Below are 144179 nucleotides of genomic sequence, written 5' to 3' on the forward strand. Positions count from 1 at the left end.
CCCCATCATGGTGTCTCCTCTGCTGCTCCTGACGCTCTTTGAGCTCATGCTTCCCTCCGTTCTCCGCTGTGACCTCGCTGCTGGACTTCTTTCAGACTTCATCACCTGCAGCAGCTGCTGCTCGCTTCAGCCTCACCAACCTCCCACTTCTGCTCACAGCAACACAAGGACAACGAACCCGGAAGAGATCAACGTGGCTGCGCTGTTGGGTATGAGGCGCATAAACACGGCCGCCATCTTGGTGAGGTCATCCTCCAAACAGCACCAGGATGCCAGAGGCGGATTCTCAGGATTTCTCATCAACTTGTTTGTAAAACGAAAGATAATTATGTCAATGGTGTCCCTTTGGTTTAATCTAAATGTTGTTCTTGAAAATAAAATAAATAAGTTAGCTTGTTTTTGTAGTGTTTTTGAGTCATTCTGTTAGAATGGGTAAAATTGGACACTGATATTTTCACGTTTTGGACCCAAAACTATTGTTTCTATGTATATCTTATATCAGGAATATATTTAACTTTCAGAAAAAAAAATTTCTTTCATCTCAGGCATTAGTTTCTTTTTAGTTTTGATCATTATTTCCAGATGTTGTCTCTTTAATTCCTCAACCCTGTTATGGAAACTTGGAAGGCTCTCTGAATATTATCATAAAATAAATTGGGATAGAAATCAACATTTTCACATAGTTAAAATGTCCCCCATACTAATTCAATCATTTTAAACTGAAAGATGACATAAAATCACACATTTGTGTTCTCTTATTTCCTGAAATGTGACTAATCAGGGAAAGCACTCTTGTAATTTTTAATCAAAAATGTTTTTAAACTAAGAATTGTAATCAAAATAAATTACACATGATAGCTCTTAATATTTTAAATAAAGTCAAAAGACATTAAATTAATTTTCAACATTGAAATTTATTTTTTTAATGAAATTGTAGGTGTGGCGGGGTTGAGACCAGCACAACAGGGTTGAAGATGGTAACGGGGTTAAAGGGACAAATACAATTTTACATATTTACTTCAATGTCCCCCGCCTCCCGAGGGAGGCGGGGGACATTGAGTCTGAATGGACCATGTTCCACGCCTCTATTGCTGAGGCGGCTAGTCGGAGCTGTGGCCGCAAGGTTGTCGGTGCATGTCGTGGCGGCAACCCTCGAACCCGCTGGTGGACACCAGCGGTGAGGGAAGCCGTCAAGCTGAAGAAGGAGTCCTACCGGGCTTTTTTGGCCTGTGGGACTCCGGAAGCAGCTGATGTGTACCGGCAGTCGAAGCGGCAGGCGGCTCGGCTGGTCGCCGAGGCAAAAACTCGGGCGTGGGAAGAGTTCGGAGAGGCCATGGAGAAAGACTTCCGTACGGCTTCGAAGCGATTCTGGTCCACCATCCGGCGTCTCAGGAGGGGGAAGCAGTGCAGTACCAACACTGTTTACAGTGGGGGTGGTGTGCTGCTGACCTCGACTCGGGACGTCGTGTTTGGGTGAGTGGAATACTTCGAAGACCTCCTTAATCCCACCAACACGTCTTCCATTGAGGAAGCAGAGCCTGAGGACTCTGGGTCGGATTCTCCCATCTCTGGTGCTGAGGTTGCCGAGGTTGTTAAAAAGCTCCTCGGTGGCAAGGCTCCGGGGGTGGATGAGATTCGCCCTGAGTACCTTAAGGCTCTGGATGTTGTGGGGCTGTGTTGGTTAACGCGGCTCTGCAACATTGCGTGGACATCGGGGGCAGTTCCCCTGGATTGGCAGACTGGGGTGGTGGTCCCCCTATTTAAAAAGGGGGACCGGAGGGTGTGTTCCAACTACAGAGGAATCACACTCTTAAGCCTCCCTGGTAAGGTCTATTCAGGGGTTCTGGAAAGGAGGGTCCGTCGGATAGTCGAATCTCGGATTCAGGAAGAGCAGTGTGGTTTTCGTCCTGGCCGTGGGAACACTGGACCAGCTCTACACCCTCAGCAGGATTCTTGAGGGGGCATGGGAGTTTGCCCAACCAGTCTACATGTGCTTTGTGGATCTGGAGAAGGCATTCGACCGTGTCCCCCGGGGGATCCTGTGGGGGGTACTCCGGGAGTATGGAGTACCGGACCCTTTAATAAGGGCTGTCAGGTCTCTGTACGACCAGTGTCAGAGTCTGGTCCGCATTGCCGGCAGTAAGTCGGACTCGTTTCCGGTGAGAGTTGGACTCCGCCAAGGCTGCCCTTTGTCACCGATTCTGTTCATAACTTTTATGGACAGAATTTCTAGGCGCAGCCAAGGTGTTGAGGGGATCCGCTTTGGTGGCCTTAGGATTGCGTCTCTGCTATTCGCGGATGACGTGGTCCTATTGGCTTCATCAGGGCGTGATCTACAGCTCTCACTGGAGCGGTTCGCAGCCGAGTGCGACGCGGCCGGGATGAAAATCAGTGCCTCCAAATCCGAGACCATGGTCTTGAACCGGAAAAGGGTAGAGTGCCTTCTCCGGGTTGGGGAGGATGTCCTGCCCCTAGTGGAGGAGTTCAAGTATCTTGGGGTCTTGTTCACGAATGAGGGGAAGATGGAGCGGGAGATCGACAGGCGGATTGGTGCAGCGTCTGCTGTGAAGCGGGCGCTGTACCGATCCGTTGTGGTGAAGAGAGAGCTGAGCCAAAAGGCGAAGCTCTCGATTTACCGGTCGATCTACGTTCCTACCCTCATCTATGGTCACGAGCTTTGGGTCGTGACCGAAAGAACGAGATCCCGGATACAAGCGGCTGAAATGAGTTTTCTCCGTAGTGTGTCTGGGCTCTCCCTTAGAGATAGGGTGAGGAGCTCAGTCATCCGGGGAGGACTCAGAGTAGAGCCGCTGCTCCTCCACGTCGAGAGGAGCCAGTTGAGGTGGCTCGGGCATCTGGTCAGGATGCCTCCTGGACGCCTCCCTGGAGAGGTGTTCCGGGCACGTCCCACCGGGAGGAGACCCAGGGGAAGACCCAGGACACGCTGGAGGGACTATGTCTCCCGGCTGGCCTGGGAACGCCTTGGGATTCCTCCTGAGGAGCTGGCCCAAGTGGCTGGGGAGAGGGACGTCTGGGCCTCCCTACTGAAGCTGCTACCCCCGAGACCCGACCCCGGATAAGCGGAAGACAACGGACGGACTTCAATGTACAGCACTTTCCGTTGGCATTATACTGTATTTAATTTGGAACCATAGCAAGGACACCAGATATAAACTGCTGTTGAATTTAGCTTTATTAATCTAAAGTAAAAACCTGCATATTACCAACAGTAAAACATTAAGTGAAATGATTAAATGCAACATAATGTGAACTGTGTGTGTAGGTATAACAAAGCCTCATGGGAGATGTGCTAAAAGTAACCTCTTCCTAATTCCTAACATACAGTTACACTTGTAATTTGATATATTAATATTAATAACAACAATGATCACAGTGAAGGATTTTAATGTGTCTGTATCAGTGTTTGTGTCCATGTTAAAGTGATTTTGCATGTGTTCCTGTATCAGTGTGTGTGTCTGTATATATGCATGAATGTGCCTTTTGTTTCATTAAGTTCATATTGTGAGTGGGTTCCACACCTCTTTAAAGACTTCCACATGGCGCTTTGGAACGTTTGTGGGGGTGGAATAAGTTCAAGGACTTCATCAAACAGGTACCAGTGAAGATCATCCTGATATGGCCAGAAGAAGCGCTTTGACCCAATACCATGCATACATTTGACCTGGACACGTGTCTCTTGTATGTTTAGAATGATACCTGGATACAAATCATCATCATATCTGAGAATACAGCATTTACCAATCAGCTGTGAACTTTGCCACTGCTTTGTTTTCCTGTATTTCCCTCAGCAGCTGGCTGTGATGCAGCCATTTCCATCTTCTGTCTGAAACTGAAACACTGGCTGTTGAAGCACTTGCAGATAAACTGCTGACGTGTTGAACTCATGCAACTTGCATCCAGAAGCATCAGTTCTCCTGGAGCCAGAGTAATGAGCTGCTGGATTCTCATGGTTCCAGGAACAGCCGCTATCTTTGGCATTTCTCCATTGCTTCTTCAACATCTTTTCACAAAGAAGAGTTTAACTCTTGTGTTTGCTTCAGACAAGGTCCTGAATAACTCTTCTGCATCTGGGATGTCACGGCCTTTTGCCACCATCTTGTCAGCTGCTCTTTTTAAGCCCCCCCCAGCACCATCTGCTCCTTTTCCATTGACATTGTTAGGAAGATGTTCTGTTGTTAATACAAACAGGATTCAAACTTGGCATCAGTAAAAGGTCAGGCTGTCTTTTTCATAGCCTTACTAAATCTGGAACTGTCCAATCTACCATAGCAGGTCTGAGATGGTAGCATGTAGGGAGTGTTTGCTACCCTGTAGTCCTGCAGCTCGGTCCATTAGTGGCCTGGCTGGCCAGAACCACGCTGACCTCCACTTAAGGTAAAAAATTAACTGGTTTATTTTGGGCACAGGCTGCAGACTAGAGAGTGACACTGGAGTGGATTTTCACTCCTGTCCCGTCCCACTCCCACTGAAAAAAATTGTGTCCTGTCCCATTCCCGGGCCAGTGTAGAAAAAATAATCCTGTCCTGTCCCGCTCCTGGTAATATTACTCCCACTCCCATTCAGAATGACTCCCGCTCCTGCCCTACTCCCATTCTTGTTGTCTTCATTAAGTTTTCTGGCAATACATTAAACCTGAATGTCTATGAAGGGTCAGTTAAGTTCCTGTTTTAGCTGTGGTAAAGGCCAGTTTAAATAAAAGAAATACTAAATAAATAATAAAAGTAACAAACGAGGAAACAGACCATGCCAATCTTAGTTGAATAAACAAAAAGTACAATGTTGCCTTTTAAGAATTAATTAAGTAATTGTTTCACATGAACAATGAAGTGACTTTTATGTTTCAAATAGCTGAAACTAAAGAATAATGCAAGAGATCTATAATCAATTAAGAAAAAAGTGCATAAAGGAATTACTTTCACAATTTAGATAATGATTTTGAGCGCTGGAGGAAAAAAAAACACCGGAAACACTGTTGGCTTCTGGGTCGTGTAGTTCTTTTGACTTGCATTACAGTTCAGGTTTCTTGAAAAAACTACAAAATGGCGGCGGCGATCCTACATTTTTGATTTTCTATTTTACTTCATTTTTTGGCATCGATCCTAGTTTATTGTACCTGCTATTGGTTTACTCCCGCTCCCGTCTGCTCCCGTTGATATTTAATCCTATACCGTCCCAATCCCGTGATAACTACCAATGTTGACTCCCATCCCGCGGGAATCCCGCGGGAATCACGTGACCCGCGGGATTCCCGAAAAAATGTCAGTCTCTACTGCAGACACCATCATTCCAGCTCTGCTTCAGGAGAAGCTCTCCCAGCTGAATGTACCTGACTCCACCTGCAGGTGGATCACAGACTTCCTGTCTGACAGGAAGCATCACCCTCTGTGACTCCACCATTGACACTGGAGTTTTTCTGCTTCCTGGGAACTATCATCTCCCAGGACCTAAAGTGGAAGCTGAACATCAACTCCCTCACCAAGAAAGCCCAGCAGAGGATGGACTTCCTGAAGAAGGCAGCTGAAGAAATTCAACCTGCCAAGGACAATGATGGTGCAGTTCTACTCCTCCATCATTGAGTCCATCCTCACCTCCTCCATCACCATCTGGTACGCTGGTGCCACCGCTAAGGACCAGAGCAGACTGCAGCGTGTCATCAGGCGTCAGGTTCAAACACCTAAAACATTCATTAAACAAACAGGAGGAGAAACAACAGAAGAGTTAGTTTTTAAACTTGTAAGGAGAGCCAACGGAGATGTAAAGAACCGAGACTGCACCCAGTAAACAACCAAGACAAGGTCAGTGACGTTTTCAAGTATTTATTTAATGGCGGTAGCACGGCAACCCGAGCGGCTCACGTCTGCAGGAACCCTGGAGCCAAAGCAGCTGGTTAATGACCAGGGAATGCTGGCGTATGAAGGACAGAGGAGTAGACACTAACCTGGAGAGTCGGGAGCGGGGTACGCCGAGCGCCAGCTAGTAATGAGGAAGCGGGGCTGATAAACGGGGGTCCGGGGAAGGAGCCGAGGGGTTAGAAATCCGGAGAGGGTCCAGAGAAGGATCCAGAACGGGTCAGGGTCCAATCCAGAATCCGGCTGTTTACAGATGCACTCAGGGATTAGACAGAAGCGGTGCTCACAACAGAATCGGGTCGGGCAACGGGCAGACAGTCCAGTTCAGGCAGAATCAGAAATCCAGAGAAGGTCCGAGGGATTGTCTAGAGCGGGTCAGGGTCCAGTCCAGGTCCAGAGTCCGGCTGAGTTCAGAGGCACACAGGGGTTAGTCAGATGCGGTTAGTCACAAACAGATCGGGGTCGGGCAACAGGCAGGCAGTCCAGATTCAGAGGTCCAGGATGAGTCCAGGCCGATGCAGAGGACCACAGGCTGATCGCTGGGTGTCCAGACAGGCAACAGAACTTGAAAGGGGTTAGGCAGACTCAGAGACAAAAAACAGATCAGGTCGGGCAACAAACAGGCAGGCAGATAATAGAGAATGCTGGATAGTCTCACCAAGGTGGCACAAGACGTTTTGGCCCTTTTGCTTGGACAGAAGGCTGATTAAATAGAGCTGGAGACAGGTGGACTTGATGAAGGCTGATTGAAGACGTGGCAGAACTTGGGCAGGTGTGTAGAGTGGATGATCAGCCCAGCATAAGTGCTGAGATCATTACAGGAGATGCTTAATACAGATCTCCTACTGGCTCTAAAGCAACTCCGTCGCCTCCTCTCTTTTTATTATCCAAAGGAATCCCTGCTTACATTGTCAAGCTAAGGGGTAGGGAGAAGCAAACACTCTGTGACCTTCGACATAATTCCAAGCAGTCCATACAGCACAAAAAATTAACTTCTACTATACTACTTTTTGGTAAGGGATTTCAGAAAGTCAAACAGTTATTATATAGAGCTTCATTACACAGAGTGAAATATTTCAATCTACTATTTATTTTACTCTTGATGATTATGGCTGACAGGTAAAGAAAACCCAAAATTCAATGTCTCAGAACATTAGAATAATAGAAGAACAGACGTTAAAAAGGATGATTTAAGTAGAAATGTCAGGCTTCTGGAAACTGTCCATTTCTCTGCACTCAATCCATGGTTGGGCTCCTCCAATCTAATCTAATCTCTTGCATGAATTCCTGCATCAGTGCACCGTGGCTTAGAGGCCATCGCTCTGTGGTTCTGCTGAGCGGTTCTGGAAGCCCAGATGGCTTTAATCGCTGCCTTCAGGTCATCTGCCTTGTTGGTTCTGGTGTCTCTCATCTTCCTCCTGACAACAACACAGAGACGTTCTATGGGCTGAAGGTCAGAGGAGTTTACTGGGCCAATCAAGAACAGGAACACCGTGGTAACTGGACCAGCTTTTGGTACCTTTGGCAGTGCGGTCCTGTTGGAAAATAAACTCATCATCTGCATACAGATCGTCAGCAGAGGGAAGCATGAAATTCTCTAGAAATTCCTGGTAGACGGCTGCATTGACTGTGGACTTCAGCAAACCCAGCGGACCAGGACCAGCAGATGACATGACACCCTAAACCACCACTGACTGTTGCGCCTCTCCTCTCTTCCTCTCAGACAGTGACTGCCTTCATGAAATCTGTCCAGTCAGCAGTTTTCACCATGATGGTGTTGCCAACTGAACCAGACTGAGAGACCATTTACAGGCTCTGGGAACCTTTGCGACACCATGAGTTTCAAATCATGAACATTTTCACAGTATTCTAATTTTCTGAGACACTGAGTGTTGGGTTCTTATTCTCTGTAGCCATAATCAAAAAATTACAAGAAACAAAAGCTTGGAGAACATCACTCTGTGTAATGATTCTACGTGATATATGGGTTTAATTTTCTGAGGTGACTGGTAAAAAAGCATTGCAGTTTTCTTTAATATTCCTATTCTCTGAGATGTGCCTTTAAAATGTCCCCTGCATAGTCTGTGATAGTGGTGGAACATCATCAGGCAGTTCAGTGGGCTCTGTTCAAGGCCAGAGGGCAAAGGGGCCCTCTGACCTCAAATTCTTAGAAATGTTACAGTGCGTATCAGTAAATCAGAGGCAAAGAGTGTCATGAAACAAAAACCGAAGCTAGAATGCCAGAAAAGATGGGATAGAGAAAGTAAAGGCAGATGGTTTTATAAGATCAAAAAGGAACTGAAACAGAAGGAACAGAAAGGGAGAAAGGGTAATAAGTTTAAGATTTGGACACAGGACTGAACAGTACGCTTTCTAAGACATAAGAACATAATACAGGAAAATGTGATCATAGTGGGGAAAAGGAAACAATTCAACATATTACCTTAGATTGTCAGAAATATCCAATAGAAAGAAGTTTCATGAGGAGAGTAAAAATTAAAGAACCATTTAATATAATATATAGCTTACAAAGAAATTTAGGAAGCAGACAGATACAAAATATTCTGAAAAAAAATCCAGTCTGCTTAATATAATTTTGTTTTATATTATTTTATATTATAAAGATTTCTCAATCATGATCCACCCTCCATACCAGCCTGAGCGGTTCTTTCTACGGAACGGACTAAAAACCACCTGAGATGTTGATGCAGGATGTTCCTAATGTGAAGGCCACCCGGTTCCCTGGAGGCAGGAAGGACAATAAAAAGGAACCCAAACAATTTTTGTTGCTCCTATGATTAGACATTTAAAACTCAGAGTTTGCTTAAATAACTGCTCGGTAGCAGGGTGGTTTCACAGAGTAATTTACTGTCATAATTAGATTCAGGGTCAAAGCTTCAGAGCTTTCTGAAAAGGAAAAGCCAAGATATGCAAGAATTTACTCCAGAAATTACTCTGAATATCCACCAACCCAGCTTTCTGAAACAGGGCCCTGCTGCATGTCACTGCTGGTGTGGCTGTGTGGAATCTGCTTATCTGAGTCCTTAAGTGCTGTTTTTCAACCAATTTGTATTTTGCCGCTTCATAAATTTGGTTGGTTTTTGAGCGCTCCCCCTGCAGTTTGTTTCTGGAGGGCTGTTTCTCCTCTGGCGTTATAAACTGCAGTTGAAGTCCTTTGCAGAGCACAGCTTCTGCTGGTTTCTGACGTGCCTTCTTGTTCTACCTCCGTTTATGAAAAGCAGCTCTGTTGATACGTTTCTATCTGAGCGCATGCCTGAGGACTACAGCAATGTGTGTATGGCTTGGTAAATGGCTCGCACTGGTCCAGAGCTTTATCAAGTCTGACGACCCCAAAGCGCTTTACACTGGTCAGTTATTCACCCATTCATGCACACATTCACACCCTGATGGTGGTGAGCTGTGTTAGTAGTCACAGCTGCCCTGGAGCAGACTGACAGAAGAGAAGCTGCACTGTACCACAGGCTTGTGCTAAATCTCACTGCAGACAATGTAAATAATTTAATGTCAATACAATTTTACCTCTGAAAGATGAACATGTCTCAGGTCTTCCTTAGCAGGACCCCTACTCTGAAATAAAACAGTACAGCTCTACATAAAAAGACATTGTCATTTATATGTAATCGGGCTAAATTAGTAGTTTCTAAAGTAGGTAATCTAAAACAGATCATTACTGTAACATGAGTCTTTAAGTAAACCATGTAATTTATTATAATCTCAGGTGTTGAACAGGCATAATGTAATTTTTATAAAATTCTATTTACAGAACAGGTTTACATTGATATGAAGACATACATGTTCAAGTGATGAAAATAATGTTTGATCATAAAAGGATTTATGATAAATAATGAAATAAGTGTGGAAAAAAGTAAAAATGATTAGTTAATTTTCATGAATGTTGTCATGTTCAAACACCTACAACATTCATTAAACAACACAAAGAAGAGAGACAACAGGGTTAAATATTGAAAGGAGACCAGCAGAGATGAATTCCGTTACATTTCTTGTCTGTTCTGAAATCCACTCTGTTGCTGCTGTACTTTTTATTATCTCAAAAAGGGAGGGCCCTAGTTTAGTGTGACCTTTGACATCATAAACTAGCAGTTTTAAGTATACAGAACAACCTCAACAGTTGAGCATTCATTGAACAGGAAAAGGAAAACACACAGATGGCTGGGTGCAATTCATCACAGATTAGATAGTACTCGCAAATTTATGGTGAGGCTGTTTCTTGCACCAGACCTCACTTTGTAACATACGAGAATCATCAGTCCTCTGAAAAACACTCTGATGTCTGAATAAACTCAACCCTTAAGACCCTTTCAATAGTAATGAGTAAATAACACATGATAAATGCATAAACATAGTAAATAAAAATAAAACATTGAATAGTAAAAAAGATTCCATCAAATGTCTTGTAATTGTTTTTTGTAATTTCAGCTCTCTTAATGAACAATTACAGTTACAAACACAAGGATAAAAAGGTAGATGTTAAAACAAAAGAAACATTTTGGCTATATGAGCTATTCAAATTGAAACTGGAAACTTAAAATCAAACCCGGGCAAGATTGCATCATTACATCTCTGCACGTCACTCATCTGTCAAGGATAAACATTCATGTTACTACAACATAAATTCTGAGGTTTGCTGTACACTAAGAACACACCTGTGCTACAACTCTGTCTGAAAAATTAAACACAAAATATATATTTTAAATGTTTTAAGACAAAACTAAAAAATAGCAACTAGAGAAATGCTGAAACTAGCAAGTGAAGACTGTTGCCTTTAATGACAACAACCAAACATCTCACAGCAAACAACTGTGCAGTTTGAGTAAACATTCATAGCAGAGTCATTTTCCCTCCTGTATGGATTCTCATGTGTCTATTTAAATTTGATTTTAGGCTTTTTCCGCATTGATCACAACAGAAAGGCTTCTGTCAATTCAATTTAATTAAATTTTATTTATATAGCACCAATTCATTAAACATGTGATCTCAAGGCACTTTACAAAGTCAAATTTAATCATATTATACCGACTAGGTCAGATTATACAGATTGTTCAAAAATTTCCTAAATAAGGGAACCCAGTTGATTGCATCAAAGTCCCGACAAGTAGCATTCACTCTATCCTGTATGGATTCTCATGTGTGTGTTTAAAGTTGATTTTCGGCTAAATCTTTGTCCACATATATCACAACAGAAAGGCTTCTGTCCTGTATGGATTCTCATGTGTGTGTTTAAAGTTGATTTTCTGCTAAATCTTTGTCCACATATATCACAACAGAAAGGCTTCTGTCCTGTATGGATTCTCATGTGTGTGTTTAAAGTTGATTTTCTGCTAAATCTTTTTTCACATATATCACAACAGAAAGACTTCTGTCCTGTGTGGATTCTCACATGTGTGTTTAAATCCAATTTTCGGATAAATCTTTGTCCACATAGTTCACAGCATAAAGGTTTCTGTCCTGTGTGGATTCTCATGTGTGTGTTTAAATGTGATTTTTGGCTAAATCTTTGTCCACATAGATCACAACAGAAAGGCTTCTGTCCTGTGTGGATTCTCATGTGTGTGTTTAAAGTTGATTTTTGGCTAAATCTTTTTCCACATATATCACAACAGAAAGACTTCTGTCCTGTGTGGATTCTCACATGTGTGTTTAAATTAAATTTTAGGCTAAATCTTTGTCCACATAGATCACAGCAGAAAGGCTTCTCTTCTGTGTGGATTCTCATGTGTGTGTTTAAATTAGATTTTTGCCTAAATCTTTTTCCACATAGATTACAGCAGAAAGGCTTCTGTCCTGTGTGGATTCTCATGTGTGTGTTTAAATCTGATTTTCGCCTAAATCTTTGTCCACATAGATCACAACAGAAAGGCTTCTGTCCTGTGTGGATTCTCATGTGTGTGTTTACATGATATTTTAGGCTAAATCTTTGTCCACATAGATCACAACAGAAGGGCTTCTCTCCTGTGTGGATTCTCATGTGTGTGTTTAAATTTGCTTTTAGGCTAAATCTTTGTCCACATAGATCACAACAGAAGGGCTTCTCTCCTGTGTGGATTCTCATGTGTGTGTTTAAAGCAGATTTTCTAATAAATGTTTTACCACAGTCTTCACAGCTAAGCTTCACTCCTCTCTGGACTTTCCTTCCTGAGTCCACATTTTTCTTCTTTGTAGAACATTTCTTATATCCAGAGTCTGACAAGTGCTTCAGCTCAGACAGAGGGTGTTCTACATCACTGTCCTCTTCATCCTCCTCAGTGTCTTCAGTCTCTGAAGAAGTGGAAGCATCTCCATGATCTTGTATCCTGATGGATTCTTCTCCATCATTCTCTTCTGGAAGCTCTCTGCCTTTAATCTGGTCTGGATAAAGCTGTGAGAGCAGCAGAGACTGTTCATCATCCAGACTCTTTATGGGAGGAGCAGAGACTGGAAACCTGATGGCATTAATCACCTCCTTCCCATTGAGCTGCTCTCCTGGCAGACTGATGTAGACTCCCTCCTGTTCCTCCTTGATGTGGGGGGGCTTTGGGTCATGCAGGTCATCAGGAGGTCTGTGGTCTAAAGAAGCTTCTTCTTTAACAATCAGCTTCTGCTGAACATCTGCAGGAAACATTGAAACATGTTATTCATATTAGAAAGTGTTTTGATTTCAGCCTGAACTGAGGCACATTTTAATAAAGACATATTTAGGTAATTTAATGAGATAAAAAAATGTTTTGGCATTTTTCATGTTCTTTTGCTTCATAACCTGCCACGTAACATTGATTGTTGGATGATTTAGTTTACACCATTTCATTTACAGAACATGCAGCAGAGTAAAACACAGAATAAAACAACAGAAAACTTATATGTCCTACAATCAATATAGCGATACAACGAGCAGTTCAACTCGATAACAATTAGTGGACAATAAAACACAAAACACCACCCAGACAAAAACCACAAGCTACTTCAAAGCCAGGGATATTGATGGTATAATCCACCTAGACAATCATGGCGACTGCCCTTGTCCCATCCTAAAAAATGGTTGGGGGCCACACCGCAGTTCATTCCTCCTCCAGCAGGGTTGGAATGGCCTCAAATGCTAATGTCCAGACACCAGAGAAGAGAAGAAGGCTAGGAGGCTAGGTCTGAAAACGTTGCTTACCTCAACTTGCTCTTAGGCTTTGGGATAACTGACAGTAACTACACTGCCAGCCTGAAGGAGTGTGACGGAGCATACGTTTGAATCAGGTCAGATACTGAGGCCATGATCATGTGAACACTTAAGAACAAATAAAATAACTTTAAAACCAATTTGGAAATCAACTGGAACCCAGTGTAGAGATATCTAAACAGAAGTGATAAGTTCTCATTTCTTTGCATCAGTTAAATGTCGTGCAACAGTGTTTTGAAATAGCAGAAGTAGATTAGTGATCTAAATGGGTCGTAATAAACTGTCAGGTACTGAGATTGGTGAACCAGAATTCAGCCACACACAGTTTGGTTTTCAACAGTTTATTAAAGGTGATGGTTGGTGGGGAAGGAACTGACCCAGACTGGAGCAGGTGGGAGATGATGGCAGGAGCAGGCAGACGTGAGGCGAAGGAGACGGCGAGGCAAACGACGAGGGACGAAAGACAAGGAAGAAGGCTGGTGAAAGGTAGAATGAAGGGAGAAGACGTTCCAGCGGGGATGAGCAGACTGAGGAGGGATTATGTAGGCAGGTTGACAGGTGGACTGAGTCTGACTTGACTGACTCGGTGGCAGGTGGCAGTGATCAGGCGTGGAACCTTTATTCTCAAGGATGTAATTCTCCTGAAGAGGACCCACTTTTTAAGTCTTTGTTCCTTCATGATCTACATGAAAGTGTATGATATGATATGATATTATCTGACCGTGCATTGCAAGGTGTCAGATTTTTGGCTTTGAACTAAAACCCCACTTCCCCCACATACTTCCTATTTTGGGTTAAAGCTCAAACTAGCTGGGGTTCTAAGGACCTCTGAATCTAACGAGTATTACCCTGTTTAGAATTCCTGTGAGACCTTTTCAGCTAGATGAGTAGGATACGACTGACCGGCTAACCACCTTCGTCCTAGGGCCACACCCTTCTGCAGTGGACAGGTCAGGCAACCTAGTAGCCTGAGGCCACCTGTACCCCGACCACCGCCCTAGTTAACGGTGGCTCCTACTCCTATAAATCAGCACTTGTTACACAATCAGTATTTTTTAAAGACTCAAAAGTCCCTAAGGGTGTTGTTTTAAAGTTTGGGCTATAGGCAACCTTTTAAGACCTCCAAAATATTTCTAGAACCATGCACCATGACTATTTTACAATCATAGAAGAACTCGGAAAAATGTTGACTCACAAATTGAATGTCCACAACTTTGAACAAAATTTTATATGCTTCTTTAATTAGTATGCTTTAGCAGGGGATTAGAAACAGCATTAAGCAATTTAACAGATTACAAATGAATATTTAATCAACATCCTATCTCTTATCTAAGGCTGCTTACTAATATATTTAGGAGAGGATTTTAAATTTGGAGGAGCAAACTGACCCGAACCTCAGATGGAAACTTATAGTGGCTTTGATTGCTGGATAAGGAGTTGTTCAGCCGAACAACGTGCCTTCTCTTGATGGCAAACCCGATGTCCCGTTGATGCCCCATTCACAAAGACTCACGCCTTGAGCCCTTTGCCTTGATGTCCGTGCCTGAGGTGCGTCTCCTTGGCTTGAGAGGTTGGTCTAACTGCAGAGCTGACATCTCATGGGTGCAACTCGCATCTTCTGGGCATCTAGGATCTTCTCATCAACCAGGTCAAAACCACAGCAGTTCTTCTTGACAGGATTTGCAGATCGTTGGCCCCGAATTGTGGAAAAACACGAAAAATAGATAATCTGACTCAGTCTCGGTGGTTCTCAGAGACACGGGCGCCGTGTTCTTCCTTTGGCTCCACGATCATCCTTCCGTCTTGGGTCTTCTTCTCTTCTGCTCCGCGCTGCATGTCTTCTGAGATGAGAATCTGAGCCACGAGTACCCAAATCACCCTTCTTTTATGTGCTGAGAGAACCGTTGGGAGGTTGCAAACCTCAACCCCCCCCCCTGTCTCCACCGAACACTTGCACCCAGTACCTTATCACCTCATAAACTTTTCACCCTAAGCAGATATCTGGCCGAGTCAAAAGTTTTCGCTCCTCTTTCTCCGACCCCAGGCAGCAGGTCATTGAACCAAACTGTCTGATTCCACTTCCTCTTTTCTTTTCGGCAGATTTCCTGTAGCCAGCAGCTGCAGTCTCCTTCCAAGCGCTACTTCCTTTTTCCACAAACTTTTTTCTCCTTAGCCTGTCTGACACTTGGACTGCACTAAAATAATCATCATTCCACTAATTTAATACATGAATGCTTAATCTTTTTAAGAAAGAAAAACAATCAGTCAAAACATGCAGTTTAATAAAAAGAAAACGATCAATTTAAATACACAATTAAAGAGCTCTTAATGTTATCTTTTTTATGTAATACCTTTAATTTCCAAATTATCTCTTAATTTTGAATGATAGAGAATATGGTTGAGCTCACCACACCACCGATTTTAGAGGTATTTTGACAAAGGTGATATACTAAAGAATTATTTTTGTTCTTGGACAATGTATTTTGGGAAAATTGTTTAGTTATATAACTTGTTTAGCTTCTTTATATAACTTGTTTCCCTTATATTATGGGAACAACTGGTGAGTTCACATAAACTAAGCGCAACATATATGCTCTTGCGCTGAGTTTTACCTGTTATGTTTCTCACATAAAACTGAGAACAACATGTGTTATAATTTGTTTTAACTTGTGGTGGGAACTTATGACTATGTGTTGTGGGAAAGACTGATTCAATTTCTTTATTGCTTATTTTGTTTTGCTGTATTTCGCAATGTTATTTTGGTTCACACAGTGCTAAAATGCTGGGAACGGTTTCTGTTTTGAAAAAAATGTTTGGAAACGGGACGAACAGATCAGCTGGGAGAGAGAACTGGCCATTCTCGCCCCCATCTGACACTTTGTTTATGGGTATTTAAAGGAGGTTACCGCCCTCAGTCGACAAAGTCTGCCGTGGGTTTGTGGACGCCCGGCCGCGTTGATGTCCGGACTGACCCGGCTTCCCAGTCCTAACCATGGTAAGAGCTGATTCTGAGAATCTGTTGAACATCACGCCTGTTTGAAAGCTTGTCGGCATTGATGGTTGCTACTTTGCTATATTCTGTGGGGAATAATAAAGGACATAATTATTCTAGCAGAAATAGTGCTTGCTGTTTTGCTGCATTCTGTGGGGAATAATAAAGGACATAATTATTCTAGCAGAAATAGTGCTTGCTGTTTTGCTGTATTCTGTGGGGAATAATAAATGTGGGCATTATTATTCTAGCAGACGCAGTGTTTGTGTTTTTATTTGTGTGTCGCCGATCTCTCCCAAACCTGAATAAAGATTTCATAAAACACAGGGGAAATAACTTTTCCATGCTGGAGACGCGCCAATATGCTCAGTTTCTTTGGAGCACTTGTTGGCATTTCGACAGAAAACAAAGCAAGTTTAGAGACTTAGACCTTCAAACAGGAAAAAGGTCTAAGAAAAGACACAAATTCAGTTCTCCAGTGATCCAGCAGACTGAAAAGTGTGGAGCCAGGCTGCAGCGAATGCCTAAAGAGTCAGATAAATATCAACCTTATCACAATGCAAAACCAAAAAGTAACATTGGTAAAAGGTGGAGCCATTCCAGAGAAGTGATCACCAAGGAAAACCTTGAAAGTATCTGCAGAGATTTTCTCACAGACTTTGACGTGTGTTTAACAAAAATCCAAAAGCAACCCCAAACTCATCAAGCCCCAGCGTACGATACGGTTGAAAATAATTTCTAACACAGTTTATCCTGTTTTAACCCTTTCTTATTGTTTTGGGACTTAAGACATGATGAAGGTTATATTGCTCAGCTGGAAAAAAGCTGCCCCTCCAACTCAAACGGTGGATGGAAGATGTTATGAACCATCTAAAGCTTGAAACATACTGTCAGCGACTCTGTTCATAGATTTAGAGTAACCTGGCAGCCATTTATTTAATGTTTTGGGACTTAATTCTCTTAAGAGTAACATCTTACCCAGCCCCTCCTTTTTACCTCTTTGTTGAACCTGATAGCTGAATCTCATCTGTCAGCACGTGCTGTTGGGATTGTATTACCCTATTTATTATTTTCCTTACGCTGTTTTTGAATCTTAGAAATCAATTTAAAAAAAATATTTGAATAATCTTTGTCTTCCTTTTTTTCTGTTCCACTTTTCAGTTTGTGTCCATTGAATGTGAAATAAGCCCAAAATAACCCCTAATAAAGTTTTTATCAAACGTATCACAGAGCACTATAGTGAAAGCAGTAATGCTCCACTTGTGAAAGTAAACCTGTTGGCCTCTACTTGGCATCAAGACAGCAATTCTTGGTGCTCCACAACCAGACAGGACACGTAAAAAACTGACAGAATCAAGGCTGCCAGACAACCGGCGCCACCGGGTCCTCTGACTATCACCAGCAACCAAAGCAGGTGGAGTGTCTTGCTCAAGGACACAACGACAGAGGATCGGTGTGAGGGTTCAAACTGCCAACCCACCAGTTACAGGAAAAACTCCTAGCTCCTCCCCCACTGTCCATCAACCATCTGGGAGATCCAGTTTGTTTTGTGGTTCCTGGTGAAAACATCTGAAGACCAACCTGATCAGAAACTGGGATCTGTTCAGGTTGGGATCTGAAGATTTATTTAGTATTTCCCCCAAAGCGGATGAGTTTTACTTTGCCTCCATATCTGACGGTGAAACTGGGATCCTGGCTGAGTTTGTTCCAGCAGCAAGAGCAGCTTTGTGTTTCCTCACAGACCAGCAGACTCTAGCATGAACACTTGACCTAGAGAGTCAGGAGATCTGAACTGGAGCCTCTAGTCAGAGGTTGAAGAAATAGGATGGGAGCACGTAGAGTCAGACTGAGCTGACATTTAGTCTGATAGGAAGCTGATGAATCCAGAGAGTTTTGGCCTTTAGCTGCAACACAGGACACAGAAACAAAGTAAAGCAATCCTTACTGTTGATAGGAGGAGCAGTTAATGGAAACCTGCTATCAGTCTCCTCCTTCACAAGGAGCTGCTCTCCTTCCTGACGGGCCCCGGGTTCCTCCTGTTCCTCCTTTATGTGGAGGGGCTCTGACTCCTGCTGCTCCCCCTCAGGACTCTGTTCTTCAGGAGCCTCTTCTTTAACTTCTGCAGCCAACACTGAACCACATTACATGCTTTATGAACAACTAGATCTTTACAATGTTACAACCATGGGAAAGATTCAGTTTAGAGAAAAAGATTTGATCAGCAGTGTAGAGAAAACTGAACCTCAGGAACTGACAGTTTCACCCTAAAAATGATCACCAGTAACTTTAGGGTCATTCTGTTGTGGGAATTCAATGTAATTATTCCTTTAAAATGTTTAATAATGGCTAAATTGGAAAGAATATGCGTTAAATAAATATGAGATAAAATATGACAGTTAAACATTGATATATAAATATATATTTGTAGCTGATTAATTGAACAGTTGTTGAATAAATGTCTTTTTATTGTTTTGTTGCATTTAATGACACAGTTTTATATCATTAGCAACGTTTTGGCCTGGTATTTATTTAACTGAGTCCTTGATTATTATCCGGTATGTATTCTAAATTATGACAGGATTGGTCCTCCATAGAAAACGGCCAGAAAAAAACGTTTTTCGGAGGAACTTTTCCAAGCACAAAGAAAAACTTGATACTGAACGGTGCTTCATGCTAAGCTAGCATTAGCACCTTTTATGCTACATGCCAAGCTAGCATTAGCACCTCCGATGCTACATGCTAATCTAGCATTAGCACCTCCTACATGCTAAGCTAGCATTAGCACCTCCTATGCTACATGCTAAGCTAGCATTAGCACCTCCTAAGCAGAGCTGCAGGCTTAGCCAGTTTTCTGGGCGAAAGCCTGCAACGAGTTGTGATGAAGAGGAGGAATCCATCAGCTGCTGAAAACGGCTCCTAAACTTTAGCTCCATCCACACAGTTAGCATGAAGAAGGAAATCTCCAAACCTGATGGGTGTAGCAGAACTCTGGGCTGGAAAACATCCCCCATCATTGGTGTCTCCTCTGCTGCGTCCTGCCGCTCTTTGAGCTCCTGCTTCCCTCCAGTTTCTCCGCTGTGCCTCCAGCTGCTGGACTTCTTTCCAGACTTCATCACCTGCAGCAGCTGCTGCTCTCTTTCAGCCTCACCAACACTCCCGATTCTGGCCTCACAGCAAAACAAGGACAAAGAACCCGGAAGAGATCAACGCGGCTGCGCTTTGATAAGGAGGGGCATAAAAGACGGCCGCCATCTTGGTGCGGTCATCCTCCAAACAGCACCAGGATGCCAGAGGCGGATTCTCAGGATTTCTCACCAACTTGTTTGTAAAACGAAAGATAATTATGTCAAGGTTGTCTCTTTGCTTTAATTTAAATATTGTTTTTAAAAATCTGATAAAATAAATAATTTAGCTTGTTTTTGTAGTGTTTTTGAGTCATTCTATTAGAATGTGTAAAATTGGACACTGATATTTTCACGTTTTGTACCCAAAAGTATTGTTTCTATGTATATCTTAACACATTAGGGAGATATTTGACTTTAAGAAAAAACATTTTCCATCTTAGGAATTAGGTTTCTTTTAACTTTGATCATTATTTCAAGATGTTGTCACTCTAATTCCCCAACCCTGTTATGGAAACTTTGAAAGCTCTCTGAATATTAGCATAAAATAAATTGGGATAGAAATCAACATTTTCACATAGATAAAATGTCCCTCATACTAATTCAATCATTTTAAACTGAAAGATGACATAAAATCACACATTTGTGTCCTCTTATTTCCTGAAATGTGACTAATCGGAGAAAGCACTCTTGTCATTTTTCATCAAAATTGTTTTTTTAACCTAATAATTGTAATCAAAATAAATTTTACATGATAGCTCTCATTATTTTAGATAAAAGTCAACAGACATTAAATTATTTTTTCAGTATTTAAATTGTTTTAATAAAACTGTAGGTGTGAGGGGGTTGAGACCAGCATAACAGGGTTAAAGATGGTAACGGGGTTAAAGGGACAAATACAATTTTACATATTTACTTCAATGTACAGCACTTTCCGTTGGCATTATACTGCATTTAATTTGGAACCATAGCAAGGACACCAGATATAAACTGCTGTTGAATTGAGCTTTATTAATCTAAAGTAAAAAAAACAGCATATTACCAACAGTAAAACATTAAGTGAAATGATTAAATGCAACATAATGTGAACTGTGTGTGTGTGTAGGCATAACAAAGTCTCATGGGAGATGTGCTAAAAGTAACCTCTTCCTAATTCCTAACATACAGTTACACTTGTAATTTGATATATTAATATTAATAACAACAATGATCAGACAGTGAAGGATTTTAATGTGTCTGTATCAGTGTGTGTGTCCATGTTAAAGTGATTTTGCATGTGTTCCTGTATCAGTGTGTGTGTCTGTATATATGCATGAATGTGCCTTTTGTTTCAATAAGTTCATATTGTGAGTCGGTTCCACACCTCTTTAAAGACTTCCACATGGCGCTTTGTAACGTTTGTGGGGGTGGAATAAGTTCAAGGACTTCATCAAACAGGTACCAGTGAAGATCATCCTGATATGGCCAGAAGAACCGCTTTGACCCAATACCATGCATACATTTGACCTGGACACGGGTCTCTTGTATGTTTAGAATGATACCTGGATACAAATCATCATCATATGTGAGAATACAGCATTTACCAATCAGCTGTGAACTTTGCCACTGCTTTGTTTTCCTGTATTTCCCTCAGCAGCTGGCTGTGATGCAGCCATTTCCATCTTCTGTCTGAAACTGAAACACTGGCTGTTGAAGCACTTGCAGATAAACTGCTGACGTGTTGAACTCATGCAACTTGCATCCAGAAGCATCAGTTCTCCTGGAGCCAGAGTAATGACCTGCTGGATTCTCATGGTTCCAGGAACAGCCGGTATCTTTGGCATTTCTCCATTGCTTCTTCAACATTTTTTCACAAAGAAGAGTTTAACACTCATGTTTGCTTCAGACAAGGTCCTGAATAACTCTTCTGCATCTGGGATGTCACGGCCTTTTGCCACCATCTTGTCAGCTGCTCTTTTTAAGGCTCCCCCAGCACCATCTGCTCCTTTTCCATTGACATTGTTAGGAAGATGTTCTGTTGTTAATACAAACAGGATTCAAACTTGGCATCAGTAAAAGGTCAGGCTGTTTTTTTCATAGCCTTTCTAAATCTGGAACTGTCCAATCTACCATAGCAGGTCTGAGATGGTACCATGTAGAGAGTGTTTGCTACCCTGTAGTCCTGTAGCTCGGTCCATTAGTGGCCTGGCTGGCCAGAACCACGCTGACCTCCACTTAAGGTAAAAAATTAACTGGTTTATTTTGTGCACAGGCTGCAGACACCATCATCCCAGCTCTGCTTCAGGAGAAGCTCTCCCTGCTGAATGTGCCTGACTCCACCTGCAGGTGGATCACAGACTTCCTGTCTGACAGGAAGCAGCAGGTGAAGCTGGGAGAGACACTCATCTGCACTTTTGGCTCTAAAGTCAGAGAGAAGAGAAAAAAGGAGTCAGTTCCAGTTGCACTGAGCAGTTGAGCAGATTAGTAGATTGTTGGTTCCTGTAAAAACTAGATGCAGAAGCTTCAGAAGCAGACAATGGGCCACTACTGCACTTTACAAGTTTACAGTCCTAGCAGAGTTTCCCTTAAAGACCTTTGGCTTCCAGGCGCTTCTTTCTGGAGGAGTGGCACCCTGGAGCGGGTGGGCTCAGGAAGCCCACTGCAGCTTGGTGACTAGAAGCCACTTTCTAGCAGTGACTTCTGTGCTGCTGCTCGCTTGGCCTTTAACTTTTTCATCTGCAAAGCTGAACAAGGATCAGATGTGCGCTGAGTCTGGACTCACATTTTGACTGAGAACGCTGCAAATGCTGCGCTGAAAGCACAACTTTGGCTGATAAGGTGGATAATGCGCCACCATGAGAGACGAGGGGAAGATTCTGCTGCTCACACGCTGCACTCTGGACTCCCCAGCAGAAGAGAAAACAGACTCTGCAATAGTTAGAAAAGCACTTCTCACTAACTTTGCAGCTGCACACCTTGCAGAGGGAAAAAGGCAGGAAAAAAGAGGCAAAGCAGCCACTTGTTCCATCCTCTGATGATTAGAAATGAAAGCAGGAAAATCTGCAAAGTGCTTCTTTAGGATCCTGTTCTACGGCTGCAGCTTCTAGCTGCTAAATATCTGCAGACACTTTGGCTTCAGCAGCTTGTGGAGAGCAGCTCTAAAGGAAACTTTCTCACTATGGGGGCTTTATTTTCTGCTGGAACTTTGCTGCTTTTAGCAGCTTTCTGTCCTCCAACACTTGATGCTCAGACCAGAAGCTTAGCTCTGCTTGCTCCCAGCTCAGAGGATGAAGGACGTTTGAAGGTGAAGACGTGACTTTATGGACATGTTGATGGAAATCAAGGACTATTGTGAATGAAGGAGGAGGAGATGGCTGGTCTTGATGACTCAGCATTTCTTGGATCCTTGCAGGGAGAACAGCAGCAGTCTGTGGAAGATGTTCAATGTGCTCTAAGCAGACAGAGAAATGTTCTCTTCTAGATGTGGCTGACTAGAGGCAGCCTTCAAGAGCCACTCCCCGACTGAAGCCTGCAGCTTTCCTTTCTGCCTAGCGCTCTCTGTGCTCCTCAGCCTTGGCTCTCTCTCTCAGACTAAACAAAATCAGGAGGGATTGAAGACTTTTGTCAGGCTGGCAGCACAGAAACTTTTGGAACTTTTCTATCTGAGCAACACATGATTGATTTGCTCCTTTAAAAAGTCACAGTAATGCTGGGCTCTGGGAGGTCAGAGGTCAGCTAGGTCCCAGCAGGGAAATGCTGATGGCCAAGTTGCTGAATCTTTGCAGCTTTTCCATCTTTTTCTTTTTCTGCCTGCGTTCAGTTTAGATGATCTTTTAGTTGCTTCCTGCAGAGATGTGAACGTTCCACCATGATTCCTGTCTGATTCCAGCAGAGCAGCAACACACATGATGCTTTAAAGCCAAACTGAAGAGGCAGATGCAGACAGGAAGGATTGCTGGCTGCAGTTAGTTGGTGTGGACAGCAGGTGGCGCTGCTGCATGGCCCACAGAGGGAGAGCAGCAGCGCCACCTGCTGGGACACATGAAGAGCAGCCTGAAGCTGAGCTGGGAGACATGAAGCTTTAACATCTGCTGAACTCTTCAGCTCCTCTTTCCCTCACATCTGGCCTGAAGCAGCTTTAAGGTGGAAAACTGCTGCAGCTGGAGGAGATTCAGCAAAACCAACATGTTGCTTTGCTTTCTGGGCCACAAGCTCCACAGGAGGCTTGGCAGCATCAAGGTGGATGAAGAAGAAGAAGAAGAAGAAGAAGAAGAAGAAGAAGTGAGAGCAGCAGCAGCAGTCACCTCCACACAGGCTCTGCTTCCTTGCTGAACATCTCCAAGCAACACGTTTCCTCAGCTGTGCTGTTAGGATGCTGCTCTGAAACATCTCAGGAGGACAGGACACTTGGAGACACTTTGGAGAGGAGATCTCCTGGAATCAGACTCACCTAAAGCTGCTGAGAGCCTCAACATCTCCAGATCCTCAGCAGACTGAGCTGAGCTGCTGACCAGTCTGCTGAGCAGAACTTTACTGGACCTGCAGCTCTGACTGGGATCTTCTTCCACTTTGGCTTTCAGCAAAAACATCAGCAGAAGATTCCCAGAAATCACACATGAAATCAATCTTTTCTGGGACTCCAAGCTGGGAGAAAGTGAAGCTGACTGTGGCAACATTTGCTGAACACTTGCAGATGATTTCAGGGAGAAAATGATCCCCGTAGAAGCAGGACTGAATGTTTTACAGCGTAGAAAGAAAGAAAGATTAGAGTCCAGCTAAACATGGATGGAGCCTTTTCATTAGCAATCTTTCACCTAGCATAAGAGCAGCTAAACAACTGCTAACACACTTCTATCACTGTTTAACAACCTTTAAATGCTCCACAGCAGATTATTTTACAACAACAATCATCAAACTGTCACTTATTATGCTTCAAATCCACTTATTGAAGACAGAAAACCAAACTTCATAGCTTCTCCCACGGAATGCGAACAGAAAGAGCGATGGAGAGCGTGGGAAACCCTTCACAGACTATAATGGTATGATCCGTTAATTTGTCTTTTTAAACTCCCAACTAACACTCACAACAACAATTCATCAACTCAATAGGTTCACCAGGAAAGATAATTATTTACATTTTCATTCACAACATCTTAAATTTGAAAAGAAATAATAATTTAGAAACCGGAAGTTACCCGCTGTTTTTCAATGGATCTGTCGTCTTTTCAAAATAAAAGCTGCCAGTGCTCATATAGTTTCCTACCGGAATAGCTTCTCACTGGACAATCTAGTGTAATAACGTCACACTGCTACATTATGGATGTGGAGAACTGTTCAGTAATGTTTAAATAGTATAATAATATCATTATTTCCTGTTGGTTTGTGTAAAAGGATTTTTGAGCTATTAGAGTCACGTGTGACATAAACACAGAGACTCAGGTTCATGCCAGCTGACCAAATCTACCTTGTTATAGTTTTACTGTGAAGTTTAATTAATACTCACCGGTTGTGTCTTTCCTCGTGTGTGTAGGTGACAGAACGTCTCTCTCAGAGAAGCAAACCAGTTTTTTCCCCCAAAGTAAAATCACAAAAAAGTAACGTTAGTGAATTGCATAAGGAATTTTAATCTGATTACTAGTTTGTAAAAAGTAACGTGTTTGTTTGATCTTCATTAAAAAAGTAGACACAATAGAGTAAAGCCCTACTAAGTAACGCGTTGCTGGCATCATTCTCCATCGCTGCTCTTGAATCGACCCGACCTTTTCCATCTTTTTATGACGGGCCTCTTGCTGACTCAGTACAACTTTACAAGCTCTCTCAGCTCCTCCATTTTGTCTTTGGGAGAATTTGGTCGACGCTGCCCCATGGTGTTAAGATGAAACCATGGTTCCTTCATCTGGCTTTCCTCTTGTCATCATTCTTCTTTGTAGGTACCCACTGTGGCAGAGGTCCCACTCCTGACATCAAATGTCCACACCATCCCACCGTGTGTCAATTAAATGGACAAAATCCTAAATCAAAACACAATTAAAATAAACAATTCTCCAACAATTTTAAAACCAAAAAACGACCCCCCCCCTTTTTTTGCTAGATACCTGGACTCAAGAAGAAGGTTAGTAGAAACAATCAACACATCACACCATGCTAAAACCCTCTGAAACATGCCACATACACTACACACTAACACTTTAGATAAAACTAAAATCACATGTATAATTCTTATTTCTACAGTCTGGAGCCCCGATGATGAGCTAATTAGTAATTATGTCAAAGTGCTGTGTGCATGTTCCAGCGTTTCAGGTGCATGTGTCTATTTATCTGGTAACAAACCGGGTCTTCATTACAGCCATAATTAAAGACTGAATGGTTCATATTTACAATAATGTAAAAGGCAGAGTTTTTTTCTGTTAAAATGAACACATACTTTAACAAGAAATATCAAGACTCATAGTAAAAGAATGGAGAAAACTTTAATTAAAGGACAAAATAAAATTATTCACCTCACTAGTTCTAAAACCAGGTACAGACGGTGATCTTAGTGCAGCTATGCCTGTGTGTCAAATAAAACGGATATTAATTAAACTAACTAGGATATTATCCCCTTGTCTCCTTAAAAGGTTTCATGTCTCCCCGAAGCTAAACTTGACTTTTAAATGTCATGAATATTACTGGATGTCTTTAAACACATCATGTCTGATAACAGACTGCAGACACCTGATTTCCTGTAAATGAGTCCAGGAGGGCAGGCTGAGCCCTTCCTGCTTCTCGTGTTTACCTGCAGCAGGTAGAGATCAGAGGTCAGAAGCTCAGGCTCCATTTTGTCTCTAAAGAACAAACAGAAGAAACACGTCGGTGTCAGAATTAAAGGTAAAATCATTTTATTCTAACTTTTCTTCTGCTCACTGAGTTTTTCTTTGGGAAGTCAGAGTTCAGTTTGCTCCTCTGTTGACACCCAGGTCTTTGTTACAGAGAGTTCTTTCTACCTGTGTCAGCAGCTGTGTTGTATAAAGTACTGAAATCTCAGAGTCAAGTAAAAGTAAAGGCTCCTCTCCAAAATATGACTTTGGTAAAAGTCCAAGTCACTGACTGAAATGTTACTTGAGTAAAAGTCTTAAAATATCTGAAATGTCTTGTACTTAAGTATGAAAATTACTGTAAAAATAGATGTACTTATGTAATGTAATGAAAAGTATAAGTAAAAAGTAAAAGAAGGTAGATGCAGTTTGAATGACATTTTTTAGATTTTGGTAAACTTTGAAGGTCAAATTCACTTAAAATAATATAAACAACCAAATGCAGAAGAAATTTAGACCAAGTTTAGACAGAAAATACAACCTTTTTGTAAACCTTCTGTTTTCCTTCTTCAAGTAAGGTCAGTACTAAACACTTTACAATTATACACAACCAAGTGCAGGCAGAATTTAGACCAGGGAGTGTTTACCAAGAACATGGTTAAGTGATAAACCAGGCTTAGTTAACCTACAGGAAGTGGTAAACCTGCTAATAGATACACCTGTAACACTATCAGTAGGTGGGCTCTCTCTCTCTCTCTCTCTCTCTCTCTCTCTCTCTCTCTCTCTCTCTCTCTCTCTCTCTCTCTCTCTCTCTCTCTCTCTCTCTCTCTCTCTCTCTCTCTCTCAATCTCAATCGCGCTTTTTTTGTAATCAGTAACTAAACCAAACATTGAAATGTATGGCAGTAAAAGTATGCAATTAAGTTCAGAAATAAAAGTGAAATTTATAAAAAAAAAATGTACTCGAGGAAAGTATGAAGTACACCAAAATATACTTAAGTACAGTAGTGAAGTATTTTTACTTCATTACTATACAACACTGGTGAGCAGCTGTGTTCAGTGTTTGGTGTCAGCAGCTCTAAATGTGTTTAGAATGATGGTTTCTGGCTGTGGAGGAACAAGGACACTCAGATCTCTGCAGAAACAAAGGTTGTTGTGCTGATTTCTGTCCTGACTCTGGTTCCAGCAGCCAACCATAAAACTGTTTATCAGAGTTCCTGAGAACAGGAACAGACTTTTTAGTGATGCTTCCTGAGCGCTGAGCTATTATACTAATATGGTTTATGTCTTATACCAAAAGAAAAAGAAAATTTCTCCCTTCTTTGACTCTTAAGGTGCATTTCTTCAGTTCACTTCTAGCCCTGCTGTAGGCCAGTCTGTCTCCTGATCTGCATCCACACTGCAGGTCATGCTCTGTGGATACAGGAAGCACGCTTCCTGCCTTCAGCCTGCATCGTCCACACATGCTTTCTGTTTAGGAAAAACTCTGACTGTCTCTGTGGGTAGGGCTGCATCAGTGCAGAAGTGACTATAGGACAACACAGATGATGGGAAGTCTTCCAGATCAGCGTCCTCTGTGGACACTTTCCAGTCCCTGTGTTCAATACAGGCCTGGAATCATTTCTGTTTCTGTCACAGTTGGACCTGCTCTGCTAAATAAAATCTGAAGCAAAGGGTTGTCAGCAGAAAATGTGGAGGGACTGATAAAAAGAGGTTTTTACATAGAGATGGAGGCTCTGATCTCATATGGAAATCTAAAGATTCTTAGTGTTAGAACTCTGGAAACTTTTTGTTTCCATCTGTGGAGTGAAACTGTGGATGAGACTCAGTGTAGAAATGTCCAGCATTTCTATATTTAGCTAAAACTGTGTTTAATTAAGGAGGCCCTGACTAATTTATGGCTCATGTGTTTCAGTCTGTCTATAATAAATGAGAGCCATGTTTGTTTAGCTGTGTATGTATTCATGTGTATGTTTGTATGTATAGCCTCTTTTCTGTTGCCACTGAAAAGCCTGGAGCTTTCAGATCCCTGCTAGCTTTTTCATTCACATTTACCGACTAATTTAACTTTCTGGGGCTTTGGTGCCTCAGCTGACCCAGTACTTGGGGCTTGTTGAGGGAACGGGGTTGGCTGGAGCCAGAAAAACTGTCCACCACAAGGGTGGAGTAAGGAGCAGTAAGGAGTTGACTAGTTTACAAACCCTTCATTTATGAAAAATGTAGTTTTAAAATGTTTTTAGGCAGAAAGCACACCTCCAGGCTTCATGTGTGCTGTCAGTTATTCAGGATGATGCGCCGATGCTAATTCTGCTGGGACTTGTCGGGGAAGCCAGAGTACCCAGAGAGAACACCTTGTTAGGCTCGGAACAGGTGGACCCAGTATTCAAGGCAGACAAACAGTTCGAGTTTAACAGTTTATTGATATCAGACCCGGAGCGGGAGACGTCAGCTTTCTCAGCGGGATCCTCTGGTCTTAGTGTCCAGTTCAGATCCAGTAGATATCAGGCGGCGGGTCGTTAATCCGGTACGGATAACCGTGAGGGCGAATGAGAGCAGGATGAGCCGTAGAGCGAAGCCAAACACGAAGTCGGCGACGTGGTCGAAGGTCGGAGCCGGGAGATCAGAGAGCCAGTGAGGTACCGAAGGATAATCCAGGACGGAGTCAGGTCACAGTTCCAAGTTCGATACACAGAGGGCAAAGATCCAGCGGGTAGTCAGGTCAGGCAGAAGTCAGATCGGGCAAACAGAATCAGACGGGAACAAGTAGGCTCAGAGGTCGAAAGGCAAACAGGTCAGGATCAGGAATCAGAATAACAAACGCTGGAATAAGTCTCACACAAGGGTCGAAATAAACTGGCACTGTTGTCTTGTCTTGGAGCTGGTTAAATACTAGAGAGGACAGGTGGAACAGATCTGAAGTAATGAGGAATGGGTGGAGCTAAACAGGTGTGTGACATGAAAGAGACAAGACAACAGTGCCAAAATCATGACACACCTGGGTTTACCTGGGTTCCTTCAGGTAAACTCTGCACACAGAGAATAAAGGAGTGACAACTTCTTTTCAAGTTAAAGAATTTAATACCAGAAGTAAAATGAACATCCAGAGAACATCACTAAGTAATGCTGTTTATCTGAATTAATACAATTTTTCAATCAATAAATCCTCTTTACTAGGCTAGTGAAACTTGAAGATCGAAAGAAGCTGAGCTAAGGAACTATTTACTTGCAAAAAGAAAAAAAGACAAAACAAAAGTGGTTGATCATCATCAGAATAATTCAGTGAATCCTGGTTCACTGCAGATCTGATGTACAGAACATGGGATGAGGTTAAAGTAGCTTTACTAATTCAAAACAACATTTGGTATGTGTTTCAACCCATTTACAATGCAAATCCCAAGTTATACAAAACGCTATTTGAGGAAATAACACTTTAAGAATCATTTGCTCGGTAAAATCATTATTTTTTAGGAGCGCTTGTTTTATCAATGCAATTCTACCTCTGGGTCGCACGCTAAACTCTGTCACTCCTAAAGTTAAATAAAACGTGTTTAAATCGACATTAATGTAATAAAATAATACGACGATTTCAGCAGATTTCCCCTCAGCATGGGGAAGTGGGTGTTGTGTCGACTTTCCAGCTCCGTGTGGAATCTGCTTTCCTACTCGACGCTCTTTTCTCTGCTCCCTGCTTGCTTGCATTTTCCTGCCTTTTTTTCTCCTTTTATCTCTTAGCCAAAACTACAGAAAGTTGGATTTGGTTATTTTATTTTATTTATTTTTGATTTTGATTTTTTCCCCGTGTGGACTTTTTTAGTTTTCAGCTAATCCACACAAGATGACTCTTTACAACACCCCAGAGGAGGCAGTTCTCAGGAAAAATGCTCTTATGGAAAGAATTCAACGTGAAGTGGATATGGAGAAGAACCACCCGATTCAAAGGATGCCTACCTTCACCACAATGGACTTTGACAAGCTTTTACAGAAGATAGCTGCTATGGAACTGAAAATCTGTCGACTCAAAGTGAATTATGATGTAAAGGCCGTGTATGGAAATGAAACAACCCTGCCTGTGATTCCGAACGGTGACCACCAGCCCAGCGACTCAGCAAACAAACAATTCCCTGAGGAAAATGAGAATTTCCTCAGGGAAATTCTGAACTTGAGACCGTGGAACAGCCGCAGAACTTGAGACCGTGGAACTGAGTTGCAGAACTTGAGTAGAACGGAACCCAGGAGACGTGAACAGGAGAAGAGAACTTGAGCAGGAACAGAAGTGTGTCTAGAGTTGAGGCTGCTGGAACAAAACTGAAGTGAAGGCTTCTGACGGACCAAAACATGAAAACCGAGCTGATACAGGGTTCTGGCAGAGACTGAGCAGGAGAAGAACACTACGGACCGGCGAGCAAGAACAGACTGAGGTAAGTATAAGTAAAGGTGGAACCAGGTGGGAACAGTTGGAGGTTGATTGCAGCCTGACAGGTGGAATCAATCAATCAGCGCAGGGAAGGGAGAGAGGCAGCGAGGCTCAGACTGCAGCCTACAAGCTGCATCCTGACAGTCATAGTGTCTGATTTGACTCAGATAATAAACACGTCCCTTCTGTCAGGTGTTTTCCTCCAGTCCCTAAAAACAGCAATTATCAAACCACTGCTGAAAAAGAACAGTTTAGACAAACTTTTACTCCAGAACTACAGGCCCATCTCAAACCTCCCCTTTATCAGCAAGATTATTGAAAAAGTTGTATTTCAACAATTAAACACCTTCTTAACAACGACCAGCCGCTTTGATGTTTTCCAGTCTGGTTTCCGTGCTCACCATAGTACAGAGACCGCCCTTATCAAGGTGTTTAATGACATCCATATAAATACAGACTGTGGAAGAACCACAGTGCTGGTACTATTGGATCTCAGTGCAGCATTTGATACTGTTGATCACTCCATTCTGTTAGAACGTCTGGAGAACTGGGTCGGCCTCTCTGGTACAGCTCTCAACTGGTTTAAATCCTACTTAAAGGACAGGGAATTTTTTGTATCAGTAGGTAACTTTACATCAGAGATGACAAAAATTACATGTGGGGTTCCCCAAGGGTCCATTCTAGGTCCCCTCCTATTCAATATCTACATGCTCCCTCTAGCTCAGATAATAAAAAAATAACAACATCAGCTATCATAACTATGCAGACGACACACAGCTCTACATCACCATGTCACCAGGTGACTATGAACCAGTTCAGGCACTGAGTAAATGCCTAGAAGAAATCAATACGTGGATGTGTCAAAACTTTCTTCAATTGAATAAAAACCAAACAGAAGTAATAATATTTGGACCAATAGAGGAGAGATCAAAGGTTAGCACACAGCTTCAGTCGCTTCAGCTAAAAACCACTGATCAGGCCTGAAACCTGGGAGTAGTGATGGACTCAGACCTGAACCTCCAAAAGCATCTAAAGACAGTTACAAGGTCAGCTTTCTATCACCTGAGGAACATTTCCAGGATTATAGGACTGATGTCTCAGCAGGATCTGGAAAAACTAATCCATGCGTTTATTTTTAGTCGAATTGATTACTACAACGGTGTTTTCACAGGTCTGCCTAAAAAGTGGATCAGAACGCTGCAGCTGATCCAGAACGCTGCTGCCCGCGTCCTCACCAAGACTAAGAAAGTAGAGCACATAACCCCCATGCTGGATCAGTTTCACCTGCTGCAATAATCAAGTCTGGACTCATTCCACCTGTTCAACCTCCTACATAAACTCTTCTCATTTCTGCTTTCACTGCTGGTTCGACAACGTCCTTCCCACGTCTGCTCATGCCTCCCAGCGTCCTTCGTCCCACATCGTGTGCTCCCATCTCCAGCCAGCCCTGTCTCTGCCTACCAGCCTTACCTCGTCTCTGCCTTCCTGCCTGCGTTCCCTCAAGTCCCCCGGCTTCGGCTCCACTACGTTCTCCCGCTCCAGCCACGGTCAACATCACTCCGCTGCCATCTGGTACAGTCTGCTGGTTTCCTTTCCACCACTCATCCCCTTGAATAAAACTCCTAAAACGAAGCTCTGTGTGTGGCTGAATTCAGGCTCAGTAACCAATACCTGACAAGCAGGATCTGGAAAAACTGATCCATGCGTTTATTTTTAGTCGAATTGATTACTGCAACGGTGTTTTCACAGGTCTGCCTAAAAAGTGGATCAGACAGCTGCAGCTGATCCAGAACGCTGCTGCCCGCGTCCTCACTAAGACTAAGAAAGTAGAGAACATCACCCCAGTTCTAAAGTCCTTCCACTGGCTCCCTGTATCTCAGAGAATAGACTTTAAAATACTTCTGTTAGTCTATAAATCCCTAAATGGCTTAGCACCTAAATACATCACAGACTTGTTATCGGCGTATCAACCATCCAGACCACTAAGGTCTTCTGGCTCCAGCCTGCTCTGCATACCTAGAACCAGAACTAAACATGGAGAAGCAGCGTTTAGTTCCTATGCTCCACTGATCTGGAACAAACTTCCAGAAAACTGTGCAGAAAGCCTGAGTTCCTTTAAATCAATGTTAAAAACACATTTGTTTAAAATTGCCTTTGACTGTTCTAGTTAAACTGTTTTACTGTTTTTAATGTACTTCTTTGTCTCTACATTTTATTCCTACTTGCTTTTATTTTGCTATATTTTAATCTTCTAAAGCCCTTTGTATTGTCTTTGTACTGAATTGTGCTATCCATCCAACCTTCCATCCATTTTCCAAACCGCTTTATCCCTCTCGGGGTCGCGGGGTTGCTGGTGCCTATCTCCAGCGTTCACTGGGCGAGAGGCAGGGTACACCCTGGACAGGTCGCCAGTCTGTCGCAGGGCAACACAGAGAGACAAACAGGACAAACAACCATTCACAGGACAATTTGGAGAAGCCAATTAACCTAACAGTCATGTTTTTGGACTGTGGGAGGAAGCCAGAGTACCCGGAGAGAACCCACGCATGCACAGGGAGAACATGCAAACTCCATGCAGAAAGACCTAGGGGTGTACTCAAACCCAGGACCTTCTTGCTGCAAGGCAACAGCGCTACCCACTGCGCCACTGTGCATTGTCTTTGTACTGAATTGTGTTATATAAATACATTTTCCTTGCCTTGCCTTGCCTTGTAAAGGCTGTGAAGAAATAAACAAAGCTGTTTCTGGCATGGTTGGATTCCTTTCCTCCTGCGCCTGATGCTGAAGTTAAGACAACAGACTTAACTCTGATTACCCGGTCATGTCCCCCAGGCGAAGAGAGATTTCTCCAAGGTGCTGGGTGGTGCGTCTTTGGGCCCATGGTGGTTCAGTCTCCCTCCTCCTATGTCTCAGGCAGGAAGAAGGTGAAGGCTGGGTGGCAGCCCCCATAAGAAGGAGCAGACTTATCTTTGAATCGGCTGGCAGTTTCTCCCCATGTCAGGGAGGAACTGAGTTTCAGAGAGGCTCATGTCTCACTCAGCTCATGGCCTCTTCCAGGCCCCATGCATGGCTCCTGCAGGGCAGCCCCTCCTTTAGAGTCCCAGGACGGAGCAGAATGAGAACTGGACCTCTGGCCAGGGGTAGACTGAAGACTGGGGTGTTGTCCTGTGGGAGCAAGCCTTTGCACTGATCGCACCCTGCAGAGACAGCTGTCTCTCTGGAAGTGTGAAATTCCTTTGTTCACAAAGCCCTTTAGAGTTGTCCTCCAGCTACATGGCCAGAATTCAATCTGACATCAAATTTCTCATCGTAGCTTTAATATCATGGGACAACAAGATGGAGCTACAGAGGTTCTGTTCATCGACTGGTTTTCTGGGACTTCAGTCAGATACAAAGTTGGTCCCTCTGAAGGAACGAGGTTCATCTACAGCTGTGTTTAAGGAGGAAAATAAAAAGACAATCATGTTAAAGTCAGACTGTTTGACTCTGATTCAGTTCATATAATAAATTCTCAGCTGATTGTTTTCATGCCACTAAAAGCTGAACTGTTCCTTTGCCTTTAAGCATCTTTGGACATCAGTAGATTTCTTCGTCTGGACGCCTTATCAACATTTCAATGAGACGTCTTTCTGTGCAGTGAAAAGGTTCACTTTTCCTTTTTCACAATCAAAACATTTAAATCCCAACACGTCTCTTCATTCTGATATGTCTACTTTGGAATTAGATACATTTTCTACATTCTAATATAGGTTTTATGGCTGATTTATTATTTTCTATCAGGAACCAGGGATAGGAACACTAATATATTGTTGTATACCAGCCTTCCCTGCCCCTCATATTGTTAAAAAACAACAGCTGACATGTGGGATAATGATTCAAATCATGATCTGAGTCATTATACCATTGAAGGACGACTAAAGGCCAGGATAATAACTGACCTGAGTTTTTTAACAAGAAGGTGATGGAAACATTTGATGTACTTTCAAAAAACAAACCCAGTAATGAATGATCAGAACCAGCTGGTACCGGACCTTCTGAAGCCATGTCTGTGTAAAAGTCAGGAAGTACTGAAGCTGGTAAACAAGCTCATTCATGGCTGCAGGGTTCTGGAGGTCTGCAGACAGATCCATTGACTTTCTGCTGGTCTGTGGTTCTGGTTCTTGGTACCAGGAGAACTTCTCTGGTTTCATTCCAGACTGGTATCCAGCAGTCCACAGATGATGGGCTAAACGGGGACGTCCTTGTCCCAGATGTCCTCTCTGCTGCAGCTCAGGCAGGACTGGTTTAAAAACAAATCAAAATCCTTTAAAACTGTTCCAGCAGTTCTTCACTTTGGTCCCAGACGGCATCTTCAGTAAAAACAGTCAGAACTTCTTTCTGTTTCAGCTTGATGTAGCTCCCTTAGCCAGGAGACGGTCCCTGCATCCCTCTGTGCATTTTATCTGGTCCTGGTCATCATGATCAGAGGCCCACAGTGAGGACAGCAGCAGAAGCTGCTGGACCTGGACAGGGTTCCCTCAGTCAACTAAAACCAAAGCAGGAGTCCAAAGACCTTCTGTAGGAGCATTCTTCAGCTGATGCTGCCACCTGGTGGTAGAAACATCACCCTACAGTCAGATGGCAACAGGATTTTATGTCAACCTGGAGGAATAGATGCTGGAATGACTGACAACTGGTGGCTATCATTAACGGGAACATCCTCCCTCATCAAGAAAAATGTGATTAATGTTTACAGCACTGATTTTATGGATCATGTTAGCTGTCATGCTGACATGTTTTAGCTTTATAAAGACAGACAGCTGTGCTGCTTCATGTTTCAGTGTCAGCTACTGGCCATCTAACTGGGAGTCTGATAGGAGTCTGTGTGTGTTCATGGATATTAAGTATTTAAATGACTAATTTAATAAACTATAATAATAAATTGGATGTTCTTTGTCCAGTATGTTTAGTTTCTATTCTAACTTCTTCTGAATAAAATAAGTTTGTTTGAAATAAAACCTAAATCATGATGAGTAAATTTAGATCTTTTTTTCAGAGACAAAATGGAGGCGCCTCTAGAAGAGAAGCAGCAGGATTTAGGTAAGTTATCTGAAGCAGAAATATGTGAAATTATTTCTTTCAAACTGAAACAGGGTTTCATAAAGTTGACTAACGACCGTTTTCATTTGGTTGTGTTTAAATATGAATGTGTGATGGGAGGAACAGGTTTGCAGTACAATACATCAGGAATCATTAATCTACGGACTGATTCCTGGATTCATTGAATAATCAGATCCTGTCTCTGTCTCCATAGTATCTGATATAACAGGATGGGTTTCCCCTCCTGAGATGGTCCAATAAAAAAATCTAAATATCACCTTTCAGCCAAGCTGTTCTCCATTTACCGCCCTGGGGCAGTAAATGGAGAACAGCTGTGTGAGGAAGACCCAGAGCCTGCCTCCGCCTGCTCAGATGTCATGATGTTCCATGTTATTCTCTAGTATTTAAAACTGGTAGTGCCAAAGGGGGTGACCAGCACCATCCACCACCCCTCCAAAAGGTAGTTGGTGCCAGCGCCCTCCCTAGCAACCTACCCAGAACCCTCATTGTCTGGATCAATTTTATTGATGAAGAATCCCATAAAGTCATTACTGCTGAGAGCTAAAGGAATGATGGATCAACTGTATTAAAGAGAAATCTGGGATTACTTTTATTCTCCTCTATTAATGATGAAAATATGCTGCTGTAACTCTGGAAGGATCTTTTTATTCAACAGTAGACTGTTTTTACAGATTAGGTAGGATTCTTCTTGATGTGTAGAGCGCCACAGAGAAGAATCCATGGATTCAATGGGAGAATCCAACTGGTCACATGTAGACAGAATCAGATGGTCCTCACTATTAAGCAGTAATAGAACAAGAACAGGTTTTTAAGACCTAAGGAGGCACAATAAACAGTCTGTGAGGATCCCTGTGTGCTACAACATGTCTAATTGGTCTTAATCACGTTTTCTCAGTTTGAATTAATCATGTTTATGTCTGTTTGCCTGCAGAGAAAACACTTCTCAGTGTTCGCTCAGAGTTTGTCGAGAGGGTTTCTGAGGAAGTCCTGAAACTGCTCCTTGACTCCCTTGAAGCTGGTGGTGTCTTAAATCATTCGGAAACAGAGGCAATACTTCAAAAGAACCAAACCAGAGCAGACAAGGCCCGCTCCACCATAGATGCTGTGAGGAACAAAGGAAATGACTCCTGCAAAATGATGATCCAACATCTTCAGCTAAAAGATGCTACACTGTCCAATCAGCTGGGTTTGTCCTTTGCCTTCTCTGCTCAGTCAGGTGAGGCTACACAGTTCTGTGATGCTGCTGTTACTGCAAAGTTAACTGTCTTCAAGAGCCTTTACAGAAACATTAGTTAAAACTCACAGACATGCCCAATGAAACACAGACAGTAAATTAGCTGTGCTCACAAGATTGACTGGAGACATTTCTGATGTGATCTTAAATGTGTTTTTAAACAAAAAAAGTCTGAGTCTAGCTTGGATTCAGGACTTGGGGAGGTCGACAAGTGTTATGTTAACTGGTCTCTGCATTTTAGGCCTATGTAACAGATGGTTGCCTACATGTGCCAACGCAGATTTGCCCTAAGAAAATGATACCTCATAACAATACCCTGATTACATGAATAACTTTATTAAATCCAGATTCAAGCCAACATCAAAGTAGGAAGACCACAGTAATGTCATAGTGACTTTTTGTATGACCTTTCACCAATGGTCCACACATTTGTAAGTGTGGTTTGAATGGCAGAATGCCTGCCATCCTTGGCACTCAACAACCCAAGAACAACAAATGACAGGAAAACCTGAGCATGGAAGGCTGCAGCACCCCCATTCTGCCAGACACAAAGCATCACCCTGAGACAGCTATATGCCCCGCACAGAAGTAAGTCACCAGTGAGGCACAGTAGTGGCAGCTCTAAGGACAAAGAGGCACAAAGTGAGATGCAGGGGACCAAACACCTCTAACCCAGCCACACCGTCACCCCCAGCCGAGCAGACCAAGACCAGGAACTGATCCACTGATAACCCAGGGCATGACTTAACCTCTGGCAACAGGACTGCCAACACCAAGCTCGCTTATGCCATCATTAATACAGTAATTTTAAATAACAGACAGTTCAAACCAGGTACATTTAACTTTCAAATAGGTTTTCTGATCAAGGCAGTCATTGAGGTCTAGTGTCCTGTAACTTTTATATACATCTGCTTCAACACACCTGAGTCAAATAATCAAGTCATTAGCAGGACTATGACTGCATACAGAGGAGCTAATTCAGCCATTTGATTCAGTTGTGTTGGATACATCTTAAATCTGGAGTTGAAGACCCCTGATCTGGGGTCTTTGAAGCTCGTTCATAAATCATTCTCAGTGGTTTGATTGTTGAGGCTCCTGCCTGTGACTAACAGGGTAGTTACACAATAATTCAGTTATAACTCTAAATGTAGAATAAACAAAGCAATAGTGAACTAGTAGTTAGAGCAGGGCTCTCTTTTCCTGGAAAAGGTGCTTCCTTGGTTTGAATCCCACAGACGGCCACTTTGGGTCCCTGAGACAGACCCTTAGTCCCAGAATGCTCCTGGATGGTCCCAGTGGTAGCTCATTGGTCATTGACAGATGGGTTAAACACAGAGGTCATATTTTACTGGGATGTGTGTTGTAAGTAGAAATAACGATTATTAATGTTATGGTTATTAAAGCTTTCTATAAAAATCTTGAATTCTCAGTGTTTCAGTTTTGAGCTCTGGGAAAAAAAGCTGTGTTTAAGTCTCTGTTTTATGAAATGTTTATTTCAGGATCGGGAGAGATCGGCAAACAAAAATAAGGACTCAAACACTGTTTCTGTTAGAATATAAGGCACACATTTATTATTATTCCCCACAGAATACAGCACATCAAAACAACAAGCACTTCACACAGGCAAAGTAGCAAGCATTAAAGCAACAAGCTTTCAAACAGACGTGACGCTCAACAGATTCTCAGAATCAGCTCTTACCATTGACATGAACTGGGAGCCCTCAGTCCTAGGTTAAGATCAGCGTTCACGATGCCGGTATCCACACACGAACTCACGGCAGACTCACCGGGCTGAGGGCAGTCTCCTCTTTATATACTTGTAAACAAAGAGTCAGATGTGGAGCGAGAGTGGCCATTTCTCCCTCCACAGCTGCCCTGCCTCCCAAAGCATGTTTCCCAAACAAAACCCGTTCCCAGCATCTCAGCAGTGTGTGAAGCAAAATAATATTGCAAATACAGCAAATCAAACAAAATAAGGAATACAGAATCAGTCTTTCCCACAACACATTGTCATAAGTTCCCACCACAAGTTAACACAATAACACATGTGGTTCTGAGTTTCATGTGAACTCAGGTGCGAACACCGCAACAGCAATAATCAATGTGTGAACTGGCCAGTCCTCTCTCTTGTTTAACTGACCAGTCTTCTCATTTATATATCAAAAGTTAAAACAAGTTATCAAACTGAGCAGGTTTTCCCATAATACATTGTTAAAGAGCAAAAATAATTATTTCATATATCAGTCTCTTAGTTGTTTATTTAATGTCCCTAATCCTTTTTCTGATAGAAGTGGGAGAAACAGTTCATTTCCCAGGTGGGTGGGATCTGTCTGGCCCTTTCCTGGACTCATAGCATAGATCTGTAGATGGCATCCCATAATCCCCTGTGCTGATCTCAACACCTGTGCTAAATCCTTCTTCTCCTGTGCAGTGCTGCTCCCACACCACACTGTCACACTGAGACACAAAATGCTTTTGATTGTGGCTTTATAACAGTTTCTTCGCAGCTAAGTAGAAAGTCCAGTTCATTTTAGTTTCCCTATGTCAGGTTCAAACACCTAAAACATTCATTAACAACACAAGAAGGAGAGACAACAATGAGATTTGGTTTTCAAATTATCTTGCAAGGAGAGGAACTGAGATGCTTAACACAGATCGCCAAAACTGGCTCTGAAGCACTCTGTCCCCTCCTTTCTTTTTATTAGGCATTGTCAAGCTAAGGGGTAGGGAGAAGCAAAACAACTGTGACCTTGGAGATAATACCAAGCAGTTCACACAGTTCAGTTATGGGTAAGCACTCCAGATGTCTGAATAGAGTTCATAAAAACACTTATTATAGTCACAACATAGTTCTCTGCTTTCTGCAGACCTTCTGCAAAGATGAGAGGAAGATCAGCCACATGAAATACACTTTAATATCTAAAACCTTAAAACTTCTTAGTAGTAAAGAGTAAATACATGATAAATGCAATGAACATAGTAAATAAAATAAATAGTAAGAATAATTCTATCACCCTAGAAAAGGAGAAGTTGTTGGGTCTTCTTCACCAGGTGGGAGGTTTCACAGTCCAGGAGGTCAGAGGAGATATGAATGACCTGCTCCACCACCTCCCCCTGTATGTAGAGAGGACCATGTTCAGTTCTCCTGGACCTCCTGTAGTCCACTATGACCTACTTGGTCTTATTATTTCTATAGTGGGTCTTACCATTGTTGGATATGAGATCCACCACAGTAGTGTCATCCACGTGTTTCTGACCACAGTGTTGAATAATGAGCTGATGTCCACAAAGAGCATCCCACCATAGGTGTTGGGAGACTGTAGATGAGTCAGAGCTGAGTGACGGGCCAACAAGACAGCATCCTCTGTAGAACAGTTCTCCCTGTAGGCGAACTGTAGGCTATCCAGGCCAGCAGGAATGGCATCCTTGTTGTACTTCAGGATACTCTCAAAGCACTTCATGATGACAGGCCGGGCAAGGCAGGTTTATTTATAAAGCATGTTTCAGTAACAAGATAATTCAGTGCTTAATGTATGCTGCATAGGTGCTTTCTGGATCAGTTCTACACAGAGTTCATTTAGCTGTTGCCCTGACAGGGGTCAGGGGTCCTGGCTCTTCTCTTGCTTTTCCATTCTGTTTTTTTTTTTTTAAATAGAGAGGGAGCAATCACAAAGGACAGCAGTCATAGTGATGGATACCGACTGGACCAACCTACCTACGGCCAATAATAACCCCAAGGAAGCAGAAGCAGCAAGCTCCAGTGAGAGAGTAGCTTGATTGAGCTCACACGAGAAGCGGGTTCCTTTAAATTAAGGTTAAAAACCTATACAATAAACGTTGATTTAAAGGAACTCTGGGCTTCAGTACTTCTGTAGTCCTCTGGGAGTTTGTTCTAGATAAGTGGAGCATAGGAACTATGCTGCTTCTAAATGTTTGGTTCTGGGGATGCAGAGTAGACCTGAGCCTCTGATGTAAACTTATATACTGACCTACTGGTTCCATCCTAATACCCTCAATAACAGCTCCTAGCTCCTGTTCAGTAACCCATCACTGGGTCAACATAAAGAACTCTATTGTGGGGAGGAAAGGAGCTTTGGACTGCTGTGAGAGAGAAAGCATACAGACTACTTTTCCTACCTCCTTCATTGCTGACTGCACTATTCAGACAGCCCTTATCATGGTGACCATGGGCACTCCGCTTTGGCTAAAGAGTCCTTACCCAATAGAGGTAATTGAATTGAGGTCCTGTCCTACATGTAGGATATAAACCAGTCAAGTTTAACAGAAAGACCCAGTTTTCCAGGCGTTTTAATAGACTGGAGTATTAAACAGTGTAAAATTCTGCACTCAGGTCCAATAATACCAGCACTGTTGACCTGAGTATTGTTGGGCCTGAGTCCAATAATATTACATAACTAAATATTTTATTTCTCCCTTGTTATGGTTTGTAGTAGTAATGACCTCCGTGTTTAGACAACTTGTTGCAATACCTGATACAGAAGACCCAAAAAATTCAGTTGAACAACATGAGGTGCTTCAAAAAATTACAGAAATAAATGTTCTGTGTGAGTCATGAAAACAGCCAGGAACACTTGCAGGAACCCCTGAAATGGAAAGAGGTTAGTTAGACAAGTTAATATCTGTGAAGGACTCTGTGAGTCCTAGTGAACACTAAAATAAAGCCACCAACCTTCTCAGAGTCCAGGAGGGTGCAACGGATCCACTAACTAGGTCCTGGGGCTCCGCATGGGTCCTGGTAGTGATGAAGGTGAAGTTACAGGAAGTGGGTTGTAGGTTCACTTCACAATGATGGGGAACAGGCCTGAAACAGAAAGGGGATCTGAAACCAAGTGGTGCACAGAGTGCAGAACCAGACAGAGGTATCCACGGGGGAGACAGAGGGCTTGGTCAAAAACAGGTCAGCAGGTTGGTGTCCAGAATTCAGAGGCCAAATGAGAGTCTGACCAGGTGAAGGCAGGCAAGACACGCATAGAACGCTGCATTGTCTACTCTCACTATGGCTTTTCAAGAAATTGGTGGGGATTGACTGTGGGAGACGGGTAAATAAAGGCAGGAGTACAGGCAACAGGAATGAAGGTAATTAGGGCAGTAACAGGTGCTGCTGCTCCCACTAATTAGCAGAGCAGAGTGGAGCAGGTCAGAGAGTGGCAATCAGTCAGCTGGTCCACAACACAACAGATAGACAACGATATGCTGCACAGAAGATTTATGACACATTCCTATAAAACCAACATATTTAATGACAGTATTGGATTTTAATAGGCTCATGAAATCTTGTGTGCAAACCCCCACTGAAAAGATCAGAAATAGTTCTGATACTTTGTGTCCCACTGAAGTGTCTCCTCTTGTGTCTTTATTCAGCTGTTTTTGGTCGGTGTCAACGAGACCTTAAAGAGTGTCTGAAGAAGAAGTTCCAATGTATGAATGAAGGCATTCCTAAAGCTGGAAAAAAAACCTTTCTGGATCAGATCTACACAGAGCTCTACATCACAGAGGGAGGAAGTAGAAAGGTCAATGATGAACATGAGATCAGACAGATTGAAACAGCATTCAACAAAACCAGTGGTTCAGAAACAACAATTAGACGAGAAGACATCTTTGAACCCCCACCTGGAAGAAAAGATCCAATCAGAACAGTGATGACAATGGGCGTGGCTGGCATTGGGAAAACAGTCTTAACACAGAAGTTCATTCTGGACTGGGCTGAAGACAAAACCAACCAGGACATCCACTTCATATTTCCATTCACCTTCAGACAGCTCAATGCACTAAAAGGAGAAAAGTTCAGCTTGGTGGACCTTGTTCATCACTTCTTCATTGAGACCAAAGAAATCTGCAGCTTTGAACAATTCAAAGTTGTCTTCATCCTTGATGGTCTGGATGAGAGTCGACTTCCTCTGGACTTCTACAACAATATGATTGTGAGAGATGTCACAAAGTCCACCTCAGTAGATGTTCTGCTGACAAACCTCATCAGTGGTGATCTGCTTCGCTCTGCTCTCTTGTGGATAACCACGAGACCTGCAGCAGCCGGTAAGATCCAAAAGCAGTTAATTGACCTGGAGACAGAGATCAGAGGGTTCACTGACCCACAGAAGGAGGGGTACTTCAGGAAGAGGTTTGGTGATGATGAGGCCAACAGGATCATCTCCCACATCAAGACATCACGAAGCCTCTTCATCATGTGCCACATCCCAGTCTTCTGCTGGATCACTGCTAATGTTCTGGAGGATGAGTTAAAGATCAGAGACAAAGGAGAGCTGCCAAAGACCCTGACTGAGATGTACATCCGCTTCCTGGAGACTCAGATCAAACAGAAAAAGATCAAGTATGAAGGAGGACCTGAGGTAAAAACACTCTGGACTCCAGAGAACATAGAGAAGGTTCAGCCTCTTGGAAAACTGGCATTTGAGCAGCTTCTGAAAGGAAACCTGATCTTCTATGAATCAGACCTGAAAGAGTGTGGCATTGATGTCCAAGATGCTCCACTCTATTTAGGGTTCTTCACTGAGATCTTTACAGAGGAGAAAGGGATGGACGGTGACTCGGTCTATTCCTTCGTTCATCTGAGCATTCAGGAGTTTCTGGCTGCAGTCTACATGTTCCACTGCTTCACCAGCAGGAAAACACAGGTGGTGGATAACTTCCTGGGAGAACACCAGAATTGCCCATCTCTGGATGAGTTCATGATGAGAATCATGGATAAATCCCTCTCCAGTAAAAATGGCCACCTGGACCTGTTTGCTCGCTTCCTTCATGGCCTCTCTGTGGAGTCCAACCAGAGACTCTTAGGAGGCCTGCTGGGTCAGACAGAGAACAGTCCAGGAACCATCCAGAGAGTCATCACCAACCTGAAGGAGATGAACTATGGTAGAATATCTCCTGACAGAAGCATCAACATCTTCCACTGTCTGATGGAGATGAAGGACCTCTCAGTTTATCAGGAGATCCAACAGTTCCTGAAATCAGATAACAGATCAGAGAAGTTCTCAGAGATCCAGTGCTCAGCTCTGGCCTACATGCTGCAGATGTCAGAGGAGGTTCTGGATGAGTTGGACCTGGACAAGTGCAAAACATCAGCAGCAGGACGACGGAGACTGGTTCCAGCTGTGAGGAACTGCAAACAGGCTCGGTGAGTCCAGATGTCTTCATTGACTGATGCTGATTCAGCATTATTGTCTCGTCCGGTTTATTCTTCATTATTCAGTCAGTTCTGGACATTTTTGGACCTTTAACTACTTCCTTCATACTTTGGACTATTTCAGCCATTCAGATTTCTAAATCTTCAGCTAATTCAGGTCAGCTCTGCTGCAGCTTTTGGTATTTAGAGATTTTGATCTTTTAGAAAGATTAAATCATCCAGAGACACATTTTAAACTGTAAACAGCTCTTCACTCACTAGGCTGTTACCCATAATTCACCTTTTTAGAAAATCACTCTTAAGGTTAGGGCTATTGAACTGATGTGGGGCACTTCTGGTCCGCTGGTGATGGTAATCTGGCCCCTAAATGACTTCTTTGTAAAAACTAAATAAATCAGAGAAGATCAGAACCATTGTGTGAAAAACAGCCCAGATGAGCAGCATGGTTGAACAGCCTGGTTTGTATGCTGTTCAGTTCCTAACCTCTAAGTAATAGGTTAGCTTTCATTGTTCTCTGAAACGGTCCACAACTATGTTTGTCTCCCAGTGTCTACGACTGTCACTGACATCTTCAACCCTTGGAGTAAGCCCCCCGCCACCCCCCCCTCCTCACTGTGTAAAGCCACATAGGTGAGCCAACAAAAAGAGACATTTGGCTTTATTTGCACTTCAACTAGGGGTAGGCGATATAAAGAAAATCTAATATCCCGATATCTTTGGACTGTATCACAATACACGATATATATCGCAATATGTTCAAATAACCTTGAATAACAAATGTTTTTAGCCACATAGTGACTAAAGTTGCATTGGTATATCTCATATTAACGTGTCAATTTTTTTTGTTTGAAAAATTGATTGCAAAATAAAAATGAATTTAAAATGTTTTATTTTAGCCATTTTTTCCCACCACAGCTGCACATAGAAGTGTATGAAATATAATAGTTTTGTGTTTCATGGTAAGTAGGTGAATTTTGACCCCTGCTAACCCCCCTTCAGCATGCTCAAAAACTCACCGTTTTGATAACTTTTAATTGGCCATGCTTTATGATCAGACTGACCGAGTTTCAAGCCGATCACTTGAAATCCCTAGGAGGAGTTCGATCAAATACCAATGCTGTAAACGTCAAAAATGGGGTCAAAATCAGACCTTCCATCTAAAATGGCCAACTTCCTGTGATACTTGCACTATGACATTAATAGTAAATTCTGAGCGTCTTCTTGAGTTCTACAACTGTACCAAATTTCATGTCTCTACGATGAAGTAAGTAAATAACAAAGGGTCTTTTAAAAATTGCTAGTTGGCGCCGTTGAGACATTAGGTCACGGCCACCAAAGTTTGTCATGGATTCCTGTTGGGGGGTAGATAAGGATGCATCCAAGAGAGTTTTAAGCAGCTCGGCCCAAAACTGTGGAATTCAGAGCCAAACGTATGGCAGCGGCGTTTGAGGTGACTTGGCCACGCTGCCACGCCCCTCTGCTCCATCGAATCCACTTGTGGCTGGAATCCACAATACACCAAATGTCTTCTGTCTCTGGACACAGTTTCATGTTGATTGGCTCAGAGGGGTAACATAGCGACCGTTTACAGCAAAACATGACACTTCCTGTTGTCAGGGGGTGTGGCCTAAGTGATGTCATCATTCGATCATTGGATATTGTAGAAGACATGATGATGATCAATCATGGAAAGTGTGGTGCCTCTGTGTGTTTCTGTGTAGGAGGTATAACAGTTTTATTTTTTTGTGGCGAGTAGATGAACTTTGACCCCTGCTAACCCCTCTTCAGCATGCTCAAAAACTCACCGTTTTGATAACTTAATTGACCATGCCTTACGATCAGACTGACCGAGTTTTAAGCCGATCACTCGAAATCCCTAGGAAGAGTTTGATCAAATACCAATGCTGTAAACGTCAAAAATGGGGTCAAAATCAGACCTTCAATCTAAAATGGCCAACTTCCTGTGATACTTGCACTATGAAATTAATTGTAAATTTTGAGCGTCTTGTTGATCTCTGCAACTGTACCAATTTTCATGTCTCTACGATGAAGTAAGTGAAAAGCAAAGGGTCCTTTGAAAATTGCTAGGTGGCGCTGTTGAGGCATTAGGTTTGTTATGGATTCCTGTCGGGGGGTGTATAAGAATGCATCCAAGTGAGTTTTAAGCAGCTCGGGCCAAAACTGTGGAATTCAGAGCTCAATGTATGGCAACGCTGTTTGAGGTTACTTCTTTAGATTTTTGGGACTACCTTAAAATATATATACAGGTAAAAGCCAGTAAATTAGAATATTTTGAAAAACTTGATTTATTTCAGTAATTGCATTCAAAAGGTGTAACTTGTACATTATATTTATTCATTGCACACAGACTGATACATTCAAATGTTTATTTCATTTAATTTTGATGATTTACAGTGGCAACAAATGAAAATCCAAAATTCTGTGTGTCACAAAATTAGAATATCACTTAAGGCTAATACAAAAAAGGGATTTTTTAGAAATGTTGGCCAACTGAAAAGTATGAAAATGAAAAATATGAGCATGTACAATACTCAATACTTGGTTGGAGCTCCTTTTGCCTCAATTACTGCATTAATGCGGCGTGGCATGGAGTCGATGAGTTTCTGGCACTGCTCCGGTGTTATGAGAGCCCAGGTTGCTCTGATAGTGGCCTTCAACTCTTCTGCGTTGTTGGGTCTGGCATTCTGCATCTTCCTTTTCACAATACCCCACAGATTTTCTATGGGGCTAAGGTCAGGGGAGTTGGCTGGCCAATTTAGAACAGTAATACCATGGTCCGTAAACCAGGCACGGGTAGATTTTGCGCTGTGTGCAGGCGCCAAGTCCTGTTGGAACCTGAAATCTCCATCTCCATAGAGCAGGTCAGCAGCAGGAAGCATGAAGTGCCTTAAAACTTGCTGGTAGACGGCTGCGTTGACCCTGGATCTCAGGAAACAGAGTGGACCGACACCAGCAGATGACATGGCACCCCAAACCATCACTGATGGTGGAAACTTTACACTAGACTTCAGGCAACGTGGATCCTGTGCCTCTCCTGTCTTCCTCCAGACTCTGGGACCTCGATTTCCAAAGGAAATGCAAAATTTGCTTTCGTCAGAAAACATGACTTTGGACCACTCAGCAGCAGTCCAGCTCTTTTTTTCCTTAGCCCAGGTGAGACGCTTTTCGCGCTGTTTCTTGGTCAACAGTGGCTTGACACGAGGTATGCGGCAGTTGAAACCCATGTCTTTCAAGCGTCTCTTGGTGGTGGATCTTGAAGCACTGACTCCAGCAGCTGTCCACTCCTTGTGAATCTCCCCCACATTTTTGAATGTTTTTTTTTCACAATCTTGACTAGGGCGCGGTGATCCCTATCGCTTGTACACTTTTTCTGACCACAGTTTTTCCTTCCCTTTGCCTCTCTATTAATGTGTTTGGACACAGAGCTCTGAGAACAGCCAGCCTCTTCAGCAATAACCTTTTGTGTCTTTCCCTCCTTGTGCAATGTGTCGATGGTCGCCTTTTGGACAGCTGTCAAATCTGAAGTCTTCCCCATGTTTGTGTAGGCTTCAGAACTGGACTGAGAGACCATTTAAAGCCCTTTGCAGGTGTTTTGAGTTAATCAGCTGATTAGTTTGTGGCACCAGGTGTCTTCAAAATTTAACCCTTACACAATATTCTAATTTTGTGACACACAGAATTTTGGATTTTCATTTGTTGCCACTTCAAATCATCAAAATTAAATGAAATAAACATTTGAATGCATCAGTCTGTGTGCAATGAATAAATATAATGTACAAGTTACACCTTTTGAATGCAATTACTGAAATAAATCAAGTTTTTCAAAATATTCTAATATACTGGCTTTTACCTGTATATTTTTTTCTTGTTTAATATATTTATTGTTTTCAACAAATTAACAAAACTACAGAACAATTATCAAAATACAATGATTGTCCGGATTGTCGATCAGACCACGATGACCAGTTGGCATAGGTTGAAGCTGGTATTGGGATCTTCTACATTGTCATCATCCGTGACAGTGTTGGGGAGTAACGGATTACATGTAACATGTAATTTAATTACAAAAAAAGAGTAATTCGTTACGGTTACAATGAGAAAATATGTAATTCAGTTACAGTTAGTTCCGAAAAATCAGAGAATTACAAATTTAGTTACATTTTTTTAAAAATTTAAAGAAAAACCTTTGCGAAATATGTAATATTTTTATTGCTTCGCGCCCTGTATCGCCGTTTCCTGCTACGGCTTCTTGTCTCTATCACTCTGATGATCCATCCTGTGCTGGTGGAGCCTTCTGAAAGAACAGCAAGCGAGCGGACGTTTCACGGTTTTATTTCAGCTCAAGCAGCGCATCAAAAATGACAGCCTTCAAGCTTGTTGACAGCCACCTCTTGTTATTCACACACAACAATAAACCGTGAGAGCCGACGTGTGTTGTGAAACTGCAAAACTTTGTCTTAAGCGGAAAATCAAACGCGCGTACACAGCTCAGCGTTCACAGTGTTGCATTCGTGAGCGTCGGAAAGCTATGGTGCATTCAGGAGCATGGGACATTTCAGTTTTACAACGAAAAAGGCAGAAAACGGAACAGAACTTAACTCATACAATAATGTATTTATCCAGAAACAGTGTGGTCTTTCTTACAATACTGAATGCTCTATAATTGTATTTCTGTTATTTTTGATTATGCACATCTGCTAGCTTTTTATTCTAAAAAATCTATAATATTACAGCAGCAAATTATCAAGGTTTTTCAAAGCCTGTTTAAAAGCTCCAAATGGGGCTTCAGATCATACAGCAACAATTGTGCTGTCATTGTTTTACAGGGCAGAATTTGCATTTGCTGACTCTTGTCCTTTAACTACTGATAGATATACAGGAATAGAGTCATACAAGTGTCAATTCCCAATTCCGCTTTTTTAAGGTTCACCTTCAGTTCTCAAAAATTAAATGTTGAACATGGGTCAATACTCATTAAAACCTTAAAGTAATCAAAAAGTAATCAAAGTAATTAGTTACATTACTTTTTAAAAGTAATCGAAAAAGTTACACTACAATTACATTTTAAACAAAGTAACTTGTAACTGTAACGGATTACATTTTTAAAGTAACTTACCCAACACTGATCCGTGAGTGAGTCCAAACAGGATCGCAGTGACAATTAAATTCCAGAATACGACTATCCAACTGTCATTTATGCGATCAGAAAATAAACAACAAAAAACAGCGATACCCCAACCCAACCCACCCCAGGTTATTAAGGATAGAAAAAAGTACAGCAAATAGATGGAAGGGGGAAACAGAGAGAAAGGGAAAAAAAGGGGGGGGGTTATTATGTACAAATCAATCAAGTAAGATGACTAAATAAAATATTCAGCTCCACAGCAGACTGCTGGGTATGAGTGCACCGGGGTGTATCAAATCCCTTGTGTACCAACCGAGAGGGCGACCTACAGCTCCACTTAAGGGCAGTGAGGCATTAGGGCCACGGTGCAGACGCTAGTCTGCCACTACCCATGTCCAGTGGTGTTACTCAAAAGTTCAAGGAATGGTCCCCACGTCTCAACATATCTGGGTACGTTCTTATTGAGAGTGTAGCGTATTTTTTCAAGATGTAAACCAGAAGCCATGTTATTAAGCCAACATTTAAAGGAGGGAGCTGAGGCAGACTTCCACTCTGTAAGAATGACACGTTTAGCCACCACCATCCCAAAAGCGAGAGCCTCTCGAGTAGGCCGGGGCAGAGCAGAGCAGGAGTCAGATACCCCGAACAGGGCAATAAGACAGTCCGAAGGTATCTGTTGTTTGTACGCAGTTCGGTAGAGATGGAATATGTCAGACCAAAAGGTTGTTAAATAATGGCAGTGCCAGAATTGATGTCCAAGGGTAGCCTTTGGATGTCCACATCTATCACATGTACTTGAATGACTTGGGAATATTTTATTCGACCTTGCTTTAGTGTAGTGCAGGCGATGCACCACTTTGAACTGGATTAGCTGTAATCTGGCATTAATGGAACAGGTTTTTATTCCCAACAGCACATGGTCCCACAGCGCAGTGGAAATTGTGACTCCCAGATCATTAGACCAGGCATCTCTTATATGAGTGGACGACGTTGGCACAGAAAAAACATTCACAAATAGTGAGATTAGATGCCCAGAAGTGGGAGGTTTACTAAGAAGATCATAAAAAATAGGATGCGGTGGACGTTGATTTGAGCTCAGAGCAAGTTGGTTTGCGAAACTCCTAGCCTCCAAATAACGAAAAAAATCATTTGGGGACAAATTGAATTTAGATTGTAGCTGAGGGTATGATGAGACCTGATTTTTTTTTTTTTTTTTTTTTTTTTTTTTTTTTTTCCTCCCCAGTGTCCTGTCTAGCACTATGGCAATAGGAATTGATATCTCAATGCCAGATGGAGCTCGACAGATTTTGCTTTTACAAGTGGAGCAAACAGCTTTCGCCATAGTGCTCCACTTGATTTATGCTTGTAAATAGCTTTATTATGATTCCTGCAAGGAGAATTTCAAATTATATGGACATGACAATGGGAGAGTAAAGGAAGAACAAAAAGTGAAAGAAAAGAAAAAAAAAGAGTGGAGGTGAAAGAAAGAGGAGATAAAAGGAAGAGAATGATAAAACGTCCTCTGTCTGCTCCATCACCTGGAAAGAGACACAAAAAGAACAGCACAACCAACAGACATAAAGCAACAGATACACTCGAATAACACCTAGATGCCATTGCTAAATCATATATATTATTATGTAAGCTGACATGTGTAATGTGATATTTGAAAAAAAGAAAGTGACACAACATAAATAAATAAATAAATTATAAGATTACTGTATATAAGTGAACACTTAATACCTGGGACCCAGCACCTGTGGGAGATGTGAAAGTGCACTAGTTTAGGTGAAGATTATCCAGAAATAGCTTGATAGTGATTGTGGAGAACCAAAGACCCACCTTCCCCGAGCACAGAGGCAGGCGTCAGGGGACCCGTAACCCCGGACTCCCAAAGGGGTCCCTAAAGCAGGTCGCCCAGGAGGGGCCGACACAGGATATCTGCAACCCCCCTCCCAAGGAAGGAGCAGAGACGACCCCGAGGAAATCCCCCAGCCACCGCAATGCCGACGCCCTCAAGAGCCGCGGAGACGAGCCTGTGGGCTCGGCCGGCAGCCAGTCCCGCTGAAGTGGTCCCGGCCATGGGCCCTGAGGGCCAGAGGCCCCAGGGGCGCCCCGCCCCCGCGACGAGGGCCCCGGCCGCCCCCCGGGGGGGCCAGGCCCCGCGAAGAGGCCGCCAGGAGTGGGCCGGCGCACGCCCGGGAACCCGCCCCAAACCCGAAGCCAACCAATGCGCCAGGGGGCCAAGGTGCCCGCCAACGAAGTGGAGGAGGGCAGGGCGTGGGGGGATGGGCTCCGCACCTATCGGAGACTTGAGATGTTCTTGGGAGAGGGAGCGGACCACACCCATACCTGAAGAAAAAAAACAAAAACAAAAAAAAAACTCATTCACCCCATCCCTCCCTTGTGCCCCACTCGCCACACACAGAAAAAAAAAAAAAAAAGAAAGACGCTGTACACACATTCCCACATAACACTCACATCCAACACTGACCAAAGGGGGGGGGGGGGGTCACCCCAAATCGACTATACGACTGCTTGTGCCCGACCCCCGGCCCCGGCCCCCGACCAGACGCCCCCCGGACCGGGCCCCCCCAAGAGGGCGGGCCAACACGACCCGCACGAGCCACCCGGCCAGAGCCCCCCCCCTCCCCCTAAATACCTAATAAACCCCCTCCCTCCCCCCACCTTACCCTTGCCATCCCTGCCCCCCGCCCCCTGGGGGGAGCGGAGGCATCAGCCCCAGACCTGGCAGGCCGCTGACTGCACACCGCAGCCCCCCGCCAAGACCCCGGACACAGTGGCCCGCACCTCCTCCAGGCCCCAGACTCCTTGCCTCCATCGGAGAACGGGGGTGTGCAGAAGACCCCGACCCTCCCTACGCCTGCTCAAATGTTGTGTTGTTGCATGTTGTTCTCAAGTGCGTTTAAAAACTGGGAGCGCCGAAGGGGATGCACGGCACAGCCCACCCCCCTTTCGGAAGGTAGCTGTTGCCAGCGCACCCCTTCCGTGTGACTGCCCAGAACCCTCAATGTCTAAGTGGGAGAGGAGGTGAAGGGAGCCGTCCGAGGTGAGGCCCACACAACATAAGCCCCCCCCCAGATGTCTTCCCCCCACCCCACCATGGCCTATATGAGTGTGCGATGTGAAAAATGTTTGAAGTGAAAGTGTCTAAGATGCATGATAAAATTGGGGAGAGGGGCGTCACCAGAAAGTGGCAACCTCCAGTAACGCCCCCTCCCCCAGGACCTACATGTGTGGCGGCGTGATGGAGCAGGCAGAGGGAGGAGTCCGGGGATGGGGAGCAAATGACTGGGAAGCCAACCCAGGGAGCCAGCTCCCCTACTGACTCCAATAGGCACCCCCGCTCCCCGAAAGCCCCACCTAGAGAAGGGGGCCTCGCCAGCGGCACCACCGTAGCCCGGGGGCCAGGGAGAGGCCGCAGGGCCCGCCAGCCAACCACCCACCAGGACCAACACCTCAGCCCCCCCCAGCCCACCCACCAAGCCTACTTAAACTAAATAAATAAATAAATAAATAAATAAATATATATAATAATAATAATAATAATAATAATAATAATAATAATAATAAGAGGGGGGGACCCTGGCCAGCCGGCCCGCACGAGCCACCCCAACCCCACCCCCCAGGCGAAACCCGCACCGGTAGACGACACGGACCAGGACCGGGACAGGGGGCCAGACACAAGCCCACCAGAACGTCAACCCCCCCCCCCCCCAACCCCCCCCCCCCCACCCGTGGATTTAATCCCTCCCCAACACTAACGTTCAAACAACTCACCATACATTCGACAGTAGACATCCAGGCTGGGTAGATCCCTACTCCCCCTCCTTTCCCCCTCCCCCCACTGGCAGAGTGCCCTTCCAATAAAGGAGAAGAGCATCTGCCCAGAGGTGTTAATGACCATGCCCCCCTACCAGCTCAACGGGCCCCGAGGCCCCCCAGCGCACCAGAGGCCCCGTGCAGGGGCGGACACCCGGGCGCGCGCCGGCCCACACCAAAAGCGGCACACCCCCCGGAACCGGAACCCCCGAGGCCCCGCCGGGGCCCGCGCCCGAGGGCGGCGCGCCCCAGGGACCCCAGACCCCCAGACCCACCCCGGCCCCACCCAGCGGCAGCACAGCTACCAGGTCAGTAACCCACGTCCGTCAACACGCAGCTCCCAAAGAGCGCCGCAAGCGGCTGCTGTAGGCCACCCGTAGGCCTCCCAAACTCCTCCCAGATGGGGGCAACAGACCCCGGAGCCGGATCCACCAGGCGCCCTACTCCAAGTGCCCCCAGGGCCCCAGGAACCCCTCCATCCAGCCACTGCGCCCTGCAGGAAGCAACCCACCGCCCCCTATTCCACTAAGTGATGGTGTTGATCAGAGGAGCCCAAAGAGACCAATCAGATGTGGAAGCAGATGCTGTCTCTAGATTAATATGATCCAACAAAAGATCTCTATACTGATTGATACTGAGATTTTGTTTACTTTTCCAATTCATGAGGATAGTTTTCTTTGCGATGCATAAAGCAGTAAAAACCATGTAAACTATTTCTTTTTTCAGAGGACTTTCCTCAAAATTACCGAGCAGGCAAACTGATGGGGATGGTGTAATTTTACAGCTCAAGCACCTTGATAAGTCCTTACATATCTGTGTCCAGAACCTCTGGACTGGTGTGCATAACCATAACGCATGAAAATAATTATCAGGATGATTGCCTATGCAGTGTGGGCAGATATTAGATTGTGCCAGACCCATCTTGAATAATCTTTGTCCTGTGTAATGTACTATGTGAAGGATTTTGTATTGTATTAGTTGTAAGTTGGTGTTTCTAGTCAATTTGAAAGTTCTTAGACATGTCTGAGCCCAGAAATTTTGTTCAAAGGTGCCTGATAAATCTTTTTCCCACTTCATTATAGGAAGAGATATCGAATCATCTATTTTAGTCAGTGTCCTGTATGATTTAGACAGTAGTTTGGGGGGGGGGTTAAATCTAAGAACTCTATTATATTAGTTGGGACTTGTAAACCACCATTAATATGCTTATATTTATTTTTAATTATAGATGTAAGTTGTTCATATTCCAAGAATTTATTTTTACTAATGCCATATTGCATATTTAGTTTAGCAAAATTGATGAACTCGGTTCCGTCAAGTAGATGTTCCAGATATTTAATACCTTTATTCTTCCAGTATGTAAAGTTTATCATTTTATTATTTTGTAGGATATCAGGGTTATTCCAGATAGGTGTACGACTGCATGGGATAAGGGATGACTTTGTCATTTTGAGGAACTCCCACCATGCTGTCAGAGTAGAACTAATATTGATATATTTGAAGCATGTATGCCGTTTTATATTTGAGCTTATAAACGGCAGATCTGAAATCATGATATTATTGCACATTTCCTGTTCTATATCTAACCAAGGCTCATCTAAAAGACTATTTTTTATCCATTTAGAGATGTATTGTAGCCTATTTGCTAAGTAATAGTTATGGAAGTTAGGCAGATCTAATCCTCCCCTGTCTTTAGTCTTCTGTATTGTCTTTAAGCTAGAACGTGGGGGTTTATCTTTCCAAAGAAATCTAGAAATGGCAGAGTCTAGAGATTTAAACCAGTCAGATGATGGTTTATTGGGGACCATTGAAAATAAATAATTAATTCTAGGTAGGACCATCATTTTTATTGAAGCTACCCTACCCATAAGTGTGATTGGAAGCGATTTCCATCTTTCAAGGTCCTCTTCTATCCTGTTTAAAAGTGGGGCATGGTTAAGTTTAAGTAAATCTGTTAATTTATTCGACACAGTAATACCTAAATATTTAATATTTCCTGATTGCATTTGTAAATTTAGGGAGTTTTCGAGAGAGCAATTAATTGACAGTACCGTAGATTTAGACCAGTTTAACGAGTAATCTGATACTTTGGAGAAAGATTCTAGTATTCTAATTACTTGTAAAAGAGAATTATTTGAATGCTGGAGATAAAGTAATACATCATCCGCGTACAGACTAATCTTGTGCTCTATTTTCATGCATTTTATACCTTTTACAGCTTTTGTTTGTCTGATTGTTGCTGCTAGAGGTTCTATAAAGATGGCAAAAAGTGATGGAGAAAGAGGGCATCCTTGCCTGGTGCCCCTCTGTAGACAAAAACTGGAAGATATTTGATTATTTGTCCTGACACAGGCTGTTGGAGAATTGTATAGAATTTTTAACCAGTTTATGAATAAATCGCCAAAACCGAATTTATGAAGAGTAGCGAATAAAAATTTCCAATTTACTCTATCAAATGCTTTTTCTGCGTCTAAAGACAATATATTGGTTTTAATGTTTTTACTGTAGGAATAATCAATTAAATTAAGTAATCGCGTGTATTTGTGGATGACTGCCTTCCTCTGATGAAACCAGTTTGATCTGGATGTATTATGAGAGGAGTTACTTTGTCTAATCTTTTTGCTAAAGCTTTACAGATTATCTTAATATCCACATTAATTAAGGATATGGGACGATAACTAGTGGGCAACACAGGATCTTTGTCTGGCTTGAGCAGAAGGCTGATGGTGGCAGAGTTCATATTAGCTGGAAATCTACCTTTTTCCTGTATTTCCTGCAACATTCTGTGGAACGTTGGGGCTAGAATATTCCAGAACTCTTTATAAAACTCAGTGGGGAATCCATCTGGACCTGGAGCCTTTTTATTAGGCATGCTTTTAAGAGCTTCCTGGGTTTCAGCTGTTGTCAGTGGGGAATCCAGTGTCATTCTTTGGTTATCTGATAATTTAGGAAGTGTAATTTTATCCAGAAATTGCTTAATATCCTTCTCTGATGGATTTATCTGTGGTGTGTATAAAGATTTGTAGAAATCGCGGAAGGTATTATTTATACACTCTGGTTCACTTACTGTATTACCAGTTGAATCTGTAACTGCAAATATAGTAGTTTTCTCCTTATTTATTTTAAGCTGATTAGCTAGAAAGCTTCCTGACTTATTGCCATGTTCAAAATTTTCTATTCGGAGTCTTTGTATTAGAAATCTATTTTGCTTTTCAATATATTGGTTTAGTTCTAATTTTACTTCACGGATTTTACCTAACTTCCCTTCTTCTTGAGATAAATCTAGTAACTTAAGTTTTTCTTCTAATTCCTGAATCTTTTTGTTTTCTTTTTTCTTTTTATGAGATGAGAAAGAAATTATTTTACCTCTCATCACTGCTTTTCCAGCTTCCCACAATATCGATGCCGATGTACCTGGTTGATCATTGTATTCTAAGTATGAAGCCCACTGTTCTTTAATGAATTTTATAAATTCTTCATCTTTAAGCAGTGATGTATTAAATCTCCAGCTTTTGTTTTGTGTGGTTATTTTTTTATTAATTAAGGTGAGAGTAACAGGAGCGTGATCACTGATAGCAATAGGATGAATTACCGTCTCTGAAACGACCGACAGCAGTGAGCTACTTATAAGAAAGTAGTCCAGACGAGAGTACGAATGGTGAACATTTGAGAAAAAAGTATATTCTTTACTAATAGGATGAAGAGAACGCCATGCATCGCAAAGACCAAAATCACTCATGTATTGTTTGACTACATTTACTGACTGCCAACTACGCTGAGTCCCTGTTTTATTCAACCTGTCTATATCGTTATTTAAACCAAAGTTGAAGTCACCTCCTATAATTAGTGAACAATCCCCGTGTTTTGAAAGTGCAAGGAAGAATTGGTGGAAAAAAGAGGGGTCATCAACATTTGGACCATATATACTGACAATACATAGCTTCTGGTTATGGATAGCTATTTTAATTATTATGTATCTACCTTCAGGATCTATAGTTTTATCTAATATTTTAAAACTAACGCTTTTGTGGATTAAGATTGCTACACCTCTCTGTCTAGAGTTATAGCAGGCCGCAAACACATTAGGGAACTCAGGTGAATTAAGCTCACTTGCATTTGTAGCTGATTTGTGGGTTTCTTGCAATAATACAACATCTGCCTTTAATCTAGTAAGCTGGTTAATGATCTTCATTTTTTTCTCTCTGGTGCCAGCCCCATGCACATTCCATGTCACAAACTTTACATTCGCCATAGATGTGAGTGAGAAGTTAGAAGGTGCATGCCCTTGAGAAAATAGTCATACATAGACCCAGGTAGCATCATATGATGTGCTTGTGATTGACTGATGTTCAGGAAAGAAGCAGACAGATAAGATAGAAATACACAAAAAAATAAAAAAGTGCAAAGAGTAAGAGAGTGTGTAAAGGGATAAACCATAGCCCGTGCCTTCTGTACCCAACCGTGAACACCAACCATACCAACGTGCTCTTTAGCTGTGCGTGTATTTAATTTATCACCGTGTACAGATCTGTACGTCTTATTTATTTATTTATTTTATTTATTTATTTTAAATCATTGAAACATGCTTTAAGTCCACCTGTGGTGTAACTAATAAAGCCAAGGGGTGATCTTCTGATCCCTGAACAACTGTCCATTAATATAAAGTCTGTCAACCGATATGGTGGCTTTAACGCCGTCCATCATGTATTTCTTCCTGATTGGGAACAGCACTCGCCTGCGATCTAGGATTTTTTTAGGAAACTGATCATTAACACTAAAGTCTGTCCCTCTCAGTTCCCTGCCGCAACTTCTAACGAATTATTTTTGTTTATAATGCTCAAATTTAGCTATGATCGGGCGAGGACGGGTTTTGTCGGGTTTCTTACCTCCGAGCCGGTGGACTCGATGAAAAGTGATGTTTTTTACCTGATCCGCCGGGATTTTTAGCTTCTGCTGGAGAAAGTTCCGGACCGTTTCTTCTGCTATCTCTCCCTGCTGCTCCTGAATACCTGCAAAGACGAGATTATCTCTCATACTTCGCGACTGTATGTCCAGAATGGATTCCTTCATTTTCTTATTTTCGCCGGAAAGCTGGATAATCCCTTCGGTCAGCTCCGTAACCTTCCCCCTCAGCGCGTCGTTCTCCGCGGCCATAGCTGTTAGCTGGGCTTGGCTAAACTCCACCGACTCCCTTAGGGACTGAAACTCTCTGTGTAGAACCTCTACCAAGGCGAGACGCGCGTCAAGGCTGGTAAGCTTCTTGTCGATGGATTCCAAGATGTCGCTGAAGTTCCTGTCTGGGGACAAAGTGGAAGAAGAAGCACTGGTGGAATTAGAACGAGTGCGCTTAAGTGACGGTGTGCTAGCAGCTGTAGGCTTCTGGGCCTTCCCCATCACGATGCTATCAAAACACTCGTCCAGGTAGCACTCCAGGCTCGTCACGGTCTCTTCGTCCAGTTTGTTCCCTCGTAGAAAATAAGACAGTTGTAAATGTTTGGGCTTTAACTTTGTATTATTTTTAGTTATTGGTTCGTTCTTACCTTAGCTTGTTTGATTTGAATTACATGAACGCCTCCATTATACTTACGCACTCGCTCTCGCGAGATCTCAGCCGCTCATCTCCGATCTGAGACCTGATTTTTGATAAGAAGATCCTTGAAAGAGGAGAGACCCCTGCCCGACCAGAGCTTGAAGGCAGGATCCGAAAGGCCTGGGTTAAAGCAGGGATTATGACACAAAGGGGCATAAAACGACAGGTCTGGAAGTTTCAAGACCCTCTTTATTTGTGTCAAAATTTTGACTGAGTTCCTAAGAATGAAGTCAGACGAAAGCCTCTTGAGGGAGATATCTGGTTTAGAGAATAATATTGCTGGTAACGAAGCAGAAGTTAGCAGCAACAAGTTATGGGATTCAATCTGAGGCCAGCCAGGGAGAGGGACGGGAGGAGTCCCCGCCTCGGCAGTGCCTGACGACCAAAATGTCCAAGCCCTTGCATTGCAGGCCCAGTAGTAGTGCCGAAATATCGGAAGGCCAAAGCCACCCTCCCCTCTGGCTTTCTGCAAATGTGCCTTAGAGATTCGAGAAGGTTTGTATGCCCAAATGAATGGTATAATAATTGAATCCAAAGTTTTAAAAAAAGAAGAAGGAATAAAAATTGGGATATTTTGAAATAGATAAATAAATTTAGGAAGTACAACCAGTTTGATAATATTTATACGACCAATTAATGAGAGTGGGAGTAACCGCCAACTGTCGATCCAATTCTTTAGCTTAGAGAGCAACTCTAAATAATTTAATTGGAAAAGTAGCTTGGAGTTTACGGGAATATTGATACCGAGATACATAAAGTGGTCACGGGTGATTTTGAGTGGTAAACTATTCAGGAAACCAGAGTCAAATCCATCAGACAGAGGCACAAAGGCAGACTTAGTCCAGTTGATTGTAAAACCATAGAGTTGTCCAAAGCTCTGCAGCATATCAAGAAGCGGTGGAAGAGGCTCTCGCGTCACGCAGCGTCAGGACTACATCATCTGCATATAAACCTATGACATGTTCAGATGTACCACATGTAATACCTGTGATAAGTGGATTAGACCTGATGGCAAAAGCCAAGGGTTCCAAAGCCAGTGCAAAAAGCATGGGAGACAAGCAGCAGCCCTGCCTAGTGCCATGTTTCAGCAGAAAGGGAGGTGATCTATCTCTATTGGTCACCACCTGTGACCTGGGATGAGCGTAAAGCATTTCTATCAGAGACAGAAAACCCGTGCCAAAGCCAAACCCTCTGAGAGCAGCGAACATGTATCCCCACTCCACCTGATCAAAAGCCTGCTGGGCATCCAAAGATATAATAGCTGAGTTGGGAAGAGCATGAGAGTATATAATGTTAAGTAGTCGTCTTGTGTTGGAGAAAGAGAATCTTTCCGGAATGAATCAAGATTGATCTGGATGTACCAAAGCACTGATGTGGGGTGACAATCGGTTAGCTAAGACCTTAGCAATAATCTTCTGGTCAGAGTCGAGCAGGCTCAGGGGGCGATATGATGCCATATTGGTAGGGTCTCTGTCCTTTTTAAGTTAAAGACAAATATTGGCATCATATAGAGACTCAGGAAAATGCCCAACCTCCAAGGAAGACCTGACCATATGCAGTATAAGTGGCGACACCATTTCGATATGGGACTTATAAAAATCGATCCCAAAACCGCCAGGGCCGCATGCCTTACCACCAGGAAGAGAGCGAATCGCTGCCCTTATCTCCTCCAGAGTCACATCACCATCTAGTCCCAGCACGGCGGTATCCGTAAGAGATGGAATGTCCAATGGCTGAATAAAGCGTGTGATATCCTCTGTAGATGCAGTTTTATTGGAAGCATACAGTTTATTGTAATATTGAAAGAAAGTTTTGTTTATTAGCTTTTGATCTGTCAGGAGCTGGCCTGATGGAGTAAGTATCTTATTAATGGCTCGCTCAGCCTGCGTTCCCTTCAACTGCCTGGAAAATATTTTATCTGCCTTGTCCCCCAGTTCAAAATATCTCTGACGCAGCCTCTGGATATCATCCATAACCTGTTCGCCCAAAATGCAGTTATATTCATACTTTAGATTCACCACAGAGGTAAATTTGTGGTCAGAATTGGAGCTGTGGAGTTTGTCTTCCAGTGTGGTTAATTGCTTCTCAATTTCAGCCAGATGATTACGTCTGATTCCTTTAACATTGGATTGGCATGATATAATTTCACCTCTTATCACTACCTTGAAAGATTCCCAGATAGTGGAATCTGAGACAGCGCCATTATCATTGTAGGCCAAAAAGTCTGTGATCTTATTAGAAACAAATTTACAGAAGGAGCTGTCTAAGTTTAAGGAGGGATTAAGTTTCCAATTGTATTGTGTTCTTTGAATATCAAAGTTAAATTCAATTGACAGCAGTGCATGATCAGAGATGAGAATAGGGTGGTAGGTGGATTTGAGAACTCGGGGTAATAAGTTTGAGTCAACCAAAAAATAATCAATTCTTGTTGAGGATTTGTGTACCGAAGAAAAAAAGGAATTTTGGCTCACTGTGGGATGAAGATGCCGCCAGACATCAACCAGATCCAAAGAAGTTGCCAACTTGGTTATGTGGACTGTAACGGCAGGGCAGGTTTAGGAGAAGACCTGTCTAGGACAGGATCGACGTAGCAATTGAAATCACCCTCAACAATGATCCTGTGCCCGCTGTGTTCCGCTACAAGATTAAATACTTTTTTGTAGAAGTCCGGACAGTCACAATTAGGTGCATAGATGTTAAGAAGGGCCAGCGGGACAGAATTAACGTTGCCAGTGATAAGAATGTATCTCCCGCCTGTATCCGACACCTGTGACTCAAATATGAATAGTACAGTTTTATGGATGAGAATGGCCACTCCTCTCGCCCTGGAGGTGAAGTTGGATTGATACACCCACGACACCCATGATGTCCTCAAACGTCTCTGCTCTGCAGGTGAGATATGTGTCTCCTGTAGGAACACAACATCAGCAGACAGATCCTTTAAGTGAGAAAAAAACATGCCCCTCTTGAGTGCCTTACCCATACCCCTGCAGTTCCAGGTGATGAAGGTAATGGGATTCATAGCTGACATGGAAGGAGCACCATTAGAGAACATTCAGAACATTGGACAAAAAGGTGTTGTCTGAGCTGAATAAGGGGGAAAAGAAAAGGAAGAAAGAAAGAGGAAAAAAAGAAGGTAACCCCCCCCCCCACTCACACACATTCTTAAACCCACGTAACCAAACATCACCCACCTCCCACACTGCAGAGAAAAAACAAACAGTGCTTCCCCTTGAGCTAAGGGAGGCTGCTGGGAACTGACCAGAGCAGCACGCTACGAGAACTTCCATCACCACTCCTAGATAGGAAGCAAAAACCCCAGGAATCTCCAAAATACAACAGTACAAATAACACACCTGGACAATACTAAATTTGAGGTTCAGGTATATAAAGACCGCAAGGGGATATACAGACCAGATAATATTCAAGCTAAAGAAAAGTTAAGTTCTTTGTGTGAACCTGGAATAACCTTTGAGAGTATAACATGTAACTGATATATGATTAGGAAAGGGAAAACATAACCAACCATATTGTGCTTTAAGGCACAGGAATATTCAAAGTCCGAACGAGAGAAACCAAGGAGCCTAGGTTGAGACATCTGCTGCGGCAGAGATGGAATCAGTGAAATGTTCAGCCTCTGCTGGAGAGAGAAAAGTCTTGACAATGTTGTTGTATACAACCTGCAGCTTGGCTGGGTAGCGTAGCGTGCACTTATCTCCAGCCTCGGTTAGCTTCTTCCTCACGTTGTTGTAGGCCATCCTTTGTGCCACAACTTAAGCTGTGTAGTCAGGGAAGATGGACACACGGGCTCCGTTGTACATCAGGGGTGAATGCTGGCGGCTGAGTCGCAGAATGTTGGCCACGTCCCTATGGTTGTGAATCTTAGCAATGATAGCTCGTGGTCGCTCCTCGGGTGAAGATTTCGGCCTCAGACTACAGTGAGCGCGGTCAGTCTTGATGGGCTTGACAAAATTATCCTTCCCGAGTACTTCAGGTAGCAGCCGTGAAATAAAGTCAGTGGGGTGACAGTGTTCTACGCCTTCCTTGATGCCAAGCACCCTTACATTGCATCTGCGGGACCGACCTTCCAAATCACTTAGCTTCCCCCGCAACAGGGCGTTGGCTTCCCGGAGCTGATCACAGGAGACTTCGAGGGCAGAGATGCGGCCATCAGCAGACGACATGACTTCATCAATGGTGTCGACTCGGCTCTCTATCTCCCGTTGTTGATTTTGCACGGCAGAAAGAGAAGATTCAATAGCGTTGAAACGACCCTCCATCGTCTATTTTAGATCATCGATACGATTAAAAAGTTTAGCAACTTGCACCCCCTGGGCCATGATAGCACCTAGGATAGCTTTGTTGCTAGCTCCGAAAGTCGGCTAAGCTGTCTCCTTCTGTGCACTGTCCTTCTTCCCGATTTTGAAAAGAAAAGAGTAAAAAAAGTATTCCCTCTATTCAACAATATTGAATAAAGGGCCAGGTGTGTTATGTTAAAAGCGAAGTTTGAGGAGATGACACGGAGCCTCACAAAAAAGCGTCTACTCCATTGCAGCGCTCTAGCGCCCCCCCCCCTCCCCCCAAAATATAAAATTTTTAAACAGTCTTGATGTATCTGCCAAGTTTGGTGAGTTTTTTAATATGATAAAGCCCCCAAAAAGGCCACTCTTTGGGGTGGCAGAATAATAATAAGAAACACTACAGAAACAATAGGCCTTTGCAGTGCTTCGCTGCTCGGGCCTAATTATGCTGTAACTTGATTCTTTTATTAAGCCGTGTAGCTTGATATAACCTCAGGTTTTGGACATATATGTTGCTCACGGGGGTCAAGTGAACGCTGCAGCTTTTCAAGCTCTACGTCTCACTAGTCATTAAGTGACTGTAGAAGAAAACACTATTTGGTAACGTCTGGCACCAGCATAATTTATACTTAATGATAGCGGTGAGGAATCATTGAGGTGGGAGGATTTTCCCCCATTGGTGCGCTGTGTGTCAGAAATAAACAGAGAGGAAAAATGCATCAATAAAGAGTGTAAAGGGCTCCTTTAGAGGGAAGAGGAGGAATGACGGTCTGAGCTGAAGCCCCTTCAGTTACAAGTCCCTTAAAATGACCCTTAAAAGTGGACACCTAAATTACATGTAAGGTAATTATGTGCACCTGAATTCAAGCACAAGGTGACGCATCAACCCCCCCCAGACTAAGTGTTGTTAACGGAGCTCAGAAAGCGTTCATTTAGAGCGGATTTGTCTACAGATACCATGCTACAGACTTCAGCTGAGATGCTTTAGCAGCTCCAAGAGCTACTGGATGATTTTGTGGAGTTGGATTTTATCATCAACCATGATTGATCCTTTAATCATGTTCACCATTAGACTGATTGACTGAAGGTTGTAACTCAGGAAATAATAACTGATTACTGAGTTCCTAATTAAAAGGAAACAGTGATTTTATCAGGTTGCAGCAAACAGAAACAGAGCAAAAGTAAAGCCACCCTCAGCAGCAGCAGCCTGTTGCTCTCCCAGCTCTGTTCTGACCTCTGCAGCACCTTTCACATTGCTATAGCAGACTGCAGCTTTGGGCCCTGAACCAATAACACATAACACACATAAGCCAAACACTGATGCTCACCCACACACAGAACATCAGCCATGGCCTTGTGAAAGAGGGCAAAGTGGAGCCTGGTAGCAGGTGGAGCTTACCTTAAGCTGAGGCGGCCTTCTCCTTTGCCTCCATCTGCAGGTGTGAGTGGCTTTAATGCTCAGAGTGGCTCAGAGCTGATAGGTCTGGCTTTAAAACACAAGAGGCCTTTGCTCCACAATGTTCTCATCCAGCACTACTGACTACATAAAGGAGCTAATCACTTACTTTATGGGATCTAACATGTCAAAGCATTAGGACCACTTTCCTGTTAGTGGAACTTTAAAAAGAATTCAGAGTTCAAGTGTCACATATAAAATACATAATAATGAATAAATAATGAATGGGGTATAAATCTGAAAACATTGTCCACTAATCTACCATTTTAGTGTGTGGTGGCACAAGTGAGTCTAGAGTCAAGACATCTATCAATTTTAATATAATAATGTAGATATGATGATTATTATTATACTCAATGTTCATCATAAAACAATAAATAAACCAAATGTTTTTGAACTTGATCATTATTGCACATTAACAAGCTACAACCAGCTATAAATGGTTGTAACAAAATCTTCTCTTGCAGCAATATATCAAGCTAAAACAGACATTGTAGTAAATGAAATAGGGCTCCCTCCACTGCAGACAGTCAGTTCTGTTGTTTTCCTCTAGATGATCTTTCTTCATCTTTGTGGTTAAATGAAGCTTTTAACCAAAGCAGAGACACAGCAGCTCTGCAGTAGAACCAAGACCTGAAGAGACTGAAGAGATTCTCTGTGTGGGTCAAACAGGACATTGATGTGAAGAGCAGATGTTCATCTGATGATGACATCACTGTTTAGTCATCATCTTTTAGTCTGTTTATCAGTCTTTATTAGTCTGATTTAACTACAACTGATCTGATTCTTTCTTTCATTACAGACTAGTCGGCTGTAGTCTCTCACTGACTGAATGTGAAGTTGTGGCCTCAGCTCTGAAGTCCAACCCCTCCCTGACTGACCTGGAAATAGATCAGATCTATGATGATGGAGGGAGAACCTTTGGAGAGTCTGAGATGAAGCGTCTCTGTGAGATCCTGGAGACTCCATTCTGTAAAGTAAAGAAGCTGAGGTTGGTTTTATCTTCACTGCTACTTTAAAACTTATTTTAATTAATAATTTTGTTCTGATATTTTTTCTTTACAGACAACCTGCTGTCAAAATGTTTTTCCTTGTCAATGATTTATTTTTTTCTTTGATATTTTCAGTATTGATCATTTAACACTTAACATGCTTTGGACTGAAGAACAAAAATAGGAAAATAAGTCAAATGATGTGAATTATTGATGGAGATGCTTTAATTTGATTTGGGAAAGATTTAGATAATGTTGTTTAATTAATTACACGGCCTGCTCCTGCATATCTATTGAAGGCCTATCTTACCCCGATGCAGAATTCTGTCTGACTTTTCACAAGTCTGAAGACATTTTAAAAGGCGTCCCATGAGAGTCCCCTCCCATGTTTTTGCAGAAAGTATGCAGAAAGTTCATACAGTCATTTCCCTTGACAGCTTAGGACTTGTGCTGTTCATGTGGCGTTGCCATCCCTTCCAGAGTGTGTAAACATTGTTCATGGGAGCGTTATCCCCTTGCTGGGGTACTGACCTTCTGGAGGTGAGGTCATATTGGGACTTCATGCCAGGCTGACTTGGTGGTGGTGTGAAACAGCCTCTTGCTCAGGGCCAAGCATGAGCAGCTGTAGCAGATGTCGATGGGTGCTCCACAGATTCACATATCAGCTCTAAATGCTCAGTTGTATTGCTCCAACCCCAAATCGGCCCTGATCGCCACATTTGTCATCTGTGTCCATGCTCCAGAACCAACAGACCTGCAATGAAATGAAGGACAGAAAAAACAGGAGGAGGCAGCCCCTCCCCCCTCCTTGAATTAAATTAGAAACATTCCTTGGTAGAATCAGCTGCTTTCTCTTACTCCCTTTCTACTCTGTTTCTAATAACTAATTTTAATATATTTCAGTAATTAACAAACTCAAGCTTTGTCTTTCTCCCCTCCTTTTGAGCCATGTGCAAATAGTGTATCAAATATTTTCCCAGCGTGCGTACCAGGATTTAAGTTCATCAGCTGAGATACTGAAGAGGACACGCTTTTTAACATTATTTATCTAAATAATTCCCCCAAATTGGACTGATTTGTTTTAGGATCCACACCTGTGTGTTTGATCCATCCTTCTGATTTTTTTCCAGTAGATGTTGTAAATCCCAGTCAAACTTAGGAAGTGTATAAAAGAGAATGCTGTGTAACTACACCTAGCAAGGAAGAAATTATAAAAACACTAAAGTTACAACCTAAATTGGCTCCAAAATCAGTTTTGTGCTTTTGTTTAGAATTTTTTTAAAAAAAAAATCAACCAGCCACGATGGATCACCAGCAGCGATGTTGAGAAGTTTATTCACCAGAAATTGCAAATCACCAAATGAACAAAGAACAGATTCCTCGGCTCCTAAATTACTGTGTGACAAGGGCATCAGCATTTCGGTAGGACTTTAAGAATGTGGTTACATATAATGCATAATTTAGGGACAATCCTGTGATTTTCCTTTGATACTTTTCGTTCCTGCTCTTTTCTGCCACTGTGCAATATCAGTATCTACAACAAAATGATGCAAGCCATTAGCATTTGTCATAAAGTCCTCAATATTAGCTGCTTCATTTGAGGATTACTCCAAAACTGACACATGACTAAATGCAGGGCTAACAAAATCTATCAAATCAGCAGCAATTTCCTTTCACCAACACAATTAAGCGTCATTTTACCCTTAACTTTTAACTTTTAGTTTTGCTCACTCGTGTTTTCTCCCAGACCTGCAATGAGCAGAAGCTGATAATGTGCTATTTCCTGCTCTCTGTTAATCAGATAGATTTAAGGCTGGTGTATTATATGTCAGGAGGAGGTGTTACATCAGGTGGAGCTGCTCCGTAGGAGCAGCCTGAGCCCAGAGAATCTCCCTGCTGATGCCCCCTTCTCTCCTCCTTCTCTCCTGCTCCTCTCTCCTCCTCCTCCTCCTCCTCCTCCTCTCCTCCTACTCTCCTCTTTCTCTCCTCCCTCTCCTCATTCTCTCTTCCTTTTCTCCTCCTCCTCTCCTTCTTCTTTCTTCCTCCTCTCCTCCTCCTCTCCTCCTCCTCTCCTGCTCCTCTCCTCCTTGCCTCCTTCTTCTCTCCTGCTCCTCTTCTCCTTCTTTCCTCCTTCTCTCCTCCCTCTCTCCTCCTTCTCTCCTTCTTCTCTCCTGCTCCTCTCCTTCTTCTCTTCTCCTTCTTTCCTGCTCCTCTCCTCCCTCTCTTCTCCTACTACTCTCCTCCTCCTTCTCTCCTCCTTCTTCTCTCCTCCTTCTCTCCTCCTCCTCTAGGAGTGGACGCCTTTGCTCACCCAGGGCCACAGACGCTCCTTTACTCCTTCCCTCTGGTGCCGCTGATACCGGCTCCTAGACCGGCTTGGTGAACAGGTTCCAGTAATTCTCGTAGCCCCCCAGCTAACAGCTGCTCCATGGTTCCCCAACCTGCAGCAGCTGCTGTCAGGCCGGCCATGGCAGCTGCTCCTCATCCAGGCAGGAGGAGCCATCAGGAGCTAACCGGTAATAGGCCAGAGTCTCTGGGCCTGGCCAATGGACGTGAGCGCTTAGAGAGGCAGGGCCTTCTACAGGAAGTTGTGTGAACCATTCAGGACGCACAGGCTGCCTCTACAACAGCTTTATGCGTCAGAATGAAGCTTTAGAGTGCTGGTTTGTGGAGAAAGGCGTGGATCCATCTCCTGTCCTCTAGCCTGAATATTAACATTTCTCCAGCAGCTCATGGACAGAAATGTAGCCCTCAGTACGATTAAAATTTATGCTGCAGCTATTTCCTCTGGTCATGAGCAATGTTCCCCCTAATTTTTCCTGTGACTTGACCTCTGTGAGCAAACTCACATGTGCACTGAGGCTACATTAGGGCTGTCCAACAGCTGAGATTATAACAAGCTACATGGTTTACTACAATAAAGTTACAGCAATAATTTCTTCTAAATTACTAGTTTAGATAAAACTGATTTAGCCAGATTACATTAAAAATACAAAAGTCTTGGATTTTATAGCTGTATAGCATATTTAATGTCAGAGTAGGGCTCCTGCTAAGGAAGAACTGAGAGACATGCACATCTTTCACATTACCAGTTTTATTACCATTAAATTATTTACATTTTCTCCAGGGCAGCCGTGGCTACAATGTAGCTCATCACCATCAGGGTGTGAATGTGTGCATGAATGGGTGAATAACTGACCAGTGGAAAAGGCTTTGGGGTCATCAGATGATTTATTTCAATATTCTCAGCCGCACATCGTTTTTCTAACACAACAAGAGAACGCTCTCAGTTCTGAAAAATTTCTTTGTGCTGCTCTTGGTTTTCATGCCAACAGCAGCTTTTTACAGTAATACCGTGGGAGACGCAGAAAATCTTTCAGAGGCAGCTGTATGTCGCGCTGTCAGGAATGTTACTGTTGCACTCAGTTATAGTTTAAAGGTGTTCATAGTCAGAGACCCACAAGATTAATAAAAGAACTTTACAGAATGAAAGCAATAATGTATTAGGTGTCAAATTTTGGCACTTCCAGCTTTACTTTTCTATTGATATATTTTAGTTTCCATTCATCTATTTTTCCCCCAACACCATTAGGGCTACTCCACATTTTTTCACTTAAATAACACCACCTTCACTTCAGCTGGAAATATACATATAGCTTATATGCACAAAATAAAGTGAGGTTGGCCCAAATTTGACATCAGCGTAGAGAGATGGATGAACAATGCTGGCAAAATTATGAATATATCAGTTATTTCATTAACTCACACCATCCCATCATTACTTCCATATGTTGAATACAGCCAATTAATGCTTTGAGTACCATTAAACATAAGAAAAACCTAAAACTTAACCTTACCTGATTAAAATGCATTATCACACTTCATCACAATTTGTGCCTTGTCCTTTCAATGTTTTTGTAATCAATGCCCTCCCCCCACTCCCCCTTTGTGTTGAATGATTGAAGTTTGAGAAAACAGCATTAATTCTGTCAAATAACTCTTACATCACTACCGTGATGTCTTATTAGAATGTAATTACAGGAACGTCATCACTTATAGTCGGTACTAAATAGAGAGAAAATAGGATTTTCTATGATAAATCTTTTAGGAAATTAAATTCTGTTAAAAGTCAATTAATTAGATTTTTAAAACACCCTGGGTTATTTAATCGTATTTAAAGTGTGATATTTAAAGATCCAGTCTGGTAGGTGTCAGTAAATGCACCTAAAGTTGGTTGCAATCTACCAATAAAAAAAATAAAAGAAGAAAAAGTGTGTTTTCCTAATGGTATCCCCCAAGGAAGCATAGTTAGTCCATTATTTTTTTCTATTATGATTAATGGTGAGTTTGAAGATGTGGAAAATAAAATGGATGTTTCTTTATTTGCTGATGATGGAGCTATTTGGAAGAGGGGTAAGTTTCATCTTTAAAAAAGTTCAAGAAGCCATTAATAAAATAGAAGATTGGTCCTTTAGATGGGGATTTAAAATTTCTGTAGATAAAACAAAGGTTTTGTTTTTTACAAGGAAAACAGTTTCTGAAGAAATAAAGTTACAAATTTATAAATGTGAATTGGAAAGGTTAAAACAATTAAAATTTTTGGGTATATGGTTGGATGAAAGGCTAACTTGGAAAGTTCATATTGAGAAGATGATCGATAAATGCAAAAGAGTTATAAATGTTATGAGATGTTTGGTTGGGAATGAATGGGGAGCTGAGAGGAAGGCATTGAAATCAATTTATACAGGTTTAATTAGGTCTGTTTTTGATTATGGCTGTATTGATTTTGGTTCAGCTGTCATGATTTTAGGTTCTGTCTTAAGTTTGAATTATGGAATAGTTTGAGTTTTGTTGTGGTTTGATTTTGTTCTTTGTGTTATACTATCTGTTAGGGTTCTGTAAGCTTTTAGCTCAGTTCTGTTCACCTGCCAGCTCACTCCCCTGTCAGCAGTCACCAACCTATCAGTTCAGTTCACTGTCAGTCACTTCCCTGCCTCTGATTAGTTCCAGCTGTTTCCCGGTAATTAGTTTTCACTCCATTTCACCTGTGCACTTCACTATATAGTTCTGCCTCAGTCTTTAGTTCTCCGCCAGATCATTAACGAGCCACGGTGAGTTTTGTTCCAGCGTTCCTTTATTGATTGACCTGTTGATGCTAACCCGAGAGCCTTTTTGATTCTGAGCCAGCCTGTTCCCTGATCTGTTTTTCCTGCCCTGTCTGACTGATTTACCCGTTTACCGACTAGTTTCTGTCCCATGGTTATCCGAGCTTGCTTTGCCCTGTTTGTACTTCTGCCTATTTTGGACTGCCTTTTGTGTACCGGATTTTGGACTGCCATTTTGACCATTGAGCCCTGCCTGTCCCAGTTTTATTATTAAATACTGTTTTTTGCCTTCACCTCACTTGTTTGGCTTGAATACTGGGTTGCCTGATTCACGTTCGTAACATCAGCATCAGTTTTATTACTTAGAAAATTTGATATTGTTCAATATAAAGCACTGAGATTATACACAGGGGCCATAAGAACAACACCAACATCAGCATTACAAGTAGAAATGGGAGAAATACCACTACAATTGAGGAGATTACAATTACTTTCAACTTACTGGTTTCAGTTAAAGAATCATTGTGAAACTCATCTATTTCAGGACATTTTTAAACCTAGTTGAGAAAAATGGAAGAAGAAGTGAAATTACTTTGGATGGATAGCAGATTCTACAAAAAAGATCTTGAATTATCTCAAATAAATGTCAGTAAAACAATTATTAGATTATTACTTCATCCATCTATGTTACCTGAAATTGATACAGATTTAACTTTGTTGTATAAGCAGAAAAACAAAGAGGATATTTCAGATTCAAATATGGTTGAGCAATATATAGATAAAGAATATTATGGACATGTAAGGATTTATACGGATGCTTCAAAAGATTCAAATAATAGGAATGGTGTTCCGTTTGTAGTTCCAGAATTTAATTTTAAATCAGGTAAAAGAATCAGTAATGAAATTTCAGTTTACACAGGAGAAATGTTTGGTATCATTTCAATCTGAAAAACTCACACAGCAAGAAAAGGCAATTAGAAGAATTTTATTGATACAATATTTTAGGAGTTTGGCGCTCAGACCTCGGCAGGACAAATTCACGCTGAATTATACTTCAATATGCATAAGCAGGCGTATGAGAATAGGTATATTTCCCCCCAGGCCTGAAACTGGTGGTGGAGTGGAGATAAACAAAGTTTGTTCAGTCCATATGATGATCTGTTTGAGCTAGGTGTCCGACTTGATAAACACAGGTTTGCATGAACTGTCCATGATGAGCAAGCATGAAGCGACTGTGAAGAGGAAAAACTCCCCTTTGGGAAGAAACCTCTTCAGTAAGAAACCTTACTGAATTTTCGCTTTAGCTCCATGTTAGCATTAGAAAGGATTGAAGAAATTAGACCATTAAGAAGTTTAGTTTGCTCAGATTCTAGTTCAACATTATATTGATTTAAACACAATCATTCAGACAGTAGACCGGATTTATTAGTAGAAATTCAGCGATTATTATTCAGAATTCAAGCAATGGGATTAATAGTTTCTTTTATATGGATTCCTTCTCATATAGGAATAAAAGGGAATGAGATGGCAGATAAATATGCAAAAAGAGCAAGTAAACACAGTTTAATTGATATAATAATTCCATTTAGTAAAGGTGAAATAAAATCAGTAATTAAGAAAAGGATTAGAGCAAGGTGGCAGAAACAGTGGGAGGAAGAAAGAACTGGAAGATGGTTTTATAATATTTAAAGAAAAGTAGGATTAATGAGGAAAACATCAAGGAATAGAAAGGGGGAAACGGTAATGTCAAGATTACGCTTTGGTCATACAGGGTTAAATAACACGTTATTTAAAATGAGGAACCATGCTACATGAAAGTGTGATTTTTGTTTTGAAGAAGAAACAGTGGAGCATGCAATATTATTTTGCAGTAAATGTGTTACTGAGAGGAATGAATTGATAAATAGATTATAAAACAGTAAATTAAAGTTAAACATAAAATGTCTTTTAGACATGGACACCAAATCAGAGGGTTATTCTTTATCACTGGACTGTGAACACCATGTCACTGGTAACGAGGGCACAGAAGCGACTTTCTGCGGAGGATGAGGAGAGCCCGCCTGCCCCCGCCCATCCTCACGACCTTCTACCGAAGCACCATAGAGAGCATTCTGACCAGTTGTCTCTCTGTGTGGTGTGGAGGCTGCAGTGCCTCCGACTGGAAGAACGTGAGGAGAGTGGTGAGGACAGCAGAATGGATCATCGGGGCTCCTCTTCCATCCATAAAAGACATTTCATCTCAGCGCTATGTGTCCCGAGCCCGTAACCTCATCAGGGACCCCTCACACCCCCTCCATGGAATGTTCTCCCTGCTGCCCTCTGGGAAGAGGTTCCGCAGCATCCGCTGCAGGTCCACCAGGTTCTGCAAAAGCTTTTTCCCTGCTGCCATCAGACTGTTAAACTGCTGTTGAACTGCTAAACTACAACCCACAAACTCTGCACAACATTTGCATTTTTTGCACATATTGCATCATTGCAGCTCATATAGCATTACAAATGCTATCGGACTCCTAGTCTTAAATTGCACAAATAAATGCATTCATGCACAAATGCCCTTGCACAATCCAATTCTCTACATAAAAAATTATATTTTTTGTTACATTTCAATTGTTTGTATACTGGGCGACTGTGGCTTGATGGGTTGAGTAGTTGTCTGGCAACCAGAAGGTTGTGGGTTCGATTCCAGCTTCCCCTTGCCACATGTCGATGTGCCCTTGGGCAAGGCACTTAACCCCAAGTTGCCTACCGAGCTGTGTCTCGGTGTATAAATGTGTGCGCGTTAGTGAGAGCGACTGGGTGAATGTGGCTATAGTGTACAGCGCTTTGGGTGGTCAGCATGACTGGAAAAGCGCTATATAAGTTCAGTCCATTTACCATTTATATTTAAAATGTACTGTTTACTTCTAAATCTCTGCCGCACCTAAAACTGTAATTTAACTTCTACTGCAATTTACAAAAGCTGTATGAAACGAAATTTCGTTCTGTGCATACCGAATGACAAATAAAGTTGTCTAAGTCTAAGTCTAAGAGATTTATTAAAAACACTAATTTGATAAAGCGGATTTAGTTTATTTATTTTTGTATTAATAGTAGTAGGATATTAGATTAGGTAAATCCCGATCCACACTCCATTTCGGTTGGTGGCGGTAATGCACCAAAAGTTGTTTTCCAACTGCCATATAACACAAGAAGAAGAAGTGTGTTTTCCTACACAGAGGCAGTCATTGAATGCATAGTGAATCTGGGTGAGAGAGCGCAGCAGGAGAAGCTGCAGAGATCCGGTTCTGCGGCCATAAGTCATCATCTACATGTTAAGCTGCTTGTCTTTGGACTATAGAGGGACACTTTTCCAACACTGACCCCCGACGCATGTGGCAGGGAATTAAGGCCATCAGTGACTATAAACCCACTCACCCCACCTCTGCAGCCACTGATGTCAACTTCCTGAACGAGCTGAATGACTTTTATGCTTGCTTTGAAAGAGACAACAGTGAAACTGCCACCAAGTTCAAATCCTCAGCCGACCACCCACCAATCACACCCTCCTCCACAGATGTCTGCAATGCACTGAGCAGGATCAGCACGCACAAGGCAGCTGGACCAGATAACATCCCTGGACGCGTGCTAAAGGCATGTGCGGAGCAGCTCGCTGGGTTTTTACAGACATTTTCAACCTGTCTCTTGCCCAAGCAGCTGTACCAACATGCTTCAAATGCACTTCCATTGTGTCAGTGCCAAAACACTCCAGCCCAAAGTGCCTTAATGACTACCGCCCTGTAGCACTCACACCAATCGTAATGAAGTGCTTTGAGCGGCTGGTCCTGGCACGCCTAAAAGACTTGCTACCATCCACATTGGACTCACACCAGTTTGCATACCGCAGCAATAGGAGCACAGAGGATGCCGTTTCCATGACACTGCACTCTGTGCTCACACATCTGGACAATAAGATCACTTAGGCACACATGCTGTTTGTTGACTTTAGTTCAGCATTCAACACTGTCATCCCGGCTAAGTTGATAGCCAAACTTCGAGACCTGGGCATCAACACCTCCATGTGCAACTGGATTTTGGACTTTCTGACCAACAGACCCCAGAATGTCCGATCAGGCTCCCACTGCTCCACGTCCATCACACTCAACACTGGTGTACCACAGGGCTGTGTGCTAAGCCTGTTTCTCTACTCCCTCTTCACCCACGACTGTAAGCCTGTGTACGCATCCAACTCCATCATCAAGTTTGCGGACGACACTACGGGGATTGGTCTCATCAGCAACAACGATGAAACTGCCTACAGGGAGGAGATCAAGCACCTGGCCACATGGTGCACTGAAAATAACCAGCTCCTCAACACCACCAAAACGAAAGAGCTCATTGTGGATTTCAGAAAAGATTCAAGAGGCACGCACGACACCATCCACATCAATGGAATGGCTGTTGAGTGTGTCTCCAGTTTCAAGTTTCTGGGGACCCACATCTCAGCGGACATGTCCTGGTCAACCAACACCTCCTGCCTGGTCAAGAAGGCCCACCAGCGCCTCTTCTTCCTGAGGACACTGAGGAAAAATCATCTATCCTCGACTATCCTGGTGAACTTCTATCGTTGGGTTATGTGATATATGCTGTTTACTTTTCATTTTTTATATTTTTCACTCTGGTATGTGGTGATGTCTATTTGGTGCATGGAGTGTGTCAGAGGGTAGTAGAGAGCCCAAGTGTTCATTTCGTGTTCAGAGAGAGAGTAGAGCAAGAAGCTCTAGGGTGATTAACCTTGGGTGAGCAGCTGAGTGGCCTTTGTCTGTCTGCCCTGGGTGTGGGTTGAGTAAGTGGAGCACAGAGACGCTACTGGTATGTATCTAATATACATATAGAGAGTAAATTACGGAAGTGGATAGTGAGCCGCAGTGGCAGCGTCCAGGAGGGGAGAATTGGTCGTGACCCCCGCTGGCTGAAGATCAGCAAGGTGAGTGAACCTGAAAGGAAGCACAGAAAAGGGATTAGCGCAAGGGAGAAACACCAGGGAAATATTTTGTCTAGATGCAGGGAGCTCTAGGAGAATCAGCGGCACCAGGATGAATGCAGCAGACGATCCAGTGATGAGTGGTGAGATCGACCGGGTTTTTATCTTGCGCGTGATGATGATGAGTCTCAGGTGTGAAGGTGGCAGAAGGCGGTGGCTTGGCGGAGGACGGTTCCAGAACGCAGGGAAGAGAACCGCAGGGAGGGGCGAGACATAGGGCCAAAGAAAATAACACAGAAAATGCTGAGATAAACAGAAAGAAAACAGGACACTCACCCCTGCTGTGCTGCCACCGTAACAGTAATAGCCACCTGCATATCATGCTCACAGTTCTGCCTATAGTAATACCCATCTGTACATATATTAATAGTACATATAAACTCTGTTATAATAACAATCATCTGTATATTATGCTATTGTACATATCTGCTAAACTCTATTCATAGTAATATCCACCTGTATATTATATTCAGTACATATCCAGCTGTAAATTTAGTTCACAATACTAGTTATCTATATATTATATTCATAGGACAAATCTATCAGTAAAATTCTGTTTATAATAGTATTCATCTCAGTAATAGTATAATAATAGTATCATCTAAAGTTTATTCTAATCTAATCTAATCTATAAAAAGTAATGTGTGCCGTGGTTTGTCCCCACGATGATCCACAGTGAGTAAGTGAGCTTCAGTCCAAGGTGGAAGACACTGAAGTTTCTACTGGAAGCTTTGTGGACTGTGTTTAGCTGCTAGTTTAGCATAGCAACTAGCCGATGCTAACAAGCTGGCTAATGGACTCTCGGCTGCCGTTAGCTAACTCAGCTGGACCTAGGAGCTTGGAGATTATCGTTACACAACTGGACAACCAGAGATATACCCATAATGCTCTCTGAGCCACCCGGAAGTGCTCAGAGGACCTCTGGGGATGTTGGAGACAAGGACGAGTAGTTTGTGATGGGTGTGGACCCGCAGGTGGCCTAGTATTGGAGTGGGAGCCGTGACTGTGGGAGGCGAGTTTTTTCCACTGGAGAGGAGGACTAAAGGGAGCTGATCGTTTCTGTTAGCATTAATATTCATCTGGACCAAGGTTCCTTTTTAGTTTATTATTTGATCTTTGAGAGAAGCGACCACTGAGTTTCGTCTCCATGGTCACAAGCATAGAAGATTGACACCCTGAGGGTTTTTATTTTGCTGTTGTATGCAGAAAAGTGCTTGTTACTTGTCTTTATTTAAAGTCCAAGAAGTACATTTATTTTATTCACCTTTTTATTTTCCTAAATAAAGGGGGGGGGGTATAGACCAGTACACACGTGATGTCATGCGTGACGTCCGCGCTACATCCGGGTCCCGCGGGTAGGCAAAAGCAGAACTGTTCCCGTCTACTATAATTACAAAACGGGTGATTTAGAGCGTACTTGTAGTTAGTTTATTTTTGGAATCTAAACAATGTCTACGACTTGTTGTGCTCCCAGTTGCACACAGAGGCATTCCAAATTGTCGGATGTACGTTTCTGTCGTTTAACAAAGGACGAGGAAATAAGTAAGAAATGGATCATTTCGATGAAAAGGATGCAGGCAGACAATCTCAATGACTGCACATTCTGTCGTAGCATGATGGCTCCCACAGAATGTGCAGTCTACACTTCATCTCCGGTAAATACAACTTAATTTTGCACTGGTCATTGTTCTACTTAAATAGCGGCGGAGGGGAGGTGGCGATCGCTAGACGGGGCCAGGAGAAGCAGAGTCGATGCGCTGCAGCAGCAGCACGCCGCATCATTTTAGTTTTCTTCGTGCAATCAGTGTGCAATAATGTTCACCCGACAGCGGCTGCATTACGCCCCTGTTTACGCTGCAACGTCGCTGACACCACCACCAATTTTAATTAGACAAAAACACAAAAATAATCCGTAGTGAACAATGTTTTTTTTAACCTACCGGGTGGGTCGTCCTCTCTGCTAAGGCGCTGTGTGTCAGACTCCGCTTTCTGATGTTAAACAAACATGTCTGAACATCCATCCATCCATTTTCTGACCCGCTTAATCCCTCATGGGGTCGCGGGGGTTGCTGCTGTCTATGTCCCGATATGAAATAATTGTAGCCGTCCAGTTGTTTCATGCTTCCATGCTTTCTCGTGTGTACTGGCCTGCGTGTTTATAAGGCAGCTGTATATGTCGCGGTACGGAACACTTGGCCAGCATTTCACAGACTCGCTCCGTCCCTTCAGGCTTTTGCTGTGTGGATCTGGCAACCTGATACCATCAACCATCAACTTACTCTAAAAACGATCTTGTGATACGTTATCTAAAGAAGAAAAATACGTCGAGAACTCATCGTTTCCTCTGTTTGCGTCCGCCTTTGTGTTCGTCTTTTGCCTACCAGTCTGGCACGCATGCGCGAAAACCCCGGATCAAAACAATAACAATTAACTGGTCTATTGTTAACACTTTTTAACTTTCAGTCAAATGGTGATTTAGTCTGTGCCTCATTATTCCTGTGTTTAGTGTTTAGTACTAAAATCTAATACCATGCATAGATCAGTAGTCCACATTTGCACTGCAAGTTTGCTGGTTCAAATCCCACAGGCTTCTGCCCTGGGTCCCTGAGCAAGACCCTTAGACTCAGAATGCTCCCCGGCGCCACCCAGTGGAAGCCCACTGCTCCCTGAGGGACGGGTTAAATGCAGAGGACACATTTCATTGGTTTCCAAAGATGTGCTGAAAAATGCAGATCATTCTTATTTAGTCCAAAGCTCTGAGCTGCCCTCAGGTCTTCAGGAAGGCTGATCCACAGCTGAGGGCCGCAGGTGGAGAAAGTCTCCTCATGGTAGGTTTTAGTTCTCACAATGAGCCAGCAGACACATAGAGACCCACTGAGAACAACTGAGCCAGTATGATGGAGAACATGTGAGCCCAGCAGCAGAACATGGGACCAATGTTCAGTGATCAGGGACTGAAGGAGCAGAACTTTAAACAGACGCCATGTTTCCTTAGAGAAAAGCCTCCATGCAGGCTGCTGCTTTAGCTTGAAGATGAATCCAGAACAATGTGAGCTGAAACTCTGTTAAATGATCCATGTTTAGAGCATTCTGGCTCTGAGAACCACTGTTCTAGCAGAACCCTGAGCCAGACTAGAAGACAGCAGCATTTTAAACAGACGCCAGAGCCATCAGACATAAATATCCAGCAGCAGCAAGTGATCATGGATGGATTTATGTTCAAGTAGAGTTTATTGTTGGCTGCTAATCTCCAAGCTCTAGTGCCCCCCCAACCCTAACCCCAGAACATCTTCATCACCAGCCGCCACTGCTGAGAACCACACCTTGATCTGGACCTTCACACGTCATGATAACATGTTCTGGTTCTGCTGGCTTTAACTCTTTAAATCAGTTCTACTGGATCACATATCAGACATCAGTTCATTGTGTTTCTGGGGCTTTTACATTCAGGGAGATTCATTTTCTACATTTGATCATTTATTTGTTCATGTTTCAGTTTTAACCTGCATCCTGGTGGCTTCAGCTCACATCTTTTATTCTTTATTCAGTTTGATGAGCTGCAGTTTGTCAGAGATCAGCTGTGATCATCTGGTATCGGCGCTGAAGTCCAACCCGTCCCATCTGGCAGAACTGGACCTGAGTAACAACAACCTGAAAGATTGTGGAGTGAAGGAGCTCTGTGGTTTCCTCCAGACTCCCCTCTGCAAACTACAGACACTGAGGTCAGACTCCATGTTTTAGTTCTGATATTTGTGATGTGAAAGTTGTGTTGACACTAAACTGCAGACATCTGGCTGATATTCTACTGATCCACACTGAGGATCTTCATGGTAAAGTCTGCTTTCTTCTTCACTGCTTTGCTCCACTTAAAGTTTCTTTCTTTTTCTAACTTCCTGTCAGGATTTATTCAATAATCAGCAGAAAACATGAAACAACGAGCTGAATTTCAGTTTAGAGTTGCAGCTTTTATCCAGAACTGAGGAAGAGGAAGAGAGAAGAAATATTTCATTTATTTGAAGATTTTTAATCTCTTTAAACCTTCATCAGGTCAGTTTTTCTCCATTTTCTACAGGATGATTTTAAAATAATTGACTAAGTGGATATAATTGAGCTGAAAAACAAAGTTCAGATCTTCTATTGTAATAAGTCTTTGCTGTGTTTGTTCCTGGACTTGGAGCCAGTTTTTAATGTTGTCTCTCTGTGTAACTGAGTCTGAGCGCTGATTTCAGGTCAGAAGCGGACAGCATTGGGACCCCCAGTGTGTAGAAATGCCCCTCATGTAAAGCGGCTCAGAGGGGATTCAAGCCAGTTTAGAAAAGTGAATTTCAGCTCCTGGAATCTGTGTGACAGGAACAAATCTATAATCCCTGATTGATGCTTCAGCACTTTTAGAAGCTCTGGAAGGATTTTACTGACTAAAACACTCAGACACAACATGTCACAGTAGCAGGTTCTGGTTCTAAGCTTTCAGCTCCTAAAGTCAGTTTACATGAAATATTCTCCATGACATCATGTTTTTATGGCTGTGGAATCGTTAAAATAGCTCATTTATCCGCATTAATCGCCATTTGTTCATAATTACTCCACAGTTGCTGCTGACTTGTTTGTTTTCTGTGAAACTTGAATAATTTGGCTGCAGAAGCTGAGTTTGTATTGATGGAGCTGCTGGTGGAGCTGACAGAGGTGAAGAGCTGAAGTCAGCAGGGCTGTCATTTAGAAAGCTTGCTGACACTAAATGGAGCTGAAATGTGCGTACGCCACTTTCCACCAGAAGTTAGGATCTCTAAAAATGAACTTGAGGGGAAAATGTGTGGTCCTCATGCCAGCTCTGACCCAGGCGTACGCTCATTTTGGAGACGGGGAAACTGGAGACGCAGATGGTGAAGTGGTGAATTACAACCCACCTGCATGAGGATTCCTCTCAGATGTTCACTTTCACTCCATATCAGACTTTAATCAGAGATCATCTTGATCAGAAGCATTAAAACCTCAGTATTATTCATTCTGCTGCTGGTGACTCTTAAATCCATCTGGGACATTTCAGATAAATCTAAATGCCCATAAGCCATCTTAAATCTTAAATCAAAGTCTGCTAACATCTTCTCTGGGTTTTCTACCTTCACATTCCTCTCTCCAGTCATCACCAGGGTGACGTGTTCCACAGATTATTGTGATGATGTGAGCAGCAATCACTTTAATTGCTGCAAACAGTCAAACACACTCATGCGTAATGCTGCTGGCTGGATGCATTGGCACTGCTGGGAGACCGTGCAGATGGAGAATTGAGGAAACGCGCTTTCAGGGATCAAAGATTTCCTGGCCAATAATGAGGACTGGCTAAAATCCTGCTTCTGACTCCCAGCATACATTGTGCTGTTCCCCACAGGGGAAAGTGGCTCCACCTCCCTCGGAGGAGCTGAAAGGACGCTCTCCAACCCCCAGAGAGCAGAGAAGGAGGCTTTCTGCTCACACTCTATGGAATCACGTTTATGTCATAATTCCCGCAAGCAAAATAAACATATTCGCATGTATGTTAAACTATTTCTGTACATGGTTTATCTACCGCCGCGCGAGAAACTACCGCATCGAGAGGAGAAAATCGCTCTCCACGCGCGCTCCGCATCTCACACCACGCATGATTTTCTATCCAGCGGCCACGCGCTCAAAAGCATCTCTGCGCTCAGACTGATTTTCTCCTCGTGCGAAGGAAAATGTGTTTTGACAGGTTGGGCGGAGACAAACCTCTTCTGTAAGCCTACTCCCGATTGGGCCTTGAAAACACGATCACACAGAAAGTAGTGTCAGGAAGCTTTTAACTGACAATTAAGGGAAGTCGACGGCTGGAGGTGGGACAATGGCAGAGGCTTCTCCAACGTTTGCGGTACGTGGGGTAGGTGAAATTTACAACCATTCTTGCCCCCAAAAAAGCACAATTATTCCTCACGGAGTAGTGCTATGTTTGGATAAACAGCCGTGGAATTACATAATTCTATTTGGTCGAATTGTTCAGGGATATATAGTTAGCAGTTACAATGTTTGGGCATGAGAGAAAAATGTTGGCTGCTGTATGCTGCGTTAGCTACTGCAGCACTTCATTGATGATGCTAACAAATGCTAATGTAACAGGTTAATAATATGACTTAGATTAAGCTTCATCCATCCATCCATCCATTTTCCAAACCGCTTCTCCCTCATGGGGTCGCGGGGGGTGCTGGTGCCTATCTCCAGCGTTCACTGGGCGAGAGGCAGGGTACACCCTGGACAGGTCGCCAGTCTGTCGCAGGGCAACACAGAGAGACAAACAGGACAAACAACCATTCACACACACACTCACACCTAAGGACAATTTGGAGAAGCCAATTAACCTAACAGTCATGTTTTTGGACTGTGGGAGGAAGCCGGAGTACCCGGAGAGAACCCACGCATGCACAGGGAGAACACCTCCATGCAGAAAGACCCAGGGGTGTACTTGAACCCAGGACCTTCTTGCTGCAAGGCAACAGCGCTACCCACTGCACCACTATGCAGCCCAGATTAAGCTTCAAATTCCACCAAATAAGTTATTAATTTTACAAAAGCAGGTTTTATTGTGTTTGTAGCTGTTAGATAAGAGCAATGAATATGTCCTACTGCACTTGAATACAGCTCAAGCAGGCAGGATGTAGCCCGACGCTCACAAGGGGCAGGTTATTGCTGCTTTCGGCTGTTAGCGGTAAGACGGGCTCAACTTTGGGTCCTGATATAAAAAAAAAATATTGTTTGATTTACAGTTCATAGGTGATATATTCTTACCTCTAATTGAATGAGAATGCATTTTTATTATCTACTGAGTGGTAAATGGCAGATGTGAGTCGAAGTCAGTGTGTTGTTTGAATGTACAATAAGATAACCTGCATTGTTGTTTTAAAGTGGAGATACGGTTAGCTTAGCGGACTTTTTGTATTAATTATTCTTTATTTAACATTTATTTTCTTGTTCAGGAAGTTGTTTTGGACCAAATTGTACAATTACTCATCGCAGCCTGTCTTCTTCAAACAGATAGAGATTAAATGTCAAGTCAACCCAGATCCAGCCTCTGTCCTTCTTCGAGCCACACGCAAACAGAACACAATGCAGGGTGAACCAGTTACACTAACTCTGATGTTAACTTGTATTTCAATGTTTGTAGTGTTTTTCGCAGCTTAAATTATTCTCTCTTTCTCTGATTGTTTGTGTATGTGTGTGGTTCATTTTGGCATTGCAGTATTGACATTCACCCCTCGATGATAAGTAATGGATAGAGATATGTCAGCAACATTCGAGTATTTGCATGTAAGTGACAGCAAACGTCTTGGTTTTATTAAACTAATGATATTCATCTTCAGAGATTACACTCAAACTTAAGGTAAAATCCTAATTCAATGTACTGTAATGGTCAGAAATTGTATTTACCCAGTTCCCATTCAAAGAGAATGCTAAAGACACTGTGAAGTCATAGATAAACTTGGAAACTCGGGTTAGACGCACCACCATCCACTTATCCCAGTACAGATGGTAGCCTAGCTGACATATCTGCATAAACTAATAAAACATTAAATGTATCTCTTTAAAAAATCTGAATGTTTTATTTGGTGGACATACATCAGTGGGACATTTTATCTTTTGCAGCTTCTACCTGTAGACTAATGTAGTAAATTGTTTATTTAATTAATAATGGGATATTCTCAGGTTTTGATGCTAAAAATAGAAGAATCTAACTTGGTTAAATGTGTTCTGGTCAAAATCTATCATATTTAGAATCTTCACCTTAAGTTACACAGACATACATGATGTAAATAATTTGCCTGAGTTTTATGCTGTATAATTTCCTAGTCATGCTATTGGATCTTTAGTGAATGCGCTGCAGGGTCCGAGCTGACCAAGGAGTAGAGAATGTTGAAATAGCCCAATACAGCAACCTCCGCGACCCCATGAGGGATTAAGCAGGTCAGAAAATGGATGGATGGATGTTCACAGTGTGTGAAAAACAGATCAAGGAAGTGTCATCCCTGGAAAAAGTGTCCACAATCAAAGGTTTCAAGCTTCTGCATGTCTTTCAGATATAACAGAAAAATGTTGACTGTAACCATACTGATATTTTATTATCTGACAAGTCTTTGAAGTTAAACATAATTGTTATTTTCTGAGTGTGTGGGATTGAACGGCTGTGGCGTGATGTCAGAATTTGTGTGATCTCAAAATACTATAGCCCACTGCACAACCTAGAGACTGATCACCTTCTTGATATTTCCTCCAGGGGTTAGTTTCATGATTGGGAAGAAGGGACTGATTTGCCCTTTATCTTTTCTGGTTTGTTTTGCATATGGTATAATGCAGTGCAAACATCTTACATAGAATATTATTCAACAGTACTGACTGGAATATCACACTAGTAAAAACATGAAGGAAAGTGTATAAACCCCTCCAAACCCCCCCCCCCCCCCCCCCCCCCCCCCCCAAAAAAATAACATTGCCTCTCCTTTACAAAAGACCTTTTTGGAGTTTACATGACCATCATTGCTAAATTGAAGGCAGACCTGGAGGCTTTTGTGGAAGGCTGGAACAACCATCCAATTAGGACGGGGGTAATCTAACTCCGAAGCAGCTCTGGCATACCACAATGATGGTTTACCCGATGGATCAGCCAGAGAATCTTGAGGTTTTTGTCTCATTTTGTAAAATACCATGTTTGAGCTTTTATGATCATCAAATAAGTGTACATCAAAACCTATTTTTGATGTATGATCATAAAACAGGTTTTATGATCATCAAATAAGTGTGAAGTACAGAAAATGTTATTTACATTGCAGACCAAAAATAAAAAAAATTGGTCTATACATACAGCTATAATATAAATTCATAAATGGCAACTGTAATATTAAAATATATCATCATAGTAATGATAGTGACTGTATCACAGTAAACAAATGAATACTGTGATACCTGTGGGAAACACTGAGGCCTCATTTACTTCTACTTGTTAGTTTATTATCTCAAGCTACAAGGTGATGTTGTAAACACTTTTGTCTCTTAGCAGGGAGATTCATAGTTTCAACCTCAGCTGGGAGTTTACATTGTTAGGTTACATGATACCCTTTATTTTCCTACTACTGTCCAAACGCATGCATGTTAATTTCATTGTTATTTAAAAAATATTCCTAGCAGGGAAGGTGAGTTGTGATTTCAGTCTGTGAAATGCTTAAAACCTTATTCCTCATTGCAGCTTTGATCTGCTTGTAACCCCATCATAAAATAAATGTCTGTTCCAAACTAATGTTCATGTCCCTTGCTCCAATCTTACTGCAACTCTTCCAGTGTATAATGTGACAGATATTTCAGGAGACCTTCCTTAAACAAAAACCTTTGTGTAGAATATGTAGAAATTTAGGTCACAAAACTGAACACAAGACTTATTGTATTATTTATTTGTGCAGTAGCTGCTAAATTTTCTTTTTTTTTTGTTTTAATAAGGACATCCAAGAGCCTGACATTGACCGGGACGTTGCTGCTGAATATGATGGACATGTGGATGGTGCAATAGTGGTCCCTGAATTTCCATGTCCACTCAATGAACAGCAACTGGCTGAGGTGCAGTTGCTGCTTGAAAATGAAGCTGAGAGTGATACTACAGAACTTTTTCTACTATGTCGTGAATATGTGATTATAGCTTTGTCAGGTGTTAAGTAGCTTATAAATGAACAATGACATATTTGGATGCAACATAAATAAACATTGCCCATTATGGCCACGACTTTGCTTTTTTTTTATTCAATACAAAAACAAAAGTTTTTGTCAGAGGTCAATAAAAGCTGAATGGGTTTTTTTATGTATTTCCAGGCCCAAGTTTATACTGAAATAATTATGCTCAAAGGTAAGTACTTTAAACTGTGATGAATTGATGATCCATCCAGAGTGTGAGCTTCTTGCCTGCAGCCTGTTGATAGACTCAGAGCAACCTCAACAAATTAATACAGTAACTTTTCTTTTTTGGTGTGTGTGTGTGTGTGTGTGGGGGGGGGGGGGTGATGCATACGTAATGCACTATTTTCTGGCTGCTAATGTCTGATTCAGACAATATCCCTGGATTTAATTGGACACTTTAATTGGTTATCATCCCAGTCATGCAAGACCATTGAAAATGTTAAACTTGCAGGAGAGATTGGGTTCCAGGAAAATCAGAGGCACAGCTAATGCTTTAAAGAAGGTCCCTAAACATTTCCACAGGAGCTTATGATAGACCCTTTTTGTGTATCCTACCTTGTGCATCAGATTTAGTTAGAAATGCTATTTTTTAGAGATGGAATGATATTTGAATTACGCTGGAAAATAAGCAAAAGTAGTTTTGTGTATGGCTCACAGTTCACAACGTTGCTCCCCATTGTGCTAAAATAAATGGAACATGTAACAGGTTGATAAAGTTTTTTTTAAAACTTGCAAGGTAATGTAATTCTTGAAAACTAACCCTGACATACTGTTAATTTGTCTTCACATTAGTTAATTTTATTTTGTGGAGATAACAGTATTGTCACAGTTTTTTGTAACTCATAAAAACAAATACACAGTAGACTGGCAAGCAAATTTATTTATAAAGCCCAATTCATACACTGGCTTATTCATACTGCAATCAGTCAAAATTTGTCAGTTGAATCCAAGATAAAGGTAAATAATTTTGATTCAGAGGGGAAAAAATAACTAGGTGACTCCTATTTGAATTGTGCTTATTGCCGAAAGAGTGGAGACTTGTAGTGAATCCTTATAGTCTTATTGACTATTTAACTGTTAACATAACGGATCTGGGTACTCATTTCGGAAATAGACTTACCACTAGGTAAAACTAGGTGGTTGCCTAGGGCCCCAAGTTCCTGGGGACCGCATAAAACTCCTTTGATAAAAATGTGTTTAATATAGATATTATTTTTAGCACGTAATGTTTTTGAGTAAATTTCTTTTGTTAAAATCCCTTAAAAATTGGTTATTGTAATATGTGTCTTGGGATCCACCCCTTGCGCTCAGAGAGAATACAAGTCAATTCAGGAAAATTTACTTTATGTTTTCATATACTCTGAATCGGTTGAATTCTCAACCGATTACCAGATAAATTAGCTGACTGAAAACATCACCCTTTTAGGGGCTACATGGGACCAATTGATTGAATTAAATGATTGATAGTCTAACTTAATACATAATTTCGATTTGGTATTGACAGCAACTTCCAGAGCTACTTCCCAAGATGCCCAACTTTTCCTCCGCTTATGGGTGCGCAAATAAAAGGACACTACGAACCACATCCCGGGGAAATATATATATATATATATATATATATATATATATATATATATATATATATATATATATATATAAAACAAAGCAAACAAAATGGTCCTAAATTACTGGACAGACATGATTTATGCGGAAAAAATTACAGAGTATATTTCTTTTTGCTATGATTTTGTAATCTCTTTGATTCTAAGATGCATTATTTAGTTTTTTGTTGATTTTTTTTCTTTTCTTCCACATTGCGGTTTGTATTATATCATTTTTAAATGCTGCACATCTGCTCTTACTTGTCTGTATATAGTTTTGCTCCTATGTAGATCAGTGCTGCTGTCATCACATACTCTTAAAAAGTGGCAGATGGTGACTGATAATGAGTATCTGTTTTTTTGTACAGTTTAAAGTGCCATTTGTAAATGTACATGAAGTAGGAAGCTACCCTATCTATGAAAATATATATTTATCAAAAAAAAGAAAAAAAAAAAATATATATATATATATATATATATATATATATATATATATATATATATATATATGAGACAGAGATATGTGTGTATAATTTCTGTGCGTTTATTATATTAATATGTAACTGTAAAATATATTATTGCGCGTATATATCTCATCCAGTTTGACTTCAGTTTAAATTTTGGTTAAATTAAAGTTTTGGTTCTGAATAAATATGTGTAATCTGTCTGAAAGGTCACGATCACTGTGAACATATGATAAAAATTAGATCTAAGCTGCCTCCTATTCATTCTGACAGCAGCTGTCTGATCTGTGGTCTGACCCGAGATGGCCGCCCTGTAGGCACGTCAGCCTAGGGGTCGGCAGCGTCCAATGGGGCGTCTACGCCGTGTTTCCCGCAGGAATTTGCTTAGGTGAGGTGGTGAGTTGTCGGCCAGAACCAGTTTTGCGCGGATGACTGCCGGGGGGTTCGGGGGGACACAATGACGGAACTCGAAACTGTTTAAGAGCTGTAACACTGTAACACTTTTATTTGCATTTATTTGCATTCTGTATGTAAAACTATTTACATTTTATTCTATTTACATGATTTACTTGTGGCCCATTTTGCACGTGGTTTCACTACACGCAATCCTTCTTGGCGTTTCAAAAAACAACTCAAGAGCCTTGCCATAATTCAGCTGCCCCACTGGTGGTCCATTTATACTAATGGCCATGCAGGCTGTGAGGCTGTTGCCCTGCAGCCTGTTCCTTGATCTACACAAAGAAAAAAAATGAATGTCAGATTTTTACTCAGATATGTCAACTAACATTAGCTTTCAGATAGTGTTTTAATGATGATACTCACCCTATTCATTGCTGAGAAGTCTCTCTCACGGTTGACACTTGACAGGGGTATGGTGAGGGCGATGGCAGCCAGGAGGGAGAGGTTTGGGTACAGGAGATGCAGCTCCTCGTACCCTGACGCCATTAATTGCAGGACTTCCAATTGGGATTTGTCCTGATAGATTAAAGAAAAAAAACAGTGACATGTTAAACCAAGATGTATATGTCAGGATGCAGCTTATTGGCTGCATGCTGAGCCTCTCTCCCTCTCTCTTGTTCCTGCGCAGCCTGATCAGTTTCACCTGGCAGGCTGCAATTAACCCACAACTGCTTCCACCTGTTCCCACCGCTTTATCAGACTCACCTCTTTCTGTTCCCGTCGCCGGTCCATAGCGTTCACTCCCGCTCATTCCCTGCCAGTTTTTCTTGTCAGCTCCGTTTGTACCCGTCAGCCTGAAGACTCCTTTCACCTGGTCTTGTTTCAGTCAGCCCAAAGACTTTCCGACAGTTTTGTTTTCTCCAGTATTCAGCTCTGACGTTCAGACCTCCACCGTTCGGCTCAGACGTTCAGACCTCCACTGCACGGCTCGGACGTCCTGTGCTCCACTACTCGGCTCTGAGGTTCTGCTCGCCACTGCTCGGCTCCGACGTTCTGCTCGCCTCTGCTCGGCTCTGATGCTCTGCTCGCCACTGCTCGGCTCTGATGCTCTGCTCGGCTCTGATGCTCTGCTCGCCACTGCTCGGCTCTGATGCTCTGCTCGGCTCTGATGCTCTGCTCGCCACTGCTCGGCTCTGATGCTCTGCTCGCCTCTGCTCGGCTCTGACGTTCTGCTCGCCGCTGCTCGGCTCTGATGCTCTGCTCGGCTCTGATGCTCTGCTCGGCTCTGATGCTCTGCGCTCCACGGCTCTGCTCAGAGGTCCTGCTCTCCAGTGTTCGGCTCCAGAGTTCCTCCCGGTCAGTCTCTCCACACTCCTCCTGCCAGCCAGCTTCTACACCCTTCACCTCCGTCCGTTGTAAGACTCTGGTCTCATCATCCATCTTCCACACTATTCAATAAAAACTCACTCATAAGAACTGACTCTGTGTGTGCGTGCTGTGTCCGGGTTCATCCCAGAAAAATATATCATAACATTATGGACCGGCCAAGGGATGAACCCGAGCACGCACAGAGCCTGGTGTAGAAGCTGGTAGGATCTGCCTCGCCTCCGGTTCGTCTCGCCTGGGTCGCAAAGTTGCGACGCCACGCTTCTGGATTCATCTTGCCTGCGTCGCAAAGTTGCGACGCCACGTTTCTGTCTCGTCTCGCCCGGGTCGCAGAGTTGCGACGCCCCGCCTCTGACTCTGTTTTCCTGGTCCGCCTTCCCCGCTGCTCAGCACTAAGGACGGCGCTCCTCGTCGTCGCTGCCCAGCGCTAACTTTTGCTGCTGCCCAGCATATTCAGACTTTGCTGCCCAGCGCCTTCTGGATTTTTGTTTAGAGTTATTTTTTGGTGTTGTGTTCTAGATCTGCTTTAGTTTCTAGTCTTTTTGTATATTTTTTATTGTTTTAGAAGATTTATTTCCGCCTTCTGTTCTTTTGTTTTGGCTCAACCTTAGATTTTGGTTTACTTAGAATTTTTTGGGATTTATGTTGCTTTTGAGTATTAGAGTTTTATTTAGCTTTTGTTTATCCAGTTCGGTTCTATTTTTTAGGTTAGTTTTCTGAGTTTTGTTTTTGAGTTCCAGTTTTTTACCTTAGACTTCCTGTTTTGGTTTGTGTTATTTCTAGCTCTAGTTATCTAGTTTTTCATCAGTTCAGCTGTATTTGCCCTCATCTCCCGGTTCTGCTTTGTTTCATAGTTTTGCTTTAGCTTTTGGTTCCTTTCCTAGTTTACCAGTCTTGTTTTGATTTTTCAGTTTGAGACCCTGTAGTTTCGTCAGCCCTGTAGTTTCGTTAGCTCTGTAGTCCCTGTCTTGACCCTGTAGTCCCTGTCTAGCCCCTGTAATTCCAGTCTAGCCTCTGTAGTTTCTGTCCTAGCCCGGTAGTTCTAGTCTTGTTCTGTATTTGTTTTTTCTTTATTTTAGTTTTGTTTGTTTTGTTTTTTTCTTCCCCCTTAGTATTTAGGTGTCTGGGTTCCTGCACTGTATGGGTTCCTGCGTTGGATGGAGTCCAGCGCTCTTTAAGGTCCCTGCGCTCTCTAAGGGCCCTACGCTTTCTAGGTCCCTACACCCTTCTCCTGTTTTCGTTGTATGTTTTGCCCTGTTTAGGTTAGTTTAGTTCCCTTCCGTAGTTGTTTTGTTCTGTCTTGCCCTAGTGTCTGTGTTGTTCCCCTGTTTAGGCGCATGCAGGTCGCTGTCAGAGCCCTCCGGCGCACCCATGTCGCCGGCTGAGCCCTCTGGTGGGCCAGACTGTCGCTGCCCTGCGCATGCAGGTTGCCGCCAGAGCCCTCCGGCGCTCCTATGTCGCCGGCTGAGCCCTCTGGTGCGCCAGCCTGTCGCTACCCAGTGCACGCAGGTCGCCGCCAGAGCCCTCCGGTGCTTAAGTCGCTGTCTGTGCCCTCTGGCGCGCCTGGCCTGTTGCTGCCTAGCTCACCCTCTTGTTGTTATTCCCTTGTTTGGGCGCTGCCAGAGCCCTCCGGCGCCCCTATGTCGCCGGCTGAGCCCTCTGGTGCGCCAACCTGTCGCTGCCCAGCGCACGCAGGTCGCCGCCAGAGCCCTCCAGTGCTTAAGTCGCTGTCTGTGCCCTCTGGCGCGCTTGGCCTGTTGCTGCCTAGCTCACCCTCTAGTTCCCTGGTGTTTAGGTCTTGTTTTCCTGGCGTTTAGATTTAGTGTTCCCCGGCGTGTTAGGACGCCCTCTGATTCTCGGTTCCCCAGCGTGTTAGGACGCCCTCTGATTCTCGGTTTCCCGGCGTGTTAGGACGCCCTCTGATTCGTGGTTCCCCGGCATGTTAGGACGCCCTCTTTTCTCGGTTCCTCGGCGTGTTAGTACGCCCTCCGTTCTTGTTCCCTGGTGTTTTAGATATTCCTGTTTCCCTTGTGCCCCGGCGTTCCCTTTGCGCCCCGGCATTCTTCTTCCTGGCGCCCCGGCGTTCTCCCCACGCCCCGGCGTTCTCTTCCCCAAGCCCCGGTGTTTCCCTCACGCCCCGGCGGGTTTTCCCCTGGCGTTTCTGTACACCAGTCGTGTTCCAGCAGGAGTTGTTGAGCCTTGGTGTTTTCGTACGCCTGTTCTTCCCTCTGGCGTTTTCGTACGCCTGTTCTTCCCTCTGGCATTGTCGTACGCTTGTTCTTCCCTCTGGCGTTGTCGTACGCTTATCCTTCCCTTTGGCGTTAAGTACGCTTATCCTTCCCTTTGGCGTTAAGTACGCCCGTTCCTTCCCTTTGGCGTTAAGTACGCCCGTTCCTTCCCTTTGGCGTTAAGTACGCCCGTTCCTTCCCTTTGGCGTTAAGTACGCCCGTTCCTTCCCTTTGGCGTTAAGTATGCCCGTTCCTTCCCTTAGGCGTTAAGTACGCCCGTTCCTTCCCTTTGGCGTTAAGTACGCCCGTTCTTTCCCCTTGGCGTTAAGTACGCCCGTTCCTTCCCTTTGGCGTTAAGTACGCCCGTTCCTTCCCTTTGGCGTTAAGTACGCCCGTTCCTTCCCTTTGGCGTTAAGTACGCCCGTTCCTTCCCTTTGGCGTTAAGTACGCCCGTTCCTTCCCTTTGGCGTTAAGTACGCCCGTTCCTTCCCTTTGGCGTTAAGTACGCCCGTTCCTTCCCTTAGGCGTTAAGTACGCCCGTTCCTTCCCTTAGGCGTTAAGTACGCCCGTTCCTTCCCTTTGGCGTTAAGTACGCCCGTTCCTTCCCTTTGGCGTTAAGTACGCCCGTTCCTTCCCTTTGGCGTTAAGTACGCCCGTTCCTTCCCTTTGGCGTTAAGTACGCCCGTTCTTTCCCCTTGGCGTTTTGTACGCCCGTTCTTTTCCTTTGGCGTTAAGTACGTCCGTTCTTCCCTCTTGGCGTTTTCGTACGCCTATATTTTCCCCTTGACGCTGTCATGCGTCCGTTTCGCCTCGGCGTTTCCCTCACGCCCCGGCGATCTCGCCCCTTGGGCCCCAGCGCTCCTCTCACGCTTCGGCGTTGTTTCTCCTTGGCGTTTCCACACGCCCGTTCCTTGCCCTTGGCGTTTCCATACGCCCGTTCCTTCCCCTTGGCGTTTCCATACGCCCGTTCCTTCCCTTTTGGCGTTGTGTACGCCCGTTCTTTCCCTTTTGGCGCTGTGTTGCGCCCGTTCCTTCCCTTTGGCGCTGTGTTGCGCCCGTTCCTTCCCTTTGGCGCTGTGTTGCGCCCGTTCCTTCCCTTTGGCGCTGTGTTGCGCCCGTTCCTTCCCTTTGGCGCTGTGTTGCGCCCGTTCCTTCCCTTTGGCGCTGTGTTGCGCCCGTTCCTTCCCTTTGGCGCTGTGTTGCGCTCGCTCTTTCCCCAGCGCTGTCAAGCGTTCGTGCCTTTCCCTGATGTGCCGCCCCCTGATTGTGCTTTGGCACATCAGTGTTCTCTAGCTCCTTGGTTCCCCCGTGTTCTTTGGCTCCTTGATTCCCCGCTGTTCTCTAGTTCCTTGGTTCCCCGCTGTTCTCTAGCTCCTTGGTTCCCCGTGTTCTCTGGCCCCTTTGGTTCCCCGTATTCTCTGGCCCCTTTTGTGTTTGCAGGCTCTTTGGTCCCTCAGTGTTCGGTTTCGACTCTTGCCCGCCTTCCTGGGCCCCCTCCACCCGCCCGGCGTGGGGATTCTGGGCCGTCCGGTGTCCGGCCTTGGGGGGGGGGTACTGTCAGGATGCAGCTTATTGGCTGCATGCTGAGCCTCTCTCCCTCTCTCTTGTTCCTGCGCAGCCTGATCAGTTTCACCTGGCAGGCTGCAATTAACCCACAACTGCTTCCACCTGTTCCCACCGCTTTATCAGACTCACCTCTTTCTGTTCCCGTCGCCGGTCCATAGTGTTCACTCCCGCTCATTCCCTGCCAGTTTTTCTTGTCAGCTCCGTTTGTACCCGTCAGCCTGAAGACTCCTTTCACCTGGTCTTGTTTCAGTCAGCCCAAAGACTTTCCGACAGTTTTGTTTTCTCCAGTATTCAGCTCTGACGTTCAGACCTCCACCGTTCGGCTCAGACGTTCAGACCTCCACTGCACGGCTCGGACGTCCTGTGCTCCACTACTCGGCTCTGAGGTTCTGCTCGCCACTGCTCGGCTCCGACGTTCTGCTCGCCTCTGCTCGGCTCTGATGCTCTGCTCGCCACTGCTCGGCTCTGATGCTCTGCTCGGCTCTGATGCTCTGCTCGCCACTGCTCGGCTCTGATGCTCTGCTCGGCTCTGATGCTCTGCTCGCCACTGCTCGGCTCTGATGCTCTGCTCGGCTCTGATGCTCTGCTCGCCACTGCTCGGCTCTGATGCTCTGCTCGCCTCTGCTCGGCTCTGACGTTCTGCTCGCCGCTGCTCGGCTCTGATGCTCTGCTCGGCTCTGATGCTCTGCGCTCCACGGCTCTGCTCAGAGGTCCTGCTCTCCAGTGTTCGGCTCCAGAGTTCCTCCCGGTCAGTCTCTCCACACTCCTCCTGCCAGCCAGCTTCTACACCCTTCACCTCCGTCCGTTGTAAGACTCTGGTCTCATCATCCATCTTCCACACTATTCAATAAAAACTCACTCATAAGAACTGACTCTGTGTGTGCGTGCTGTGTCCGGGTTCATCCCAGAAAAATATATCATAACAGTATATGTAGGCAACTTATGATTGATAAGGTTATTTAAGGTTATGTCTCACCTTCATAATGCCTGAAGTCACAAGGACATTGAACGACTGCCACTCCGGCCCCAGAAGGTGGTAGAGGTAGGCTCCTTTCGTATGGTATAGTTTCAGCAATAATCAGAACAAAGTACTAAAGATGGCTTACATGCTGACTAATAGCCAGAAAGTTTACATTCTCCTTTTGAAACAATTTTGACAGCTGGGTCAGGTGAGACAGGATATCAGCTTGCATAAGAACTGCTGCAACAAATCGGTAGGTTGCACAGTAAGTGTATAACCCCCCAGCCACTGGGTCCTTTCGGGTGTCTGCCTCCTCTGCCAGAGTGGCAAGAACAGCAGGCAAATTACTTTGAAGGTTTGCAATGGCCTTATCCTGGGACAACCACCTAGTGTCCTTAACCTCCTGGAATGGCATTTCCAAATTAATGAGATTTGTTTTTGAATTTAAACTGAACTGCAAATTTTAATTAGGAATATTCTATGAACCGTTTTCTCTTACTGTGACTTTCAAGTCCGCTACTTTGAGGACAGCTGCAGCTCTCTTAAGAGTGCTGGTGCGGTTTGCACTGTTCCGAAAGTACAGGTGCGAGTCCTACAGGTGCTTCCGGAACATGGTCATGTAAGGGACCTCTTCTGCTGCATCTTTGCACACTAGTGCCAGATGGTGAGCTGCACAGTGCACTGATACCAGTCCTGGCCAGATGTCTGACAGTAACTTTGCAGTCCCATTGCATTTTCCAATAAGGCACAATAATTGTGAACTTATGTGAAATTAATTTTTACTTCACATTTCACATAGGCTACACTCACATACCTCTCATCACTGCTGCCCCATCTGTGCCAAGGCCATAGATGTGGTCCTGAGGTATTTGTTTTTTTTTATCATTACCCTTTTTACATTCTCTGCAATTGTTGAGGCTGTGCCATCTGGAATGGGTTCCAGATTTAGAAATTGACATAAATGCTGTCCTTCTTTGTCTGTGTACCTAAAAAGTATAAATGCATTTTCAAACTGCCGTTTTTACATACAATGACTCTCCAATACAATCTTTTTAGGTTCTTAATAATTACCTGATGTGTATGTCAAGCTGTTTTTGAACAGACACATCTGTTGATTCGTCTATTTCAATGCCACTGGCCTTTGAGGACCTAATGGCAGCCAGTATTTGGAGCATCTCATCCAAAATTCTGTGGGATGTGTAATTTGTCCTTTGATCAATCTAAAAAAATGTAGGCCTTTTAGAATTTGACCAATAGCCTAGGCTACAACACTTTTTGTGTTTAACGCTGCAAGCCAACACACACAGAAACAGTAGGCCTACAATTTATTTTTAAGTCCTATCTTTAGCTTGGCAAAATAATCACAGCCACGTAATTCTACCATCTCCTGTAGTGCAGCATAATTTGTATGGTGTGCCATTTCTCTCTTGATCAGCCAATAAAGACATTTAAAGCCACCAATAATTCCTCATGTTCTAAGTTTATTATGGGCTGAAAAGCTTCACTGATGGACAGGTCTAAAATAATAATTATAGAAAGGGAGAAGTTATTATTTTATTGTATTTATTTTGTGCAGCTATCAAATCAATAACATGAAATCCTTAAAATAAAAACCATACCTCGACCAGGCTGGGCAGTCATGGCAACGCTTGCGGCGTGATTTGCGGAGCTCATATGTCGGTCGAGCACGTCTCAATTATAGTTGGTGCAAGGCACCTCAATGAATGCGCGCTCTGCAGTACCACGTGAAGCACGGTGGAAATTGGCCCTACATATTCTGCAAAACATTCCTGCAGGACAGAATAGGTGTAATACAACGTAGGCTATGTTAAAATGTCCCCCCGAATAAAATTCACCCTCGAACAAGATCAATGCCAGTTAGGCTACACGTCGTGTTCTGTATTGTACAGCCAACCTGCATATTTCACCTCAACACCCCATTCTGTGAATTATGATGTAAACGCCGCATATGGAAATGAAACAACCCTGCCTGTGATTCCGAACGGTGACTATCAGCCCAGCGACTCAGCAAACAAACAGTTCCGTAAGGAAAACGAGAATCCCTGGACCACTCTGGGTGCAAGACCAAAGGATCAACGAACCCCGCACCTAGACAAAGGAAACTGGCCAAGACTACAGAGAGATGTCCCAAGACAAGTGAAACAACAACGGGCTGTTCTTAAAACAAATGATAGGAGTAAACCTGCTGGAAATGCTGGAATTCCATTACTAAACAGATTTGCTCCGCTCCAAAATGTGACCCAGGAGGATCATGACATCAATCAGAGGTATGTCAACGATTTTCGTTCTAAGACATCAGTGAAAAAACATGCCACAGGGCCAAGGACCCTGATACTATGCAATAGTTCTGTAAATGGGATTAAACATTTCTGTAACAAGAAAAACACAGAGATGTTGATTTTATAGCCCTTTGAACAATGCCCTGGTGTCTGATGTATCAGACATCCTTTCAAGGATCTTGAAAGAACGCCCGACCTTGGAAAAACTCATAATACAAGCTGCCCTGGGCCACGCCACCCGGATAAGAAAATCAGACGTATTGAAAGAGGATTACATTCGTCTGTTGAACTTAGTTGATGGCCTTAATGTCAAGGTGTTTCTCAGCGGCCCTCAAGCGCCCGTTAATTGTGGAGATGAGATTTTTTCCAGAGTTCTGATGCTTAACAAATGGCTGGGAAAAATATGCAAACAAACGACTGTAACCTTCATAGACAACTTTAACATCTTTTTGTAATGATCAGAGGCAGGGGACCCAGAATTCAGCCAGACCAGCAGAGGTTTCTTTAAAAAGAAGGATTTTAATAACAGAAATCAAAACAGAGACAAAATCCAAAAAAAACCTGTTGTAACAAAAATGGCAGAAAAACAAACAGTCCAGTTGTGCAAGCAGGGCAGGAACAGACAGGACAGGGACAGGATGGCTCAGGTTACTGGAGACAAAGGGGGTCAAAAATCCAAAAGCAAAAAACAGAATCTTGCAGAAGGAGACTCACCCATAACTCAACAAGACGACCTGGCACTGATATCTGGTCTCAACTGTTTATATGGAGGAGGAAGCAGGTGGAACCGGTCAGAGATGATTGCAACAGGGGTGGAGTAAGGCAGGTGTGCAGAGTGGGTAATTAGACCAGACATCAGTGCAGAAGATCAAAACAAGAAATAAACCAGAAACCAAAGCTAAAAAGCTGACAGGACAAGTGGACAGAAACCACACCAAACTTACTGAGAAACAAAATCACTCTAAAGTAAAAACCTAAAACAGAAAATAAAGCTAAGACTAAGACAGATGACAAAACAAGATAAACTAACAGTAAATAAGAACCCAGACAGGACACAAACTCAAAGCAAGCAGAGAACCTAAAGCAGGAGAGGAAAATGACTCAAAAATAAAACCAGAACAGAAACCAGAATATTACACTTTTGGGAGAGGAGACATCTGTTTAACAGAGATGGTTTCTCTCTAAATAGGTCAGGTGCAAAATGGTTGATTTCAAACATCTTCTATTCTGTGAACCATGCACCATCAGCTTTGTCCACTAAGTCATATAAACTGGGTTTGTTAAACGTTAGATCTCTGTCAGGAAAATCGCTTTTAATTAATGACTTCATTATTGACAATAATCTTGATGTTATGTTTTTAACAGAAACATGGTTTCATGAATTTAATGAAGCACATATTCTGATGGAGTGGACTCCTCCCAACTACAATTTTCTTTGTGAGAGCAGACAGCAAAGGAAAGGTGGAGGAGTGACAACATTGTTTAATGATTCACTAAAGTGTAAAAAGGTGTTTTGGGGAAAATTCGACTCTTTTGAACATTTGGCTCTCCAGGTAAAGAGCCCGGTACGAACTATGTTTTTGAATGATTACAGGCCTCCTAAGTCCACATCAAACTTTTTTTAAGGATTTTAGTGACCTCCTGTCTGTGATATGTGTTGATTATGACTGTTTGATTATTGTTGGAGACTTCAACTTTCACGTTGACAACCCTAAAGACAGAAGTGCAAAAGAATTGTGTGACACACTAAGAAACTTTGGTTAAACTCAACATGTTAAACAACCAACACTCAAACAGGGACATATTTTAGACTTGATCATCACTAAAGGTCTAAAGATTTCACAGGTCAATGTAACTGATGTTGCCTTATCCGATCACTTTTCTGTTACCTCTGAAAGCATAATTTCCAGTGACTCATTTAGCCAAAGGGACATCGTAAGAAAACGCACCTTTAAGGACAACGCCACGGAAACTTTTATTCAAGCTTACTCTGCTACTTCAACCTTGGGCTGCAACTCAGTGGATGAGCTAGTAGATCACTTTCATTCTAAAGTCTCAGACATCATTGACTGCGTTGCTCCAGTTAAAGTGAAGGTTTTTTCCAGGAAGTAAAAATATCCTTGGAGAAATGCTCCAGCAGTTAGACGTGAAAAAAGGGAGTGTCGAAAAGCTGAATGCAGGTGGAGAAAGAACAGACTTCAGGTTCGCTATGACATCTATAAAGAGAGACTTTACAGATATAACTTACAACTGAAAAATGCAAGAGAATCTTTCTTCTCTGAGATCATATACAAGAACATTAATGATGCTTGTGTCTTATTTGCCACAGTCGACAGGTTAACAAACCCTCCTGTATCCGTGGCTTCCGAACTCCACTCCACCAGGGCCTGCAATGAATTTGCTAACTTCTTTACTGAGAAAATCCAAAAGATTATAGGATCAGTTTGTACATCCATACCAAGTTCAGTACCAAAGTTGTCTCCAACTAGAATTGATCTTGACCAAATGTCCCAATTCAGCCAAATAAACTACAAAAGCTTAGAGCAGATCATTCAGCAGCTAAGTTCCTCCTCATGCTGCCTTGATGTTCTCCCCACAGCTTTCTTTAAAGGGGAAGTCCGGTCAACAAGGAAAAATCAGGGGACCATTAGCTATAACTAAAACTAATACGTTTGTGGTTATTTAATGAACTTATCTTTAATCAATAAGAAAATAAAAACATAAATTGTCGTCTGGATCACTATGCATGGGGGCGGCCATTACTGCCCATATTTGGGCAGTAAGGGCCGTCTGACATCACATCCTGCGATGTGGAAAAGCGGAGCGGCGACAGCATTTCTCTGCTCTTTCCATGCAAAGTCAATAGGAGCCGTTCTACACAGCTGCGATCATCAACAATTTTTTCGGATTTCCAGAGGACTTCACCACTGACATTCACAAGAGCTATTGTTACAGCAACAATGCTCACGTGCATGGCCATTGGATGTTCCAACACAACTGGTAAAAGAAGAAAAAAAATTGCTTATTTCAACTTTCCGATTCATGAGCCACCGGGCTCGTTGCTGGATTGCCAACTTGAAGAGAGCCGATTTGCCATCTAACTTCTGGCCAGAGAAAAAACACCTCATATGCAGCAACCATTTCGAAGAAGAATGTTTTGAACATGATATGAGAGCGAGGATTTTCGGTAAGTTATTTTTTAATTTAGAATTTTTAATTTAGAATTTGCGGGGATGGTTACCGACCAGAGGGGCGGAGGGATACCACATGTGATGTGGTATCCCTCCGCCCCAGCATGTGCTGGAACGCTTTTATATTTTAATATTTATACAATAATGACCACCTGCCCTATTTACTAGGGGGCAAATAAACTCAAGTCACTTCAGCGCGATCTCTCCTCTGCTGCAGCGCCGGTAAAGCCGTGCTGCGGAGGAGCGACCGCGCGCACACACACACACACGCGCGCATATATATATCTTGGGGGGCCCGACTGAGTTTGCACTGGAAATAAGTCCAGTTTCTGTCAAGAAACTCTTCTAAAAAATCCATATCACTATCAGATGATAGCTCCACGGAACTCCCATCAATGTCACTAAGTACTTCATCACTCTCTGCTTCGTACAGAGAACCAGTCGTCAACATGTTGGAAAATAGTGCGTCATGACAAACAACAGAGCGTTGGGACTTGCTCAACAGCGGGTCCGCTGAGTGACGTCACAAAATGGGAGGTGACAGTACTATTCTTGAACAAGATGGGTTCCTCCACATAAACATGATTAAATGAAAATTATTCTTAATAAAAAAAAAGTATAATTTATTGCACAGTATATAGTAGTTTTATATTTAAAGTACTTTCAGCAGTTTGATTTCTGATTTTGACCGGACTTCTCCTTTAAGAAAGTTTTGCCTGTCATTGACCCAGATAATAAACACGTCCCTTCTGTCAGGTGTTTTCCCCCAGTCCCTAAAAACAGCAATTATCAAACCACTGCTGAAAAAGAACAATTTAGACAAACTACTACTCCAGAACTACAGGCCCATCTCAAACCTCCCCTTTATCAGTAAGATTGTTGAAAAAGCTGTGTTTCAACAATTAAACACCTTCTTAAAAATGACCAGCAGCTTTCACGTTTTCCAGTCTGGCTTCTGTGTTCACCACAGTACAGAGACCACCCTTATCAAGGTGTGTAAGAACGCCTGGAGAAATGGGTCGGCCTCTCTGGTACAGCTCTCAACTGGTTTAAATCCTACTTAAAGGACATGGATTTTTTTGTGTCAGTAGGTAACTTTACATCAGAGATGACAAAAATCACATGTGGGGTTCCCCAAGGGTCCATTCTGGGTCCCCTCCTATTCAATATCTACATGCTCCCTCTAGCTCAGATAATAAAAAACAACAACATCAGCTACCATAACTATGCAGACGACACACAGCTCTACATCACCATGTCACCAGGTGACTATGGACCAGTTTAGGCACTGAGTAAATGTCTTGAAGAAATCAATGCGTGGATGTGCCAAAACTTTCTTCAATTGAACAAAAACAAAACAGAATAATATTTGGACCAATAGAGATCAAAACTTAGCACACAGCTTCAGCTGCTTCAGCTAGGAACCACTGATCAGGTCCGAAATCTGGGTGTAGTGATGGACTCAGACCTGAACCTCCAAAAGCATCTAAAGACAATTACAAGGTCAGCCTTCTATCACCTGAAAAACATTTCCAGGATTAAAGGACTAATGTCTCAGCATGATCTGGAAAAGCTAATCCATGCATTTATTTTTAGTCGAATTGATTACTGCAACGTGTTTTCACAGGTCTGCCTAAAAAGTGGACCAGACAGCTGCAGCTGATCCAGAATACCGCTGCCCGCGTCCTCACTAAAACTAAGAAAGTAGAGCACATCACCCCAGTTCTAAAGTCCTTACACTGGCTCCCTGTATCTCAGAGGATAGACTTTAAAATCCTTCTGTTAGTCTATAAATCCCTGAATGGCCTAGCACCTAAATACATCACAGACTTGTTATCAGTGCATCAACCCTCCAGACCACTAAGCTCTTCTGGCTCCAGCCTACTCTGCATACCTAGAACCAGAACCAAACATGGAGAAGCAGCATTTAGTTCCTATGCCCCACTTATCTGGAACAAACTTCCAGAAAACTGTAAAAATGCTGAAAGCCTAAGTTCCTTTAAATCAAGACTAAAAACTCATTTGTTTGGGACTGCATTCGACTGCACTAGTTGAACGAATGCATTTTTTTAATAATCCAACTGCTTTTTCCTACTTGCTTTTTTCTGCTTTATTTGCTGTATTTTAATCATGTAAAGCACTTTGCATTGTCTGTGTACTGTATTGTGCTATATAAATAAATGTGCTTTGCCTTGCCTTGCCATTCTGGGTTCCACCCACTACTTGTATGTTTGGTTTGGGAAGTTTGAGGATGGGCCTGAGGTGGTGAAGGAGGATGGCTCGATGCAGACGCTGACGGTGAAGTCGACCTGCTTCTCGCTTCAAAGTATCCATGTATTTTTGCCTGTTTTTTCCCTGCCATTCACTATATGCACGCGAGAAAGCAACAACAAAAAACGTAAAATAAACATGCAAGCATATTGAAATGAATATATAAAACTAAATCCTATCTTAATTTGTCAGAGCACACGAGGCAGAATTTGGTCTGACACAGTGCAAATAGTAATTTTCGATTATCAGTTTTAATTAACTACTTACCTTTCCACATATAGTTCATCGATGATGAAGACGTTTTTTCCCCCCACACGTCTCCAAGGATGATCAAAGAAAATTATTCCTCTGCCATGGCGTAGTAATATAACCAACCAGAGGGTGTCGCAATTCAGTATTACCAGCCGTACAGTTATCAATGCTGTTTTATTGTCTGGGCTTGACAATGAATTAAAACTTTGTTGTTTTTTTTGGGGTTTTTTTGTTTTTTGGGAATGTTGGCGAGGCCGTAGCGTGAGTTTGGTGAGGCGGCCGCCTTGCCAAGGTTGTGCTGCGGGAAACACTGCTACGTATATAATGTCTATGACATTGGGGACAAGGACGAGGAGTTTGTGATGGGTGTGGACCCGCAGGTGGCCTAGTATTGGAGTGGGAGCCGTGACTGTGGGAGGCAAGTTTTTTCCACTGGAGAGGAGGACTAAACAGAGCAGAGCGTTTCTGTTAGCATTATTAATCATCTGGACCAAGGTTCCTTTTTAGTTTATTATATGCTCATTGAGAGAAGCCACCACTGAGTTTGGTCTCCATGTTCACAAGCATAGAAACAGGCCTGCAGCGTAGGGTTAGCTTGGGTTTTACCGCCTTTAGCTTTAATTAATAAGCATTTAAGCAAATATTATTGAACTGGGATCTCAGATTGACACCCTGAGGGTTTTTATTTTGATTTTGTATGCAGAGAAGTGCTTGTTACTTGAATTTATTTAAAGGTCCTAAAGAACATTTATTTCATTCACCTTTATATTTTCTTAAATAAAGAGGGGGGGGGATTGTTAACACTTTATAACTTGTGTTAAATGGTGATTTAGTCTGTGCCTCATTTTTCCAGTGTTCAGTGTTTAGTGCTGAAACCTAATACCATGCATAGATCTGTAGTCCACATTTGCACTGCAAGTTTGCTGGTTCAGATCCCACAGGCTCCTGCCCTGGGCCCCTGAGCAACACCCTTAGAGCCAGAATGCTCTGGGGCGCCACCCAGTGGCAGCCCACTGCTCCCTAAAGGAACGGGTTAAATGCAGAGGACACATTTCATTGGTTTCCAAAGATGTGCTGAAAAATGCAGATCATTCTTATTTAGTCCAAAGCTCTGAGCTGCCCTCAGGTCTTCAGGAAGGCTGATCCACAGCTGAGGGCCGCAGGTGGAGAAAGTCTCCTCATGGTAGGTTCTAGTTCTCACAATGAGCCACCAGACACACAGAGACCCACTGAGAACAACTGAGCCAGTATGATGGAGAACATGTGAGCCCAGCAGCAGAACATGGGGACCAATGTTCAGTGATCAGGGACTGAAGGAGCAGAACTTTAAACAGACGCCATGTTTCCTTAGAGAAAAGCCTCCATGCAGGCTGCTGGTTTAGCTTGAAGATGAATCCAGAACAATATGAGCTGAAACTCTGTTAAATTATCCATGTTTAGAACATTCTGGCTTTGAGAACCACTGTTCTAGCAGAACCCTGAGCCAGACTAAAAGACAGCAGCATTTTAAACAGACGTCAGAGCCATCAGACTTAAATATCCAGCAGCAGCAAGTGATCATGGATGGATTTATGTTCAAGGAGAGTTTATTGTTGGCTGCTAATCTCCAAGCTCTAGTGCCCCCCCAACCCTAAGCCCAGAACATCTTCATCACCAGCCGCCACTGCTGAGAACCACACCTTGATCTGGACCTTCACACGTCATGATAACATGTTCTGGTTCTGCTGGCTTTAACTCTTTAAATCAGTTCTACTGGATCACATATCAGACATCAGTTCATCATGTTTCTGGCACTTTTACATTCAGGGATATTAATTTTCTACATTTTATCACTTATTTGTTCATGTTTCAGATTTAACCTGCATCCTGGTGGCTTCAGCTCACATCTTTTATTCTTTATTCAGATTGAGGAACTGCAGTTTGTCAGAGATCAGCTGTAATTATCTGGTATCGGTGCTGAAGTCCAACCCGTCCCATCTGACAGAACTTGACCTGAGTGACAACAAAGACCTGAAAGATGGTGGAGTGAAGGAGCTCTGTGGTTTCCTCCAGACTCCCCTCTGCAAACTACGGGACCTGAGGTCAGACTCCATGTTTTAGTTCTGATATTTGTGATGTGAAAGTTGTGTTGACACTAAACTGCAGACATCTGGCTGATATTCTACTGATCCACACTGAGGATCTTCATGGTAAAGTCTGCTTTCTTCTTCACTGCTTTGCTCCACTTAAAGTTTCTTTCTTTTTCTAACTTCCTGTCAGGATTTATTCAATAATCAGCACAAAACATGAAACAATGAGCTGAATTTCAGTTTAGAGTTGCAACTTTTATCCAGAACTGAGGAAGAGGAAGAGAGAAGAAATAAAATACTGATGTTCCATTTATTTGAAGGTTTTTAATCTCTTTAAACCTTCATCAGGTCAGTTTTCTCCATTTTCTACAGGATGATTTTAAAATAATTGAATAAGTGGATATAATTCAGCTGAAAACAAAGTTAAGATCTTCTATTGTAATAAATCTTTGCTGAGTTTGTTCCTGGACTTGGAGCCAGTTTTTAATGTTGTCTCTCTGTGTAACTGAGTCTGAGCCCTGATCTCAGGTCAGAAGCGGACAGCATTGGGACCCCCAGTGTGTATAAATGTTCCTCATGTGAAGCGGCTCAGAGGGGATTCAAGCCAGTTTAGAAAAGTGAATTCCAGCTCCTGGAATCTGTCTGACAGGAACAAATCTATAATCCCTGATTGATGCTTCAGCACTTTTAGAAGCTCTGGAAGGATTTTACTGACTAAAACACTCAGACACAACATGTCACAGTACCAGGTTTTGCTTCTAGGAGCTTCAGCTCCTAAAGTCAGTTTACATGACATCATGTTTTTATGGCTGTGGAATAATTAAAATAGTTAATTTATCTGCAGATGGTGAAGTGGTGAATTACAGCCAACCTGCATGAGGATTCCTCTCAGATGTTCACTTTCACTCCATCCGTCCGTCCGTCTGTTTTCTTATGCTTATCTGGGGTCGGGTTGCGGGGGTAGCAGCTTTAATAGGGAGGCCCAGACGTCTCTCTCCCCGGCCACTTGGGCCAGATCCTCAAGGCGTTCCCAGCCGAGAGACATATTCCCTCCAGCGTGTCCTGGGTCTTCCCCTGGGTCTCCTCCCGGTGGGACGTTCCCGGAACACCTCACCAGGGAGGCGTCCAGGAGGCATCCTAACCAGATGCCCGAGCCACCTCAACTGGCTCCTCTCAACGTGAAGGAGCAGCGGCTCTACTCTGAGTCCTCCCCGGATGACTGAGCTCCTCACCCTATCTCTAAGGGAGAGCCCAGACCCACTACGGAGAAAACTCATTTTGGCCGCTTGTATCCAGGATCTCGTTCTTTCGGTCACGACCCCCTCGTGACGATAGATGAGGGTAGGAACGTAGATCGACCGGTAAATTGAGAGCTTTGCCTTTTGGCTCAGCTCTCTCTTCACCACAATGGATCGGTACAGCGCCCGCTTCACAGCAGACGCCGCACCAATCCGCTTGTCAATCTCCCGCTCCATCTTCCCCTCATTCCTGAACAAGACCCCAAGATACTTGAACTCCTCCACTAGGGGCAGCACATCCTCCCCAATCTGGAGGAGGCACTTTACACTTTTCCGGTTCAAGACCATGGTCTCGGATTTGGAGGCACTGATTTCCATCCCGACCGCTTCGCACTCGGCTGCGAACCGCTCTAGTGAGAGCTGTAGATCACGCCCTCATGAAGCCAATAAGATCACGTCATCCGTGAATAGCAGAGACGCAATCCTAAGGCCACCAAAACGGATCCCCTCAACACCTTGGCTGCGCCTAGAAATTCTGTCCATAAAAGTTATGAACAGAATCGGTGACAAAGGGCTCCATATCAGACTTTAATCATAGATCATCTTGATCAGAAGCATTAAAACCTCAGTATTATTCATTCTGCTGCTGGTGACTCTTAAATCCATCTGGGACATTTCAGATAAATCTAAATGCCCATAAGCCATCTTAAATCTTAAATTAAAGTCTGCTAACATATTCTCTGGGTTTTCTACCTTCACATTCCTCTCTCCAATCATCACCAGGGTGACGTGTTCCACAGATTATTGTGACCAGGTGAGCAGCAATTACTTTAATTGCTGCAAACAGTCAAACACATTCGTGCGTAATGCTGCTGGCTGGATGCATTGGCACTGCTGGAAGACCGTGCAGATGGAGAATTGAGGAAACGCGCTTTCAGGGATCAAAGATTTCCTGGCCAATAATGAGGACTGGCCAATATCCTGCTTCTGACTCCCAGCATGCATTGTGCTGTTCCCCACAGGGGAAAGTGGCTCCACCTCCCTGTGAGGAGCTGAAAGGCAGCTCTCCAACCGCCAGAGAGCAGAGAAGGAGGCTTTCTGCTCACACCCAGGCAGTGCTCACCTTTTTAGGGGGGGGGGGGTAATAATGGGGGGAAACCTCTCTCCTCTGAATGTGGATCTGAACCCACAGCCACAGGGGAATTTCAACACGGAGCACAGCGTGGTTTACTTTTTAATAACTTATTTGAACAGCTTCTTAACAACTTGTTTTAATGTGGACAACATCTAAGCTTTTACCTCTGATTTCCACATTTAATAAACGCCTCTCTGGGAAATTTTCCCAACGTTTCTTTGCTTTTTCTCCGTGGCTGCCACGTCACCATGATGAAAAAATGATCAGCTGACACATTTTCTACACATTAACATTCATGGGGTGCTTTGCATCGACCGTTTCTGCTTGAATCTGGGCGTGTAGAGGGCAGAACCTGAGCCAGAACCTGGTACCAAATGTATCGCTACAGCTGGGATCTAGAAAGGAAAATGGCTGCTGCTGTGCCTGAGCATGGTTTGTTTAATCTGAATATTTTTACCATACTCCATTTTCTTTTTCTTGGCGTTCACTTTTAGTACGGATTCCACACAAAGTTTCTAAATGAGAGCCAGGACTATAAAAACTGCTAAACAAGTTTTAACTGTTGAAAGTTCTGATATTGTTGATTGTTGAAGAGCTGAAGTCAGCAGGTCTTTATTGAAGCAGCAGCTTGTTGTCATTAATATTAATGAGAGTTCTTTAACTGGTTCTGTTGGACTGTTAGAACCTGCATCCTGGTGGCTTCAGCTCACATCTTTGATTCTTTATTCAGATTGTGGAACTGCGGTTTGTCAGAGATCAGCTGTGATTATCTGGTATCGGCGCTGAAGTCCAACCCATCCCATCTGACAGAACTGGACCTGAGCTACAACAACCTGAAGGAGTCAGATGTTCAGCAGCTGCAGGATCTTGTAAAGAGTCCAGACTACAAACTGGAGTATCTGTAAGTAGATGGTTGGAGTGAGTCCAGCTGCTGTCAGCAAAACTGTTCTGAACCCAGTTGGTACCAAAGCAAAGATCCAGTGTTTCCAGTAAAGCTGCAGCTTCTCAGTGGGAGGAGAATGGTGACAGGCTTCCTGATTGGACACAAAGACAACAATGAGCCAATCAGAGGAGCCAGCAGCTTGTTGTGTTCCTGTCTTTGTGTCCATGTGAAGATGACTGTTGTTGTTGTGTTCATGTCTCCAGGAAATGCAGCTGGATTCCAGCTGACAGCCTTCCACCATGTCTAGAGACAGTGGTCCTCATTCATCAAGCTGTGGAGCATCAGACTCTTTGTTCTCTCATTTCAACAGCAAACAGCTGATCAGTTTAATCTTAGTCACAGCTCTGAGATCAGTGTGACTGCAGCCTGCAAATCACTGATTTCACAGCCCATCATTACATTTAGTCACCATGTGGTCTTTCTACAGAGCAGAAGCTCTGCTGAAGTCCACTCAGCACATCTGGACATGTGTCCTTCTCACTAGTTTCATCCAGATGTGTTCAGGGACAGCCTCCATGTTTCTTAGTCAGCTGATGTTTCAGGAACAGATGAGATGTTCATGATCAGCTTCCAGAGGCTGGAAACACTCACTGATCTCCTCTGTTGCTCCTTCTTCTCTCTGCAGGGTGTGGAGGGGATCGTCTTTGTTGAGGAGAGAAGCTGAGCTGTCCTGATGATCCAGAGGTTGAAGCTGCAGCAGTTTGAGTTTAAAGAGACTCTGACTGGATCCTGATGATGAACTCTGACCTTAGAGATGTTGATCCTGAAATAAAGCTCAACTCTAAAATGTTCAGGCTGCATGTTTGCTTCATTGTGATGCAGTTTATCGATTTTTTTTAGCATATTTTAGATGTTTTCTGCAAATGTTTGGGCAGCTCTGGTCCTTTTATCTGTTGCTGCAAACAGCTCAGTGAGTAAATGATGTTTTTTTCAATCAGAGGATGAATATTTTCTTCAGGATTTTACATCAAATCTTTTTATTTCCTTCTTTCTGAAGGTAAAATCTAAAAGTGAGTAAAGATAAAGTTTGATCTGCTCCAGCTTCTCCTTTGGTGAGCATGGAAACACTTTCTGCAGCAGCTCAGAGACTTTCAGATCTTCTCTGGAGGATTTTATCTGTTCTTCCTGCAGAACGGTTCTGGTTCTGTTGGATCTGAGGTTCATCATGCAGCTCTGCTCTGCTGAGGTCAGAACATAGATTTTAATCCTGTTTAGGGACTATGGGGGTAAAACCTTCACCTGCAGCTCCTCATGAAGTCCACTGTGGACGTTGGAGAAGGAAAAGAGATTTTCTCTTTTCATCAGAAATTCAAACATGAATCATTTCCTTTTTTCTCGTTTCCTGGACATTTCAGACGAACCAGAACAAGAAGCTGCTCTGCAGAACCTGGATCCTCAGATCGTCTAAATCATTTTTAGATGTGTTGAGTTTTAAAGTTAAAGTTGGGTTAAAATGAGGAATTATTAAAATGATTCATGCATCAAACAGGGATTACTAGATTTAGTCAGAACTGAGTTTAAAAGCAGAAGTTTAACAAGTTATCTGGATCCTTTGGTTCAGTTTCTAGCTTTAAAGCATCCATTAGAACCAAAGATCAGCAGGTGGTGTCTCACTTGATTCCCACTAAAAATCCCTGAGTGGAAATGAAAAGCTGGACTGTCAGTGTGGTTCAGTCAGAGCAGCTTTAGAGACCATTCCTCTGATGGAAACGTGGGAACCTTAGAGGAACATTTCTCTGTTCATTTGTTCTGAAACATTTGTTCTCTGGATGTTTTCTCTGGTTTCCAGCCTTCATTCTGTCTCCATCAGGATAGGAGACCAGCAGGTGGGGCTGCTGAGCAGCTTCAGCTTTCTATGGAGCCACATTAGCAGAACCTTAAAGGCATACTATGCAACATTTTTCAGTTAATTAATGTGTTCCATCCCGTTTTGGATGATTAAATGAGTCATTTCAGGTCGAACAAAGGTTTTCTCGGCCGCCCTGGGGGTCTGTGGGGGAAATACCGCACTTGCAATTGCAAGAGCCCTCGGCCCGCACACACAGAAGTCTCGCTTTACGGCGAGACTTCTGTGTGTTTTTGCCCTGCCATTCACTATATGCACGCGCGAAAGCAACAACAAAGAACCGCGTGTTAACGTCAAATAAACATGCAAGCATATCGAGTTTTTTTTATTATTATTATTATTATTATTTGGTTTTTTTTATGTTGGTGAGACGCTACCGCGGCGGCTGCAGCTTGGCGAGGCGGTGGCGGCAGCCTCTCGCCAACTTCAAAAAAAAAAAATTTATAATAATAATAATAAAATAATAAAACTGGCGAGGCGCCGGCGGTGGTGGCGGCCGCCTCGCCAAGATAGTGCTGCGGGAAGCTTGATGTTCATACCTTCACTGTGTTAGTCATTGTTTGTACTGCCGTTTTTCCACTTTTCGTTGCGTTCGCCTGTCTGCTAAGGTCAAAACAACCGCGCCTGGCTTGACGGAGAAACCAGAACAGCTGAGCATCTTTACGACAGTGCACTTTTACTTTCGCCCTCTGGGGGGAGCCTCGCTGGAAAATCAACCCCGGTTGCATAGTATACCTTTAAATGGATCCAAACTGTTAGGCCAGATCCAGGCAGCCTTCGTGTTCTCTACATGATCTGGGATGAAGAGAAAAGCTCGGACCACATTGTTGGAAACTGTGGTACAAAGAATGGAGCGTGACAGCAACTTTGGTCATTACTACTGTGTATATATACAGATTTCAATTGGCTCTTCTTTTGAAATTCCACATCAGGATTGGCTGAAACTTGTTGAGCCACATCTAGGTGTGTTCTACTATCATGCTGAAGTGGTTGCATCCACTGATTATCTACGGTTTAGTTGCTAGAGCGACAGCAACTTTGTTCAAAATTAGTTAATGTATAGAGATTTCAAATGGCTCTTATTTTGAAATGCCACATCAGAATTAGCTGAAACTTGTTGAGCCACATCTGGAGGTGTTGTACTATCATGCTGAAGTGGTTGCATCCACTGATTATCTACGGTTTAGTTGCTAGAGCGACAGCAACTTTGTTCAAAATTAGTTAATGTATAGAGATTTCAAATGGCTCTTATTTTGAAATGCCACATCAGAATTGACTGAAACTTGTTGAGCCACATCTGGGGGTATTCTACTGTCATGCTGAAGTGGTTGCATCCACTGATTATCTATGGTTTAGTTGCTAGAGCTACAGCAACTTTGTTAATAATGAGTTAATATGTAGCAATTTCAATTAGGTCTTATTTTGAAATGCCACATCAGAATTAGCTGAAACTTGTTGAGCCACATCTGAGGGTGTTCTACTGTCATGCTGAAGTGGTTGCATCAACTGATTATCTACGGTTTAGTTGCTAGAGCTACAGCAACTTTGTTCAAAATTAATTAATATATAGAGATTTCAAATGGCTCTTATTTTGAAATGCCACATCAGAATTAGCTGAAACTTGTTGAGCCACATCTGGAGGTGTTGTACTATCATGCCGAAGTGGTTTCATCCACTGATTATCTATGGTTTAGTTGCTAGAGCTACAGCAACTTTGTTCAAAATTAGCTAATGTATAGAGATTTCAAATGGCTCTTATTTTGAAATGCCACATCAGAATTAACTGAAACTTACTGAGCCACATCTGGAGGTGTTGTACTATCATGCTGAAGTGGTTGCATCAACTGATTATCTACGGTTTAGTTGCTAGAGCGAAAGCAACTTTGTTCAAAATTAGTTAATATATAGAGATTTCAAATGACTCTTATTTTGAAATTCCACATGAGAAATGTCTGAAACTTGTTGAGCCACATCTGTGGGTGTTGTACTGTAATGCTGATGTGGTTCCATCAATTGATTATCTACGGTTTAATTGATATAGTGACAGCAACTATAGTCTAAATTACTTGAATTTCAAGTGACTTATTTTAAATAAAAAAAAACACATTTGGATGAAAGTGGTTGAGCGATATCTGAAGGTTTTCTATTGTCATGCTGATGTTATAGTATTTGCAGAAAACACCCAATTGTATAGCGACATTTACAACAAATAAAACAGCTATAATTGAGTCAATGTAGAGATTTTTAAATGCCTTTTTTTTTAAACACAAATGATGTAGATGGAGTTTGATGAATAACTTCTGAAGAACATCATCTGTCATCTGTAAGTGAAAGTAGTCAGCTGTAAAAGAAAACAGTCTTTTGAGAGTTTTTTAGGCTAAAGAGTGTCACATAAAGTATTGCATTAATCATGGAAACATTGTTAATATATGTAAATATGTGTGGAAACACGTGGTCGATACACCGCGAACATACTGCTTTTATTTTGAAAAGTTGTCTCAGCCGCCTCTGCCGTAATCCTTAGTGTTTGCGAGACCAACAAAATCAAGTGAGTGCTCACTTGACCGCAGTTTATATGCAGCAGCCGAAATAGACCTTAAAGTGGCAGCGTACCATTTATGCTGCTACATAAATAAATAGATTGAGATTCACTACTTCATTGTCGTATAGACTTCAGTGCAACCAGGGTGTGTAACACACAGACGTCATCAGTTCTCAGGTGAATATATTAATTAAACTTCACAGTAACACTATAACAAGTTAGATTTGGTCAGCTGCCATGAACCTGAGTCTCTGTGTTTATGTCACACTTGACTCTACTAGCTCCAAAATCCTTTTACACAAACCACCAGGAAATAATTATATTATTATACTATTTAAACGTTATTGAACAGTTCTCCACATCCATAATGTAGCAGTGTGATGTTATTACACCAGATTGTCAAGTGAGAAGCTATTCCGCTAGGAAACTATATGAGCACCGGCAGCTTTTATTTTGAAAAGACGACAGATCCGTTGACAAACAGCGGGTAACTTCCTGTTTCTAAATGATTATTTCTATTCAAATTTAAGGTGTTGCAAATGAAAATGTAAATAATTATCTTTGCTGGTGAAGCTATTGAGTTGATGGATTGTTGTTTTGAGTGTTAGTTCGGAGTTTAAAAAGACAAATTAACGGATCATACCATTATAGTATGTGAAGGGTTTCCCACGCTCTCCATCGCTCTTTCTGTTTAGATTCCGTGGGAGAAGGTATGAAGTTTGGTTTTCTGTCTTCAATAAGTGGATTTGAAGCGTAATAAGTGACAGTTTGATGATTGTTGTTGTAAACTAATCTGCTGTGGAGCATTTAAATGTTGTTAAACAGTGATAGAAGTGTGTTAGCAGTTGTTTAGCTGCTCTTATGCTAGGTGAAAGATTGCTAATGAAAAGGCTCCATCCATGTTTAGCTGGACTCTAATCTTTCTTTCTTTCTACGCTGGAAAACATTCAGTCCTGGTTCTACGGGGATCATTTTCTCCCTGAAATCATCTGCAAGTGTTCAGCAAATGTTGCCACAGTCAGCTTCACTTTCTCCCAGCTTGGAGTCCCAGAAAAGATTGATTTCATGTGTGATTTCTGGGAATCTTCTGCTAATGTTTGTGCTGAAAGCCAAAGTGGAAGAAGATCCCAGTCAGAGCTGCAGGTCCAGTAAAGTTCTGCTCAGCAGACTGGTCAGCAGCTCAGCTCAGTCTGCTGAGGATCTGGAGATGTTGAGGCTCTCAGCAGCTTTAGGTGAGTCTGATTCCAGGAGATCTCCTCTCCAAAGTGTCTCCAAGTGTCCTGTCCTCCTGAGATGTTTCAGAGCAGCATCCTAACAGCACAGCTGAGGAAACGTGTTGCTTGGAGATGTTCAGCAAGGAAGCAGAGCCTGTGTGGAGGTGACTGCTGCTGCTGCTGCTCTCACTTCTTCTTCTTCTTCTTCTTCTTCTTCTTCTTCATCCACCTTGATGCTGCCGAGCCTCCTGTGGATCTTGTGGCCCAGAAAGCAAAGCAACATGTTGGTTTTGCTGAATCTCCTCCAGCTGCAGCAGTTTTCCACCTTAAAGCTGCTTCAGGCCAGATGTGAGGGAAAGAGGAGCTGAAGAGTTCAGCAGATGTTAAAGCTTCATGTCTCCCAGCTCAGCTTCAGGCTGCTCTTCATGTGTCCCTGCAGGTGGCGCTGCTGCTCTCCCTCTGTGGGCCATGCAGCAGCGCCACCTGCTGTCCACACCAACTAACTGCAGCCAGCAATCCTTCCTGTCTGCATCTGCCTCTTCAGTTTGGCTTTAAAGCATCATGTGTGTTGCTGCTCTGCTGGAATCAGACAGGAATCATGGTGGAACGTTCACATCTCTGCAGGAAGCAACTAAAAGATCATCTGAACTGAACGCAGCCAGAAAAAGAAAAAGATGGAAAAGCTGCAAAGATTCAGCAACTTGGCCATCAGGATTTCCCTGCTGGGACCTAGCTGACCTTTGACCTCCCAGAGCCCAGCATGACTGTGACTATTTAAAGGAGCAAATCAATCATGTGTTGCTCAAATAGAAAAGTTCCAAAAGTTTCTGTGCTGCCAGCCTGACAAAAGTCTTCAATCCCTCCTGATTGTGTTTAGTCTGAGAGAGAGAGCCAAGGCTGAGGAGCACAGAGAGCGCTAGGCAGAAAGGAAAGCTGCAGGCTTCAGTCGGGGAGTGGCTCTTGAAGGCTGCCTCTAGTCAGCCACATCTAGAAGAGAACATTTCTCTGTCTGCTTAGAGCACATTGAACATCTTCCACAGACTGCTGCTCTTCTCCCTGCAAGGATCCAAGAAATGCTGAGTCATCAAGACCAGCCATCTCCTCCTCCTTCATTCACAATAGTCCTTGATTTCCATCAACATGTCCATAAAGTCACGTCTTCACCTTCAAACGTCCTTCATCCTCTGAGCTGGGAGCAAGCAGAGCTAAGCTTCTGGTCTGAGCATCAAGTTTTGGAGGACAGAAAGCTGCTAAAAGCAGCAAAGTTCCAGCAGAAAATAAAGCCCCCATAGTGAGAAAGTTTCCTTTAGAGCTGCTCTCCACAAGCTGCTGAAGCCAAAGTGTCTGCAGATATTTAGCAGCTAGAAGCTGCAGCCGTAGAACAGGATCCTAAAGAAGCACTTTGCAGATTTTCCTGCTTTCATTTCTAATCATCAGAGGATGGAACAAGTGGCTGCTTTGCCTCTTTTTTCCTGCCTTTTTCCCTCTGCAAGGTGTGCAGCTGCAAAGTTAGTGAGAAGTGCTTTTCTAACTATTGCAGAGTCTGTTTTCTCTTCTGCTGGGGAGTCCAGAGTGCAGCGTGTGAGCAGCAGAAGCAGAAGCTTCCCCTCGTCTCTCATGGTGGCGCATTAATGCACATGAGCAGCAAGAGTGGAAAAAAGTGGATGAAAACTCTTCTTTCTCCCAGAATGCCGTCTACAAAGTAGCTAAAAGTAGCTGAGCTCCTGCTTCTGCTTCTGCTTTGATTCTGATGGCTTGTGGAGCCCTTCAAAGCTAAACATGATATCTGGCTTTAAAGTTCATGGCTTGAGATGGAAAATTGTGGCTGTGCTGCTCTGCTGGCCACCCGGACTCCTGCTGCTGCTGCTCTTTTCTTCTTTTCACTTTCTTTGAGGCCTTTTTGCAGCTGCTCTTCTGCACTCATTGTCTTTGTGTGTTTTTGCTCCACTACGGCTTTCTGGGAACAAAGACTGATTCTTCAAACTTCTGCATGCTAAAGGCTCCAACTTTTCCACATGCAGAAGGTGACTTTCTACTTCTTGCAGAGATCACTTCTGTCCCTTGGCCCTGCAGAGCTGCCTGAAGCGCTGGAAGGACAATCATCAGGACGGCTTGGACCAAGGACAGGTAGAAGGGGAGGAGTACGGCAGCCCACAGGGACCCCCCCACCACCATGTAGGTCAAGTTCAGCGCTGAGGAGCAAATCTTGTCCCTGGGTCCAGAAAAGAGCCAAAGTTGTGCTTTCAGCGCAGCATTTGCAGCGTTCTCAGTCAAGATGTGAGTCCAGACTCAGCGCACATCTGATCCTTGTTCAGCTTTGCAGATGAAAAAGTTAAAGGCCAAGCGAGCAGCAGCACAGAAGTCACTGCTAGAAAGTGGCTTCTAGTCACCAAGCTGCAGTGGGCTTCCTGAGCCCACCTGCTCCAGGGTGCCACTCCTCCAGAAAGAAGCGCCTGGAAGCCAAAGGTCTTTAAAGGAAACTCTGCTAGGACTGTAAACTTGTAAAGTGCAGTAGTGGCCCATTGTCTGCTTCTGAAGCTTCTGCTTTAATGAGCCAAACATGGAGCACGCTACCTTGATCCACAACACAAGCATGGCTGCTGCTTCTTCTCTGGCTTCTGCTGCTTTCTGCTGGGCTCTGATGACTGCAGCTCTGTCATGTCCTCACAGTCTGATCTCTAAATGATCAACAATGACAAGCGCTCGGCTCTTTGGCCAAATCTCCATCTGGCTTCATGTTGAGCTGCTGGAAGTGGGCTAGAAAAGCTGAAGGATGGAAACATTTCTCAGAGCCTCCCTCCATGTTGCTTTGCTGGCCATTCTACAAGCTTTTTCTTCTAAGTTTACTGTAAGTGACTGAAGCTGGGCTTGTATGTATATGTGTGTAAATTGCAAAAATTGAAATAAAAATTAAGAGAAAAAAATGTATGCATGGTATTGGGTCAAAGTGGTTCTTCTGGCCATATCAGGATGATCTTCACTGGTACCTGTTTGATGAAGTCCTTGAACTTATTCCACCCCCACAAACGTTACAAAGCGCCATGTGGAAGTCTTTAAAGAGGTGTGGAACCGACTCACAATATGAACTTAATGAAACAAAAGGCACATTCATGCATATATACAGACACACACACTGATGCAGGAACACATGCAAAATCACTTTAACATGGACACAAACACAAACACTGATACAGACACATTAAAATCCTTCACTGTCTGATCATCGTTGTTATTACACACACACAGTTCACATTATGTTGCATTTAATCATTTCACTTAATGTTTTACTGTTGGTAATATGCTGATTTTTTAACTTTAGAGTAATAAAGCTCAATTCAACAGCAATTTATATTTGGTGTCCTTGCTATGGTTCCAAATTAAATACAGTATAATGCCAACGGAAAGTGCTGTACATTGAAGTAAATATGTAAAATTGTATTTGTCCCTTTAACCCCGTTACCATCTTCAACCCTGTTATGCTGGTCTCAACCCCCTCACACCTACAGTTTCATAAAAAAAATGTAAATGCTGAAAAATAATTTAATGTCTGTTGACTTTTATCTAAAATATTGAGAGTTATTATGTGAAATTATTTTGTTTACAATTCTTAGGTTAAAAAACATCTGACAAGAGTGAAAAATGACAAGAGTGCTTTTCCTGATTAGTCACATTTCAGGAAATAAGAGGACACAAATGTGTGATTTTATGTCATATTTTAGTTTAAAATGATTGAATTAGTATGGGGGACATTTGATCTATGTGAAAATGTTGATTTCTATCCCAATTTATTTTATGATAATATTCAGAGAGCCTTCAAAGTTTCCATAACAGGGTTGAGGAATTAGAGTGACAACATCTGGAAATAATGATCAAAACTAGAAGGAAACTAATGCCTGAGATAAAATATTTTTTTTTCCCCTGAAAGTTAAATAACTCCCTAATGTAATAAGATATACATAGAAACAATACTTTTGGGTGCAAAACGTGAAAATATCAGTGTCCAATTTTACCCATTCTAATATAATGACTCAAAAACACTACAAAAATATGCTAAATTATTCATTGTATCAGATTTTTAAGAACAATATTAAAATTTAAGCAAAGCGGTAACCTTGACATAATTATCTTTCGTTTTACAAACAAGTTGAGAAATCCTGAGTATCCGCCTCTGGCATCCTGGTACTGTTTGCAGGATGACCGCACCAAGATGGCGGCCGTGTTTTGTGTGCCTCTTCCTCAAAGCGCAGCCACGTCGCTCTCTTCCGGGTTCTTTGTCCTTGTGTTGCTATAAGGCCAGAAGCGGGAGTGTTGGTGAATCTGGAAGAGAGCAGCAGCTGCTGCAGGTGATGAAGTCTGGAAAGAAGTCCAGCAGCTGGAGGCACAGCGGAGAAACTGGAGGGAAGCAGGAGCTCAAAGAGCGGCAGGACGCAGCAGAGGAGACACCAATGATGGGGGATGTTTTCCAGCCCAGAGTTCTGCTGCACCCATCAGGTTTGGAGATTTCCTTCTTCATGCTAACTGTGTGGATGGAGCTAAAGTTTAGGAGTCGTTTTCAGCAGCTGATGGATTCCTCCTCTTCATCACAACTCGTTGCAGGGTTTCCCCCAGAAAACTGGCTAAACCTGCAGCTCTGCTTAGGAGGTGCTAATGCTAGCTTAGCATGTAGCATAGGAGGTGCTAATGCTAGCTTAGCATGTAGCACCGTTCAGTATCAAGTTTCTCTTTGTGCTTGGAAAAATTCCCCCGAAAAACGCTTTTTGGTTTATCTTGTGTAGAAAGAGGGTTGCAGGTTTTCTTCTGGCTGTATGGAGGACCAATCCTGTCAACATTTAGAATATGTAACGAAATAAATCAATGACTCAAATACTGGGCCAAAAGTAGCTAATAATATAAAACTCTGTGCCGTTAAATGCAACAAAACAATAAAAAGACAATTATTCAATAACTGATCAAATAATCAGCTACAAATATATATTCAAATAACAAATATATACTTATAAATCAATGTTTAACTGTCATATTTTATCTCTCATATTTATTTAACTGTCATAATCTATCCAATTTAGTCATTATTAAATGTTTTAACAGAATAATTACATTAAATTCCCACAACAGAATGACCCTAAAGTTACTTGTGATCATTTCTAGGGTGAAACTGTCAGTTCCTGAGGTTCAGTTTTCTCTTCACTGCTGATCAAATCTTTTTCTCTAAACTGAATCTTTTCCATGGTTGTAACATTGTAAAGATCTAGTTGTTGATAAAGCATGTAATGTGTTTCAGTGTTGGCTGCAGATGTTAAAGAAGAGGCTCCTGAAGACCAGAGTCCTGAGGGGGAGCAGCAGGAGTCAGAGCTCCTCCACATAAAGGAGGAACAGGAGGAACCCGGGGCCCGTCAGGAAGGAGAGCAGCTCCTTGTGAAGGAGGAGACTGATAGCAGGTTTCCATTAACTGCTGCTCCTATCAACAGTAAGGATTGCTTTACTTTGTTTCTGTGTCCTGTGTTGTAGCTAAAGGCCAAAACTCTCTGGATTGAGTGGCATCCAATCAGACAAAACTATAAAGATTAACCTGTGTAACTGTTCTTAAAATGTTATTTAAATGCAAAACACAATAAGATTAATTTATGTCGTAATGTAGGAAATTTTAAACATTGCCCGAATCCATACTGCATAGATCTAATCCTACCAGAAAGATAGTAATTAGAGGCCACACATTGAAGAGGTGAATAGGGGGTTTTCAGCTGACGTCACGCTCACGTGACTACTCAGCGCGTCCGCCATATTGGGTGGCAGTCGTTTCGCACCGTTGACCTGCATTGTATGACGCCTTAGGCAGTATTGGAAGTGAACAATGGGGAAAACGTGTTTAATGGTTGGTTGCACGGCCCGTGGAGGTGGAGATCAACGCTCTTTCTATCGCCTACCAGCCGTAATAGTGAATCAGTGTGAAAAAACAAAACAGCTCTCTGAACAACACCGTCACCTATGGCTGACATGGATATCCAGGTCCGATTTGGACGGTGTTAAGCTGGAATACGCCAGAGTCTGCGGTGCTCACTTTGTCACAGGTAATTAACTGTTAAGTATTTAAAACATGTAAGAAGAATATATTAATAATAGGGCTTGGGCGTTATGACTTATTACTTTCCGCGGCTGTCATGTTGACTGCCTCCGCCGCCTCTACTGCCTATTACTACCGCATACTGTACTCCCTCTCTCAGCCGTGTTTTAATTTGATTAATTTCACCTTAACTTGATTTCAACCATGGTAAACCGTTGCTGTATTGTGGGCTGTAACAGCGCAACACATGATCGCCATGGGAAAAACATAGAAACAGATTAATTTTCCACCGCTTTCCTGCCTGGAGGCGCAACCACGGAGAACAACTGTTAGCGATAACAAAGAGTCGTCGGCTCGCTTGGATCGCGGCTGTAAGTCGACCGAACATAACTTTCCACAGTATCCCGATGTCAATGAGAGTGTGTTCTAAACGTTTGAAACACATAGCAGCAAGTTAAAAGTACATTACATTCGCGAGTGGTTGTTAGCGCTAACGGTTAGCATGTGCTAACCCGTCTGAGCGCAGCTTACCTTTGAACGAGTTACAGAGATAACAAAGAGATCGTCGGCTCGCTTGGATAGCGGCTGTAAGTCGACCGAACATAACTTTCCACAGTATCCCGATGTCAATGAGAGTGTGTTCTAAACGTTTGAAACACATAGCAGCAAGTTAAAAGTACATTACATGCGCGAGTGGTTGTTAGCACTGACGGTTAGCAGCTACTAAACTAGCATGAGCCAGAGCCCGTCCGAGCGCAGCTTACCTTTGAACGAGTTGCTGTGTTCCCACTGTTTGCTGGCTTTATGATCTGCAGCTCCTACCGGCGCCAATACGGTAAATACAACTTAATTTTGCACTGGTCATTGTTCTGCTTAAATAATTAAAGCCGCGAGCGGCGTCGATCGGCCTTGCAGCCAAGCGCCTTCGCGCACCGCCGGCCGTCAGCCACCGCAGAAGCATGCAACACATTTGCGTCGGATTGTTTACATTTTTACCATCTTATTAAAACTCACCCGTCCACGTATGATGGCGATTTCCTTGATGTACATAACCAGATGTGAACTGGTTGTGAGCCTCTAGACCCTTGTAAGCTCTCATTTCCTCAAGAGTGTGCAGAGGGTTTTCACCGAACACCAGGTAATGCATCTGGATTACGGCTAAACAAGGCACCGTGGAGGGCATACGGGTCCATATGGTCGATCACGGAACATTTCCTCAGATATACGTCCTTATCTGGTCGCTCTAGCCCGCTGGCGTACTTATCCATTCGCGATACGATAATACGTGTACGACACTAGAGATAAGGAAGTGTGCCACCCAATATGGCGGACCGGAAGTTGGCCAGTGACGTCAGTGAAAACCCCCTATAAGTGATTCAAACTGTGTGGGAATCAGGCAATAATTTTCGTGCCACAGTGTCAGAAAAATATCAGAATGTTGAAACCTTTATTTACACTATATTTATATCCCCTTTGTAATCCAGGGAGGAAACACCGTTGGCTTTGCACATGTTATACATCTACAGTGTGAAAACGGAGCAGGTCTCCTCTCTGCTATCTTTGCTCTGACTGCATGCAGGTCTTTCAAGGCAAGGGAAATTTATTTGTATAGCACATTTCAGTACAGAGACAATGCAAAGTGCTTTACATGATTAAAATATAGGGAAATAAAACAGAATAAAAGCAAGTAGGAATAAAATGGAATAGAAACTAAAAGCAAACATTAAAAACAGTTGGACTACAAAGTTGAACTAATGATGTTTCACTAAAACAGTTTAACTAGAACAGTCGAAGGCAATTGTGAAAAAATATGTTTTTAATCTTAATTTAAAGGAACTGAGGCTTTCTGCACTTTTAAAGTTTTCTGAAAGTTTGTTCCAGATCAGTGGAGCATAGGAACTAAATTCTGCTTCTCCATGTCTGGTTCTGGTTCTGGTTCTGCAGAGCAGGCTGGAGCCAGAAGACCTTAGTGGTCTGGAGGGTTGATACACTGATAACAAGTCTGTGATGTATTTAGGTGTTAAGCCATTCAGGGATTTATAGACTCACAGAAGGATTTTAAAGTCTATTGTCTGAGATACAGGGAGCCAGTGGAAGGACTTTAGAACTGGGGTGATGTGCTCTACTTTCTTAGTTTCAGTGAGGATGCAGGCAGCAGCGTTCTGGATCAGCTGCAGCTGTCTGATCCACTTTGTAGGCAGACCTGTGAAAACACCGTTGCAGTAATCAATTCGACTAAAAATAAACGCATGGATTATTTTTTCCAGATCCTGCTGAGACATCAGTCCTTTAATCCTGGAAATGTTCTTCAGGTGATAGAAAGCCGACCTTGTAATTATCTTTAGATGCTTTTGGAGGTTCAGGTCTGAGTGCATCACTACTCCCAGACTTCAGGCCTGATCAGTGGTTTCTAGCTGAAGCAGCTGAAGCTGTGTGCTAACTTTTGATCTCTATTGGTCCAAAGATTATTACTTCAGTTTTTTTATTCAATTGAAGAAAAGTTTGGGATTTTTTTTTTTTCAGGATGAGGCAGCTGCCTGTGCCTGTGAGGCAGCGCTGAGGGAAGTAGGGAGGGACTCACTGCAGCTCTAGCTGCTGTTCTGAGAGAATGACAATAGAACCACTCAGTTTTTAGTGGTCCTTAATATTAATGACGTCACTCTAAATGTACCTTTTTCCTTTGATTTCTACATTGAAAACCTTCTTTATCCTTGGCCAATCAGTGAAAAAAGTCTGTTCATGTGACATTGTGTCCCTTCTCTCTGATTGGTCCTACTCTTGAGTAGAGATGAAAAAAGCCACACTGCTACTGAAAAAATATAATCTAAATGCTCAGAAAGCTGGTGGATCCGAGTAGAGCCGGGCAAATGGAACTGGTTTAAAAGGGACAAAAGAAAAAAGCCCAAATCTCAACCTTTCTTGGACTCATGTTAAAAGTGTAGGACTGCAACCACCCAATAAAGAGCGCACAACTGCACTAAGGTAAAGAAAAAGGGTTATACACAAATCGACTATGGGTGCTGACAACCTTTGGGTCGCCATCTTGGGGCGGTCGGCAGCGCTTCTCAGTGTAATATTTAGCAGCAGGAACTTTGAAAATTTGTATTCAAGCAAAGCTCGGCAAAAACCTTAAAGGATTTTCACAGGATTGTTTTGTTGCAAACCTGGCTGAAAAGGTCGATGTTGTGTCATCAGCACTTTAAGTTAAAAAAGGTAGCTCTACAAAGAACAGAGTTTTTGCAGGTGTTATAACAGTCATGTCATTTTATTCTGTGTTTTACTTTTCTGCATGTTCTGTCAAAGAATTTAATCTAGCAAAATTTCCTAAATATATCAGAATTAAAATGTGCCTCAGTTTAGGGTTACTATCTAATGTGCATAATGTGTTTCAATGTTTCCTGCAGATGTTAAGCAGAAGCTGATTGTTAAAGAAGAAGCTTCTTTAGACCACAGACCTGGTGCCGACCTGCATGACCCAAAGCCCCCCCACATCAAGGAGGAACAGAAGGGAGTCTACATCACACTACCAGGAGAGCAGCTCAATGGGAAGGAGGTGATTAATGCCATCAGGTTTCCAGTCTCTGCTCCTCCCATAAAGAGTCTGGATGATGAACAGTTGCTGCTGCTCTCACAGCTTTATCCAGACCAAATTAAAGGCAGAGAGCTTCTAGAAGAGAATGATGGAGAAGAATCCACCAGGATACAAGATCATGGAGATGCTTCAATTTTTTTAGAGACTGAAGACACTGAGGAGGATGAAGAGGACAGTGATGTAGAGCACCCTCTCTCTGAGCTGAAACACTTGTCAGACTCTGGATATAATAAATGTCCTACAGAGAAGAAAAAACGTAGGAAAGGCTGCACAGGAGTTAAGCTTAGCTGCAAAGACTGTGGCAAAACATTAATGGGAAATTCAGTTTTAAACACACACATGAGAATCCACACAGGAGAGAAGCCTTTCTGTTGTGATCTATGTGGGCAAAGATTTAGCCACAAAGGAACATTAAACACACACATGAGAATCCATACAGGACAGAAGCCTTTCTGTTGTGATCTATGTGGACAAAGATTTAGCGAGAAAGGAACTTTAAACACACATACGAGAATCCATACAGGACAGAAGCCTTTCTGTTGTGACCTATGTGGACAAAGATTTAGGCGCAAATCAGCTCTAAACACACACATGAGAATCCATACAGGACAGAAGCCTTTCTGTTGTGATCTATGTGGACAAAGATTTAGTCAGAAAGGAATGTTAAATAGACACATGAGAATCCATACAGGACAGAAGCCTTTCAGTTGTGATCTATGTGAGTAAAGATTTATTCAAAAATCACATTTAAACATACACTTGAGAATCCATACAGGACAGAAGCCTTTCTGTTGTGATCTATGTGGACAAAGATTTAACCAAAAATGAAATTTAAAACACATGAGAATCCATGCAGGACAGAAGCCTTTCTGTTGTGATCTATGTGGACAAAGATTTAACCAAAAATGAAATTTAAAACACATGAGAATCCATGCAGGACAGAAGCCTTTCTGTTGTGATCTATGTGAACACATTTTTTTTAGCAAATCTAATTTACACAGACACATGAAAAACCATGCAATAAAAAAAGGCAATTTCATTTGTATAGCACATTTCCGTACAAGTACAATGCAAATGAGTTACATGAATAAAAGGTAGGAAAATAAAAATGCACACAAATAGTCGGAATAAAATGTAGGAAAAGTTAAACTAAGAGTAAATATTAATGCTTTTATAAACAATTGGACTACAAATTTAAATTAATGATGTTTCAGTATAAATTTTAACCAGAACAATCAAAATCAATCCTTAGCAACTGGGTTTATAATCTTGATTTTAATCTGGCTTTCAAGAACTTTTTACAGTCTTCTGGAAGTTTGTTCCCGATGGGTAGAATATAGGAAGTTACCTTGTTATAACAAGTTTCAAAGTGATTTGGGGTCATCGGACTAGTTAAGGTGCTGTACAGGTACAAGCCAATAGCGTACCGCGCACGTGACGTCACCGTCTCAAGAGCAACGCCCCTTTTGCCGCTTAGGTAGGGCACACAGGTAGAGAACGCACGTAGCAACCAGCTATTACAAGCGCAACAGAACCAGCGATATGACCGACTTTGCAGCCATTAAACTTTCCCAAGACGCACTGTTTACTGGTCGCACTGTCGAAGAACACACCAAACTTCAGCTCAAACAATGGCTTGAGTGTCGAGGGCTTAAAAAGACCGGAAAACGGGCTGTGTTGATCGAACAGTAAGCTTTGTTTTTTATTCCCTGCGCGGCGATCATGCCGTCATCAGCCGTTCTGGATCAACTCCAGTTATCTGATCGACTTTGTTTGTGGACCTGTGAAAACACCGTTTCAGTTATTGATTTGACCAAAATGAAATTCATGGATTAGTTTTTCCATAACCTGCTGAGACATCAGTCCTTTAATCTTGGAAATGTTCCTTCAGGTGATGGAAGGCAGACTTTGTAATTTCATTTAGATGCCTTTGCAGGTTCATGGCTTAGTGTATTAGTGTTAAGTAATAAGAGCTAAGTATCATAAAGGACAAATATTTAACTCCATTCACCTCATCATGTAAGGTAAAAACCAAATCAGCTAAAAAGAGGAAGTATGACAACAGTGACATTGAGTTTAGCTTTATGGAGAATAAGGATGGGAGACCAAAATGTGTTTGTCTTCAAGTCCTAGCAAACAAGCTTTGTATCTGGTGGCGTAGAGCAATGCAAACAGTAAGAAGCCACACTCAATAGGAATGGACCTTGTGCTTCCTGCTGCGGTGGACATGTGTGAGGTTCTACTTGGTACAGAAGCAGCTAACAAGTTGAAAACTGTCCCGCTTTCAGACGACACAGTGGGGAGAAGAATTAAAGAACTGTTGGCTGACATTCAGGAACAGTTATTGGATAGACTGTGATCATGTGATCACTTTTCTACAGCTGGATGAATCTACAGACATTTCCATTGCTGTTTAACTGATAGCTCTGGTGCTCTATCCCTGGGAGGGAAACATTTTGGAGGATTTTTGTTTCTGCAAGGAGGTCTTGGGCAGGACAACTGGTGATGAAATATTTAAGCTAGTTGATGCTTTTCTGACTGAAGCGAGACTGAGCTGTAAAAATGTCTCTGTTTGTACGGATGGCTCAGCAGTGATGACCGGCTGAAGGAATGGAATTGAAGCATGGATAAAATCAATCAAAGCAATTCATGCGTTATAGTCAGTTTTGCCCAGATTTGGATGTTGAACATGACACACTGCTTTATTACTGAGGTGTGGTGGATGTCTCGTGGGAAAGTGTTGCTGAGAGTTTTTGAGCTTGTTTACAAGTGGAAGACGATCTTAGAGTTTGTTTGTCATCCATGCCTCCAAGAATAAACTGTGTGGGGAGAGACAGGCTCATCCTTCTCACTAATTGTCAAGAGGTTATAGATGTCATTGATGAATGACTTGACTGTGTAACAAAGCCTGAAGCAGATATAAGAGTGTTTTGTGTTTTTTTGCCAATAGTCTTTAATCTTATGAATGGACCAAATTGGGTTCACTGGAATTTCTTTCTTTTATTCTCACAGCTTTATATTTTTTTGTAAGCTTTAAAATGTTATATTTGAAGAAAATATCCTGTGAAGATATAACTTGAATAAATGTCTTCTGTAATTAAAGCATTAAAATCTTTATTTTTATTCCTTTAGCATATTAGTTAGTTATGGAGCGATAGTATTTTTTTGAAGGCAGATGCCGATTATTTTGACATCAGTCTATCCTCTATGTGCTGCATTTTTTAGGCCTATTCCTGAAGAAGATATTGCCTTTTATTTCTATAGATGATAAAAATGACACAATTACAACAAATATTGCACAACTCAACTGATTTTAACAAAAAAACTTTAACAATATAATAAAACAGAACATTAACAATGGATAGCATAGAGGAAGCAGTGAATGTCTAATATTGGGTGTATTTCTATGTTTTTTGAAAACATACATAATTGCAAAAGTCTTTAACTGTAAAATAGACTGTTAAATACTATCAGCATGGAGAATCTAAAGGGGTCCCTGGCCATGAAAAGTTTGAGAACCCCTGCATTAGTGCACCCAGATTTTGGGCCTGATCTGTGGTTACTAGCTGAAGCAACTGAAGCTGTGTGCAAAAAATTTTAACTTCTGTTTTGTTTTTATTCAACTGGAGGATTTTGGCACAAAACAAAATAACCCCACAACATGATGCTACCAACCCATATTTCACAGTTGGGATGGTGTTTTCAGGCTTGAAAGCTTCTGACCATTGTTACAAATGTAACAATGGTCCTTAAGGCCAACCAGTTGAATTTTAGTGTTGGTAGACCACAGGACAAAATTAATTTCTTTGTCCATGTGTGCGATTGGAACTTTTTAATCTGACTTTTGTTTCTTCCTGCCAGAGTAGCCTTTCAGCCCATGTCAGTACAGTACTTGTTTTACTGTGGATAATGAGACACTCTGACTAGCTTCAGCCACATCTTCACAGCGTCTTTTGCTTTTGTTCTTTGGTTGGTGTTCACATTTCAAACCATAATATTATGGCCTGAAATGTGCGCACTGATACCTTGGCTGATTACTTTTGACCGTACCATTAGAAAACATCATTTAGATAAGAGCTCTTTAGCCTTTAACTTGAAAATTAAACAGATTGTCATTGTTCACATTTTTTATTTTGCACATGTGTATACACATTGTTCTTTTAAAAACAAAACCTTTTAACACAAACCTGAATGTCAATAACACTTACCTGGAACAACTTTACTTGTCAATAAAACTGTTCCAATCTGCCATGACGTTTTTTGATGAGCCTGTGCTGTCTTTCTCCTGGATATTGTCCTTTAACACTTCAGTCTGAATGACAGACAAAAGGGTTGGGACACACTTTGTAGAGGTGAAATGTAGGCTGTAGTAGTATTTCATCAGATACAGCAAAGCTTCACCGAGTTAGTATTTAATTATCCTGTAATGATTTGTGGGGAGAAGACTATTTTAGATAAAAGTAAATCTAAAGGTTTAGCTCAGCATTTTGTTAAAGTCCATAGTACAGACAAGTTTAGTGGTAAAGAAAGAAGAGCAAGAAGGAAGACAGTAGCAAATAATGTACATGTGTTTGAAGAGGGTGATGATTATGATATGATTAATGCAGAATTTATGTTACTGGAGATGAATGGAGCTATAAATAAATTAAAATCTGATTACATTTGGAGCAATATTTAACCTGAGGAGAACTCAAAATGGGTTGAAAGCAAAGGAATTTCACACATCCACGCAGAGACAGCCTCTCACAGCAGGATGCCCTGCTATAGATTCTGACTTCACCTCAGTCCCACCACCACTTCTTTTTCTGGAGACGCTGTGGTGGTGGGTGGCTGGTGAGACCAGCCACCATGCGGGCCACATGGGGCTAAAGGCTCACGAGCTGAGTAAATGTGCTTTCTGTGAAACTCATTTACCGTCACTTCAATGCAGTGACAAGAGGGGGAAATTCTCGTCGTCCTCTGCAGAGTTCAGGACCTGACTTGGATCTGAGTACTGCCGGCTGAATCAGAGTTAAGTCTGCAGTCTTAGACTCTGCGTCAGACGCTGAAGTAAAGAATCTGTCCATCCCAAAACCTGCTTTGTTTTGCTTCCTCAAGACTCCAGCCGGAGCAGTCAGCAGAGGACCCATGTGCCCAAGCTGAGAGCAAAATCTGGACTGAAATCGCCTGCTGCATGCCGGGGACTCGACTACGACCCGGGGCCTGATCCGACCACGTTTTGGCTAGCTCAAAGCTGCATGTCTGCTGCTGAAATGACCAACGTTTTCCTGGAGTACTGTGTTCCCTTGGATGGCCAAAGTGAATCAGACTCACACTGAGGCACCGACAGGTTTGGCAGAGAAATAAACAGGGAAAGTTAAATGGTTTATTTAGGTTTACATAATGCATTTTCACCATTAGCCTCGTTAGCATTATTTGAACTATGTCATTGCTGATAAAACTTGAGTGTGTTTTTATGGTTTTAACAAACGTTATTTCCACAAGGGTTGTATACACTGATGGGATATTGATGTCTGTGTTATCTAGTCCACTCATTACGACTAAAATAAAGCCGAAGCTTTTTAAAGTTAGTGCCAAATGTCTGCTAGCATAATGCTATTAGCTTCCGGTAACTTCCTCTTCCCAGATGTACGACTACAATTCTTTTCAAATGTAAGGTGCGTTTTTCGCTTTGCTCCACCATGCTTCTGTATACTCCTAAATAACTCCCTGACTCTCTCCCTAAAGGCTCTTTTTTCTTGTTCAACAGTTCTTTCAGGTCACTGGTGATCCAGGGTTTGTTATTAGGGAAGCACATCACTGTTCTGGTGGGGATGATGCTGTCCATACATAAGTTAATATAGTCAGTCACACACTCAGATATGGCATTTATGTCCTCTCCATGTGGCTGGCAAAGAAAAACCCAATTGGTAGTTTCAAAACAACCCTGTAGGGCTCCGTCAGCTTCCTGTGACCACTTTCTCACAGCCCTTTTTGTTACAGGTAGTCTCTTGACAAGGGGTTTATAATCTGAGCAGAGAAAAACAAGGTTGTGATCTGATTTACCCAGAGGAAGTCTTGATTTGGAAATATATGAATCCCTGGTTAAAGGCAGTAAATATCTGATCATGTTGTTTCTACCTGGAAAATAGACATCTTTTTTCCATTTTCTGACCCATGCCTTTCTCCAGCTGTGGATGGAGGCGGTTTACACCCTGAACAGGTTGCCAGTCTATCACAGGGCAACACAGAGACAGACAGGACAAACAACAATTCACACACACACAATTTAGAGAGACCAGTTAACCTAACAGTCATGTTTTTGGACTGTGAGAGGAAGCCGGAGTGCCCAGATAGAATCCACACATGCACAGGGAGAACATGCAGACTACCTGCAGAAAGACCCAGGGTCGGACTCGAATCCAGGACCTTCTTGCTGCAAGGCAGCAGTGCTACCCATTTTATTTACAGATGACTCAGCAAGGCAGATGTAGTATTTTTAGATACAGATTTTTTGTAGTAAATTCTATTAAATGAAGTCACAGAACACGACTAAGTCCTTAAAAGATGGGGAGCATGTTGCGTTTCCAAAGAAAAAGAATAAAAGTAACACGTGAGATTTGACATGGCATGGGAACGTGATGATGCAGGAGCTGAAACAACATGGAGTCATTGATGAGGGCGATGGAAGCTCAACAGCAGGTTAAGTCGTTACAATATTTTAAGTTTGTTCCGTTTCAAAGTGAGGAAACGAGGACAGGGCTTGTCTCAGGGCTGTGAGCAGAGTCCTGAGCGGCTGAAGTCATTCTTCCAGCTGCTGCGTAAACATCAGTCTGGTAGCTCGTAAGGCGGCTCTTAGTTTGTTAGCTGGTTAATGACAGGAGCTTGTTTACATGCCCAACTTTCCCTGATTGGATTGAAACGTGTTCGGATTAAAAGGAAAGAAAGTATTCTGAAAGCACCGTTTATATGGGCTTAAAATCATAATTTCATCATGACGTGTTTATTGCACCAAGATTTATTCATAGTAGAAACTCTCTGGCGTTAGCAGAGTGGTTGAATTTCCATAAAACAACCGCAGAAGTTCTATACTTCTTCATGCAGGAAAAAACCAATAATAAAGGCAGAGGTGTGTTGGTTCTGACTGTTCTGAGCGCACAGAATGGACCTGCAGCTGGTTCTGAGATGGTAGAGAACTCCTGCTGTTGGTGTGGAGAGGAAATGATGATCATCCCAAAATGTTCTGCAGTGCTGCAGCTCCATCCTCCACATGCAGGCGCTATAAGTTCATGAGTTTAGATGGACGCTGATCAGATTATGGATCATAAGATAAGATAGTCTTTATTGATCTCACAATGGAGAAATTCACTCGTCACATCGGTTCATACAAGAAGGTTTAATTTTGAGTTAGGAAGGCCTTAAACTAACTTTTCAAGAATCAAGTCTTTATTGTTTTTATGTAACCAAAATTAAATATTGGTGAGACACTCAGAATGATAAGAGGCAGACCCAAATTAAAAGCACTTAAAGAAAAACGAGACATGAGCATCCCTAAAGGACACTGTCAAAAATGTTAAAACTCTTCGATAAAATAAAAACTATTAGATATCTAAAACCTTTTTTGACTCTTCAAAGAAAAAATTGAAAAACTTACAGAATAAATGTTCTAAAATATGCAGAAGGACAAATGTAGCATGTAGTATTTACATAAATGCAGCTTGTGCTGAAACAGTCTATAAATGGACTGCTGGTTTATTTAACATTCAGAAGTGGTGCTTTTGCTCTGCTTTCATTGTTAGGACCAATTATTTCTCCAAGGTGCACAAAGGTGAGATTCAGCCAAACCACATTTAACACCGGTTATCTCCTCTGTGAAGAAAAATCAAACTAAAAGGTTTCTGTCGTCTCCACAGATGAGTTCAGACTTTCAGGATGAAAGCTGAAGACGTCTCCCTCTGCTGCTGTTCCTGCATCCGTCTTTAAGGCTCCAAGCCCACTTCCTGCTGCTGGTGGTTCTGCCTGTACGCTCTGTGTTCCCTCATCATGTTCAGGTTCCTCTAGTTGGGTCAACTAACCTCCTTCACTCTGCTGAAGACTAACAAATCTCAGTTTTTACCTGTTTTATTTTCTATGATGAAATGTGACTCTGCATGCCGTGCTGGCCTTTAAATGTTTCATTCTGAGGTTCTGGACTAGTCCAAAAAGAAAACCTATTTCTATTTATGTAAACATGAAGTAATATACTGAGGAAAAATAAAGGCTTTTTCTGTAAGAACCGGGCTCCTGGTGGTTTGAAGAGCTTCAGTGGCTTCATGAAGCAGAGCCGTGTGAGGAGACTCTGCGGGTGATGATCTGTGGAGCAGAACCAAGAGCCTTCAGACCAACAAACCACCTCCTGATCAACCCTCTTCCTCAGCTGGAGCTTCAGCTTCTGGCTCATTCCTGGACTTTTTTTTTTTTTAACCAAAATCTGTCATTTTTATGGAACAAATAGCGCCTGAGAACCCTTTCTGGTGTGATGAGCGGTGGCTCAGAGGAGTAAGAGGTGAGCTACAGAGTCTCAGGTTGCAGGTTCACCTCCTGGACTAGACCACTTTTACCTCCATTTTCCCTCTATTGGAAGCAAAAAGCAGCAAGATGCCCTCTGGAGTTGAACCTGCAACCTTTAGGTAACAGTAAGCCAACCAGCATGTCTTCTTACTCCCTGAGCTACTCACTCATCTACCAAAAAAATCCAAGTTTCTCGTATTTGACTTAAATTTTGGGGTGTTTCTGCAAAAAGAGGCGTCAACATCCCAAAAAGAGGCGTCGACATCCCAAAGCTTCGTCTCCTCCTGGAAAACAGCCCAGCAGGTCCAACCAGAACTCTGAGCAGCTGGGTTCTGCTCCACAGCTTCTTCTCTGGCTTCACTCCAGAAGCAAGTTTCTCCTCAGAACATGAAAAACTGTTTTTTTTTTTTATTATTATTATTTCTCCCAGTCTGTCCTCACATGCTGGAAATGGTCCATGCTTTAAAATGATCAGTTTAACTCTTAAAATCTTTCCATCCAGTACTTTGAGTTTGAAGCCTGGGAAGGTCCAACACCGCCTGGAGCTCTGATTCTGGTCCAGTTCATGAAATACAGATAAAATAGGTGGATATTTGCTACATATTGAAGAGCTACTGACCTGGTGAGGAAACAGACGTGTTGAAGAGGAATAAAAGTCTAATTTAAATCAAGTTACAATAGTTATTTATTTAAAAAAAGGTAAACTTTGAATTAGCACTAAAACAAGGGTTCTGAAACTTTTCAGATAACATTAGATAGATAGATAGATAGATAGATAGATAGATAGATAGATAGATATGAACATTGCTCTGAAATATACAACAGGTCCAGTTTTTAATACATTTATATCAACTTAATGCAAATATAAAATAAAGTCCTGGAAGCCAGAAAACTTTTAAAAGTGTTTATCTCTAGCTAAAATATTAATAATAGTAGTAGTAGCTATAATAATAATAATAATGAAACTAAAAGTCATGCAGTTAGTGTTCCATTATTTTATCAGATTTTTCTCCAGTGTACATAAATATATGTCACTGAGGCGTGGCTTCATAAATACACATGAAGAAGAAGAAGCAGAACAAACACGGTACATTCAGAAAGCTGCAGCAACACAAACAGAACGTCACACGACTCAAGGAGCTGCAGCTCAGAGCCCCTCTCATCGTCCGTGGCCTCCTGCTGCAGGGCTGTGCTTTATCACCAACAACCCATGGAGAGGCTGGTTCTGACCCGAGGACTAGAACGCTGCACAGCTTGTTCTGCTGGCTTTGGGAACCCAGACAAAGAGGAACACAGGAGAACGTCTGCAGGGCTCTTCAGAAACAAGCCAAGGTAAAAACTATCTGAGTCTGGGGGTCCTGAGAGGAACCAGCCCCCCCACACTGTAGCCAGCCTGTGTGGTTACTCAGTCCCAGTCACCAAAACATGCAGACATCTCACTGATTCTCTGCTGGTGTCCTCGTTTCCCAGTGAAGCAACTAAAGAGTCCCCAGGTTTTAGTCCTGCTGACTTAGTGTTTGGACATTCACCTGCTGCTCCACTTAAAGCCCTGAAGAGCAAGTTTTCATTCTGACTACTGGATCAAATCAAAGGCTTGCTCCATGTGCTTCCTCCATCCAGACCGGGTCAGGTCAAAGGTCAGACTGTCAAACAGGAAGTAAAGGCTTCCACTTCCTGTTATAGGGCGGGGCAAAGCAGGTTCTAGCAGCAGGGCTGGATTTCTGGGTAACTGAGGCCAGAACACGTCTCTACAGTCTGTCTGTCCATCTGATCCATGAAGAAACTGAAGCTGACATCAGGGGACACCAGAATCACAGCTTTGTCATCAGAACCTTCACAGTGGAGCAGCTGCTCTTTAGACCAGGGTCTCAGGAGAAACCTGTCTGTCTCTGATGCTTTTTCTCTGAATGGAGATCAAGAACTGTTGCCTTTTCTTCTTCATTTGCTTGTCTGAGAACTTTACACTTTGAAACCATCATGTCCAACAGTTTATCAGCAACCAGAACTTAGCAGAACCATTTCAGCTTAACTTTGGTTTCATGTTGTAGTGACCATCCAACAGGTCAACACTTGTTTCAAGCTTTTTCTCGTTGATTTTCCTTGTTAGCTTGTTGGTCTTCAGGAGCCTTCAGAGAAATGACCCTACAGACCACACAGAATACTTTCTACAGACTGAGCTGTTTGATCACACAGCTGAAACACTTTCCCTCTATGACCAGTCTTTGTTTTCACTAAGTCACTTCACAGCGTTAGAGTTTAAGTCATCTGAGCTAAACAAGTGTAAAGTTGCAGGAGGTCTCACATTTAGTGCACATTATTTTACACATTTTATCAGGAGAAACATGAATGAATAATACATGTTAATCTAAACAGACTCTGCAGCCTGTGGAGGAAAATAAAGAAGGTGCTTAAAGTCTGTGCAGGGTCCCACCTCAGTTACTGTCTGCAACAACTACCCCATCCACTAGAGGGAGCACTGATACTTCCACCAGCTCTGCTTCAAAGTTAAACAGGAAATAACTGCATTCACTGGTTTTATCCACTGAGCTATATAATACACTGGAGTGCTGATTTTGCCGAAAAACTGAAGTCACTGGCCGCCATCTTGCTACTCCCGACTCTCACAGAATCCCACAGGATTTGATTGGAATAACAAGCAGTTTTCTGGCTCTGTGAAAACGTTTCACAGATAATTCTACAGTCAGTGGATGTACTAACACTATCAACTACTAGGAAATTAGGTGCTGAAATATTTTACATGTTATTCATGTCAGGACTCAGACAGCAGGGCTGTGCAGCTCCCGGCCAGTCCTGCTATTTTTCCTTCACAGGTGTTCGTGGTTGACTGGAGGGCGGAGACGCACACCTGCGACTCATCCAGCAGCACTCGAGTGACTACAAGAACAGCGTTCGAACAGCGAGAGGACGCCAGAGTGTTTTCGTTGCGGTATGCTTCAGCAGCCACGACCTCTCGCCAGTTTTTCCCTCGACGCTAAAGCTTTGTCTCTGTGTTTCCCTAAAGGTTACCTTCTCGAGCTCCAAGATCCCCTTCGTGACTCTTCTGTTCCTTCGACCTCCTCCCGAGTCGAACCTGGATCCAAGGCTCACTCCTACGACCTCCGGTTCCCCTCGCTGTTCTGGATCTCGGTACCACGGTGCTGCTCGGACCTCCTCGCCCCGCTCAACGGCAACCCGAACACCTGCCATCAACATCAAGCTGAGTCCTTACACACACAACCTTCCCGGCCGTGTTCTCTCGCACCTTGTGGTAAGCTTACGCTCTGTAGTCATCTCTGTTAGCCTATTCTAGCACTAACCACTTACCTTGCTCCTAGAACGATCCGGTTCCCTGTTCCCGAGCCTGCCCGAGCCGTCTCCTCGTTCCCCAGACCGTTCTACCGTCTCTGAGTTGTCTCCCCGTTCCGCAGACTGGTTCTGCTGTCTGAACCTCTCGAGTCAATAAAATTCTTAACTTATACCTGTGTAACCGAGTGTGATTCTGCATGTGGGCCCGACACCTTAAGCCTAACATGACAATTCATATTAAATATATATAAATGTATATATAAGTACGTGTATATGTATATATGTATATATATGTATACACATATGTAAATATATGTTTTGTATATTGTTATTTATATATTTATAAATTTTAAACATATATATTTAAATGAATAAAATGCAAAATATTTCAGCACATGACTTTCTCAGTACTTGATATTTTTAGAACATAACATAAAAGTATATGGCATTTGACATTTTAAAAGTCTTAAGCCCCCCCTGAACATGAGAAAATCCTCGTTATTCGATGCTGTAGCGCACATATTCCCTAGTTACTGGGGGGAAATAGGGAGTACCAATATGGCGGCTGGTGGCTTCAAAGCGACTCGTTCAAACAGACGGTGATTAGCACTCCAGTGTATTATATAGCTCAGTGGTTTTATCAGACTGTCAGATCTGTAAAACAACAAAATAAAGCTGTTATTCAACTTGGTTTATTCATTACCTTTTGCTTTAATATATTGGTTTAATTCTAATTTTACTTTACAGATTTTACCCAGCTTACCCTCTTCCTGGGAGGTTTCTAGTAACTTAAATGTTCTTCTAATTCTTGAATCCTTTTTTATCTTCTTTTTATCAGATTAGAAACAAATTATTTTCACTTCATCAATGATTTCCCTGCCTTCCAGAGGTTAGATGCTGAGGTCCCTGGTCGATCATTGTATTCCAAATATGAAGCCCACTCTGCTTTAAAATGTTTGATAAATTCTTCCTCCTTAAGCAACGATGTATTAAATCTCCAGGTTTTGTTTTGTGGGGTTACTTTTTTATTTATTAGGGTTAAATAAACAGGAGCATGATCACTGACAGCAATAAGATGTATTACAGCATCTGAAATGTCAGACAGCAGCGAGTTTTTGATTAAGAAGTAGTCCTAACGAGAGTAGGAAAGATGGACATTTAAAAATAAAGTATATTCCTTACTGTTAGGATGAAGAGATCGCCATATATCACAAAGACCAAAATCACTCATGTGTTGTTTGACTACATTTATTGACAGCCAACCAAGCTGACTCCCTGTTGTAATCAACCTTTTTCCTCAATTAGACCAAAGTTGAGGTCACCCCCAATAAAAGGAGAACAATCCAACTTCTTTGAAAGTGCATAAAAGTTTGTAATAGAATGAGGGGTCATCAACATTTGGACCACATAAACTGACAATACATAACTTTTGTTTGTGAACAGATGTTATTGTAATGAATCTACCTTTGGGATCTATAATTTTGTCTAATATTGTAAAACTAACGTTTTTGTGGATTAAAATAGCTACTTCTCTCAATCTAGAGTCAAAGCAGAAGAAAAACACATTAGGGAACTCAGGAGAGTTTAGATTTTCTAACAGGTGCAGCTGATTCTATAATAATCAAGCTCCATCATATATCAGAGCTCTGATTACCCCGTATGTTCCTAACAGAGCACTTCGCTCTCAGACTGCAGGTCTGCTGGTGGTTCCTAGAGTCTCTAAAACCAGAATGGGAGGCAGATCCTTTAGCTATCAGGCTCCTCTCCTGTGGAACCAACTCCCAGTTATCAATATCTGCTTCAGGCTTTGTTACACAGTCAAGCCATTCATCAATGACATCAATAACCTCTTGACAATTAGTGAGAAGGATGAGCCTGTCTCTCCCCACACAGTTTATTCTTGGAGGCATGGATGACAAACTCTAAGATCATCTTCCACTTGTAAACTAGCTCTGCATTTGTTCTTCATTACAGTCAGAGTTGAAAATGTTGATCCACAGAGGTAAGTGGTTGGAAACATGTCAGGTTCAAATACCTAAAACATTCATTAAACAACACAAGGGAAGAAAGACAACAAGCGTTAGTTTGGTTTTATTTGAGAGGAGAACAGCAGAGATGTGCTCAGTTACAACTCCTTACTGCTCTGAAAACACACCCTGTGCTTCCTCTCTCTTTATTGTGTTCAGGGAGGTCCCTAATTACAAACCATTTATGATGTGACATTCAAGATAATACAACGCCATTCACACAGTTCAGTTCAGGTCTTGGAAAAAGAGTTATATCTCTGCAGGCCTTCTGCAATGATAAGAGAGACAGTTGAAAAACTTAGTATGAGCTAAGATGAAGCATGGTATATGTTCCAGTAAATAAATGACAATAATAATAAACACAATAATACATAAGAGAGATATTAGTCATCTGAAAAACACTTTGTCTGAATAAACTCAAACCTTAAAACCTTTTTAATAGTAATGAGTAAATATGTGATAAATGCCATAAACATGGTAAATAAAAGTAAACATGTAGAGAATAATAAAAATAATTCTAACAAAACAGCAGCAATATTTTCATGGCCTCAGCAGCCAGTTCAGGATACTCATGTGAGAGGGAGGCCCAAAAGTTTGCATGATTTTCCTGTTGGAATCTGGCCTTCAATGTTCTGTCACAAGATAACTCCAAGAGCTGTTCTTCTGTTTTACCTCTTAAGCCATTTCTTGTTGCAGCAGGTGAAAATGGATCAGCACCCAGTCCCAGGCATCAGTGTTCACATCAGAGAAATATGAGCTGAAGTTCTCACACAGTGATGTTAGGTGTGAAGTCACAACATCCCTCACAATAGCAACAGACAGCTTCTCATTGATTAAAAAGTCAGTCAGTTGGGGGAACATGTCTGTTATTCCATCTTCTATTCTTCTTCTTCATAAAGGTGGTGATTTTGTCACTAAATTCAAGGATAGATGTGTAGCCTCCTTGGATGGAGGTTGAGGCTGTTCAATATGTTGAATATGTCTGTTAGATAGGCTAACTTGGCAATGCAGTCTGGATCATGAAAGAAATGAACAAAGTCCATTTTTATCAATGTCCATTTTTTCCTCTCATAAATTCAGCCATTTCTCTGTGTATCTCAAAAACTCTGCAACATTTTCCCACGAGACAACCATCACACCTCAGTTATTAAGCAGTGCGTCATGTTCAGCATCCAGAAAAGTTGACCTAAAAGCCGTGATTTCAAAGCTCTGGATAAAGTTAACTGCAGTGATAGCTGTGTTCAGAACAGAAGATCTGGGTCCATGTCTCTGGAAGCTAGTGCCTGCTGATGCAGGACACAGTGGGTAGCTATAACGCATGGATTGATGGATTTTATCCTCGCTTCAACTCCACTCTTTGGGCCGGTCATCACTGCTGAGCCATCCGTACAAACAGAGACATTTTTCCAGCTCAGTCTCGCTTCAGTCAGAAAAGCATCAACTACCTTAAATATTTCCTCACCAGTTGTCTTGCCTTCACCTGAAGAACATTCTCAGGATTAAAGGACTGATGTCTCAGCAGGTTATGGAAAACTAATCCATGCATTTAATTTTAGTAGAAATCAAAAACTGAAATTGTTTTCTCGCAGCTTCACCAAAAAAAAAAATAAAATAAAATAAGACAACTGCAGTTGATCCAGAATGCTGCTGCTCGCGTCCGCACTAAGACTAAGAAAGCAGAGAACATCTACCTAGTCCTTACGCTGGCTCCCTGTATCTCAATCAATAGACTTTAAAATACTTGTTTTAGTCTATAAAATCCCCGCATGGCTTAGCACCTAAATACATGACAGATTTGTTATCAGCGTTTCAACCCTCCAGACCACTAAATTCTTCTGATTCATGCCTAATCTGGTAATTTGCTTGTACTTGTATAGCACTTTAACTGGACTGACTACCCCAAAGCGCTTTACAACTTGTTGTAGGAAGCTGACTTCCTATATTCTACCTCTCTGGAACAAACATCCAGAAGACTGAGTTCTTCTAAATGATGATTATAAAGACATTTGCTTAAGACTGACTTTAAATGTTCTAGTTAAACTTTTAATTGAAACATTAGTTTATATTTGTAGTCCTATTGATTATAAAATCATTATTTACTCTTAGTTTCTGTTTTCCAGTTTTATTTTGTATCACTTTTATTCCAACTATTTTTTTTATTTTTTTCATGTAAAACATTTGCATTGCCCTTGTACTGAAATGTGCTATTCAGAAACTTTCCTTGTCTTGCGTTTTATGGTTTCTCATATGTGTCTTTAAATGATCTTTTAGGCTAAATGTTTGTCCACATAGATCACAACAGAAAGGCTTCTGTCCTGTATGGATTTTCATGTGTGTGTTTAAACAAAATTTGAGGCTAAAGCTTTGTCCTCATAGATCACAACACAGAAGCTTCTGTCCTGTATGGATTGTCATGTGTGTTTAAATTTCCTTTTTGACTAAAGCTTTATCCATGCATATCACAACAGAAAGCCCTCTGTCATGTATGGATTCTCATGTGTTTAGTTAAAGCAGATTTGTCTCTAAATCTTTGTCCACAAAGATCACAACAGAAAGGCTTCTGTCCTGTGTGGATTCTCATGTGAGCGTTTAAATTTCCTTTTTGGCTAAATCTTTGTCCACATAGATCACAACAGACAGGCTTCTGTCCTGTATGGATTCTCATGTGTCTGTTTAAATATCCTTTCTCGATAAATCTTTTTCCACATAGATCACAACAAAAAGGCTTCTCTTCTGTGTGGATTCCCATGTGACTCTTTAAACCTCCTTTTTGGGCAAATCTTTGTCCACATAGATCACAACAGAAAGGCTTCTGTCCTGTATGGATTCTCCTGTGTATGTTTAAATATCCTTTTTGGCTAAATCTTTTTCCACATAGATCACAACAGAAAGGCTTCTCTTTTGTATGGATTCTCACGTGTGTGTTTAAATGATTTTGTAGTCTAAAGCGTTTTCCACATAGATCGCAACAGAAAGGCTTCTGTCCTGTATGGATTCTCATGTGTGTGTTTAAAGTTGATTTGTGACTAAATCTTTGCTCACACTGATCACAACAGAAAGGTTTCTGTCCTGTATGGATTCTCATGTGTCTGTTTAAATGTGATTTTTGGCTAAATCTTTGTTCACATAGATTACAACAGAAAGGCTTCTCTCCTGTATGGCTTGTCATGTGTGTGTTTAAAGTTCCTTTTCGACTAAAGCTTTGTCCACACAGATCACAACAGAAAGGCTTCTGCCCTGTATGGATTCTTATGTGTGTGTTTAAAGTTCCTTTCTCGCTAAATCTTTGTCCACATAGAACACAACAGAAAGGCTTCTGTCCTGTATGGATTCTCATGTGTGTGTTTAAAGTTCCTTTTCGACTAAATCTTTGTCCACATAGATCACAACAGAAAGGCTTCTGTCCTGTATGGATTCTCATGTGTCTGTTTAAATGTGATTTTTGGCTAAGTCTTTTTCCACAAAGATCACAACAGAAAGGCCTCTCTCCTGTATGGATTGTCATGTGTGTGTTTAAATTACATTTGACGCTAAATCTTTTTCCACATAGATCGCAACAGAAAGGCTTCTGTCCTGTATGTATTCTCATGTGTGTGTTTAAAGTATGTTTGAAGCTAAACCTTTGTTCACATAGATCACAACAGAAAGGCTTCTCTCCTGTATGGATTCTCATGTGTGTGTTTAAAGCTGATTTTCGACTAAATCTTTGTCCACACAGAACACAACAGAAAGGCTTCTCTCCTGTATGGATTGTCATGTGTGTGTTTAAAGTTGATTTTCCAGTAAATGTTTTGCCACAGTCTTTGCAACTAATCTTCACTCCTCTGCGGCCTTTCGTAGATGACTCCACATTTTTCTTCTCTGTAGAACATTTCTTATATCCAGAGTCTGACAATTGTTTCAGCTCAGAGAGAGGGTGCTCTACATCACTGTCCTCTTCAGTGTCCTCTTCCTCTTCAGTGTCTTCTGCCTCTGAAGAAGTGGAAGCATCTCCATGATCTTGTATCCTGATGGATTCTTCTCCATCATTCTCTTCTGGAAGCTCTCTGCCTTTAATTTGGTCTGGACAAAGCTGTGAGAGCAGCAGAGACTGTTCATCATCCAGACTCTTTATGGGAGGAGCAGAGACTGGAAACCTGATGGCATTAATCACCTCCTTCCCATTGAGCTGCTCTCCTGGCAGACTGATGTAGACTCCCTCCTGTTCCTCCTTGATGTGGGGGGGCTTTGGGTCATGCAGGTCATCAGGAGGTTTGTGGTCTAAAGAAGCTTCTTTAACAATCAGCTTCTGCTGAACATCTGCAAGAAACATTGAAACACATTATGCACATTAGAAAATGTTTTGATCTAAGCCTGAACTCAGGCACATTTTAATAAATATATATTTGGAAATTTTGTTGGATTAAATTCTTTGAAAGAACATGCAGAACAGTAAAACACAGAATTAAATGGCATGACTGTTATAACCCCTACAAGAATTAAGTTCTTAGAGCTACCTTTTTTACCTTAAAGTGCTGATGACAGAATATTGACCTTTTCAGCCATGCTTTAAAACAAAATGTTAGGCATTGTCCAATATGCCTCATGTGTCCATGTGGAGACATCCAGCGCAACGGTGCACCATCAATTTTTGAGAAAACTTAAGGACTTTAAGTGTCTTTTATAGTCCAAAAAATACAGTAATAAAATGAGTGCAAGGAGATGTCTTAATTTAAATGTAGAAGTTTTGACTATTCTGCCACAACTGATTAATTCCTTCCAAAAACTCACTAAATGATGTGAAAATGTTAACTCACCCAAAGCTGTTTTCCCAGTCCTATATGTTCCAAATAACCCAGGTTAGCAACACTTTTTATTTTGGGATTTTCTTGAGATTTTTTTTGCAGCACTGTAGAGTGGTCACACAGCCTTTCAGGCTGAAGCAAATAAAATGTTTGCGCAATAACTGTGTACCCTAGAAAAAATAGAAGGCCCCCTTAGTTTGTGTCTACAGCTGGGTTGGAGCACATTCCATGAGCAACGGGGACTGTCTGCAAAAGTTTTATCCATCGTCCAGTGTACCAATCACCTGCATTTCTTGTGGCAAATTCCTACATTTCTCACACTTTCTGCCAGTGGCATGAAGCGGGAGGATAGTAGCATGTTTGTTAAGCTAGCTGCTCTGAGAGCCGTTTCTTGTGCAGAAGGCACCCACCATAGGGCACAGAAGAGCCCATTGTACGACCATGATTGCTTGGAGCACCTCAGTGGATTGGTACATTTAAAACAGTTTGATGGGAAGATTTCTTCCTGCCGAGCAGATATCTAATTGACCACGGTCGTAAAAACAAGAGCTTTACGTGCCTGGACTCCTGTCAGCGAGCATGAGGGAGAGAGTCTTCATTTGGCTGCACTATTTTTGTTCAAAAACATGATCATCTCTTTGCTAACACACATATTTCAATTTGAAGGCGTGTGCGCTAAGCCCCCCGAACTGTTCTGGTCACATGGTAGATTCGGGATTTAACTTTCTACTGTAATTAATGCAATTCTCTCCGTGTTTCAGCATCGAGGTAATTATGGGTCCCAGTGTTACACCATTTCAGGAAGTGACAGGCCACATTTTCCATGATGCAATATGGTCAAAATGGCCACCGACTCCCATCATGCAACACGGTCAAAATGGCCAGCGGCCATAACAATGAGATAACGTTGCTAAGTAGGGTTTTAAAAGCACTGGGCACACTAAAATCTGCCTACTTTACTTGCACTCTGCCAGACTGGGAAGACACACACAGCTGTTCATCCCGTTGGGATTTTCCCCACGTGCCACTAGCTCGATTTCTCGCTGGATCGAGAAGCTCCGAAGCAAATTAATCCCTGCTTTAATGTGCAGGAGGTTGACTTAAAAAAGTACTTTTGAATCCACTTCGATCAAAGACTGAGAGCTGCTTATCTCCCAGTGGTCGTCAAAGTGACCACGCTTTCGTCTTTGGCCGAACAAAGCGTCTGAAACGTCCAGAGAGATGAAGGGATTTCTCCTCCCGTTTCTTCGCTGACTGAAGGACCGGCCCCGCCCAAGCTGAGACCAGATTCGCGGACCCGAGACCAGGACACCCGCTGAGGCAACGTCAGAGTAAAGAAAAGATTCCCCTTTTTATTTCTCTTTTCACCCATAAGGTGATATATATTTTGGGCAGAACCTATTAGGATTTAGTTTAATGCTTAATCACTCCAAGACAGAGTTTAACTGCTGGATATTTCTGATGCATGTGTATGCATTTTGTAAGTGATTTTGGCTGTGTTTTAGTTTGTGGTTCTTATAAGTGGCTCCGCCAAGAGCTGACCTTTTCATTCTTTTCTTCTTCTTATCTTCAGTTTCAATCTCTTTGTGCATCCCTCTTCTAGTTTGCACACTTTCTTTGAATTCCTCATTTAGACCGCTTCCATGGTCAAGGCACCCCCCACATTAGCGTAGGCGCTGATTACGTCATTAAGACCTCCCCCTTTTCGCATCTCACAAGGTTGTAGGTCGTGTGTCGTCATAGTGGCCATCTTGGGAAGGTGCAGCGTTGCTAAGCTGTTAGCTAGCTTGTTGAAAAACAGGGAAGTGTCCATCGAGTTCCCGAAGCTTTTTTTGTCTTTCAATGCTGCTACGTCAAGTGCCGACATCTTGAATGTGAATTGCTACCTTTCATTTTAATCCATTTTTGACTTATTTTCATTTATTTAAAATGATCAGATCACCCTGTTCCAGCATAAATTAGTTCATAACAGCTAATTAATAAACACATTATTGGTATTAATCATTACAAGCTTATAGCCCTGGGATCACCACCATTTCAACCATATTTATTATAGCTACCATTTAAGTTTGAATGACCAATTTTTAAAATTATAACACATCATAATTAATAATAATAATCATATTCAAACACTTTTCTGGCATAACAGTTCCGCTGCAAACTAAGAATCACACGTGCAGAAGATGACACCAAAGGCTTGAAGGATTTTATTAGTAAATATTTTTTTAAAACTGACGAGTCAGGAACAGGTCTAGGAACAGAAATGCAGAGGAATGATGCCCATCCAGAGCCAGGTAAGAAGCAATGTGTTTATCAATGTGACTTTAAAGCAGGGGCGGATTATGCCAGAAGCTGATTGAATATGATTATTATTATTAATTATAATTTGGTATTATAATTTTAATAATAAGACATTTAACTCAATTTATAGCTATAACAGATATAATTCCAATGGATAGTGATGCTGGAGCTATAAGCCCATAATGATTTATACTACAAATGCATTTATTAATTAACTGTTATGAACTCGGTTATGCTGGAACTCAATGACCTGATCATTATATATGAACCCCACAAAAAGACTAAGGGCGACGATGAGGTCAGTTCTAATGCATCAAATGCCAAGATTTTAGAAGCAGTTGAAAATCTACAGAAAATTATGCTGAACTTTGGAGAAGAAATGAAACAAAACAAGCAGAACACACATGAAACAGAACACGCAAATATTGCCAAAGCGGTGGAGTTCAATAGAGCTGAAATTCAATATTTTAAGAAAAAAAAATGATGGAAAATGAAATTGCTCAACTTAAAATCACAAACGCCGAGCTGACAAAGGTCCAACATTTTGAAAAAAAAAAGCGGCAGAATCAGAGCGCCATATTACGAAGATGGAATCTGCGCATTAAAGGCTTAAAAGAGCAAAAGGAGGAAGACAAGACAGGAAGTCGTGAATCTCATTAAACAGATTATGCCGCATTGGAAATAGAAGATGGACACTATCCTCGACACTGTACACTGTCTTGGCCCAAACAACACCAACCACCCACGGCAGATTATTGTACAGTTTTCAGGACGAGTCTTCGTGGATGAACTCTGGCTATCCACTAAACAACACCCCATCTGCAGGAAGCTCAACATGCGTTTCTCTGAGGACCTCACCAAAGAAGACCGAGAAGCCCCACTGGCCCTGTGGCCCAAAGCAGAGCAAGCACGGAAAGCTGGAATAAAGGCGGTATTTAAAAATCCATATGC

General features: G+C 42.6%; 1 protein-coding gene and 1 long non-coding RNA gene across 2 annotated transcripts; both read left to right on the forward strand.

Moving 5' to 3' along the window:
* Positions 1-25899: 25899 nt before the first annotated feature.
* LOC118559592 (protein NLRC3-like) lies at positions 25900-79585 on the forward strand. Its single transcript, XM_036130282.1, has 7 exons — positions 25900-26013; positions 35389-35432; positions 36385-36669; positions 42070-43840; positions 64988-65176; positions 78851-78893; positions 79532-79585. Exons 2-7 carry the CDS (start codon positions 35396-35398, stop codon positions 79583-79585), a joined length of 2379 nt encoding a protein of 792 aa, XP_035986175.1. The 5' UTR covers positions 25900-26013; positions 35389-35395.
* Positions 79586-118051: 38466 nt separating this feature from the next.
* On the forward strand, positions 118052-130535 carry LOC118559591. The gene is made up of 2 exons (XR_004928933.1): positions 118052-118095; positions 130174-130535. It is a non-coding gene; the product is annotated as an uncharacterized LOC118559591 (long non-coding RNA).
* Positions 130536-144179: the final 13644 nt, after the last annotated feature.

The sequence above is a fragment of the Fundulus heteroclitus genome, unplaced genomic scaffold (assembly GCF_011125445.2).
Source record: "Fundulus heteroclitus isolate FHET01 unplaced genomic scaffold, MU-UCD_Fhet_4.1 scaffold_323, whole genome shotgun sequence".
Classification (NCBI taxonomy): domain Eukaryota; kingdom Metazoa; phylum Chordata; class Actinopteri; order Cyprinodontiformes; family Fundulidae; genus Fundulus; species Fundulus heteroclitus.

Excerpts from the sequence above, each read along its gene's own strand:
- LOC118559592 (XM_036130282.1), top strand. The coding sequence starts at position 35,396 with ATGGAGGCGCCTCTAGAAGAGAAGCAGCAGGATTTAG. Across the intron at positions 43,841-64,987 it reads AGGAACTGCAAACAGGCTCG|ACTAGTCGGCTGTAGTCTCT; the intron begins GTGAGTCCAGAT and ends CTTTCATTACAG. Across the intron at positions 78,894-79,531 it reads AGATCAGCTGTGATCATCTG|GTCAGAAGCGGACAGCATTG; the intron begins GTATCGGCGCTG and ends CGCTGATTTCAG.